The following is a 144,179-nucleotide window of genomic DNA, read 5'->3' on the forward strand; positions in this document are numbered from 1 at the left end:
GCCGCAATACATCTGGTGTAATGTCACCGCAGGCTGCCACAATACGTTGTTTCATATCCTCTGGGGTTGTAGGCACATCACGGTACACATTCTCCTTTAACGTACTCCACAGAAGGAAGTCCAGAGGTGTAAGATCAGGAGAACGGGCTGGCCAATTTATGAGTCCTCCACGTCCTATGAAACGCCCGTCGAACATCCTGTCAAGGGTCAGCCTAGTGTTAATTGCGATATGTGCAGGTGCGCCATCATGCTGATACCACAAAAGTCGACGCGTTTCCAGTGGCTCAAATACAGTGGCTCAACACAAGCCTACAGAACACAAAGTTATTAATGAAAACGAAACCATATAACTGGTCCATGCAGTTATATAGTACTCAACTACTAATATGAGATGAAGTGGTGGCAGCGTCGATCTCCTGTGCAAAAGTATCCATGGCTCTTCCTATGTGACGAGCTCCGAAAATTCTCTGCTTAGCGTCGGATTTTCATAGTACAGAGCTAACCAAAGTATGCTATGAATAATAAGCCGCTTCCACATGCGAGGCTATATTATACATTTTAGCAGCTATTCTCGCTTCTTTCATTTCACAGCCGGCCGGTGTGGCCGTGCGGTTCTAGGCGCTTCGGTCGAACCGCGTGACCGCTGCGGTCGCAGGTTCGAATCCTGCCTCGGGCATGGATGTGTGTGATGTCCTTAGGTTAGTTAGGTTAAAGTAGTTCCAAGTTCTAGGGGACTGATGACCTCAGATATTAAGTCCCATAGAGCTCAGAGGCATTTGAACCAACCAGTTCTGTCGCGGAGTGACTTCCCTCCAAGTCCCACATGATTACAGACTTACTTTAACTATACATGAGCCAGTAAAATATAACATTTTCATTCTTGTAAAGGACAATACTTTTGACATTCCATCCACATAGTAATGTCAATTACATAAATTATCATAAATATTCAATAAAGCATTTACATGGATGTCACGTCAAGGAGCATACTTATACAAAAACTACATTAACCAAAAACAGACAAAGATGTTAGGTAAGGCCATTATAGATATTATCGATAATAGTGTTACATGTTTCCATCGATGACGCTTCGTCAGCTACTAAGAACTGTTATCTTCCTAACAGGAAATCGCGAATCCAGTAGCACAACTGTGATAATAGCCCATAGGTACGCTATTTGATTAGAAGCCGCTTGTTAGGAACCGTGTCAAAGGCGCTCGAGAAATCTAGATGCATGGAGTCAACTTGAGAGCCCCTGTCGATAATATGTACCCTCAAACAGTCACTCTACGGTGGTTTGCGGAATAAAAATCAGTACGAAGAATCACACATGAAGTCGTTCGCGTATTTATTTTCGCAGCTATTGTCGGGTGTGTATTAAAAGAGAGTGTTACTCGTGTCGTATTCTTTATTCTTGACACGTCCGATAGACTCATGTCCATCGCCTCCTTACACGCAATTGTATAGGTTTGTACAGAATTACTTTTCAGTGCCACATGTTGTATAAAATACATAAATGTCACATATTTCAACAAGATACAGGTGCTTCAAGAACGGCAAAGGATACAGCTTACGAGTTCTTCATACGGTTAGCTGTTGGTGAAGCCAGATGTCTGGTCTCAAGGGCTCATGGACACGGAGTCAGCCCTCCTCGAAATTACGGAGGTTGGAGGCAGTGTACACTTTCTGTTCCCAACACATTCAAGTACATTACCGTTTAATTCACATAGAAGCTGTTTTCGAGACGCACGATATGTAGAGGGGTGGCCTTTCAAGCATGGGGGAATCTTCTTTTGGTGGAACAATTAATTTTTAAAATAATGAGGGCACTATAGTAATAATATCAATAACTGTCGTGTGAAGCTGTTTTTACTATTTGTCTGAGACATACAGAAGTATTAAAAAATTTGTAATAAACTGATCTGATCGTTGTAAATTGGTTCTCTATGCTGGTACCAACGCAATCCCGTGTACTGCTACCGCCTAATCCTGTCCGTGGGAAAACTAGCACCTTTCCATCATTTCGCGCACAATATCTGTCTTTCCGCAACGGAGCAAGCTTTGTTCGGGCTGAGTTTGGTCGATAAGTCACTGCCAAGCTCTTTCCGCCGTCCGCAGGCACGTTGGATCTTTGTAATTCCGCCGCAGATAAGCGGAACACATTGGGCTGCAAGTTTCCTTCCTGTTCGAAATGCCGGCAGTGGGTGGAAACTCAACACCAGCTATTCTGGCTGCGAGGAATGCGGCCGCCGGCAACGCCCCACTGAAATAATCCCGCCCCGCTATGGCGCGGGGCGCGGAGCCTCTCCCCTCTCCCTCGCCAGTATTTAACCAGCTCCTCATCTGCCCGGCTCACGTTTCCTGTGATCGTATTAAGAAAATCGACAATCTTTTTGTGGTCTTTGCAGGCCGTACGTGAACTTTTGATTTTACTGCTGTCATTTGGCATACAATGTTGTGCCTTCAACGTACCCTCGATGTGTTGGCGAAAATACGTATTGAATGCCGGTGGAAGGTATAAAACATCGTCATAAATTGTACTAAATGCTTTCTTCGAAAATTATTTTAAGCTGTTAGTTCAGGCCGGCCGGTGTGGCCGAGCGGTTCTGGGCGCTTCAGTCCGGAACCACGCGGCTGCTACGGTCGCAGGTTCGAATCCTGCCTCGGGCATGGATGTGTGTGATCTCCTTAGGTTAGTTAGGTTTAAGTAGTTCTAAGTCTAGGGGACTGATGACCTCAGATGTTAAGTTCCATATTGCTTAGAGCCATTTGATTTTTGTTAGTTCAGGAGCCCACTTGAAGTGTAACTGGTTGCGAAAACACACTTAACTTCTTAGCAACAAATCATCCTGGACAAATGAAGAGTATCAATACCAATACAGGGATTAGGGACCACAAGATCGTAGTAGCGAGACTAACCACCGGAACACATCCAAATTCACCAAACGTAATATATATATATATATATATATATATATATATATATATATATATATATAATTCGTTTGATGCCTTCCTAGGAGCCAGTCCCCAATAACTACGTAACTGTGGGAAAGATGTGGCTTAAATTCAAAGCCTTAGCATCTGAGACAATTGAGAGATTTATACCAAAGAAATGAATAAAATATAGTGCTGATCCCCCATGGCATATGAAAGAGATCGGAACACTGTTGCAGAAGCAACGAAAAAAGCATACCAAATTTACAAGAACACAAAATCTCTAAGATGGCGAAGTTTTACTGAAGCTCGAGACTTAGTGCTGACTTCAATGCGAGGTTCTTTTAATAGCTTCCACAATGAAACTCCGCCCAGAAATCTGACAGAAAATCCTAAAACATTCTGGTTGTATGTAAACTACACCAGTGGCAAGACACATTTAAATACCTTCACTGCGTGATACCAAAGGTAATATGACTGATAACAGCGCCATTAAATCTGAGCCATTAAATGCGATTTTCCGCACGAAGTAATGAGTGCCATCGCTAGGGGATCTCAAATTGTTTCCGTATTTGTAGATTTCCGGAAGGCTTTTGACACTGTTCCTCACGAGGCACTTCTAATCAAATTGCGTGCCTATGGAGTATGGCTTCAGTTGTGCGACTGGATCTGAGATTCCTTTTCAGAAAGGTCACAGTGCACAGTAATCGACGGAAAATCGTAGAATAGAACAGAAGTGGTATCCGGACTTCCACAATGAAGCGTTATACGCCATCTTCTGTTTCTTTTCTATGCAAATGAGTTAGAAAATAATCTTACCAGGTCTGTTTGCAGATGATGCTTTTCTCAACCATGTGAGGAGAAACAAACGGATTCAACGATAAACTGTGGGTCCCCTTTCCCCGGTTGGGTAACTGGGGAAGGTTAGGACCACAAGCCACAGAAGTCACATCCAACAGAAAGACTTGCACCAGGTCACTGAGCCGAAATTACTATTATTATCTATAAACATAGTTAAGTTTATACGAAACCCTCAGAGCGCAAGTCTTAATCGCACGTACCCTCTTTCTTTTTCTTTCTTTTTCTTTCTTTTTTTTATTTAAATATTTCAGTAACACAAACTCGAGTGCCACAATGCTGGCTTCGGGGTAGAAAGCTTCACTCTGGGTAACAACGAGCTTTAGAAAATAGATTAAAGATGTGTAAAATATAGTAGTCGGCTGCTTTTACAGGCCATTGGTCTAATATGTTGACAGAAATACAGCCTCGGGCAAAACTAGAAATATATAGCGAGTAGGCTATCAAACTTCTGATTGGATGGAAGGGTATGTGTAACAGCCGGCCGGAGTGGCCGAGCGGTTCTAGGCGCTACAGTCTGGAACCGCGCGACCGCTACGGTCGCAGGTTCGAATCCTGCCTCGGGCATGGATGTGTGTGACGTCCTTAGGTTAGTTAGGATTAAGTAGTTCTAAGTTCTAGGGGACTGATGACCTGAGAAGCTCAGTCTCATAGTGCACAGAGCCATTTGGTATGTGTAACAAACAGTTTGTAATCAGACGTCACCCTATACCCACTGTGATTGTTTCCAAAGACGATATGGATGGATTCAGGAACTACTATTACGGCCTTTAATCTCTGGGGAGGTATTTTCACTATGGTTTGACGCACTGGAAGAGGGGTTTGTTTCCATCTTTCCTAAAGCAAGAAGAAAGTAAGATTAAGTTATGAAGTTCTTGTTTGAATCCCTCTATTTCAGAATGTTAGTTCAGTGCCTTAAATGGAGGGCCACTTCGTCCGTTCGTGCTGAACAGTTTTTGCCAGGTTCCGGGTGAACTGTTCTGGCACACAAACAACATTCTAGTTCACCACAAAGATATTTGGTAAGGTTTATGTAGGGGTTTTGAAGAACATAATTATGCCAATATAGAAAATATTTGGTACTAAACTACTGAAACAGTTTCAGAAACAATACTAGATTTTCAGAAGGCTTTTGACCCCGAAGCGGCTTCTAATCAAACTGCGTGCCTATGGAATATCGCCTCAGTTGTACGATCGGATTTCCGATTTCCTGTTAGAAAGGTCAGAGTTCGTAGTAACTGACGGAAAGTCATCGAGTGAAATAGATCTGATATCCGTCGTTTCCCAAGGAAGTGTTACAGGCCCTCTGCTGTTCCTAATGTATATAAATGATTTAGGAGGTTATTTGAGCAGTCTTCTTTGACAGTTTGCAGAGATGCTGCCATTTACCGTCGGTGACGTCATCAGAAGATCAAAACCAGTTCTAAAATAATTTAGAGAAGATATCTGCATGGCGTTAATACTGCAATTGGCTCCAAAACAGTGGTTCTCAACCTGGGGTAATTACCCCCTGAGGGTAAAATGAAATTTTTTCAGGAGTAAAAACTGAACAATTCAATTTTGTTTCAGACACCAAACTAAATTATTTTCAAAAGATCATCACTATTATCACAGTTTTGTGAGACTATAATATAGATAATATAGCTTATCAATAATTACTTTTTCTCAATTAGTAGCATTAATTCAGTGGGGGTTACAGATTCCTCACATGTTCACCCACTACACACAAATGTTGTGCTTTGCCCGTACATCGCTGATGATAAAAGTGAGACATATACGTAACAAATGCTAAATTTCTCATGAAAATATCTTCTCCAAGTTGTAGATAGCACCTGCAGTAGTCCATGAATTGCTTGATTACTCTCTTTGTAACAGATAAATTAATTATTTAACATCACGACACAGTAGTAACTTCATAAGTGCTACTATAGTGCTGTACTCTGTATTATTATTATTGTATTAGTGCGCCGGCCGGTGTGGACGACGATTCTAGGCGCTTCAGTCTGGAACCGCGCGACCACTACGGTCGCAGATTCGAATCCTGCCTCGGGCATGAATGTGCGTGATGTCCTTAGGTTAATTAGGTTTAAGCATTCTAAGTTCTAGGGGACTGATGAACTCAGATGTTAAGTCCCATAGTGCTCAGAGCCGTTTGAACCATTTGAACTTCAAAAATTAAATTACACATTGTTATGGCAGACCAAGAAATCTTTATTGAATGCTGCTCTACACTTCAAAGAGACACAGATAAGACACATGACACTATTTTTCAACATAACCAATAAGTCTCTATAAACAACGGTAGGAACGTTCTACCAATCATTGTTCCTCGGCAATAGAAATCCGCTGCTTTGTCACGGAACCATTCGACAACCGCTGTAAAATCTCCCCCCCCCCCCTCCAAGATGTTTTTCAATTGCCTGGGCACTGTTATTTGTTAAACTGATAAATGGACTCGCAATAAGGACAACCTTTAGCTTCATAAGGGAATAAAGACAATGAAAATTTGTGCTGGACCAGGGCTCGAACCCGTATTTCCCGTTTAGCGCGAGCGGCCGGCTTACCATTTCGCTATATCGTATTGTATTTATTCGCCAATACCAGGCAGATGACTTTCAAATAGAATGTCTCATCTGTACCAGAATATATACAATGGATGTATGAATGGTTCAAATGGATCTGAGCACTATGGGACTTAACTTCCGAGGTCATCAGTCCCCTAGAACTTAGAACTACTTAAACCTAACTAACCTAAGGACATCACACACACCCATGCCCGAGGCAGGATTTAAACCCGCGACCGTAGCGGTCTCACGGTTCCAGATTGTAGCGCCTAGAACCGCTCGGTCACACCGGTCGGCAATGGATGTACGAGTGCAGGCTGTGGACGCGTGGCTGACGGCATACGGAAGTTTGGTTCTGGCCCTGAATCGTGCAGGTGATGGTTGTCCTTATTTGCAATTATGAATTCATTTAATGTATTTCATAACGGCTGCATTCGCTGCAGTGTCTGTTAGTTTCGATATGCATTAATGTCCAAAGGAGCTTTGCATCGTAATCAGAATAACACAGGCACTGCAATATCGTATTGTCATCTGTGGTCTATGACGATGGCCATCCACCTTAAGCAACATCATCCACGTTTCTACTGCCTTGGTTAGTTTAGTGGCAACATTACACTAGGCCTTGACGTGACATTGCATTTGTTCCATATACCGGCATAATTTCGTGGTGAATCTGCGTGCAATTTAGACGTTTTGGCTCCAAGAATCGAACTGTCCCACATACTACAATTTTGGACTTCCACTTGCAGCGTCATTTCACTCCCACACCGTGATGCACCCGTTATCTGTACTGCAGCAGGACTGCCTCCGCAGGGAATACAAAACATGTAATCTCTTCTGACAATGTGCCACCCTTGTTACGCAATAGTCTTATCGTGGGACGACATGTGTAACTTACTTTTTAAAATCCCTACTCCTCTCACATCAGAGGCAGCTACTGAATCAGGTGACGCTCATTTCGAAATAAAATTAGACATATGTCTAAACAAGATATTGGTTATGTTGACTGGTATTCTTAGACTCCTATACAATATTCTTAGATCAGTTTTATGAGTGTGTGATCAATATGAGTACTTGCAAAATAATGAAGCGCGTAGAATTAACTTGCACTATCTCTCAACCCCTTCCTTTTTCTTCGTATATTATGAATATGAACTTGTATTTAGTGTATCGGATTTGCGTAGCTGGTAATTTATGATTTTTGAAATATTCATTTGACAAAACTAGCTTTCAGAAGCTGTTTCCCATAAATCCTATTATTCACTGTGTTGCATAAGCGGTTTATAGTTTCAAAGTATTTCAGTAATGCGGGAGAAAACCTAGTAATGAAGATCAGGTGTTGAGATTCATGATGTATGTTTGCAACTGAAATCGTACAAGCACTTAGAGTGACTGATACCAAAATACTCGTAAACTTATCGGAATTCTGATAGCAGGAACGACTGGTAAGTTGCAAAAATTCGCAGTTTTACGCAGAAAACATTGTGCTCAATGAACCTGAAACTTCGAGACGTTCCAGTTGCGGTGAAGATGAGATACATCGATTGTCACCACATTATTTGGTAATAAAAGTAAACGATTTTAATGAAGTGGTTCCCCGTCAGGCTTCCAAATATACCACACGTTTTGCACAACGCGTTGTCCATACCTTCACATGAGTCATACAGATTACATATTTAGTTCTAAGGTGGTTTGTAATCGAAACACATATGAATTTTTGATAATATAAGTAAAAACAGTAAAAAAAATTGCATTTTCGTGAGGGAAACCTGGGGAATATTTTTATCTTTGCAACTGACTCTCAGTACTGAACCAATCACGAATACAGAATAGGTCCTACAAGCCACGAAACACATCTAATCTGCTAAAGAAAATGACAGAGGAACTAAAATATTGTCCAGTAAACTTTTTCAGTGTCGTTACTGTGCTATAAATTTAAGTATTTAAATTAGCCCATATTTTAAATACAAGCTGTTACAATCCTTTAACATTTAGATCTGCTCCAGTTATAACAATCATTTAGAGAAACCACAAAAAAATTAAGCTGAAGCTAATACCTTAATCAAGATAAACGTATCCCAGCAGAAGAAGCTGTTCTTCAACTGTTGCTAGAGGCTAACAGACATGTCTCAGGCCCCTGAAAATTGAGTCATGAACCCACCGGTCGGTCGGTTAATATAAAATATACTTGCTACAATCGTTGGACAAACTTTAATTTTTGTCATTTTGATCAGGGTTTCGGTACAAATACTCAACTGTGCAACGTCCAGTGTTCTTACCATCATCACGAGGCATTTATTATCCACTGCTGGATATAGATCCTTTGCAGACTTCTTCATAAATTTCGATATTAATTTTCTTCATCCACATATGTTCACTTATTAATGTCGTTAGTCCTGTTCCATTGGGTTGTCCTCTAGTTCTCTTCTTGTCGCGAGGAATCAAAAACAGAATCTCCTTAGTCCATCTCCCATAATTTAATTTGCTATATGCCCAGCCCATTTCCACTTAGGTTCGTAAAAGTCACTCTCACATCCTAAACCGATGGCTTTCCTCTTATCCATTTCCTTCTTTTTTCAGCCCTTCTTGTTATGACCAACGTGCATCTTTTCATTGTTCCTAAATTTTTATTCTGTTTGCTCACATTTAGAGTCCATTTTTCATTTCGTTAACTGAGTACTGGCACTATACACTGGTTACAGACTTTTCGTTTAAGACAACTCAGGAATTTTCTTATAAATACAGCATTCAGTATCGCAAATGAACTGCAAGCCATTTACGTCATTCTGTTTACCTTTTTAAGTGTTCATCCGCCTGTAATTTTCAGCTGTCTCAAGAATAAAACTTTTTTAAACTGTTTATGTAAGTTCATCATTAACCTTTACTATTCTTGTAACGGAACATCGTTCGTACATTATTTTTGTCTTGCTGTTGTTCATCCTCACGCTTAGTGCTGTGCCTACTCTGTTCAGCTGGAGTCCAGCGTTCCACTTGGTAACACGTGTACCATTTGTTGGACCTTGGACGAACCGAGTCCATATTTGTGCAGAGTAATGCCGCGTCCGTGGCGAGGCACGTCCCTGCTGTACAGATGCCCGAGGTTGGCAGGCGTCTTCGTCCGGATAACGATTCCTTGCAAGAAGAACAAAGCATCCAGAGTGAGGCGTGTGCAGTGTCGGTCCGACGCCCGGCTCGCATTTATTCACAAATGCGGGTATGTTTCTCGGGAGTGCTCTTGTATGCGATTAGGCTGGGCCGCGCTTACTCGCCAGCGTAGGTTTTATATGCACGGAAGCTTCATCAATCATATCGGCTGACATCAGCTATAGGCGAAGTTGGTCGTTCACCTCGGCCTCCACCGCGTCCGTGCCAAGCCTACCCAGCGAAATATTATGTTTCCTTTATAAACTGTTCCTGAAAAATACCGACTCATTTCATTTACATTTCAAATGACTCCTTCGCCATACAAGGATATTGTGTTTTTATTTTACCGATGTCCTCGTCTCACCCACTTCCATTACCGAGGCAGCAGCCTTAGGTGGCGTGTCGATATATCATAAACAATGGCCTCCGAGTTCGATTTCTTTATAATAAAACGATAAATTGCGGCAAAATAATACCGCGGTATGCCGGCCGACTCGTTCGTGAGATCTGAACGAGTTTACAGTTCCACATTTCTCAGTTAATGTCCCGAGCTAGGCCGTGTGGGGCATTCAGTATCTGTTTCACCAGAGCTTCGAATTAAATTACCAGTACGCCATCGACCTCTTAGTTAAAGTAATGTTGCATACATTACATTCCTTGATTCTAGGGCTTATCTGTGTTCATTAAGTATTAGACACTTTCCGATGCACGTACGTATATCAAGACCCAAAGAAAGTGGGTCGTTTTCTGCTAGCCAAGATGCAGTTTGTAGAAGTCGTATAGGCGGAGTCTAGTGTGTTCGTGCGTCTTTTGATGTTTTCCACACTCATTCACACAGTTATTACCCAAGATTACACACAGGAAATGAAGGATCTGTATTTAGTCATTAATCACTTCACGTTAACTCGTCAGAAATTTAGCTAAATAAAAGGAATGTTGTATGTTGCATTTTCATGCACAGTGAACTGAGTCGTGGTTTATAGTGAACACAGACGTTTTGTGCGCTCTGTTATCTTTCTCAGGCGTAAGAAAGTTGTAACATTAGTGTAAGTACCGAACGCAGAGTTTCATTACTAGAAGACGTGTCCGTGACAAACGTGAAAGATAAAACCACCATGCGCCATATTTCTCACACAGTACACCCAAAATGAGCAAAAACTTCGTGAATTTTCTTCAGCCAGTCATAGCGAAGTACAGACTTATAATAACGCTGATGATCAGTGAAACAGATGGAGCCAGGAGACTTGATGAAGTCAAATGTAAGTTCATTATGTTGACATTCAGAGAGCAGCCGGATTATCAGTGGAGAAGTATCGTCTGGAAATCAGCTGAATCCAGAATAAATATCACGAGAACAACTTCCTACATAATTGCATCCGTTACTCGAAACTAAAAAATTATGTACTTCGTTAATTGACAGGAAAACTCAGCTTCTTAGAAATGTGGCGTTCATTTCACTGGGTGTAAAGTAAGCAAATACACCACAGGAAATATGGTCCGATACGAAAACCTTTCAATACGTACTCCATATCTTTTAAAATGCCAGTTTCTTTCCATACGTAGAGTTACCTGTTAGCACAATTCACTACTGTCAGTCAGATATAGCCCATTCATTTGTTAGATTAGGGTTGAGGTCCCCATAAGGCGAAAAAAGGTTAAAATTTAACGAATTTCCATCTTCGAAATTACTACAAATAGAGCATTAGTTTTGCTTCGAATACGACGAAGAAAAGAATTGACCTTTGCTTTTCTTTTCCATTTTTTTTTCAAATAACCAACCGGTATCAGTTTGAAATGAATGAGAAAGCTCTTTCGAACAGAGTAAATTACCTTGATAATTGCGTCATCTCGCTCAATGACATATCATCTCTATTAACAAACAACTAACGTGTACTAGTTTCACTTTTAGGGGTCATAGCGAAGTGCAACAGCTGATTGTGAATCCAGTAAATGATGTTGAATAGTTTGCCGGCCGGGGTGGCCGAGCGGTTCTAGGCGCTACAGTCTGGAACCGTGCGACCGCTACGATCGCAGGTTCGAATCCTGCCTCGGGCATGGATGTGTGTGATGTTCTTAGGTTAGTTCGGTTTACGTAGTTCTAAGTTCTAGGGGACTGATGACCTCAGAAGTTAAGTCCCATAGTGCTTAGAGCCATTTGAACCATATTGAAAAGTTTGTTGAGTTTGCCGTTGTACTAAGAATACACAATGAGGTGACAAAAGTCACAGGATGATTATGGTCGCAAGACGAAAATTAAGAGATTTTAAACGCAGAATGGTTGTTGAAGCTAGACGCATGGGACACTCCCTTTCGGAGATCGTTGGGGAATTCAATAGTCCGCGATCCACAGTGTCAAGATTTTGACGGGAATACCACATTTATGGTATTACCTTTCACCACAGACAACACAGTGGTCGACGGCCTTCACTTGATGACCGAGAGAGCGGCGATTGTGCAGAGTTGTCAGTGCTAGCAGACAAGCAACACAGTGTGATATAGCCGGAGACATCAATGTAGAGTGCATGACGAACGTATCCGTTAGGAAACTGCGGGAAATTTGGCGTTAATGGGGTATGGCAGTAGACGACCACCGCCAGTGTATTTGCTAACAGCGCCACATCGTCTGAAGCTCCTCCCTCGGGCTCGTGACCGTATCGATGGGACCCAAGACTACTGGAAAACCGTGTACTAGCCAGATGAGTCCCGATTTCAGTTAGTGGCGCAGATCCCACGAATCCATGGGACCCAAATTGTCAATAACGCACTGTGCAAACTGGTGGTGGCTCGATAATGGTGTGGGCTGTGTCCATATGGATGGATGACAATGCGCCATGTCAGTGGGATACAGTAGTTAGCAGTTGGTTTGAAGATCATTCGGGAAAATTCGAGTGAATGGTTTGGCCACCCAGATAGCCCGACGTGAATCGCATCGAACATTTATGGGACAAAATCCAGACGCCAGTTCATGCACAAAATCCTGCACCGGCAACGCTTTTGATACTATGGACGGCTACAGAGGCAGCATGGCTCAATATATCTGCAAAGGACTTCTAAGGGCTTGGTGAGTCCATGCTGTACTACGCCGGGCAAAATGAGGTCCGACACGGTATTAGGAGGTATCCCATGACATTTGTCACCTCAGAGTATAGGCATAACACAATGCTTCATGGTATGAGTCGTGACATTGCTGTGTCGGCCCCTGTAAGAAGTAAAGAGAGGTATTATTATTTTGTTGTTGTTTACCGGTCTGTGCTGAGCATCGCAGTTTGTATAAAACATGTGTAACATCATACACCTTTTGATAACATCAGTCGTATCGTAATTGTTCAAAATAGCTACATCTCAGAGAAGTTTTATCAGCGAGAGCTCTGTGTAGGCTATACACTATCTGATCAAAATATCCAGGCATCTGTTGATGAACTTTAATATGTGTTGTGTCCACCCTTCGCCTTTACAGCGACTTGAAGTCTGGATACACTTTGAATAAGGCGTCTGAGTGTCTGTGGAGGAATGGCATCCCATCCTTCAACAGCCGAATCTAGAGAAGGTAGTGATGATGTTCCACGGTGCTGTATGGAGCGAAGTCATCGTTGTAACATATCCCAAAGATATTCCATTGGGTTCAGGTAGGGACTCGGGGCAAGCCAGTGCTTTACAGAAATTTACAATTCTACTTTACATACAAATGACTGGATAGTTCTGATCATATAGTGTGTTTCTTCGCTTCCATTTAGTTTGATTCACTCCCGAATTTATTTACACAACTGATTCAACGCTTTGAAATATCTACATCTACATCTATACTCCGCGAGCCACCTTACGGTGTGTGGCGGAGGGTACTTATTGTACCACTATCTGATCCCCCCTTCCCTGTTCCATTCACGAATTGTGCGTGGGAAGAACGACTGCTTGTAAGTCTCCGTATTTGCTCTGATTTCTCGGATCTTTTCGTTGTGATCATTACGCGAGATATATGTGGGCGGTAGTAATATGTTGCCCATCTCTTCCCGGAATGTGCTCTCTCGTAATTTCGATAATAAACCTCTCCGTATTGCGTAACGCCTTTCTTGAAGTGTCCGCCACTGGAGCTTGTTCAGCATCTCCGTAACGCTCTCGCGCTGACTAAATGTCCCCATGACGAATCGCGCTGCTTTTCGCTGGATCATGTCTATCTCTTCTATTAATCCAACCTGGTAAGGGTCCCATACTGATGAGCAATACTCAAGAATCGGACGAACAAGCGTTTTGTAAGCTACTTCTTTCGTCGATGAGTCACATTTTCTTAGAATTCTTCCTATGAATCTCAACCTGGCGCCTGCTTTTCCCACTATTTGTTTTATGTGATCATTCCACTTCAGATCGCTCCGGATAGTAACTCCTAAGTATTTTACGGTCGTTACCGCTTCCAATGATTTACCACCTATGGCATAATCGTACTGGAATGGATTTCTGCCCCTATGTATGCGCATTATATTACATTTATCTACGTTTAGGGAAAGCTGCCAGCTGTCGCACCATTCATTAATCCTCTGCAGGTCTTCCTGGAGTACGTACGAGTCTTCTGATGTTGCTACTTTCTTGTAGACAACCGCGTCATCTGCAAATAGCCTCACGGAGCTACCGATGTTGTCAACTAAGTCATTTATGTATATTGTAAACAATAAAGGTCCTATCACGCTTCCTTGCGGTACTCCCGAAATTACCTCTACATCTGCAGATTTTGAACCGTTAAGAATGACATGTTGTGTTCTTTCTTCTAGGAAATCCTGAATCCAATCACAAACCTGGTCCGATATTCCGTAAGCTCGTATTTTTTTCACTAAACGTAAGTGCGGAACCGTATCAAATGCCTTCCTGAAGTCCAGGAATACGGCATCAATCTGCTCGCCAGTGTCTACGGCACTGTGAATTTCTTGGGCAAATAGGGCGAGCTGAGTTTCACATGATCTCTGTTTGCGGAATCCATGTTGGTTATGATGAAGGAGATTTGTATTATCTAAGAACGTCATAATACGAGAACACAAAACATGTTCCATTATTCTACAACAGATTGACGTAAGCGAAATAGGCCTATAATTATTCGCATCTGATTTATGACCCTTCTTGAAAATGGGAACGACCTGCGCTTTCTTCCAGTCGCTAGGTACTTTACGTTCTTCCAGAGATCTACGATAAATTGCTGATAGAAAGGGGGCAAGTTCTTTAGCATAATCACTGTAGAATCTTAAGGGTATCTCGTCTGGTCCGGATGCTTTTCCGCTACTAAGTGATAGCAGTTGTTTTTCAATTCCGATATCGTTTATTTCAATATTTTCCATTTTGGCGTCCGTGCGACGGCTGAAGTCAGGGACCGTGTTACGATTTTCCGCAGTGAAACAGTTTCGGAACACTGAATTCAGTATTTCTGCCTTTCTTCGGTCGTCCTCTGTTTCGGTGCCATCGTGGTCAACGAGTGACTGAATAGGGGATTTAGATCCGCTTACCGATTTTACATATGACCAAAACTTTTTAGGGTTCTTGTTTAGATTGTTTGCCAATGTTTTATGTTCGAATTCGTTGAATGCTTCTCTCATTGCTCTCTTTACGCTCTTTTTCGCTTCGTTCAGCTTTTCCTTATCAGCTATGATTCGACTACTCTTAAACCTATGATGAAGCTTTCTTTGTTTCCGTAGTACCTTTCGTACATGATTGTTATACCACGGTGGATCTTTCCCCTCGCTTTGGACCTTAGTCGGTACGAACTTATCTAAGGCGTACTGGACGATGTTTCTGAATTTTTTCCATTTTTGTTCCACATCCTCTTCCTCAGAAATGAACGTTTGATGGTGGTCACTCAGATATTCTGCGATTTGTGCCCTATCACTCTTGTTAAGCAAATATATTTTCCTTCCTTTCTTGGCATTTCTTATTACACTTGTAGTCATTGATGCAACCACTGACTTATGATCACTGATACCCTCTTCTACATTCACGGAGTCGAAAAGTTCCGGTCTATTTGTTGCTATGAGGTCTAAAACGTTAGCTTCACGAGTTGGTTCTCTAACTATCTGCTCGAAGTAATTCTCGGACAAGGCAGTCAGGATAATGTCACAAGAGTCTCTGTCCCTGGCTCCAGTTCTGATTGTGTGACTATCCCATTCTATACCTGGTAGATTGAAGTCTCCCCCTATTACAATAGTATGATCACGAAACTTCTTCACGACGTTCTGCAGGTTCTCTCTGAGGCGCTCAACTACTACGGTTGCTGATGCAGGTGGTCTATAGAAGCATCCGACTATCATATCTGACCCACCTTTGATACTTAACTTAACCCAGATTATTTCACATTCGCATTCGCTAATAACTTCACTGGATATTATTGAATTCTTTACTGCTATAAATACTCCTCCACCATTGGCGTTTATCCTATCCTTGCGGTATATATTCCATTCTGTGTCTAGGATTTCGTTACTGTTCACTTCCGGTTTTAACCAACTTTCCGTTCCTAATACTATATGCGCACTATTTCCTTCAATAAGAGATACTAATTCAGGAACCTTGCCCTGGATACTCCTGCAGTTTACCAATATTACGTTAACTTTTCCTGTTTTTGGTCTCTGAGGACGGACGTTCTTTATCAACGATGATAATGTTCTCTCTGGTAAGCCGTCAGGTATTTTATCGTTTCGCCCAAGGGGGGGTCCCTCTAACCTAAAAAACCCCCGTGTGCACGCCACACGTACTCTGCTACCCTAGTAGCTGCTTCCGGTGTGTAGTGCACGCCTGACCTGTCTAGGGGGGCCCTACAGTTCTCCACCCAATAACGGAGGTCGATGAATTTGCAACCATTATAGTCGCAGAGTCGTCTGAGCCTCTGGTTTAGACCCTCCACACGGCTCCAAACCAGAGGACCGCGATCGACTCTGGGCACTATGCTGCAGATATTAAGCTCAGCTTGCACTCCGCGTGCGATGCTGGTTGTCTTCACCAAATCAGCCAGCCGCCGGAAGGAACCAAGGATGGCCTCAGAACCCAAGCGGCAGGCGTCATTCGTTCCGACATGTGCTACTATCTGCAGCCGGTCACACCCAGTGCGTTCAATAGCTGCCGGAAGGGCCTCCTCCACATTACGGACGAGACCCCCCGGCAAGCACACCGAGTGCACACTGGCATTCTTCCCCGACCTACCCGCTATTTTCCTGAGGGGCTCCATAACCCGCCTAACGTTGGAGCTCCCTATAACTAAAAGGCCCGCCCTCTGTGACTGTCGGGACCTTGCCGGAGAATCGGCCACTGGCCCAACAGGCGAGGCATCCTGTGGTGGCTCGGAAACGATGTCATCACCACTAGGAAGCACCCCGTACCTGTTGGAAAGGGGTAAGGCAGCTGCCACGCGGCCAGATCCCACCTTCGCCTTTCGGCCAGGCACGCGCGAGCCCACCACTGTCCGCCATTCACCCTGGAGTGATGGCTGACCGGTAAGATGCTCACTGCCGGAGGACGCAGCGACATCAGGGGTTCCATGTGATTCCAAGGCCACCGAAGTAGGCATGACGTAAAAAGACAGAAAAATAAATCAAAATTCCAGAATTCCTTATATGCATAATGACCTCGATACCCGGAAACGATTGATTACAGATTTCAGAATGAAATTTTCATTCTGCAGCGGAGTATGCGCTGATATGAAACTTCCTGGCAGATTAAAACTGTGTGCCGGACCGAGATTCGAACTCGGGACTTTTGCCTTTCGCGGGCAAGTGCTCTACCATCTTAGCTACCCAAGCATGACTCACGAGCCGACCTCACAGCTTCAATTCTGCCAGTATCTCGTCTCCTAACTTCTAAACTTTACAGAAGTTCTTCTGCGAACCTTGCAGAACTAGCACTCCTAGAAGAAAGGATATTGCAGAGACATGGCTTAGCCACAGCCTGGGGAACGTTTTCAGAATGAAATTTTCACTCTGCAGAGGAGTGTGCGCTGATATGAAACTTCCTGGCAGATTAAAACTGCAGCGCGCATCTCGTGGTCGTGCGGTAGCGTTCTCGCTTCCCACGCCCGGGTTCCCGGGTTCGATTCCCGGCGGGGTCAGGGATTTTCTCTGCCTCGTGATGGCTGGGTGTTGTGTGCTGTCCTTAGGTTAGTTAGGTTTAAGTAGTTCTAAGTTCTAGGGGACTTGTGACCACAGCAGTTGAGTCCCATAGTGCTCAGAGCCATTAAAACTGGGGGGGGGGGGGGGGGGGGGTTCGCAGAAGAGCTTCTGTGAAGTTTGGAAGGTAGGAGACTAGGTACTGGCAGAACTGAAGCTGTGAGGACGGGTTGTGAGTCGTGCTTGGGTAGCTCAGATGGTAGATATCACTTGCCCACGAAAGGCAAAGGTCCCGAGTTCGAGTCTCGGTGCGGCACACAGTTTTAATCCGCTAGGAAGTTTCAATTACAGATTTGTTTAGATAATTGAAAACTACAGGAGAACTGAAGTATCTTATATTATACAGTGTCCACATTTTCTGAAAACATATACGCATGTACGGTCGAGAACACGATCAGATGCCGGTGATTTTGTGCCGTCTCGTTGTCACTGTAGGCTCGTACCATGGTAAGCAAGAAGAGGATGTTGTTTGGTGGCCGGTATCCCCTATAGCACAAACTGTACATATATATTAACAAGGGGTCTTTATTAACCACAGCAAGAACTTACTTATCTTTAAGCTAGTCGTTGTGGTACAAGCTCTTCCGTATAGTCCACGTTAGCTTCCCTGCTGGTGAACTACAATTCCTGCTATGTACACTACTCTGGTCGATAGGCACTGACTGACTCTGAGGTAGAGGCCGAGCTAACGGCGACTGCGACTCACACTGGGCTGCGACTGATGACTCGACTCGTTGACTCACTGGATGACTGTCCGCAGCTCGTGGTCTTGCGGTAGCGTTCTCGCTTCCCGCGCACGGGGTCCCGGGTTCCATTCCCGGCGGGGTCAGGGATTTTATCTGCCTCGTGATGACTGGGTGTTGTGTGTCTTTCATCATCATTGACTCGCAAGTCGCCGAAGTGGCGTCAACTAAAGAGGACTTGCAATACGGCGGCCGAACCCGCTTAGGGACCTCCCGGCCAACAATGCCATACGATCATTTCATTTCACTGGATGACTGACTGCGTCCTCCGGCCCGCGGCGGCGACTTAAATACTGACGGTCGAGAGTGCGTTGGCGGATCGTTTTTTTGCGAGTCCGTCGTTGTTCTCTCTCCTGATAGGGCCGGCCGCGGTGGTCTAGCGGTTCTGGCGCTGCAGTCCGGAACCGCGGGACTGCTACGGTCGCAGGTTCGAATCCTGCCTCGGGCATGGGTGTGTGTGATGTCCTTAGGTTGGTTAGGTTTAAGTAGTTCTAAGTTCTAGGGGACTTAGCCGGCCGCGGTGGTCTAGCAGTTCTGGCGCTGCAGTCCGGAACCGCGGGACTGCTACGGTCGCAGGTTCGAATCCTGCCTCGGGCATGGGTGTGTGTGATGTCCTTAGGTTGGTTAGGTTTAAGTAGTTCTAAGTTCTAGGGGACTTAGCCGGCCGCGGTGGTCTAGCGGTTCTGGCGCTGCAGTCCGGAACCGCGGGACTGCTACGGTCGCAGGTTCGAATCCTGCCTCGGGCATGGGTGTGTGTGATGTCCTTAGGTTAGTTAGGTTTAAGTAGTTCTAAGTTCTAGGGGACTTATGACCTAAGATGTTGAGTCCCATAGTGCTCAGAGCCATTTGAACCATTTTTTTCTAGGGGACTTATGACCTAAGATGTTTAGTCCCATAGTGCTCAGAGCCATTTGAACCATTTTCTCTCCTGATAGGCTCGTTACTTGCGCCTACTAGCGATTTCTCGCAACCTCTTTGCCACCTTGTGTGCTGGTGACAGCTTACGCCATCACAGGTGAAGTTCTATAACACCGAAAATTTTATTACTTATTCTTACTTAAGTTAAACAATTTCAGTAATTTAATATACAACTTTTAATTACTTGTAGTTCCCGTTTTGTCTTTAGAAGAGTTTAATTATTTCGTTTTAAATGGACTGTATCTCAGGAATAAAAATGGTTGGCGAAGCACATCGATCTATGGACAGGCACAGCAGTCAGTACTTCGTAGGCATACAAAGGAAAACACATAGTCACGGTCTAAATCGTGCTTCCAAATGGTAGTCACATCAGATATTAAATTACTAGTTCAGTCAGTGTGTCAATGTGATATAAGTATTGTTACTAAAGTGTGATGAGTAAGAAGAGTGGTTGGGTTGTTTGGGGGAAGAGACCAGACAGCGAGGTCATCGGTCTCATCGGATTAGGGAAGGACGGGGAAGGAAGTCGGCCGTGCCCTTTCAAAGGAAGCATCCCGGCATTTGCCTGGAGCGATTTTAGGGAAATCACGGAAAACCTAAATCAGGATGGCCGGACGCGGGGTAACAAGAGTGAAATGTCAAAAACATGATACTGAGTATCCAACAATGTCGTTTACACGCTTTTAATTATTTGTCAGCTATCTATACACCAAACTATTTCAGCTATTTTATCCTCGCAGTATTTCGGTCCGCTTCTATCATTTCTTTAGTCCATATCTGTTCTGTCTTCTTCTTAGTCTGTGGCTGGAAACTCCGCTTCCCATCAAGTTTCTTCTCTAGAGGGTCACATTTCATGATGCCATTCTGTGAAGCTCCTATCTCTTACATATGTTTTTCTACTTCTTTGAACCAGAACCCACTGTTTTTAAGCAAAAAGTTGACAAAGACTGAACTGAGTAATTTTAATTAATCTCACACATCTCATATGAACAGAGAAAGCGAGCCTACTTTTCCGAACGTTGTTTGTCATTTCCTCCATGTGTGAAAATAGCTCATTGTTAAGTCTTCTTCTGTACTCTTCTTTTTATCTGACTGGGCCCAAGATCTTTGTCAGAATCGACCATTCTTTGGATAGTTATCCTGTCAGAACGTTTTTATTCATAATGAAGTACTATGCTGTATACGCAGCTTCGGTTGAATAAATGTAAAGTAGTAATGAACACTTTCACTCTGAAACGAAATATGCGCTGTTTTAGAACTTACCGATTGTACAGCAGGGTTATGTTTGACAATGATAGACATTGACGATTTTGTACAAATATCTTTGGTAAGGTGGAACGCCATTTCCATCTTGTTGATCCCTGACATATGGGCTCATTTCTCACAGAGGTTCGGCTATATTTGCCCCCCACCCCCAATCCCCCCCCCCCTCCCCCAGGTTTATACACTTGGCTGTCTGGTTTATTTTCCCTGATTCACCTGAAGTTCTCTAGTCACTGGCTTGCTGTTTGTTATAAATTGCGTTTTGTCAAACGAGAGATGAAAGATATGTTTATTTTTATTGTTTTATTTATTTCTTGTGGTCTTACGTCCTTGCTCACAGAATTACGAATGATTAGTTACGATGTCATTTTCACCTACAATGACTCTTTATTTCGACCAGACACTCTTTACTCTGTTTCGAGGCAGGTGAAAATCCCTGACCCCGCCGGGAATCGAACCTGGGACCTCGTACACGGACTAGCAGTGGAGGGTACATAAAGCGTGTCGGGGGGAAGACGGACAACAGTGCAGTCGTTGTCGTAACGTGGAAAGGGAGCAATTTATATGACGTCAAAAAGCACATGATCAGTGGCCTGCGGGCCAAGGATAAATATCCAAAACGGCTAAGTTTGTAAGCTGTTCGCTTGCCTCCGTCGTTAACGAATACCGTGCGTGCCAAAATGGCGCTATCCAAAACTGGCGCCGATGCAACTGTGGTGCACCAAGGGCCATAGATGACAGGGGTGAGCGACGGCTGCAGAGATGTGTACGGGCGAACAGACGTGGAGCTGTTGAGCAACTGTCCGTCGCGGTTGATGAAGGGTCTACCAACAGTTTCTCCTCAACGGCCGTTCAGCGAGCGTTGCTGCGTATGGGCTTCCGCAGCAGGGGCCTGGTTCATACATCCATGGCTCTGAGCACTATGGGACTTAACATCTGAGGTCATCAGTCCCCTAGACTTAGAACTACTTAAACCTAACTAACCCAAGGACAGCACACACATCCGTGCCCGAGGCAGGATTCGAACCTGCGACCGCAGCAGCAGCGTGATTCCGGACTGAAGCGCCCAGAACCGCTCGGCTACAACGACCGGCCATGCATCCATGCTGACTGTTGTTCATCGGCGACGAAGGCTGGAAATTGCACGGCAATACGGCAACTGGACATACGTTGAGTGCCGACAGGTGGCCTTTCTAGATGAATGACATTTGTGCTCCAGCGGACAGACGGTCGCTGGCTTGTACGACGCGTAACGTCTGAAGCAAACAAGAAGGGAGCGTTCTTGTCTGGGGAATGTTTTCGTGACATTTCCTGGGAGATCTCGTCATTCTGGAAGGCACAACGGATCAACGTAAGTATATATCTATCCTTGGGAACCATGTCCACTCATACATGCAGTTTGTTTTCCCTCGTCACGATGGCATCTACCAGCAGAACAAAGCAACGTGTCGCACAACTCGTAGTGTACGCGCCTGGTTGGACGAGAACGTGGGTGAGTTTCCCGTTCTCCCCTGGCCACTAAACTCCCCGGATTTAAGCCCAATCGAGAATCTGTGGTACCACCACGATCGGGCTGTCCGTGCTATGAATCGTAAGTCTCCACATTCCTGTCGGTTCCTTCTAGAACCTTAATGACTTTCGTCCTGCACGGCGCAGCAAAAGGTGTTTGGCAGGTGATCACATTTATGTGACTGCACAGAGTATATTAACACAATTTATCATGGTCTTCAGCATCTCTCTTACGTCTAACCAGATATTCTTGGTGAGGCGACACTTAGTATACGAGGTGCGGCTAGAAAAAAACCGGACTGATGCTGGAAAAAACATTTATTTACAATTATTTACAATTTCATGTTATCTCCTTCAATGTACTCTCCTCCTCGGTCTCTGCACCGCTCCATACGAATTTTCCACTGTTCATAGCAATGCTGCAGATCATTTTCGGTAAGTCCATACATTACTTCCGTCGCTTTTTCTTTTACTGCTTCAACAGTCTCAAATCTAGTTCCTCTCAAAGCTGACTTGACTGTAGGGAAAAGAAAAAAGTCACAGGGGGCCAAATCAGATGAGTAGGGTGGATGATCTAAGATGGGAATGTTGTGTTTTGCCAAAAACGTCTTCACTGTGAGCTGGGGCATTGTCTTGGTGAAGGATCCATGACTTTTTTCTCCACAAATCGTTCCGTTTTCTCCGTACTCGCTCACGTAGGGTAGCCAGGACGCTAATGTAGTAATGCTGATTCACTGTTTGTCCCACTGGTACCCAATCAATGTGCACAATCCCTTTGATGTCAAAAAAAACAATCATCATTGCCTTGAATTTCGATTTTGACATTCGTGCTTTTTTTTGTCGTGGAGAACCAGGAGTTTTCCAATGCATCGATTGGCGTTGTAACATTACAAACGTTTCACTTGCAGATTTTCCTAGTTTGAAACAAAATTTGATGTTAACACGCTGTTCTTTCTGTACACTCAACATTTTCCGACGTACAGACAAAACGTCCACTACTTGAAACAGACGCCACGGGCAGACTGAGTGCAGGAGGCAGATGAAACTCGAGCAGTAGGCGGAGCGAAAGTCACGTGACAGGCCACGCGACTTTCAGCCTTATTGCATTCGTTTTATTGTTTCACCAGTACTAGTCCGGTTTTTTTCTAGCCACACCTCGTATGAGCAGTACATAATAATAATTATGACAATGCAATAATTACAATAGATATAATAATGAGTATGGAGAATTTAGCAAATAATCGTCTAACTAACATTATATTATGCAATTTCGGCGTTACATTCTTGTCGAATGTGAGTGATTATATCTAGCAGCAAGGGTACAGGAAAACAGAAGGAATAAAATGTGGAAAAGTAACTGATTGCTCACAGTAAGGACGAGAAGCAATAGGGTAAGCGTAACAGACGAGATGGAAGGAAGAAAACGAATAGATACGCATAATGAAAGTATAGATGGTGTTGGCAATGTGACAGAAATTCCGGTTCGCTGGTGGACAGAAGGAGAACAGCAATCATAATAACGCAAGTCAGACGTAAGCGAAACGCCGCATTTCATACTAATAATTGGAACACTACATTCAACGGCCTTGAAAAAGGACGGCTTGAATTAATTGTTCACACGAAGGCGAAATAATGATGTCAGTACAATTAAATAGTTTGCCAGGAACTGTGAATACCATTTGTTATGGAACAACTTTGAAATACGCAATACTACAGAAACCAATTAAGTGAAACGAGAAAGACTGAATAGGACGGGTAATATAAACAGTATTTTATCTGTAGACTGAAAGCTCTCGTAGTCTTACATTATCTCCATACTTCGCCAGACGGTGATAGCTATGAAATTCGCCCAAATGTCGCGGAATTTCAGCGCTATCATCGGTTAGGTACACGAGAGCTTACCATCACCAGTGTATGCTGACAAAGTCCATACTCGAAATTCTAGTACGTAAGTTTTTTAAAATCCTTAGATATCTTGAGACCATCTGAGCTGTAGCTAACTGATTACAGAACGATGTATTACATATGCTGATAAAAAAGGAGGAACGCCACTACAGAGTAAAGAAGTCCGTTGACTTAAAATGTGCAAATCTTCTGAAATATTTAATTTTCGTTGGCAGCCTGCTGAAAATAAGAACCGCGGAATTGTGTACACCTTTCTGTTAAAAAGGTTAAGGAATATTCTAAAAGTTGAACTTGTTTTCCTTTCTGACTTAGTGAAAGCGCCATTTGCATCAGGCAGTATTCATTCTGCGATGACTTTTATAATTTCAAGATTCCTTTAACAATGGTTACTCAAAGTTCACGAAGTGACACAGCATACCGTCCCAGTATTATTTTTCTGGACTAAGATTATCTTTCGTGAATGCATACAGTATGATACGAAGAAGTACAACAGAATGAAACCAAGCATAGGAAACTACGTTTCGCATATCAGTATCAGAGGCAGTTGAAAGCACCATGGTCGTGAATAATATCAGCACGCAATTTCGCTGTAATATCCTGGATGTAAAACTCGATCTTTCTTCAATTCTAAAAGTTCCAAATGTACGGTTCAATTATTTGATCATATTGTGATAACTGATTGCCGCATTTACAAGACTTCTACCTCAGGAACTGCCTGTACTTTCTTTCGTTACAGTTTACCGACGGTTTGCTTCCCATAAGTCTTGTGCTGATTTACTGACCTATTTGCTGAATCATTTACATATTTCACATTAGATCTACTGGCAGATTATGGACATACCGATAACTGACACAAACAGGGAACCAATAGCAGACCACCTCACATTTCATACCCTCCGCCACCATTTCTTTTCACTGACCTGGTTCGGTATTCTGCACCTGCGTAACATCGCCTGGAAGCCGTAATTACAAAGGACGAGTATTTCATATAGAGGGTCATAAATAAAAAACAAAATATGGTCAGCGACAGAAACAGAAGGCCAGTATATAAAAACAAATGCACACACACACACACACACACACACACAGAGTAAGGATCGCGCGAGTGTCACAACGTAACCTGCCTCAGCCCAGTATCCCACTCCACTGCTACCCTCTACTGTTGGCACGATCTCTCTGTTTACCCCGCAAGGCATGTCCAGAACACAGTGTGTAGCACCAAGGCTATGTCCAGTGACTTGAAGTTGACCGAAAACGCATCAAAGAAATTTGAGTCCCAAAATGCTTACACCAGAGCTAGTGAACACACACGAAGCATAGGACGCATAAAAGTAAAAGCACTGTCTTGTACACGTAAATATTAAGGTAACCTAAAAGCGCTATCTAAACATTATATATCTAAAAACTAAATATTTCTACCGCTTCAGTCGGCAGAATGCTGCCATCAGGAGCATTACAGTTATATGTAGATTACATTCATCTGAATTGTGACGTGTAAAGAAGGGATTTTAATGTGTAGCACCTTTCCGAAAATATAGCTATTTTCACACAGGCGGGTGAAGGAACTAATTTGTCGACATGAAATAAAGCAAAATAAGCACAGAATTTGTAACATGTTGCAGCCCTGTCAGCAACTGTGATAACTGATATGTCGAAATCCGCCTCAGTTGCCAAATGTTACTGGTCTTTACCCAGGTTTCAGCTAGAGTAATCTAGCCTTACTCAGAAGCATAAAATAAACTAATACATGCCCGAATAAGGCACGGTCAAACATAAAAAGCTAAAGTACCGTGCTACCGTGTCAAGCTACATTACTTACCATGTCAAGCTACGTAACTTAACTTAGGAACAGCCCCGGCCCTACTTCTTGGAAAGCGGTCGATTAGCCGCGGACACTACGTTGGAACTCTACTTTAGTTCCAACGTAGCGTCCGCGGCTAGCCGGCCGGTGTGACCGAGCAGTTCTAGGTGCTTCAGTCTGGTAGCGCGCGACCGCTGCGGTAGCAGGTACGAATCCTACCTCGGGCATGGATGTGTGTGATGTCCTTAGGTTAGTTAGGTTTAAGTAGTTGTAAGTTCTAGGGGACTGACGACCTCAGTGTTAAGTCCCATAGCGCTCAGACCCATTTGAACCATTTTTTCGTCCGCGGCCAACCAACCGCTTTCCACGAAGTGGGGCCGGGGCTGTTCCTCAGCTAAGTAACGTAGCTTGACATGGTAACACGGTACTCTAGCTTTTTATGTCTGACCTTGCCTTATTCTGGCATGTATTAGTTTATTTTATGCTTCTGAAGTAGGCTAGATTACTCTAGCTGAAACCTGGGTAAAGACCATGAACATTTCGCAACTGAGGCGGATTTTTGGCATATTAAAATAAGCACAGTTTGTTGCATCATTTTGTGATATTACTACATTTTGCACCTTTTACCTTCTATTCCATGCTTAAGCACCTTTCCCCATATTTTTACCTTCGTTTTAAACAGATCAGAAAAAACGTTTTTCTCTTCTCTAACAGGATCTTGTTTAATCAGAAGTCAACAGTGGTAAACAAATATTAAAGTATGTCTTGATAAGGACTGAATCTGAAGTAATGAATTAATATTTGTACCAAGCCCATGACTTGAAGCTGGATCTTCTTCTTACTAGGCTGATGTGCTATCCACTGCACCATCCTAGCATTGTGGCAGGCACAGCTCCACGGACTATCATCGTCCAGTGCCATCCCAAACCCAAATTTCATTTCAGGCCTCAGCCCATCTTGATTTCCTATTCTTTAATCGTCGTCGACGCTCTCCAATACAGGAATAGCAACCCAGCTTTGTACGTAATGGGGAAATCACGCCTATACCTCAGGTGTAGGTGATCTCTTGATCTGATAGAATTACATTTTCCTGGATACATGCTGAGTCTCTATGTTATATTATATTAGGATAGAAGCAGGAGATCGGGGTTCAAGTTTCGGACTTTGAACAAATTTTTATATATTACTTCAGCTTCTATCGCTATCCAAGGTAAAGTTGAGAGACTCAGTAAGTCTCTATTAAAATGTAATTCCATATTAAAATATAATTTATGGAAAGCACCAGTATTTATTCATATCCCAGAAACAATGGCCAACCGAGAAACAACAGTCAACCTCAGTAATAATCGTCAACCTGCATTTATGAAATCAAATAAAATTTAAACGATGATGCTGCAACAATTAGAACCTAAATCCAATTAGTGCTGCCATGAATTTAACTATTCCTACCTCTCGATTGTGTACTGTCTTGCTGACCGTGCTAGTGTTTTACCAGAACGGATTTATTTTTTAAAAAATCTTGCCGAAGGTTATGAAGGAGATGTTGTGTGCATTTTCAGAAGAATTCAAGACTTAGTTTATCGAAACTGATGGCATCATTCCGTCTGAGAAGTAATACTGTAATCGATAACAAATATATATAAAAAAACAATAAACCATCCCTTCCAGAACAACTAACATTTAAAGAACACTGAACTTCGCAGGTCGAAACCTAAACAAACTACTCTGATACACACCTTCGCTTTTGCATCTGAAGAAAAATGCTCACTGAATGAGTTTACTGCAGATCTTGCCATGGCATTAACCTAGTCGGGAATTCCAGACCACTAGGTAAACAATCCTACCACTCTGAGAAAGAGTTACATACAGCCAATTTTTGAGAACGCTTTTTCAGAAAAAATGGAGTCGGCAAACATGAAGTGGGATTCGTTTTATATGATGCTAGTGACGAGCTGGAAAGATATATTTTGAATGTGTTGGTTTTTCCATTATCGGGTAAAATCTATTCTTTTTAAAATGTACGAACTCGAGAAGACAAATGCCTGCCCGATAATGCAGTCATTCAATGATATATGTGTGAACTTGTGGCGAGGGAGCAAACAATACGAAACCGCCAGGCTTGTGGTGGCTGATCAAACACACCACATGCTTTCGGTTTTCCAGCAATTGAAGGGCTTGCACACCAACAGCAGCCATCCAGCGCGTACAACCACTAGTCAACAATAGTACATCGAAAAACCAGCTAAATTTGCAAATTTGACTTTTTTTATCCACTCGATGACTAGTTTCGGGCCTCGACCCATTTTCAAATCATCGTAACGCAGTCAAAATTAGTATTTCCGAAAATGCAAAAACCATGTCAAAAAGATGCAAACGAACAGTTACATCTTTTCGCGCTGTAACTCTTTGTTTGCACATTTTTGACGTGGTTTTTGAATTTTCGGAAATACTATGTTTGACTATGTTACGATGATTGGACACTGGGTCTCGGTCCGAAACTTGTCATCGAGTAAATAAAAAAAAGTGAAATTTGCAACTTTGGACTTGTTTTTCGTTGTACTGATCAAGAGAGGTCGCTGACCCGCAGGTATTTCAACATGGTGGAAGTTCGTAAATTAATCAACAACAAAGGCGTAGAGTGGGAACTTTTTGCAGTGTATGGTTACAAGTATTCGCCTGAAGTGATTCAGAATTTGAAAGAAGAAGGTATGGAGAAGGAGGAACACTCGAGGAAGTTGTTAAGTTTTAGGGATATTCTTGGTGGATTTGCTAAACACAAATTCGAATTAAATTTGAAGAACAATCCACCCGTGGAAACCTTTGCAGCTTAGACTGAATGTCTTTTACAGCTGCTGACAAGATATGCTCCATTGGATTCTGTAGTTGTCGAGCGCAGTTTCTCTGTATTTAAGAAGCTATTGAGCTCTATGGGCCAGCGACTTAGTGTCAAAAACATAGAAATTATGTTCCTAATACAATATAACAGAACACTATAAATGGGACAAAGTATGTTAATGTAGCTGGTTTAAACTCAAATAAAGCGAATTCACCAGCACTATTTTTGTTCCTTTTTATTTTTATTCTGAGAACCTCCCACCCCCCCCCCCACCTTCCCCACCTTGCCACCCTTCTCTGGTCATAATTTGCACCTTAAAATCCTCTCACTAGAATGATGTTCATTTGCTGGGCGTGACAGTGAGATTATGTACCAAAATATATCTCTGTACAGAAAGATACATTTATTTTTTAGTGTGCACCATTAATGGGTTGCATGCTTTAAACCATTTCCTTTTTGCTGGAAGTTTAACTGTCTAGTACACAGAGAACAGTAACAAACACATCATAACTTACACTTTACATTCAGGTGCTTGCTTAACTCCAGATCTCTTAACTACTAAGGTAAACTACCTTCAATTGCTAAGATACTACGGACTCGTGCATACTATGAAGATGAAACTTTTTTAATATAGATGTATTTATGTAACGACACATATTAAATGATATGATTATTTCATTAAGACATTATTTTAATAAAGTAAGCTTTCAATATTAGATACATTTTTGAAGGAAACTATATTGTCACTTTCTAGCTCATTATCATTTAGGAACCTCTCTCAGAGTACTACACCATGAGTGAAAACTTTTAATTCCTCATACAAGTCGACTTGCTGTCCCTTGTCAGTTTTATGTACTATATGAAGATCATTCGTGATATTTTTAAGTCTCTCCCAGCTTGACATATCTGGAGGGCTTCGCATGTACTAAATACAACTTGTAAATGTAATGTCTGATTGTGTGTGTGTTTATCTGTCTGTGTGCTTATGATGTGTCTCAGAGTGTGTTGCAGTTTGTTGTGTGTTGTGAAAGAATTGTCACTGTTGTACGGTCTGAAAATGTTTGCTATTCCGTAAGAGAGTTTGCCTGTGATTGGTAAGCAATCAGTGGGTTTCTTTTTTATTTTCTGTGTAGCAGTTGGTTTAATATTGATGATAAAACCTTCTCGGGAGCGACGCTTTGACTCGGCTGTAAACCCTAGAAGATTCTATCATCGAGAATCACCGAAAAAGCCTGCATTCTCATATGTTATAATATTGTTTTTTCTTTTCTGTGTAAGGTTTTCCACAAGTGTGTCATCACAGACAGTTTCTGCACCTGTTTGTTTGATCGTGTTGAGTTCATCGTGCTTTTCGTGTTTACCCATTAGTGTTTTACTAGCTCTGTTAAAAAATGTTTATAGTTAACCCAAAAATTATCTTTTGTATTTCCTTGTAGGCCACTGAAGTTGCCTATTACAATCGGTGAAACATGTTTCGTTAAAGACGATAGTAAAATTTAGCATCTGCAGGATGAACAGTATTGAAGTAGCAACTGGGGAAGAGTGGCTGCTAAAACTAAGATTACGAATAAGGGATTTATGGAAAAGAGGTCTAACGACCTTCCTCCAACATTTTGCCATATTAACGGTAATACTTGAAGGCATGGCGCATCTATACAGGACGTCTCTACAACGACGAAACACTATCATGGCGCACCAGAAGAAAATAAAGGCGAGCGCACCGCTAAAATCAGAATTCTGTGAACCACGCGTTCTCTTTCTCCGTATTTATGAGATACAGCGTGGGAAGATGTAACAGGAAAAGGCGAAACAAAGAAATCATTATTCACGTATGAATACCACTCGGAGCCGTAAGAAGTGATCCACGGCTCCAAGTAAATGAATGCCACGTCTGGCCTTCTTTTAAGAGGCCCTGCTGAGCACTCCCCATCTCAGACAAAGCCCCTTTCTGTCCCGACACTGAGACAGTTTTGAAGGAAACGACGACAAGGCAGAAACTTTTACAATTTGCATACGACACAAGAACCTTAATGTGTTCCCCGTCTCCCCTGTCGACATGGAACGTAGTAGAGGTGGTGTCTGGAGAGGGGGAAGGGGGAGGGGGCGGAGGAGGGGGAGGAGCAGGAGATGAGGAAGCGGAAAATCTTTTTGTCTGCGTCAATACACGCGCACCGTGTCATTCCTTAGACAAAGAGGAGAAGATTTAAACCAAAGGGCACTCACACGTGCTCGGTACGTTTTTTTCCGAGAACTGCGACGAACTTTTAACGACTTCTCCCAGTCTTCCGCTCAGAAGAAAAGATTAACGTGGAATTGAAGACTTTCTGTGAGAAGGGAGGTGAGGAATTACGGGCCCGCTTTTTGCTTATACATTCTTCGCACCTTTCTACTTTCGGTATTGTGTCTCTCGCCATAACCGAAACCGAACCACACGTGTTTCGTATTTGTACTTGCAGTTAATAAAGCTGTCGTATCTACCCCCCCCCCCCCCCCCCTATGAATGCATGAACGACATTAGAAGCACCACTTCACCTCCGACGACACTACCTCACTTCGTAATTCACGCTAAAATACAGCCACTTTTCGAGATCTTTGGTTATGCAGGATATACGTACAGTGGCTATCTACTATTTCACTAGACGCTAGTGGATCAACAAACAAGCGCCGACGCATGTTCTAGATTACTTTGCAATAGAAGAACGCCAGCAAAAAGTGATGCGCGCTGCAGCTCTATCGTGTTACGGCAACTGTTATCATACATCCCTTGCACAAATAAAAGAAAACAAGCTGAATGATACCTATGGTGACACTTCAGAGCATGTGATGGCGATACAAGTCTTAGGACATATAATGGGCGCCAAAATATTGTGTACAGATGGCTCTAAGAAAGCAGATAGTGCCGGATGTGCATTCCTAGACCAGGCAGCACAAACCCGGAGTCATATTAATCTGGGTTAAAGGCCACAGCGGCATTCGCGGCAACGAATAGGCCGAACAACTGGCTACACAGGACGCGGCTTTACAAGCGCCATGTCATTCAAAGTTACCACACGCGGAACTAATACGATGACCACACAGGCTCCGTCATGAGTAAAGCAGGTAGTCGACTTTTGTTTAGTGGCAAAATACTAGGGAAGATCAGTCAATCTTGACAAAGGAGACTACAAATCTCTCGTGCAATCCGTCCTAGAATACTGCTCAAATGTGTGGGACCCGTACCAAAGAGGAATAACAGGTTATATTGAACGTATGCAGAGAAGGGCAGCACGAATGGTCACCGGTTTGTTTGTCCTGCGGGAGAGCGTCACAGAAACAACGAAATAACTGAACTGACGGACACTTGAAGACGGAAACTGTCCCCTCAAAGTCTAGTAACCAAGTTTCAAGAATCAGCGTTGAATGATGACTCTAGTATAAGCTACAACTCCCTACACAGCACTCCCATACGGATCGTGAGATCAAGGTTGGCACTCACAGAGCCATTTAAATAATCATTCTTCACAACCCCCATACGTGAATGGAATGGTAAAAACCCCTAATAAATACATTGGGATGTACCCTCTGCCATACATTCAGCAGTGGTTCGCAGAGAGTAGATGTAGATTTAGACTTAAAGAGACGATACGAATAAGATGGGAAGAGGAATGGAGCAGACGAACGAACGACAAAGGGAAGCATTATAAAGCGATACACCGTGTGATCCTGTCAACGCCTTGGTGTATGTAGCACATTGAGTCAAGAGCATTTTATACAATCGCTGCACGAATGAAATTCAATAATGGTCGCTTTGAAAAAGACACAGCCTGGGACTGATCGAGAAACCTCTTTGTACTTGGGGAGAAGAAGAGTGCTATACGGTACAAAGGCCTCCACTGAATTTCGGAAACAAAAGGAGTGTCCACATGATCAGCCACGTCAAAATCTAGATTCTGAGAGTACGGCAGGGAGGAGGAGGATACGGGCAACATGAGACCATAGGAGAGCAGAAACGATGAATTGTATTGTCTGGAGAATGGACCTCAATGCATCAGATGGCAAATCGTATATACAAAGTAAAGTGTGTTGGTACAGCTTCTTAGTTACGAATATTATACCTTTTGTTCCAACTTACTTTAATGTTGTACCAGCTTGTTAAAAAATTATACCTCTATTGCTATAAACGGTTTAAATTTGTACATAGATAATAGTCAAAATTGAGAGCTGACTGATATGTATAACCTATGGTTGGCTGTATGGTCATGAAACCAAAAGTCAATAACTAAATGCATAAAATAACAAAACATTAAAGCATACTCTTCAAACTCTTTAAATAAAATAATACCTTTTTTGCTCAGTTTCACAGCAATGGGCTGAAATTTGACATAAAAAGTTCTGCCTGACTTCAACAAAGAAGTCATACTTCACCATTATTCTATGTTGCTATTTCTCTCTTCAAACGCTCAGGAGGAACTTTAAAATAACTTTCTCAACAATTAACTATTGCAGGAGATTACCAAAATTGTTTAAACTTACTTTTTTCAAAATTATTCGGTTTCAAACTCTCTTATAAAGAAAAAGAGAAGGTTAGAGCAGAACAACCCACCGATGTCATGGTCATTACAGAACAGACAAAATACAAGCACGGGTTGGACGAGGATAGAAACGGAAATCGACCATAAAGGACCATTACAACAATCGCCTTTACCGAGTCTCGAAACTCATGGGAAACCTTAATCAGGATAAGTTCATACTGAAAGTTTAGCGCAGTTCTTCCCGAATATAAATGAAATAAGTAAACGGCTGCACCACTTCATTAGGTGATTTTATTTACACATCAAGTTCTGTAGGACCAAATTGAGGAGCAAATCTCCAAGGTCATGGAACGTGTCAGTACATGAAATTACAACATAAAGGTAATAACAGATAAATATAAAATGTTTATGAGCCCAAAAAAAAATCAGTCCATAAGTTTAAGTAAACGCAATCAACAATACAACAAGAAGAAGCTTAATTTATCAAGGAACTCCTCGACAGAATAAATGGAGTGACCCATGAGGAAACTCTTCTGTTTCGATTTTAAAGTGCGTGGATTACTGCTAAGGTTTTTGAATTCGAGTGGTAGCTTATTGAAAATCGATGAGGCAGTATACTGCACACCTTTCTGCACAAGAGTTAAGGATGTCCGATCCAACTGCACGTTTTATTTCTGCCGAGTATTAACTGAGTGAAAGCTTCTTATTCTTGGGAATGAGCTAATATTGTTAACAAGAAATGACAGTAAGGCATATATATAGGCCAATGTCAAAATACCTAGACTAGAGAACAGTGGTCGACAAGAGTTTCGTGAAATTACACCACATATTGCCCGAACCGCCCGTTTCTGAGCCAAAAATTTGCTTTTAGAATGGGAAGAGTTACTCCAAAATACAATACCATACGACTTAAGCGTAGACTAATTGTCGTGTCAAACGATCACTCTTTCAGATACCGTTCGAATAGTAAAAATGGCAGCATTAAGTCTTTGAACAAGAACCTGAACGTGGGCTTTCCACGACAGTTTACTATCAATCTGAACACCTAGAAATTTGAATTGTTCAATTTCACTAATCATATGCCCATTCTGTGAAATTAAAACGTCAGGTTTTGTTGAATTGTGTGTTGGAAACTGTAAAAACTGAGTCTTACTGTGATTTAGAGTTAGTTTATTTTCTACAAGCCATGAACTTACGTCATAAACTGCACTATTTGAAACCGAGACAATGTTGGACACAACATCCTTTACTACCAAGCTAATCAGCAAACAGAAATGTTTTAGAGTTACCCGTAATATTAGAGGGCATACCATTTATATAAATAAGGAACAGGAGTGGCCCCAACACTTATCCCTGGGGCACCCGCCCACTTGACCGTACGCCACTCAGGCCCAACATCACAGCTATTCTCAACATTATGAATAACCTTTTGCTGTCTGTTGCTAAAGTAAGAGGTGAACCAATTGTGAGCTACTCCCCGTATTCCGTAATGGTCCAACATCTGGAGCAATATTTTATGATCAACCCAATCAAATGCCTTAGTCAAATCAAAAAATATGCCCAACGTTCGAAACCTTTTGTTCAACCCATCCGGTACCTCGGAGAGAAATGAGAATATAGCATTTCCAGTTGGTAAACGACTTCTGAAGCCGAACTGTACATTTGATAGCAAATCGTGTTATATAAAATGATCAATTATCCTTACATACACAGCGTTTTCAATAATTCTCCCTTTTTATAAAGCGGCTTTACTACTGAGCACTTTAATCGTTCAGGAAACTGACCATTCCTAAAGGAAAAATTACAAATACGGCTAAATACAGGGCTAACATGTGCAGCACAGTACTTTAATATTCTGACAGGCACTCCATCATATCAATGAGAGTGCTTAGTCTTCAGTGATTTAATTATAACTCGATCTCCTCCTTGTCTGTATCACAGAGGTGTATTTCAGACATCAGTCTCGGCAAGGCATTTGCCAAGAAAGTTATATGATTCCTTGTAGAAACTAAATTTTTATTTAATTCACCAGCAACGCTCAGAAAATGATTATTAAATACTGTAAATATATCTGATTTATCAGTAACAGAAATATTTTTACCACAGACTGACTATATATCATCGACCTTGTGCTGCTGACCAGACACTTCCTTCAAAACTGATCATAAGGTTTTAATTTTATCCTGTGAATTAGTTTTCCTATTTGCATATCTCATACAGTTCGCCTTCCTAATAACATTTTAAGCAACTTATTATATTGTTTATTCTAAATGATATCCTTGTCCCACCAGTCAGCCACCCGCCCTGTGTTATCGGCACTATAAACATACTGCCACTCTTGTTCCTTGACAAGGTTTAAAAAACACTCTATTGCTGTTGGATTAACTTTCCTACATAGTTTGTAATCACATATGGCATTTGTTTGAGTACAAAATCCTCTTAGTGTTAAAATTTGTGCATCATGGTCTGAAAGCCCATTAACCCTTTTACTAACAGTATGCCCATCTAGTAATGAAGAATGAATAAAAATATTGTCTATGGCTGTGCTACTGTTCCGATGCACCCTAGTTGGAAAAAACACACTCTGCAACATATCATATGAATTTAGGAGATCTACCAAAATCCTTTTTCTTGCACCATCAATACAAAATTTATACCTAAGTCACCACATATAACTAATTTCTGGTACTTCCTAAAAAGTGAGTCAAGAACCCTCTCTAGCTTGAGCAGAAATGCTCTGAAGTCAGAGTTAGGGGACCTATAAACAACAACAATTAGAAGTTTACTTTCACTAAATTCAATTGCCCTTGCACAACATTCAAATATCTGTTCAGTGCAGTGCCGTGGTACGTGTATGTACTCTAATGCAATACTGTTTTTTACGTACATAGCCACTCCCCCACTCCACAAGGAACTCCTTGAAAAACAGCCAGCTAATCTGTATCCTAGTAAAGGAAGCCTATGAATTGTCCAATTATTTAAGTGGTGCTCTGATATACCCATAATTTCACAGTCAACATTTATAAGCAGTTCACTAACTTTATGTCTAATACTTCTCATATTTTGATGAAATATGCTAATTCCTTCTCTACTTGCAAACATGACGCCCTCTGGAGGTGAGCCCTTAGTTAGAGGGACTTCCTTTAAGCAGGTATACCTATCAGCTGACTTCAAACTAAAATAGGTGCAGTTCTAACACCAACTACTACAGGAATTTTTCCATGAGTGATCCCACCACCACCCACTACACTGCCACCTATAAGCTTTGCCAGCCTCCCCTTCCCATACCTATTGAGGTGCAGGCCATGCCCAGTGGAATCCGATCTACTGATAGACCCACCTGGCACCATTGAAATGTGGCCCATGCCCTCTGCCATCGGCGCCTCTCCGCCCCATGTTAACGAGCCTAACAGTCGCATTAAGATGAGGCCGACCATGACGCTGAAACAGTTGCACGATATGCACATTAGTGACACGAGTTTGAATAGCTATCTTTACCAGGCCATCACCTACATCATATTCCCCGTCCCTATCAAGACTGTTCCCTTCTCCACCCATTATCACTACCTGATCCTCCTCCGTAAAATTCCTACATAACTCCACTATGGTGTCAGTCACCCGAGCCAACCCTGCACTCGGCTACACAATGCTGGTGACCTGGTACTCACTCCCCAACACTTCCTGCACCTGCTGGCCCACACCTCTACCGGGAGAACTACCTAGCAGCAGAACCTCCTTCTTCCTTTTAGACTTTACAACTGACCTAGGCCTCCTAACTGCTGATGACTGCTGCATGTTTCCTACATCTACAGCTGCAAGACCATAATTCAAAATGTAACACAATATAAGAAATAACATCTGAGCACCAACTATCACGAACACAATAATGGAAAGCGCAAGAACCACACACGAGTACTGAGCATTTATACCAATGAATTTATGAAAATGTGCACGTAGAGAGGCAATCTGTTTTCGTATAACACAAACTTTTCTATTTCGCTGATAAGTAATGGAACGTAGTCGAAATTTTTTTGCTCGATATTGTCTAGCCGACATGAACAGCACAGCATACAGCAAGCTGTCCTCAGCTATCACCGTTGCTGGCTAAGGAACTGATTATTAATAATATATAAGAATCATTATTAGTTACCGTCTGTCGTCCTGCACAGCCTCACATCGGTTCTGTTTGTAATCACAGAGCACGACAGACTTACTGCAGGCAAAGTAGCAACGCATAAAGAAATTAAATAAAAATATAGTTTAATACAATTTTCACAGCTTTCAAGATGGTGAAAATGCAGTGTTACCGGCACAGAATTTGCGTATTGTGATTGGTCATTGAACCGTATTATTACTCCGCAGTTTTATTTAATTTATTTGTTTATTTTTAGCCCTCACAGAATTTATTGTGAGTGGTTATTGTGTTGTACTATTCCGCGGCAATGCTCCTCAGTATGCAGATGCACCCATTATCTGTCCAATTTCCTTGCGGAATTTCGCTCAGCTACACTCCTACTTTTGTCTCTATTTGCGTAAACTAGGTGTCTTACGAGCAGAAAGACACACGTTAAGCGATGACAGAATGTAACATTCTGGAGTGGAAACATCATACGCTATATTCTTAATGGTCTCCGAGAACCAGCTATTTGAAACTGTCAGTAATGATTTTGGTGTCGGTGATGGTAAGTTAATAGATCGGTTCATATTTGCCAAATCTCCATTTTTTTCTTTAACGCATTGTATCTTGTATACGTCAATGGCGTAGGTATTTCATACCCTTCTCTGTTTCATTTGCAACTACGTAACGTAAGACCGTAAAATCTCTAGGTCTCATTAGCAGATGCACTGCACATTGCTACAGACCTCCCAAAGAATCCCAGCATGCCATTTGCCCTACATGTAATCGGCTTTTCGAGCGAATTTCAGTTCATATCGTTTCGTAACGTTACCACTAGATAACAAAATTACGTGACAAATGCACGAGGTTTATTAATGCTATTACGGAGTCCTATGAGAATTATGTCTCATAGTTTTCCACCTTTAAGGCTGCCTTTCATTCACTACAACAAGTGGACGTTTCATTAAAACCCTGAATAATGATATATTATTGTAGTGAACACCATCGTTAACGAGCGACGGGAGAGTGCTTCTGGTTTCGACACTTAAATCGTTCGTGTATCAACTATTCAAAACATTTACGATCCTATAAACTACATTCTCTTTTGCGTAAACAATACCTGCAGCGCAGATTCGTTGAACAAATTACACACTGATCGACATTCCTGATATTCCTAATACAGAAGAACCTTGCGTGTCTTCCAGTAGGGAAAATACGACTAGTTCGTGATACTTAGTAGACGTGTCCCTATATGTCAAACGTGCCCATTATTCCACAGGACTTTTTTTCAGCATTTTATTGCTTCCGCTGTATGTACTCCCGTCTCTGCTGACGACTGTTGCTCCACAAAAATGCGGCGCGACGAGTAGTTATTGCTTTCGGAGCGCGCGGAGCAAAATTGCCAACTTAAAGACCGTTACGGCGGCAGTACGCCGACCGCTACACAATAGCACTTACACGGCGTAGCCGCACCTGCACGCATAAAGAGCAGGGCAGCCAACCGGGCAAAACTGACAAATGTTCGAGACGGCGACGCGCCCGAGCCGCCGCGGCAGCTGCACGCAAGCCAACGCCCGGGGCACAGATCTCAAACAATGAAAGAACCGAGGAAAGAGGTGGCAGCACGTAAGGCCACGAGAGTACTGTCAGTGTTTCAGCGTGGAAGATAAACGTTTGACGTTACAGTTACGCCGCAGAGGCATTGTACGTCTTGCGAACCACATGAATACTGATTTTAGAATAAAAAATTTCATTGTCTATCTATTACACCTACAGTGTGTTTTCAACGCACGCGAACTTTTCTCTTGACGAAGATTGCTTTTATCATTACGACAGCTATAACAGAATGCATTGCAAGACTTGTAGCCAACAGTTACTGCTTCGCACATTAACTGGTAACGCATCTTAACTGACACGTGTTTGTGCTTGGGCGAACGATATAGTAAGGAGATATTTGTGTTGAAACCAATCATAAAAATAATGAAAACCATTCTCATCCGCACTAAAGCATTACAGCATGCCGCAATTGTAAATAAAGCAATATTTCTTAAGCTAAACGTCCTGTTTAAGTACTGCTAAAAAGACCATATACCGTGCATATTACTACACGTAATTTTTTTTATTGTTCTACAACGTCAGCTATACAAGCGTGGAATGTTAGAGTTTAATTTCTCATCAACATCGTGGTCACTGGAGATATCACGACTTACATCGCTGAACAAGAACTAGAAAATGTATTTGCCTTGATTACATCAAATATACTATCTTGGTATTCATCTTTAGCGATCAGGGAAACAATCGAAAACGTGAAATCGGGTGGACTGATGGACATTTGGATCGCGCGCCTCCCGAATGTGAGCCCACTGTCTTAACAATTGTAACATCCCTCTCGCTTCGAACTTATAGTAATATGGCTCACTCACTGTTACTCATCTTCCAATGATATCGTGTCATTTTATTATTAACAACATCTAGAACAAATATACAATGATCTGATGGCGCCGGCCGCAGTGGCCGAGCGATTCTAGGCGCTTCAGTCGCGAACTGCTCGTCCGCTACGGTCGCAGGTTCGAATCCTGCCTCGGGCATGGATGCGTGTGATGTCCTTAGGTTAGTTAGGTTTAAGTAGTTCTAAGTTCTAGGGGACTGACGACCTCAGATGTTAAGTCCCATAGTGCTCAGAGCCATTTTTGATCTGATGGCGTATGGATAACAGGTCTAAAACAAAGCGAAAGGCTATAGATAGACTGAGGCTCAATGAAACGCGTTCGGCTGTCAAGAGAGCAATGCGTGCAGCCATCAGCGACTACCGTTGGCCGGCCGGTGTGGCCGTGCGGTTAAAGGCGCTTCAGTCTGGAACCGCGTGACCGCTGCGGTCGCAGGTTCGAATCCTGCCTCGGGCATGGATGTGTGTGATGTCCTTAGGTTAGTTAGGTTTAATTAGTTCTAAGTTCTAGGCGACTGATGACCTCAGAAGTTAAGTCGCATAGTGCTCAGAGCCATTTTGACTACCGTTGGAGAATATAATCGATAGATCTCTCAGAAAACTCGAAAAAATTCTGGTAGTATGTAAAGGGTGTTAGTGGTACCAAACTTATTGTCCACACACACAATGATACAGGAACTATACTTGAAGGCAGCAAAGAAAACGCGCAAGGCTTAACCCTGATTACAAATTTTTCCTTTACATTTGACAACCAAGGTTTATTGCCCCAATTTAATTCCCGTACCACAGCGAACATGAATGAAAAAGATATTCGGTCAGTGACGTTGAGAAACAACTGAAATCTTTAAAACTGAACAAAGCTCCAGGGCTCGATGGAATTCTGAACACACACTATACAGATTTTGTCGTTGAGTTAGCCCTCTTTTTAACCATACTATACTTTAGATCCCTAAAAAGGTGCGGCCAGTGATTAAAAGAAATTACAGGTCATAACTATCTGTAAGAATGGTGGCAGAAGTGATACACAAAACTACTGGCGAATACTCTCAACCACATATACAGGGTGTTACAAAAAGGTACGGCCAAACTTTCAGGAAACATTCCTCACACACAAATAAAGAAAAATGTTAAGTGGACATGTGCCCGGAAACGCATAATTTCCATGTTAGAGCTCATTTTAGTTTCGTCGTCCACCTACGCTCAATGGAGCACGTTATCATGATTTCATACGGGATACTCTACCTGTGCTGCTAGAACATGTGCCTTTACAAGTACGACACAACATGTGGTTCATGCACGATGAAGCTCCTGCACATTTCAGTCGAAGTGTTCGTACACTTCTCAACAACAGATTCGGTGACCGATGGATTGGTAGAGGCGGACCAATTCCATGGCCTCCACGCTCTCCTGACCTCAAACCTCTTGACTTTCATTTATGGGGGCATTTGAAAGCTCTTGTCTACGCAACCCCGGTACCAAATGTAGAGACTCTTCGTGCTCGTATTGTGGACGGCTGTGATACAATACGCCATTCACCAGGGCTGTATCAGCGCATCAGGGATTCCATGCGACGGAGGGTAGATGCATGTATCCTCGCTAACGGAGGACATTTTGAACATTTCCTGTAACAAAGTGTTTGAAGTCACGCTGGTACGTTCTGTTGCTGTGTGCTTCGATTCCATGATTAATGTGATTTGAAGAGAAGTAATAAAATGAGCTCTAACATGGAAAGTAAGCGTTTCCGGACACATGGCCACATAACATACACTCCTGGAAATGGAAAAAAGAACACACTGACACCGGTGTGTCAGACCCACCATACTTGCTCCGGACACTGCGAGAGGGCTGTACAAGCAATGATCACACGCACGGCACAGCGGACACACCGGGAACCGCGGTGTTGGCCGTCGAATGGCGCTAGCTGCGCAGCATTTGTGCACCGCCGCCGTCAGTGTCAGCCAGTTTGCCGTGGCATACGGAGCTCCATCGCAGTCTTTAACACTGGTAGCATGCCGCGACAGCGTGGACGTGAACCGTATGTGCAGTTGACGGACTTTGAGCGAGGGCGTATAGTGGGCATGCGGGAGGCCGGGTGGACGTACCGCCGAATTGCTCAACACTTGGGGCGTGAGGTCTCCACAGTACATCGATGTTGTCGCCAGTGGTCGGCGGAAGGTGCACGTGCCCGTCGACCTGGGACCGGACCGCAGCGACGCGCGGATGCACGCCAAGACCGTAGGATCCTACGCAGTGCCGTAGGGGACCGCACCGCCACTTCCCAGCAAATTAGGGACACTGTTGCTCCTGGGGTATCGGCGAGGACCATTCGCAACCGTCTCCATGAAGCTGGGCTACGGTCCCGCACACCGTTAGGCCGTCTTCCGCTCACGCCCCAACATCGTGCAGCCCGCCTCCAGTGGTGTCGCGACAGGCGTGAATGGAGGGACGAATGGAGACGTGTCGTCTTCAGCGATGAGAGTCGCTTCTGCCTTGGTGCCAATGATGGTCGTATGCGTGTTTGGCGCCGTGCAGGTGAGCGCCACAATCAGGACTGCATACGACCGAGGCACACAGGGCCAACACCCGGCATCATGGTGTGGGGAGCGATCTCCTACACTGGCCGTTCACCACTGGTGATCGTCGAGGGGACACTGAATAGTGCACGGTACATCCTAACCGTCGTCGAACCCATCGTTCTACCATTCCTAGACCGGCAAGGGAACTTGCTGTTCCAACAGGACAATGCACGTCCGCATGTATCCCGTGCCACCCAACGTGCTCTAGAAGGTGTAAGTCAACTACCCTGGCCAGCAAGATCTCCGGATCTGTCCCCCATTGAGCATGTTTGGGACTGGATGAAGCGTCGTCTCACGCGGTCTGCACGTCCAGCACGAACGCTGGTCCAACTGAGGCGCCAGGTGGAAATGGCATGGCAAGCCGTTCCACAGGACTACATCCAGCATCTCTACGATCGTCTCCATGGGAGAATAGCAGCCTGCATTGCTGCGAAAGGTGGATATACACTGTACTAGTGCCGACATTGTGCATGCTCTGTTGCCTGTGGGCCGGCCGAAGTGGCCGTGCGGTTAAAGGCGCTGCAGTCTGGAACCGCAAGACCGCTACGGTCGCAGGTTCGAATCCTGCCTCGGGCATGGATGTTTGTGATGTCCTTAGGTTAGTTAGGTTTAACTAGTTCTAAGTTCTAGGGGACTAATGACCTCAGCAGTTGAGTCCCATAGTGCTCAGAGCCATTTGTTGCCTGTGTCTATGTGCCTGTGGTTCTGTCAGTGTGATCATGTGATGTATCTGACCCCAGGAATGTGTCAATAAAGTTTCCCCTTCCTGGGACAATGAATTCACGGTGTTCTTATTTCAATTTCCTGGAGTGTATTTTCTTTCTTTGTGTGCGAGGAATGTTTCCTGAACGTTCGGCCGTACCTTTTTGTAACACCCTGTATAGAAGCTTACGACATATTGTGGGCTCAAATGTAATGAGGTATCTCGAACTAAATGACCTCCTCCATACCAACCAGCATGGATTCCGAAAATATCGAACATGTGAAATCCAACTCACACTTTTCTCGCATGGCATCTTGAAAGCCATGGATCAAGGCAGTCACGTAGACGCAATGTTTCTTGACTACCACAAGGCCTTTGACTCGGTACCACCCATACGCTTGTTATCGAGAGTAAGATCATATCAACGAAATTTGTGACTAGATTGAAGATTTCTTTGTAGGGAGAAGACAGCATGTTGTCTTGGATGGACAGTCAGCGACAGACTTAGAAGCAACTTCAGGTGTACCCCAGGGAAGTGCGTTGGGACCCCTGCTGTTCATGTTGTATCTGGCGACCTTGCAGACAATATTAATACTCGTAGCAACCCTAGACGTTTCGCAGATGAGGCAGTTGTCTATAATGAAGTAATGTCTGAAAAAAGCTACACACATATTCGGGCAGATCTTGATAAGATTTCAAAGCGATACAAAGATTGACAACTTGTTTTAAATGTTCATAAGTTTGAAACCGTGTGCTTCACAAAACTAAAAAACGTGTTATCCTATGACTACAATACCAGCGAGTCAAATTTGGAATCCGTCAACTCATACAAATACCTGGGTGTAGCAATTTGTAGGTTCAAATGGTTCAAATGGCTCTGAGCACTATGGGACTCAACTGCTGTGGTCATCAGTCCCCTAGAACTTAGAACTACTTAAACCTAACTAACCTAAGGACATCACACACATCCATGCCCGAGGCAGGATTCGAACCTGCGACCGTAGCGGTCGCATGGTTCCGGACTGCGCGCCTAGAACCGCGAGACCACCGCGGCCGGCGCAATTTGTAGGGACATGAAACGTAACGATGACGCAGGTTCCGTCGTAGGTAACATTGTTGGCTGGCTACAGTTCGCTGGTGGTCTGCTAGGAAAATGCAGTCAGCCTACAAAACACTGGTGAGACATCCTAGTGTACTGCTTAAGTGTGTAAGACCAGCCAAAATAGGACTAACAGGGGATATTGAATGGAAAAAGAGAATGACAGCACGAATGGTCACAGGTTTTTTTGACCCGTGTGAGATCGTCACGGAGACACTAAAAATTTAAAATGACAGACAAAGATAGACGCCAAATATCCCATTGAAGCCTACTTGAAAAAAAAAATCTAGAACCAACTTTAAGTGATAAATCTGGGAATATACTACAGCCCTCTAGGAATCGTTTCCATAAGGGTCGCGAAGACAAGCTTAGACTAATATCTGCACTGAAAGAGGCGTTTAAGCAGTGGCACACTGGGACATACATTCTACTATGCACTTCACAGTGGTTTGCAGTTTATAGATGTAGATAAGATGTTGATTTACATACTATACTTGATATGCACAATCTAAGCAGATATGTATCCGAAAAGGCAAGTTTCCTGTACGCATTTTGCTTAACACCACGGTTAATGGAATCAATATATCCCATTCGCTGAACGGGAAAAGGAGGCATCATTTATAAACAGTCTAGTTCGTGGACGGTTGGCGTGCCTCTGTAATGAAAGTGTATCGTGAATGGATTAAGGGCACCGCTGTTATCAGCCGTCAGAGTAAACGTACCATTAATGTCTGGGATGAGAGTCGACTAAATGCGCGAGGCCTAAGGGACACGCTAACGTGCACCACATCACCGTACAAATAAACTAGATATCTACAACTTTACATCTAAAACAACAGTTTACGGAATTCTGCTCGATATGGGATTTTGACGGAGCTGTTCGATAATAATGCTAGTCATGTTGCACCAAAGGGCAAAAACTTAAATCTGACCGACAGAGTTTAAATTCAACTGCTAACGATCGGCGAGTGGCAGGTATCCTCGATGAGTTAGGTATTGTTATATGGTGACACGACAGCGAACTCTTTAGTGTTCGTACTAAAATCTTACGAAAGGAGGACGTAATGCGCTACATAACTTTTCATGTAATAGTAAACGTCTCGGTGAAGTAAACGGTTGTTTTGTAGTCTGCCATCTCAGTAATGGTATCGCGCTACTGCACGAATGTGTGACGGAACGCTCTCCGCTTCTTACAAGGGAACCTCCCCATCGCACCCCCCTCAGATTTAGTTATAAGTTGGCACAGTGGATAGGCCTTGAAAAACTGAAAACAGATCAATCGAGAAAACAGGAAGAAGTTGTGTGGAACTATGAAAAAATAAGCAAAATATACAAACTGAGTAGTCCATGCGAAGATATGCAACATCAAGGATAATAGGAGCGTCGTGGTCCCGTGGTTAGCGTGAGCAACTGCGGAACTAGAGGTCCTTGGTTCAAGTCTCCCTTCCAGCGAAAAGTTTTTCTTTATTTTGGCAAAGTTATGATCTGTCCATTCGTTCATTGGCGTCTCTGTTCACTGTAATAAGTTTAGTGTCTGTGTTTTGCTACCGCACCGTAAAACCGTGCGATTAGTAGACGAAAGGACGTGCCTCTCCAATGGGAACCGAAAACATTTGATCGCAAGGTCATAGGTCAACCGATTCCTCCACAGGAAAACACGTCTGATATATTCTATACGACACTGGTCACGGCATGTGCGTTACATGACAGGAATATGTTGTCGACCAACCTAACTTGTACACTTGGCGAATGGGTAAAAACATTCTTCTACGTTGCCCGATTTAGGTTTTCTTGTGGATGTGATAATTACTCCCAAAAAAGTGATGAAAACGTAAAGAGTTTCTCACATAAACTGCAACAAATGAATCCAACAGTTTCGCAGTCGCTCACTTTCCCCTGTGCTCTGTCAAAACATATGTTTCAAATTTTTCCGTGTGTAGACCGTCAAATCCTGCCTATGTCCAAGCAAATCTGAACATGTCCTCGAATTTTGGAGAGAGAAGTTGAATATGTGTGAGTGCCTGAACTTTGATAATTGTCTGAAAATAAAATATTAAACTCTTCGCTCGAAGGGGGACTTGAACCTAGGATCTCTCGCTCTGCAGCTGCTGACGCTAACCACGGGACCACGGTACTCTTACGTTCAATTTATCCTTGATGTTACTTATCTTGCACATGGACTACTCGGTTTGTATATTTTGCTTATTTTTTTCATAGTTCCACACAACTTCTTCCTGTTTTCTCGATTGATCTGTGTTCAGCTTTTCAAGGCCTATCCACTGTGCCAACTTATAACTAAATCTGAAGGGGGTGCGATGGGGAGGTTCCCTTTTTAGCACCTTTTCTACCTTCAACTCAAAGAGCTTCCGAAGTTGTCCGCTAGATTATACTCGTATACAACGTGCGCAGTAACGGCCCTATAACAGTTCGTTGAGGTAAGCCCAAAGTCACTTTCATAACTAACGATTTGTCCCTATAGTAACGATGTGTTCAGTGCTATCTGCTACGAAGTCCACAATCTAATTACAGTGGTGCTGCGGTATTCTGAAAGCTCGCATCTTGGTTCACAAGGCGACAGTACGGAACAGTATCGAGTGCCTCCCAGAAGCCGTAATCCACGTGTGTAAAATTCTACTTGCTAAACAGATAAACGATCGCGCCGTTACAGTCTACCGTGAAACATAAATTTTAGTTAAAATGGAAACTTTTGAGACGATTCGACTAATACTCAAATAGACAACACAGTGCAAGAGGCGAATGTAAAGGCACTACTGAAGATACATGATAGTGATCCAAATAACTGAAAAAGTGTTCTCCGCAGTGCAACATTTTTGGACGTGAAACTTCCTGGCAGATTAAAACTGTGTGCCCGGCCGAGACTCGAACTCGGGACCTTTGCTTTTCGCGGGCAAGTGTTCTACCAACTGAGCTACCGAAGCACGACTCACGCCCGGTACTCACAGCTGTACTTCTGCCAGTACCTCGTCTCCTACCTTCCAAACTTTACAGAAGGTCTCCTGCGAACCTTGCAGAACTGGCACTCCTGAAAGAAAGGATATTGCGGAGATATGGCTTAGCCACAGCCTGGGGGATGTTTCCAGAATGAGATTTTCACTCTGCAGCGGAGTGTGCGCTGATATGAAATTTCCTGGCAGATTAAAACTGTGTGCCCGACCGAGACTCGAGCTCGGGACCTTTGCCTTTCGCGGGCAAGTGCTCTACCAACTGAGCTACCGAAGCACGACTCACGGCCGTTACTCACAGCTTTACTTCTGCCAGTACCTCGTCTCCTATCTTCCAAACTTTACAGAAGCTCTCCTGCGAACCTTGCAGAACTGGCACTCCTGAAAGAAAGGATATTGCGGAGACATGGCTTAGCCACAGCCTGGGGGATGTTTCCAGAATGAGATTTTCACTCTGCAGCCGAGTGTGCGCTGATATGAAATTTCCTGGCAGATTAAAACTGTGTGCCCGACCGAGACTCGAACTCGGGACCTTTGCCTTTCGCGGGCAAGTGCTCTACCAACTGAGCTACCGAAGCACGACTCACGCCCGGTACAGCACTTGCCCGCGAAAGGCAAAGGCCCCGAGTTCGAGTCTCGGTCGGGCACACAGTTTTAATCTGCCAGGAAGTTTCATATCAGCGCACACTCCGCTGCAGAGTGAAAATCTCATTCTGGATTTTTGGACGTGGTTACTCTCGTTTGGATTTTAAGGCTGTCGTTTGTTATTGCGGCTAATTCTGCAGTACATTAGGCGACGTATTACATATTTTTCCGCTCAGCTGGCCTTATCGAGGTGGTTCACAATGACTGATCACTTGGACATTCAACGAGGATGAATCCTTTCAGTGGCTGGTTCAAGCAAGTATATTCAAGACCGCCACTGTCTTAGGGCTATCAGGGCCCAGTGTGATGAGGGCATACATGACTTCTGATAGGAAGTTCCTATCAGAGCCTCTGTTCCGTCTCCGTCGACCTGGACGTCGACAAGGCATTCAGCTCTAATCCTTACTTCTTTCATTATTTTGAAAATGGGGCGAGAAGTTAACTCTATTTGACGACATTAAAATGTACAAACACCAAATAAACACGAAATTGTCCTGAATGAGGAAAGCTAATTTTTCGCAGAACAGATATAAAAATTTTAAACAATTGTTTGAGAGGATTAACGAAATTAGATTACATACAATTTTTTTAATGGATTTCAGTGCCACTGTGGTCTCGACAGCAATATCCAGATCGCAATAGCAACTTTGGTCTAACACATCAGTGATTTTGAGACATCTGTGATTTTGAGACTGAATTATTCTACACTTTTGAGGAATATACGCTGTGTTGCTTATATGTGCGATGTTTAAATTTTGTATTGGAGTGGGACTTGAACCCAAACTGCTCTCGCACTGGTACACAGTTTTGAAATCTCACTTATGACCAACACAGCGTACATTTTGCAAAACAGTAGAAGAATTTCATCTCAGTAACTACTCTGAGTTGGTGGAAAAGCCAGACTCCCCGTTGTATTCACACTGTCGAAGGTACTAATCTTGCAGCACCCTAGAAGAGCCTCTACAGAGGTTAGAAGGGAGCTTCCGGAAAGCTGAGTCTATAATCTACTTGTCCATAAAATAAACTTGTAAATGCCGATTTGGGACAAAATTTTATTAAGATATTTCATTGGAATAACTCATATAATGAGAGTGTTGCGGGGTCTGCTCGTCGCTACGTTGATGCTTTACGAGAGAATTAGAGTATTGGTCAGGGCCTACAGTTACCCTCTCTTCTCCTTTACATTCCATTTTCATCATATACAAAACAAAAATATCAGTAAATGTAACTTGGATCTGCTACAGTAGTCCCCATGGAATAATAAGTCACATCACATGTAGTCAAACACGAATAAAGGAAGGCACCGGAAAGTGACATTCCTACAGTTCCTGGATTTTCACATTTTCGTTAGTGAGCTATATGAAGAGCATGTGTAAGTAACTCACTTCAGGACCTTCCGTTTCAATTTGACTGTTATGTACAGACGTCCTACTACATTTCCTCTAGCATAATCATATCGTTGAAAGTGTTTCACATCCAGGTTTACTTTTGTTGTAGTGGAAAGCTTCACCTGCTAAACGTAAGAGGTGCACAAAATCTAAACTTACTATTGGACATAGGAGATCGGTAAGGACCGTGGTTGTACCTAAAATGATTACCGTTGTCATGAATGTGACTCCTGTGCTGTATATGGCTACTAGGAAACAGCCTGAATGAAAATATTGCTAGCGTAGTAGCTCTATAAGCATAACATCTGAGACAAACAGCCGTGCGGAGTGGCCGCGTGGTTTGAGGCGCCATGTAACGGAGTGCGCGGCCTCTCCCGTCGGAGGTTCGAGTCCTCGATCGGGCATGTGTTGTTCTTAGCATAAGTTAGTTTTAGTTAGTTTCAGTAGTGTATAAGTCTAGGGACCGATGACCTCAGCAGTTTGGTCCCGTAGGTATTCAGATACATCTGAACATTTTTTGAGAAAAACATTATGTTAGCAGTCCTCTTGTGAAGCATGTGCGAGCACCAGACAAAGTGGCGTTAGTCGTACAACGGAAGCAGAGGGTGGAGTACCGACCAATAAAAACACGTTATGTGGTTTGAGGAGTCAACTGTACACTGATGTTTCACGTCATCAAGGATGCCAAAGAAAGCGTGCAACGCTGATTACCTTTTTTCAGACATGAAACTCATTGGAGAGAACATTTTATTCCAAGTTCTCACTGAAAGAAGCAGCTTGTGAGGTGGTAGCCTGCTTAATGGCAATATTCATTCAGTACTGCAAGCATGGTTTCTTTCAATAGATTGCACTTCCCAAACGATAATTCTCCCAATCACAAGACAAATAGGATCCAAGACTAACTTGATGATCGTGAGGATAATATAACACTGCTGCATTGTGCTGCCTACGAGGTACACACCTTCATCACAGAGAGCGCAGTTGAGGTTAGTTACAAAAAGACCCGCTGCCGGCGTGTATGCAGAACAATGTCACTTTCTTCCTGGGTTCGGATTCAGTAGTTGACTGTAGTCTTGCATCTAGCAGCTAGGAAGGGTAGCAGTGTGAAAGAACCTAATTCCACAACAGAATATATTATGATACAATGATACGTTGGCAGCTGAAAGAACTAAGTCACACACACGGCACATAAAGCAGATAAGGTGCCGTTAGCTACATAACAAAGGTAATAATAAAAACTCAACAGTCAAAATTGAATATTTTAAACATTTAGAGCAAAAAACTGAACAAGAGTTTCACGCAAATAGCTCGCAGTAATGAGATAGAGTCGAAACATTACGTACTGTGGCACTAGGTCGTTGGCTGCGAGAGATTTCGGATTTGTGTTGAGATACGATTTGAAGATGACTGCTTTGCAGAATTTCGCGACTCGGATCTCCCAGTGACTTACTTCCACCTCACGAGATGAAGACGCGGCTGTAGCCACTACATTTACGTTTGATTGGCTAAGTAAGGAAGAGGTTCAGATTGTTCAAATGGCTCTGAGCACTATGGGACCTAACTTCTGAGGTCATCAGTCCCCTAGAACTTAGAACTACTTAAACCTAACTAACCTAAGGACATCACACACATCCATGCCCGAGGCAGGATTCGAACCTGCGACCGAAGCGGTCGTGCGGATCCAGACTGTAGCGCCTAGAACCGCTCAGCCACTCCGACCGGCGAACGAAGAGGTCTCCCTTAAAGTGCTTCTTCAATGCACCAGCACCAAATGGGTCTCTAAGCAAGATAGGGCTTAGGATACGCCTAGACATGTTTCCTAAACACCCACGTACTGGCCCTCTTCGAACAGCCTATATGTCTTCGAGTCAGTATACCTGGGCAGGAAGTGTACATGTGTCTGGCAAGGCACTTGGTATCCACCATATGAACTAACTATCTAACTCTCCAATCGGAAATTGACGAAGATATTCTCTCCGCTCGCTCGGAGAGGAAACACATCAAAACCAGTAATTCGACATGATATGAAATAAACCACACATTTAAAAAATTCGTATAAATATTAGTTCAAGTTGTTCCAGGTTTTGAATGGAAAATATTATCATGAGCCAGTTATAAGTGTGGTTTCACAATGTTACTTAACATCTGACACCGCCCGCTGTGGTCGAGCGGTTCTAGGCGCTTCAGTCCGGAACCGTGCTGCTGCTACGGTTGCAGGTTCGAATCCTGCTTCGGGCATGGCTGTGTGTGATGTCTTTAGGTTAGTTAGGTTTAAGTAGTTCTAAGTCTAGGGCACTGATGACCTCAGATGTTGTCCTATAGTGCTTAGAGCCATTTTTTTTTAACAACTGACGTTCGAAATAGTCCCATTTGAATATCCACGAATCTTTATGGCACTGGAAAAACAATTCTTTGCCCATTTCCCTGCTTCCGCATCTTTGAAGAAATTAGAAGTTTTATTTCGAAAAGTTTCATAAAATTCCTTTGTTCACCAGCAGTATGTAGGCTATTTTGTATTTCGCAAGTGGTCCTACACTACGTTAGGTAGATGTTGGTGTTATTATGTCTGTCACATCGTGAACTAACATGTACCTTTTGATGGAAATAATTGTCATGCACTACACCACGCTTTGCACATCCGTTCAAAGCCCACATCCGTACCCTGTACTAACTGATAAAAGATACCGCATATCCTGAAACAATTGGAATACGTTCGTCAGTCCTATGTCTCTTTTAAAACCGAAATCCCAGCAGCCCAGTATATTCCCCTTCATGGAAAAGCAAGGTCTGCTTCGGCAATTTCATCACAATTTCCCGCCTTCCATACCTGTCCACACAATCTATGCCCTTTCCCGGGGTAATTTCAAACGTCTCTGCTCCCAGTTGCTTAGTTCCATCCATCCTACCAACTGTAGCATACCCTATCTCTTCCTTTTCCAAATGAAGGCTCCAACTCATCCTTTCCCAGCTTTACTGCAGCCCGTTTCTTCACCCTTGCATTCAAATTTCGCACTGAGAAAATGTGCCCACAGCTTCGTCAACCTTGTAGTTTTCACAACAACACACATTGCAACCTTATCAAGTTCATCAAGATAATCGTTTTTATTGAGATACTTTTAACGATTCTATTCAAACGCTGAAAACTGTTATGTTGTACTGCAGCCGGCCCATCTCTATGGGGCGTGGCGAGTGGGGGATGGGGAATGTAAATAAGAAATAAAAGAATGAATAAAGCTGGAAGGGCTGTATGTGAGCATGCGAGCTCCGCTTATCAGTCCACATCCGAAGTGTCAGGACCCTGGCAATACCGTGGCGAACGTTGTGGAGTGTCCACTAGCCGAACAAGCGCACGTCGCCAGATAGCTTCAAATAAATTGCGAGTGGCCGGTGGAAGCGGCAGTGGTCTGGCGGAGGCGAGGATAATTCGTCGGGCTTATCTGGAGATGAGGAAGAATGCTGCCGGCTGAGTGACAAGGGCCGCATTCCGCTCCCAGCGATCCCTGGCGACGCTTATGACAACTTCAAGATATTCAAATTTCCCAGATACCTCGCTTCTGTCCTTCCATTGTTCTTACTCGGGCCCATCGTTAGCCAACGTCACGCATTTCTTGCTCCACAGACGTGCGCGTTCATTTATATTCATTTATTTTGTTCGACTTGCCCGAACCGGCCGGTTTACGTAAACTGGAGTACCATTGTCTTCTACTGCGCATGCTCCCACTCGGATTGCTGAGTGGGGTACGTTTTCCTTGCCTCCATTCCTTTGTCTTGGCTCTCAATGTACTTCTTACTGACATCTCTTACAGTCCTGCGTGCTGGTGAGGACTCTGAATGAGTTTATCAGTAGTGAATTAGGACTCATTTGACAATCACTGTTGTAACTAGGCGTATTGCGACACTCGATGTGAAGTGATGCGAAGTAAAGGCTGGCAACGCAACATTTTGCCACAGTTAATTCCACAGAACTGCTCAGGCGACAGTGCTTGTGAGCTCCCTCTCCCTTTCAACTACTGAAAATAATGTTAAAAATTGCGGTCACAGTAACAGATCGTCGTGTAAAATGTGCAACAGTAGAAATTCAGACTCGAACACGAGTTTAGGGGGTGTTACTTATCGATCCATTTATCAACCTTTGGCCAACTTGGCTGTAGAATCATCAGATTTTTCCAAGTTTCCTAGCAATTTTTGAGAACTGCAAAATATGACATCATTTGCAAATAAAAGGGGCTAGATAAGCAACTGAAGGCGGCAAGTACTTGTTATTGAAATTGAACAACGTTTATTTTATTAAATAAAACTGAATCGCGGATTGTGGCCTCACAGTGAAAGTAATGAAATAAAATCTTTTTTGACATGAGCAATTCGTCAGCTAGGTTCGTACATGCCTGTAGTAGATCTAGCAGTACGTCAGGGCGACTTCTCATTCCGAGCAACCATCACAAGCGGGCGTTCAGTTTCAGTATCTGAAAGAGCCCTAATCTTATGAAAATAGGAATTAAAGTAAATGAAATGATTCTGTAGTAATTGAAAAGCGATAATAAAAATTTCCAATAATATCTCTATAGTTTCTTACTAGCACTACTAGTTCGCTAGGAATTGATTTAAACAGGCTTTAGTTCACTCGAGCACCTCATAACACACTGAAAAATGTAATGTTTCAGCTTGCTTCACTGTCTAGCACCAACTGAAAATTGAAGTTTGTCTAGCACCCGTTGGTAATTGAAGTTCTTGCAGTCTACCGGCAGTTATCACCAACGAACAATGAATTAAGATAGAGTTCAACATGTAGTGTAAAACTTAAAAAGTCTTTCGCGTATAGGGCGGCCAACATGTCTTATAAAAATCCCACTCCAGCACTGGCAATTACCGAACTCACCGCCGAGACAGCAACTGTGATCGAGACACAAAAGAACCTGCGCCACTGGCGAGTCTCGCTTGTAAAGTGCTGACGTCACACTACCCTGTTCGTAACAACGAAAATTGCTTTTATGACCAACATTCAGACTTTGCAAATAAAACATCTGGGCAAACAGACGTAGTCAGGCTGGCTACCCCGAAAGGAACAGTGCCGACTTACGTTGTTAAATTTAAATGCTAATGCCGACGGGAAAACTGCAACAATTACAGAAGCAGCGAATATACAACAGAGGTATGAAGACTAGATGACATTCACTGAAAGCAAATCTTCTTGGCAAAAGATGACACAGGCTCTGAGCACTATGGGACTTAACATCTGAGGTCACGAGTCCCCTAGAACTTAGAGCTACTTAAACCTAACTAACCTAAGGACATCACACACATCCATGCCCGAGGCAGGATTCGAACCGGCGACCGTAGCAGTTACGCGGTTCCGGACTGAAGCGCCTAGAACCTCTTGGCCACCGCGGCCGGCAGTAACGAGATATCTTGGGGGTGTTTTTGGACTAACGCGATAACTTCACATATCATGTAGAGGAAGCAGGCAGAAAAGGTACAAACGTGATGAATAAAATTATAAACACTGCAAATAGGCAATTACGGCTTCCCTTTAAAACAATCAGATTGTATCACCAGTCCATATTAGCATCAGCCATAGGATATGGTGCAAGCCTTTGGGCCCGTAGGTTGCAGCTACTGAAGTCAGCCTCTTAGTGAGAGGAGTTCAACAAGGAGTGCTACTAACAAGGGAACCTCCCCATCGCACCCCCCTCAGATTTAGTTATAAATTGACACAGTGGATAGGCCTTGAAAAACTGAACACAGATCAATCGAGAAAACAGGAAGAAGTTGTGTGGAACTATGAAAAATAATACAAAATTGTTAAGGCTTTCGTGGCCACTTGTTGACAAACTGCCTATTGGCTTCTGTCTCGGGTTCTTCGGCCGACGTTCATCTAATGATTTTTCTGACGTTTCGCCAGCACGAGTGGCTGGCATTGTCAAAGCTTCACCCTCCATTGCCGGTGGTGAACTGGAGGCGAGCTCGCGGCCGCAAAATAAGCAAAATATACAAACTGAGTAGTCCATGTGCAAGATAGGCAACATAAAGGAGAGTAATAGCTGATGAGTGCCGTGGTCTCGTGGTTAGAGTGAGCAACTGCGGAACGAAAAGTCCTTGGTTCGAGTCCTCCCTCAATTGAAGATTTTACTTTCTTTATTTTCGCAAAGTTACGATCTGTCCGTTCATTCATTGACGTCTCTGTTCACTGTAATAAGTGTAGTGTCTGTGTTTTGCGACCGCACCGCAAAACCGTGCGATTAGTAGACGAAAGGACGTGCCTCTCCAATAGGAACCGAAAACATTTGATCGCAAGGTCATAGGTCAACCGATTCCTCCACAGGAAAACACGTCTGATATATTCTTTACGACACTGGTGACGGCATGTGCGTTACATGACAGGAATATGTTGTCGACCCACCTAACTTGCACACTTGGCGAATGGGTAAAAAGATTATTCTACCTTGCCCGATTTAGGTTTTCTTGTGGATGTGATAATCACTCCAAAAAAAAGTGATGAAAACATAAGAGTTTGTCACATAAACTGCATCAAATGAATGCAACAGTTTCAGAGTCGCACAGTTTTCCCTGTGCTCTGTCAAAACATATGTTTTTTACGTTTTCAAATGTTTCCGTGCGTAGACCGTCAAATTCTGTATATGTTCAAGCAAATTTGAACATGTCCTGGAATTTTGGAAAGCGAAGTTGATTATGTGTCAGTGCCTGAACTTTGATAATTATCTGAAAATAAAAAATTAAAATTTTCATCCGAGAGAAGATTTGAACAAAGGACCTGTCGTTTCACAGCTGCTCACGCTAACCACGGAACCACGACGCTCATAAGCTAAGACACTCCTTGTTGTTGCCTATGTTGCGCATGGACTACTCAGTTTGTATATTTTGCTTATTTTTTTCATAGTTCCACACAACTTCTTCCTGTTTTCTCGATTGATCCGTGTTCAGTTTTTCAAGGCCTATCCCTGTGCCAACTTATAACTAAATCTGAGGGGGGTGCGATGGGGAGGTTCCCTTGTAAGATTAACGGGCGCCTACTGCACTACCCCCAAGGATGCTTTGTTAGTAATTCTAGGAAAATGCCCAGTGGACTTGAAAATTAGGAAAGGGGAGCCTTTTACTGGCTAAAGAGACGCAACCCAATGGAAGTACGAAGGTTGCTTGGAAATGAGGCCATTTCGAAAAAGGTAATAAAATATCGCATATTACAAACGTGGCAAAATGGATGGGACACCTCAGCCACAGGCAGGAGAACATACGAATTTCTCCCTAACATCAGGGGGAGATTGAAAATGAGATTTCTTAACTCGCTGAGTAAACTGATGCAATGCCTGATTGTCCATGGCCCGTATGCTACGTATCTATCCAAAATAAAAAAAAAATAAAAACTGATGAAAGATAGCTGCACCTGCGGCAGTGTGAGCATACCAAAACACACTTTGTGGGTCTGCGTGCTCTGTGAAGATGGGGCGGGGGATGGACGTCAGGTATTAAGGATGTTGAAAGCATAACGGAGCGAGTCGATGTGGCGCTTCTTGGACGATACTCCAGCCGCAGTATCCAGGAAAGCCAAGAAAGGCTTCACGGGGTGTTCAAGCATAAGTCAGCATGCTGCCATCCAGGCAAGACAACATACTCTGCAAGTGGAAAGAAGATAACTGAGTTGACCTACAATTGAATGAAATAATTTCCCAAGAGTCAACATTGCGTTGGTGCAAGTCATCATGAATGCGTGGACTTTAAGACATAACAGAGATGGGTGGAATTGCTTGCTACAGTGGAAACGCTGCTGACGTTCTGCCCGCCGCCCAAGGAAGCCAGCAGACAACGGCTGTTGACCGGGGTAGTATGAGGGCGGATCCTGTGTCGGTAAAAACTATCTACAAGTAAAATCCACCAAAATAAATGTATAAACAGAGAAGAGATTCTGTAGGGCTTATAGTAGTGTTAGTAGTTGGGTAACTGGTTAAGGGTTTATTGTAGTTTTATAGTAGTCGAAGTAGGTGTAGTATTAAGCATTAGAAATAAATAGCTAATGTAGAAATTTATTACTACCCACAGAAATGTGATTTGTATGGCGTATTTTAGCTTTTAAGACAACAGTCTGAAATTATGAAGAATAAATAAATAAGAAATTAAAAATTGCAAATAAAACTTTAAAACTACACATGTATAAAGATTGTCCGCTTTCATGCGATCATTTGCCACCTACAAATTACATTGCAAGTCAACTGATCCATTATTATTGACAAAATACATACTGAAAAACTTTTGCAGCATTCCTTTAGACAAAGAATTCATGTTTATTACTAACATAAAATTAAGTGGCCAGTTATTCTAAATCATCTTTCGACGACCTTTCATTTAGTGCCCCAAGAATTTACAATACACGCACATAATTTACATGGCAAAAGCCTTTATTAAAGAGTGGAACAAAAATGGCTCTAAGCACTATGGGACTTAATATCTGTCATCAGTCCCCTAGACTTGAACTACTTAAACCTAACTAACCTAAGGACATCACACACATCTAGGCCGGCCGGAGTGGCCGAGCGGTTCTAGGCGCTTCAGTCTGGAACCGAGCGACCGCTACGTCGCATGTTCGATCCTGCCTAGCGCATGGATGTGTGTGATGTCCTTAGGTTAGTTAGGTTTAAGTAGTTCTAAGTTCTAGGAGACTGATGACCTCAGATGTTAAGTCCCATAGCGCTCAGAGCCATTTGAACCATTTGAACACACATCCACGCCCGAGGCAGGATTCGAACCTGCGACCGTAACAGCATGGCGGTTCCGGACTGAAGCGCCTAGAACCGATCGGCCGCTGAGGCCCGGCAAGGAGTGGTACAAATAAATTTAATAATGCTATTAAAACACAGAATATTATAAAATCACTAAGAAAGGACATAGGTAATGGATGTCCCAATACAGTGTGGGCTTCATGTTACATGTTGCTGTGGGGAATTGCGTATTCTGTCTTACTTTAAATAAAACATTGTCTGTTGCCTGTAACGTTTGTATGGTTTCTAGTTTATTTTTGGTATTCAAGGAAAGTGATGTGAGCTTTTCATTTTCATTTGATGTGGCGTTCTTCGTACTTATACGCTTAATATTTTTTAAGCAGTTGTTTCCAATAGTCGAGCCGGCCGCGGTGGTCTCGCGGTTCTAGGCGCGCAGTCCGGAACCGTGCGACTGCTACGGTCGCAGGTTCGAATCCTGCCTCGGGCATGGCTGTGTGTGATGTCCTTAGGTTAGTTAGGTTTAAGTAGTTCTAAGTTCTAGGGGACTGATGACCACAGCAGTTGAGTCCCATAGTGCTCAGAGCCATTTGAACCATTTTTGAGCCAATAGTCGACCTGTTACGCGATAGATGTACTGAGTACAAGCACTGTGGTCTTTGGTTGCTAGTACCTTTTTCGTGGCAGTGAGCATTCTAAGACCAGCTAGTGAGACAGTCGGATGTTAGCTATGCTACCGAGCAGATGAAAATAGCTCGCAGCACACAGACATAACGATGCAGAGAAGAATAAACTTTGATTTTGTAGAAGTTAATTGGACAAATTAAGATTTTTGGGGTAAAATGTTGCTGTATTGCTTGCTTGCGCGTAATCTTGATGTGTGTAAATAACGGAAGGTTTTATCGGTATCTCTCGTTATTGGTTTGAATTAGTTGGTTTCATTGTTCAGACGGGAGTTAGTAAAGTTTTCTATTCACACGGCCTGTTCACGGAAGCTATAGATTTTTACGTTCCTTTAGCATTTTTACAAATTAAACTTGCAAGAAAAGATAAAATTTTTAATGACGATTGTTATAGTTAGATGATGAGTTTGTTTTTGCAATACAGTTTTTTAAAGGTCAGTTTTCCTTAAATCATTTAACAAGCTCAAGTTCCACCGCTGTCTCCTCACAAAAGAATTTTATTTTCTGATTATGTGTGTTGCCTCATTGCTCTCTGCGGAACAGAATAGTTAAAACTGAGACATGATTTCTTTAGAATAGTTGCACGTCCTTGCATTGTACTACACAAGGTTTTTTCTTTCCTTTTAATTTGCTTGCTGTTACGCCGTATATTTTATGTTCATCACACCGAGAAGTACCTAGTTTCCGCTGGCACAGGTGAGCCACGTAAAATATGTTAGAGCCAGTTTTACATTGGAGTCATGATAGGTCATTCATAGGTAGAATTGCTTTTCAAAATCCATTGCCGAGCGAAGTTCAATTGACATTACATTTCACATGCAGAGAGATTTATTTTCACGGTTGACTGTTACATTTGCAAGCGTATTATTCAGTGTTTGGAATTTAGTTTAGTCTTATTGAGTACGTAAATTTACAGAGCATTTTTGTAGAAACCTTTTTGTTCGTTGTTCTTTCAAAATTCGATTGGTAAGTTTATATTTCATTCTGTTAGCTTTGTGTTAGAATTGCAAGTCACGTATTGTGATGACACGCAGTGTAGAACTTCATCGTACTGCACAATAGAATTTCACAGAACAATGTATTTAATATACATCTGAGCTCTCCAATCACCTTGGAAAGTGAGTTAATTTTGGCAACTTGTTTCTTATCAGTAGCGATTCCGTAATTACACCACTTGTATTGTTCAGGACAATTTCACAGGAAGGAACACAAGTATAAACAAGATCAGTTCAGTTTACTCTAGTTCCTGTACACGAAAATAAAACAAGTAGGAAAGTCACACGTTAAAACTATTTACTGTATTAGAGTATTTCATTTGCCATCTCCTTTAAGTTCACGGCACCTTAGGTTCTCATACAATTAATCTGTTAAGGAAATTAGCGTAAATGACAATTATTAATATTGCTGTAACTTGCATAGTTTTTTTGCGTATGAAAAATTCTAGACGGCGACGGACTCCTCTCTTCGACACTTTCAGTCCGGTAGGCTTGGAATAAGTATAGTATTATTGGGTCGTGTGACACTAAATATCCAAGATTTCGCGTCCACATATTTCATTTCAGCGAGCATTCTCGCCATGATATCACTTTTGCTCTGCGCGTGCGGATGTGATGTATTTTGGCAGCAGGGGAATCGACCACGTGTTTAGTGTCTTTAATGCCTTGCCATTTTAGTGGTAGCCAGGATCCGTGCTTGAGCTCCGCCACTTGGGCTGGACCGTCACCACGCCTTCTGACGGGTGCGCATGTTTAAAACCAGCTTTTTGTCACAGCTTGAAATGACTAACTTCAAACATCTGCACGGTTGCTGTACTCTACATATACACTGGTGTGTAAAATTTAAAGTCGAAAGTAACTTCCGCATGATGTGTCACTGACAGCTAACATAGCTCGATGAAACTTGCACCATACACCGAAGCACTAAAGAAACTGGTATACAGGTATTCCTATTCAAATACAGAGATATGTAAACAGGCAGAAAACGGCGCTGCGGTCGGCAACGCCTATATAAGACAACAAGTGTCTAGCGTAGTTGTTATATCGGTTACTGCTGTTAAAATGGCAGCTTATCAAGGTTTAAGTGAAAGTGGGGCTATAGTCGGCGTACAAGCGATGGGGCACAAAATCTCCGAGGTAGTGATAACGTGGGATTTTCCCGTACGATCATTTCACGAGTGTACCGTGAATATCAGGAATCCAGTGAAACATCAAATCTCCGGCATCGCTGCGGCAGGAAAAATATCCTGCAAGAATGGGACCAATGACGACTGAAGAGAATCGTTCAAGTGACAGAAGGGTAACACTTCCGCAAATTGCAGCAGATTTCAATGCTGGGCCATCAACAAGTGTCAGTAAGCGAACCATTTAACGAAACATCATCGATATGGGCTTTCGGAGCCGAAGGCCCACTCGTGTATCCTTGATGACTGCACGACGCAAAGCTTTACGCCTCGCCTGGGCCCGTCAACACCGACACTGGACTGTTGATGACTGGAAACATGTTGCCTCATCGGAATAGTCTCATTTCAAATTGCATCGAGTGGACAGACGTGTACGGGTATAGAGACAATCTCATCAATCTATGGACCCTGCATGTCAGCAGGGGACTGTTCAAGATGGTGGAGGCTCTATAGTGGTGTGGTGCGTTTGCAGTTGTGGTGATATGGGACCCCTGATACGTCTGGACACGTCTCTGACAGGTGACGCGTACGTAAGCATCCTTTCTGATCACCTGCGTCCATTCATGTTCATTGGGCATTCCGACGGACTTGGGTAATTCCAGGCGGACAATGCGACACTCCACACGTCCAGAACTACCACAAAGTGTCTCCAGGAACAATCTTCTGAGTTTAAACAGTTCCGCTGGCTACCAAACCCCCCAGCCATTAACATTACTGAACATATCTTGGTTGCCTTGAATTGTGCTGTTCAGTAGAGATCTCCACCCCCTCGTACTCTTTCGGGCAGAATTCATGGTGTCAGTTTCCTCCAACACTACTTCAGACAGTAGTCGAGTCCATGCCACGTCGTGTTTCGGCACTTCAACGTGCTCGCAGGGGTCCTGCACGATATTGGGCAGGTGTACCAGTTTCTTTGGCTCTTCAGCGCAGAAAGAAGTGCTACATACAGCATAGTATAGAAAGTAACTGAAAGAAATACGCAATTAAATGATCAGAAATGACACGTTTATACAAAGACAATCAGTATTCTGAAATGACCACGATTTATGATGGTTCCCTGGACATTACAAAAGGTGGTACGTGGTTCTTTATAGGATGTGCGATCACCACGGACGGTAGTGGATGGTATGAACAAGCTCCCATACTTGTCACAATCCTGGTAAGGAGCTCTTGTGGTAGAACGTTCCATTTCTCCAACAGCGTAGTTGATAACTGTTGGATGATCATTGGTGAATGTGGACGTGATGCAACAGGTCTCCCCAACGCATCCCACTCATGCTCGTTGGGATTACGTCAGGGGAATGGGCAGGCCAGTCCATTTTCCGAATATCCTCTTGTTTCAAGAGCTCCTCCACTTGCGCTGTTCGAAGCGTTCGCAAGTTGTTGAACATAGAAATGAAGACAGGGCTGAATGCCCCCCGAAGAGACATACATTGAGAACGTGAACAGTTCACAGCAACGTTGACCAGTGAGTCAATCGTGTTCAAAGGTTTGGAGGTCAGTACGCCCAACATTATGCCTCCTCACACTATACGTCGCATATGACGAAGGAGTCATGTTCGACCGTGCTAGCCGTATCCTCGTATGGGGAGAGGTGGAAACACGTAATGAGCTTAGGGAAACTGTCGAACATGTTCGTTATGGTGGTTCAGGCGTTATGGTGTGAGGACGCACACTGTTACACTGGCGTACTGACCCCAAAATCTTTGAACCCAGTAAATTCACTGGGCAACGTTTTGTGACTCTGTACTCCTTCGTCATGTCAGTCTTTTCACAGGCGCATTCGGCCCTGATTTCATATTTATGGATGAGGATGCGCTACCGCGTCGAACAGTGCAGGTGAAGCAGCTCTAGGAACGAGAGAATATTCGGTTCAAATGGTTCAAATGGCTCCAAGCACAATGGGGCTTAACATCTGAGGTCGTCAGTCCCCTGGACTTAGAACTACTTAAACCTAAATAAGCTAAGGACATCACACACATCCATTTCTGACGCAGGATTCGAACCTGCGACCGTAGCAGCAGCGTGTTTCCGGAATGAAGTGCCTAAAACCGCTCGGCCACAGCTCCCGGCGGGAATATTCGGCGAATGGACTGGCCTGTTCCTTTCCCCTGACTTAAATCTCAGCGAACATGTGCAGGATTCGATAGGGAGAGGTACTGCTCACTTCCTCATGTACTAACGACCATCCAGCAGTTGTAGGTCGCGATGGTGGAGAAACGGAACTCCTTTTCCAATTGTGGCCAGCATGGGAACAGTATGCACTGCCATCCGTGGTGATCACGAAAACTATTAAGAAACACGTCCCGCCTTCTGTAATGTCCAGGGGACCACCAAGAATAGCGGTAACTTCACTGTAATTATTGTCTTTGAATAAAAGTATTTGGGGCGTCTCCCGCCACGTTTTGGGCCTGGAGTCTCATTGACTGCAGTAGAATTGTCTTTAGTGATGAGTCCCACTTCCAACTGATCCCCGATGACCAGCGAAGGCGCATCTGGAGGCGCCCCAGACAGCTGTGTGGTACCAACCTGACTGTCGCCCGCCATATTGCCTGACAGCCAGGAGTGATTATCTGGGCTGTCATTTCATTTCATAACAGGACTCCACCCCTTTGGCTGTCATCCACAGCACACTTACGGCACAGCGATACGTCGACGATATTCTACGCCCCGGTTTGTTGCCCTTTATGGCAAACCCTCCTGGGCTTTTTTTTTTCAGCAAGGTAATGCACGTCTGCAGACGGTGAGTGTTTCTACTGCTTGTCTCCCTGCTTGCCAAACTCTACTTTGGCCAGCAAGGTCGCCGGATCTATCCCCAATTGAGAACGTTTGGAGCATTATGGGCAGGGCCATTCAACCATCTCCGGATTTTGACTATCTAACGCTCCAGTTGGATTGAATCTGACACGATATCCCTCAGGAGGACATCCAACAACTCGACCAATCAATGCCAAGCCGAATAATTGCTTGCATAAGGGCCAGAGATGAACCGACACATTATTGATTTGCTCAATTTGTGAAGCTCTTTCTATTGGATAAATCCTCCAGTTTTTTCTGGAATTTTACATATTAGTTCGTCAGTACATGTACATCACGTGTACTGATTTCCATCCCTTTCGCATAATTCCTTCGTATTGCGTCGTTTTCTTTTCTTTTCCTTTTTTGTGTTAGAGTGTACAACAATTTTGATTTAAAATGTTCGACGTTAAATTCGCAACACTTGAACATTCAGTAATAGTGGTCTTTAGCTGACAAAGTACTGAGCAATGACCGTCTATAAATAAAAACAACCTGACATCTGAAGTTCATTTTCATTTACAACAATAACGTACTCACCACTCTACTTAGTAATCTACACTGAGGAGACAAAAGCAATGGAATACCTCCTAATATCGTGTCTGACCCCATTTTTCCCGGAGTGGTGCAGCAGCTCGGCGTGGCATGGACTCAACAAGTCGTTGCAAGTCTGCTGCAGGAATATCGAGCGATGCTTCCACTACAGCCGTCCATAATTACGAAAGCATTGCTGGTGCAGTATTTTGTGCATGAACTGGTATCGCTATTATGTCCTACAAATGCTCGATGGGTGTCCAAGTCATTCTCTCGAAATGTCCAGAATGTTTTTCAAATCAAAAAAATGGCTCAAATGGCTCTGAGCACTATGGGACTTAACATCTGAGGTCATCAGTCCCCTAGACTTAGAACTACTTAAACCTAACTAACCTAAGGACGTCACACACATCCTTGTCCGAAGCAGGATTCGAACCTGCGACCGTAGCGGTCGCGCGGTTCCAGACTGTAGCGCCTAGAACCGCTCGGTCACCCCGGCCGGCTGTGGCCCAATGACATGGCACATTGTCATCCACAAAAACTGCTTCGATCTTTGGGAACATGACGTCCATGAATGGCTCCAAATGGGTTCGAAGTAGTCGAACATAGCCATTTACAGTAAATGATCGGTTCAGCTGCCCACCATAGAACCCAGTCGATTCCATGTGAACACAACCCACACCATTACAGAGCCACCACTAGCTTTCACAGTACCTTGTTGACAACTGGGGTACATAGCTTCGTGAGGTTTGCGCCACACTCGAACCCCACCATCAGCTCTTACCAACTGAAATCGGGACACAACTGAGCGGTCTACGATTTTCCAGTTGTTTAGGGACGAACCGATATGGTCACGAACCCAGGAAATGCGCTGCAGATGATATCGTGCTGTTTAGCAAAGGCACTCGCGTCGGTCGCCTGCTGCCATAGCCCAATAACGCCAAAGTTTGCCACGAACGTAAACGTTCGTTGTACGTTCCACGTTGATTTCTGCGGTAATTTCAAGCAGCGCTGCTTGTCTGTTAACACTTACAACTCTACGGGAAGGCCGTTGCTCTCGGTCGTTAAGTAAAGACCGTCGGCCACTGTGTTGTCTGTGGTGAGAGGTAATACGTTTGATTTCGTAGGCACACCCTTGATACTTTGGATCTCGGAATATTGAAATCTCTGACGATTTCCGAAATGGAATATACCATGCGCCTAGCTCGAACTACCATTACGCTCTGAAAGTCTCTTAATACCCATCGTGCGGCCATACTCACGTCTGAAACCCTTTCACGTGACTCACCTGAGCGCAAATGACAGCTCCGGCACTGCACTGCCCTTTTATACCCTGTGTATACGATAGTACCGCCATCTGTGTACGTGCATACACCTATCCCACGACTTTGTCACCTCCGTATAAATCTACATGAATTCGGTGCATGATTCTCAAGACCTCATAAACTGCAGCAAAGAATATTGTATTCACTTTTGCACGAATGACAGGGACAGAATATTAAGTGTATTACAACATGTGCCTCCGACATGAGCTATTTTTTCAACTATAGTACCACGAAGATAGAAGATAACAGTCTCAGCTTGTATACATACAGCCATCAAAAGACATGTATAATTTTTTTGGCAGTATGCATTGAGAAAAACAGCAAACAGCCACCATGTATAACTCGATTCTATTTAATTATCTATTGATAACTTCTCAAGACATTCTGGTTCATTCTATGGAGAGAAATATTACAATTTCTTTTCATACTGTGGCGTCGCAACTAGTGCGCGATCGCCCATTTGCCTATTAAAAGCTTTACTTCAGAATGTATGTGGGCTGAAATGTAAGCGGGTAGAGTATTATACGGTCAGTAACGGACGAGTTGTGTCCTGCAGACTGACGTCACGACCATCTCTTGCAGCTGCGTGTGTGAAAGCAGTGCAGTAGTGCTGGCAGGCCACTTACATTATACGAAACTAAAAATATTAATAACTAATAAAGGAATAACCTGAGGAACATATTTGATGTACATCCTTCTGTTGTGAAAACAAACAATATGTCAAAGTCTGAGATCAAAAATAGTTGTATTTTGGAAGTTATTAAAATTCCAAAAAAAAAGTAATTTTCCGACAGTCAAGAATTTAAATAAATACAGTGATGTAATAGTTCACCTTCAGTGACTATGTACGATGATCTGATAACACTTTCAGTGTTCATATATAAATTTGGAAAGTTTTTAGTTTCAGAAAACCTCTGTAACTTTTCTATAATAATAATTTCAAGAATTCTAAGTAAATATGTGTATTGTGTGTTAGCGTGCGTGTGAATGAGAATGCGTGCGTGAGAGTATGTGGGACGTTCGGCATTATTAAAAATCATTCATGTAATTCTCTGCAGGAACTGGCAAGTGTTCCAACTCTGTAACGTGGGAACGAATTCACTAGTGGTTCCCCTACTAGTGAATGTCGGATGTCCAAGTATGTATGCTTTTGTATAAGACAACCAGAACATTGGCGACTACGTAACAAATTTCCAGATGTAGAGTAAAGCTTATAGTTAATTTTGTTTTTTTATTTAATTAGAGAGTTTTGTGTTACTGAATTTGATGACGTCAATGAGCCTAGAGAAGTGGTTGGTGCTTGCTAGATTTTGGCGCGAGCCGCGCCCTAGAAGTGAGTTCTCATTGGTCGTAAGTGCTGACAGCCAATGAGAAGCGAGACGGTTGGCCGCCTAGCGAGGAGATATAGTTTTGAGTGTGGGAGAGGAGAGTCGCCAGCTAGCTTTGATTGGAGGCGGTTATGCTGGATGTGACTTTTCGCATTATGTGTAAGATGAAGTCTTGGGATGACTTCCGCGTTATGGTCCAGTGTTAATGGTATCTGGTAGTGACCAGAAACTGTTTACGAAAACTTTAGAGTGTTGTGATAATTCGTTTAGACGAAAATCGCGATTGAACTTTGAATTATATAGCGTGGCGGTACTGAGTATATTCTTACTGAGTATTTTATGGCGAGCAACCACTGAATATCGTGTGCAGCAGTAATCTGCCGATCATTGACTGTGTTACAAGTAATTGGTTTCGGAATTTGGGAAGGTAAAATTTCTGGCTGTTTTAGGTATAGTGATAACTGTGAGAAGAAACTTTAGTCATTATCGTAAATGTGGGCTGATGATCTTGCTTAACGGCAATAAAGATCTATTGAAGGTTTAAATTTGAACTTCATGTTTAAAGTACGAATGACATCCCCTTTCCGAATCATTTCTTTAAAGTACATAGACAATTTTCAGCAAATTTTACTTATAGCGGCCTCCGGCGTGTAGCTATGAGGTTACAGTTTTCTCAACACTCGTAAGTAGCTGCATTCAGGAGTTTACGTGCGAAGATCTACCCCGGTAAAGAGGTAGGTGAACAAAAATTATAAAAGAAATTGCATTGCAGCAGCAACGTATAATCCATCGCAATTGGTGCATCGCACGCACGCACGTAAAAAATCCGTCGCAATACGTACCACGTATAATTTTGCGTTATCACGGCGAGAAGTAATAACATATTCTCATTTGTTTCCAAGAGGTGTTCTGTGCTAACTACTTGTATGGCTACTTTGTAAAGCATATTGTCCCGTGTTGGTTGGTTGTTTGATTTGGGGGAGGGGACCAAAGGGCGAGGTCATCAGGCCCATTGGATTAGGGATGGATGGGGAAGGAAATCGGCCATGCCTTTCAAAGGAACCATCCCGGCATTTGGCTGAAGCGATTCAGGGAAATCACGGAAAACCTAAATCAGAATCACATCAAATGAATTCGCAATTGCGAATAGGGACTACCATCAGCTGTAAAATGGAATGACGACAGTGAAAATTTGTGCTGGACCAGGACTCGAACCCGGATTTCCCGCTTATCGCGAGCGGTCGTCTTACTATTTGGCTATCCGTGTACACCGGCCGCGGTGGTCTCGCGGTTCTAGGCGCGCAGTCCGGAACTGTGCGACTGCTACGGTCGCAGGTTCGAATCCTGCCTCTGGCATGGATGTGTGTGATGTCCTTAGGTTAGTTAGGTTTAAGTAGTTCTAAGTTCTAGGGGACTGATGACCACAGCAGTTGAGTCCCATAGTGCTCAGAGCCATTTGAACCAACCATATCCGTGTACGATTCACGGTCAGACACAAACTTCCATATGTCACCAACCATGTGTCTACGAGTTGTACATGCGTGGATGTCGAAACGAACTTTGCATCGTAATCAGAATAAAACAGGCGCTGTAATATGGTATCTCCTAATTCAGGATGGCCGGACGTGGGTTTGAACCGTCGTCCTCTCAAATGCGATTCCAGTGTGCTAACCACTGCGCCATCTCGCTCAGTTTTTCCCACATAAAAGGTTTTACGTTAGCTGGAAAGATAGTATGGAAGAACTGTTACGATAGTAGACGGAGACCTCGAAATAATTCACTCCAGTTGTACCTCTCACTTTTATGCGTCATCTAGAAAGACGTAAAGAGTGCTCACGAGTATTTTCGCTAAACTCTATATAATCTGCAGGAAAGCAGATCAAATAAGTCTTTGAGCGGCGCAATGTACATAACTCGGGAAATGCAACAGGTGCCGGGCGGGTGGTATCAAAGACACAAGAAGTTCCAGTGGTGCAGAGAAAGCAAAACTCTGGCATTTTCTAAAGACAGCACCGGCGAAGATAGAACATTCATGCAGTGTACTCTCAAGTGCTAGAGTCCATCAGTTATTTACAACATTTAACCTTCGAGTATCAGTTAACAAAAAATGTCGAACGGTAGCCGCGTGCAGCTACAACTGACCGCGAGTTTCATACAGAGAAATATACACTGCAGTGGAAATGAGTAGATGGCAGGGAGTGAGTAGCATGTAGCAGCACCTACCGCCCTACGACGGCGAAGCTATATTGTGGTAGAGTATCACAAGGTTTCGGAATCCCCGGAGACTGCCTCCTTATCTGACGACAGCCTATCCGCCCGTTGCAGTATAGTCCAAGGCAACACAGAACTACCCAAATATAGATATCAGCGTCAGTGGCATAGAGAAACACCTGAAATCCTTGCAACTGACCACGGCCCCAAGACCCAATAGAATCCACGTCAAAAACTGTGCAGAATTAGCAGCTGAACTAGCCAACTATCTTAACTTTACACCATCTGACCAAAAGTATCTGGACATATTTATGTAATACAGAACTGGCCATTCGATGTCACGAGAGGCGCATCTGTCACAACAAAAGACGGCGGGAGATATTGTGTTACGAAGGAGCAGAAACAGCAGAATGGTTCGCTCAAGAGAGCCCAGTTATTTCGAATGTGGATTATCACCGGGTGTCACCTGACTAACAAATCCATTAGTGCTATTTCAGCCATTCTCTAGCTGCTCAGATGGACTATTGGTGATGTCATTGTGAAAAGGAAACACGAAGGAAGAACTACTACTAAACCAAGAACATGCAGACGTTAGTTAGTTAGTTAGCTAGTTAGTTAGTTAGTTGGTTGTTACATTGATCAATCGCACGGTACGGCAGCCGTTATGATGTGGAACGTGTCACGTTCACAAGAAATGCACATATGAAACAAGATTTTTTAATATATACATATATTACAGTACAGTGTTAAAGATTAATATTTCTATTATTCACCCCATTCCCTTAAATGGCACAACAAGCATATACTATATTTATAGATTTATTTACTCCTATTCAAGAAGTCATCTATGGTATAGAAGGAGTTGTCAAGGAAATATGATTTCAATTTACTTTTGAAGCTATTGCAGCTGTCTGTCAGACATTTTAATTCATCTGGTAATTTGTCAAAAAAATTTATAGGAGCATATTTTACCCCTTTCTGTGCCAAAGATAGGTTGAGTAAAGGATAGTGTAAGTCTTTCGTTTTTCTGGTATTATGATCATGAATGTCACTGTTACTTTTAAACTGGTCCATGTTGTTGAGAACAAATTTCATTAGGGGGTAAATGTACCGTGAGGCTGTTGTAAGAATTTCCAATCTTTTAAAAAGATACCTACGAGATGTGCGACTATGAACCCTACACATTCTTCTAACCACTTTCTTTTGAGCAGTGAATTCTTTTTGTGGTGGTGGTGGTGGTTAGTGTTTAACGTCCCGTCGACAACGAGGTCATTAGAGACGGAGCGCAAGCTCAGGTTAGGGAAGGATTGGGAAGGAAATCGGCCGTGCCCTTTCACAGGAACCATCCCGGCATTTGCCTGAAACGATTTAGGGAAATCACGGAAAACCTAAATCAGGATGGCCGGAGACGGGATTGAACCGTCGTCCTCCCGAATGCGAGTCCAGAATTCTTTTTGTCTAAGTGTTGAGTTACCCCAAAATATTATTCCATATGACATCAGAGAGTGAAAGTATACAAAGTATGTTATCTTACTAATTTCTATACCTTCAAAATTGGCAATTATTCTGACTGCAAAAGTTGCTGAACCTAGTCGCTTTAGAAAATCCAAAATACGAATTTTCCAGTTAAGATTCTCATCCATATGTACACCCAAAAACTTAATATGCTCTACCCTGTATACTGACTTCTGTTGATGTGTTATATTTATTGAAGGAACTGTACTTTTTTCAGCAGAAAATTGGATGTACTGTGTTTTTTCAAAGTTTAAAGCAAGCTCATTTGCAGAAAACCAATTAATGACTTTTCCAAAGATCTAATTGGTATCATTTTCAATTAGAGTTTCTTTTACTGGATTAATAATGATGCTTGTATCATCAACAAACAGTTTCAGTTCAATTTCTTGTTTCAGATAAGAAGGGATGTCGCTCACATATATCAAGGACAGAAGGGGACCCATGAATGAACCCTGTGGAACACCTAATGTAATTTAACTCCAGTTAGATGAAGTAGCAAACTTATTTAAATCATTTGACCCATATAAGGAAACTTTTTGCAGAAAATTAGGAAGAGTTTTCCTTTTTAATATTATTGTCACGTTCCGCCAAGCACCGACGGAAAATTCAGTTAATGTTGAATGATGATGATGATGATGATGATGATGATGATGAGGTGCCATACTCCGAGGAGCGTAGGGGACGACGCGGGAGACCCGTACCGCCGACTAGGCAACGTCAGTCGGGTACGAAATGGTGACCTGTAGCACGTCAGCCAGAGACAGGCGGTCGCTCGGTTCCAGACTGCAGTGCCTAGAACCGCTCGGCCACTCCGGCCGGCAGACGATAACAGCTAATCCTCACTGAAGGAAACTACAGAGCTCGCACCACGCCAGTGGTTACTCTTACTGGCTAGAAAGGTCAATAGTTATATCATGGACTCTTTGCATCGGACCTTGGTTGTCGTCTCTCAGATACACTTACGATTGTGACAAAACGTGTGTGTGATGTGTATAAATTAAATATAAATATCTCGCTAGGCACTGAGGTACTGCAGAATTATGGCGGTAATGGTGGTGGGTGAGTGGGGGGGGGGGGGGGGGGGAATAATTGCGAGTACTTCGTACCAATACTGCCTGACAATAACAGTAACAGACTTAGACTACCAACAGGCGAAATAATTTGCTCATGGTGAGCTTACTTAAGTACAGAATTTTATACCAGCACCTGATTTCATACCTAACGGATCACCATACCACGACGCCAGGAGTAACTCCCCTGCACCTCTCCAAGACATTGGAAAGAGGGACCTCTCACGATGTCGACGTCATCCGGGATAGTGCAGAACCACCATTCATAGCTGAACAAAATGCGACGCCGTTCATCAACAGTCCAAACTTCCCGGTCACGGTACCATTCCAAACGTTCCGCCTATGTTGTGGTGTTAACGGCAGCCTACGAATGGAACGGTAATTGTCTTGTCCTGCTGCTGCTGGTCGCCGACCAATCGTGCGGGATGACAGAATGTTACGGTGAGTCTATTTCCTGTTCTCGCATACCAGGTACCGATATGATGGGGTTACGACGTGCTTGGTGCACAACACGGCGGTCCTTCCTTATGGCTGTAAGATCTGGTCGTCCGGAACCTTGACGACGAATATGTGTTCCCTCACGTTCCCATGCACTACAACACAGGGCCACTGTCGCAAGCAAATTCCCCGAAATCTCGGTATTGTTCGATTCGAGCAACCATCTAAATAAGGACCCAAAATGAGGCCTCTTCCAAACTTTGCTAGGTGCTGATAATGCTGTCTCAGACGAGTATACGGCATCTTCCTATCCTTCACAGCGATCACAACATCTCACGCTATTCCCGCACATTATACAGGGTGTTACAAAAAGGTACGGCCAAACTTTCAGGAAACATCCCTCACACACAAATAAAGAAAATATGTTATGTGGACATGTGTCCGGAAACGCTTAATTTCCATGTTAGAGCTCATTTTAGTTTCGTCGTCCACCTACGCTCAATGGAGCACGTTATCATGATTTCATACGGGATACTCTACCTGTGCTGCTAGAACATGTGCCTTTACAAGTACGACACAACATGTGGTTCATGCACGATGGAGCTCCTGCACATCTGAGTCGAAGTGTTCGTACGCTTCTCAGCAACAGTTTCGGTGACCGATGGATTGGTAGAGGCGGACCAATTCCATGGCCTCCACGCTCTCCTGACCTCAACCCTCTTGATTTTCATTTATGGGGGCATTTGAAAGCTCTTGTCTACGCAACCCCGGTACCAAATGTAGAGACTCTTCGTGCTCGTATTGTGGACGGCTGTGATACAATATGCCATTCTCCAGGGCTGTATCAGCGCATCAGGGATTCCATGCGACGGAGGGTGGATGCATGTATCCTCGCTAACGGAGGACATTTTGAACATTTCCTGTAACAAAGTGTTTGAAGTCACGCTGTTACGTTCTGTTGCTGTGTGTTTCGATTCCATGATTAATGTGATTTGAAGAGAAGTAATAAAATGAGCTCTAACATGGAAAGTAAGCGTTTCCGGACACATGGCCACATAACATATTTTCTTTCTTTGTGTGTGAGGAATGTTTCCTGAAAGTTTGGCCGTACCTTTTTGTAACACCCTGTATATGCTATCAGGCCTTGTAACAACACTAAACGCGAAAAACACTACTGTGATGGCCGTTGTGCCTATCACAGAGAACTGCAACTGTAATCATTTGCATACCTGCCGATGTTGTGTACGTGTACCAAGTTACACTGATATTCGGCCATATCATCTTGGTGCTTTACTTTCTCACGAAATGTAGGTAAAGATTACGCAGCGTATTTCGTTATCAGCAATGACAATTGAATGCTGATCGTTTGTAACAAGATCTTGCTATATCTCGTGTAGGAAGGAGAAGTACTACTCTCTCGTCCTGGAATTCCATAGCGGCGGAATCGTGGCCTATCGAGCGTGAGGTTTATTGTTCCGCGATAATACTGCTCGTGTTGTTCGGGAACCTACCACTCTCATGGAAATATTGACTCAATTGACTCAGAAAGGTCATACACAACGCTTTGAGGGATTTCAGCCGTCCTACTCGACTAGGGCCTAAGAGGACAGACACATTGTTCACTCGGGTGTGTAGGATCGTACAGGCACGTCACATACCTTGAGTTAGGAAATGGGCGTGTTTGCAACAAGGTAAGCATCGGCATGGACAGTGCGATGACTGGAGTACCACAAACTGTTTCTATCCGATCATTGTTGCTGCTTTCCTCGACAAAAGAGAAGGAGGGACGAACCGATAGTGATGCACCCAACAACAGAACTGGGCACAAGAGTGAGACTACGCTGTCTTTTTAGGCTCATGCTGCTTCTCCGTAAAGCATCACGATTGACGTATTCCTGTGTGGAGGCACCGGAAAGAACTAACGTTGCCATATTGCATTCGTGATTTCGACAGCAAGCTCTACATTTTAATGTTCTAAGCCCGGTGGCTGTGCCCTTTTTACGAGGTCTCCGTGGAATTATCTTTCAACAAGATAACGCAAGTCCACATGTTGAACGCGCTGCCTTGAACTACCTGTATGCAGGAGATGTATGACTGTCGTCGTGGCCAAAACGTTCCTTAAATCTCTCACCCACACGCCACCGCCCTCTAGCCGCTATTATGGATAAACTCTGGCATAGAGTTGAAGAAACATAGAATGACGTAGGGCTGCCCGCATCATTCATCGAAATTCAGTTCTACTAGATGCACAGCCCGTTCACAATCACTGTTGCTAAAAGTACTCGCAGCAACATGCACAACATTTCGAACCAACCCTGTATCTTCCCAACCCCACTAAAAAAAAGGCCTGCATGGTGTTGCAATCTTAACAGCCAGCAGTGTGTCCTTGATGCTTCTTGTGTTTATGACTGCATTCCTACTCACGTAGCCGGCCGCGGTGGTCTAGCGGTTCTAGGCGCGCAGTCCGGAACCGTGCGACTGCTACGGTCGCAGGTTCGAATCCTGCCTCGGGCATGGATGTGTGTGATGTCCTTAGGTTAGTTAGGTTTAAGTAGTTCTAAGTTCTAGGGGACTAATGACCACAGATGTTAAGTCCCATAGTGCTCAGAGCCATTTGAACCAACATACTCACGTACCGAGGTAAACACAAATTTCACAGCAGAGTAATATCTTTGACTAATATACCACAGATGTTACCAGTGTTTAATTATGCACTATCCAGTGAAATTAAAGTCAGCAACTCTGTCTATAGCCGGCCGAAGTGGTCGTGCGGTTAGAGGCGCTGCAGTCTGGAACCGCAAGACCGCTACGGTCGCAGGTTCGAATCCTGCCTCGGGCATGGATGTTTGTGATGTCCTTAGGTTAGTTGGGTTGAACTAGTTCTAAGTTCTAGGGGACTAATGACCTCAGCAGTTGAGTCCCATAGTGCTCAGAGCCATTTGAACCATTTGAACTCTGTCTATAGTGCGAATAACGACCTTCTGGAGAGCGGACTGCAGCGAAACGAGAAGTAAGAATGTCAGTGAGATTCTAGAAGGTACCAACAGGGATGTGGAGTCTCGGCGACTACACTGCCGTGGCGAGCTGCGCTAGGTTTCTCGGCTGTGGGACCGAGCGAGGTGCCACAGTGGTTAGCACACTGGACTCGCATTCGGGAAGACGACGGCTCAAACCCGCGTCTGGCCATCCTGACTTAGGTTTTCCGTGATTACCCTAAACCGCCTCAGGCAAATGCTGGAATGGTTCCTGTAGTGGCGCAGCCAAGACAGCCAAGCCACTCGGAGGTAGCCGAAAGGCACGCGTTAAGCTCACGCAGATTGGCGTGAGGTCTGGAACAAGGTAAAGTAATTATCCTATAAAGAAAAGAACGTAGTTCTTGGAATACTTAACTTTAATCCACAATTGGAGAACATCGCTCTTGTTTAGACATTATTACACTGAATATAAACTGGTACTGGCGCCTTGCTAGGTCGTAGCAAATGACGTAGCTGAAGGCTAAGCTAACTATCGTCTCGGCAAATGAGAACGTATTGGTCAGTGTAGCTTCGCTACCAAAGTCGGCTGTACAACTGGGGCGAGTGCTAGTAAGTCTCTCTAGACCTGCCGTGTGGCGGCGCTCGGTCTGCGATCACTGACAGTGGCGACACGCGGGTCCGACGTATACTAATGGACCGCGGCCGATTTAAAGGCTACCACCTAGCAAGTGTGGTGTCTGGCGGTGACACCACAGTTCGTTTGAATGGGAACGACCGATTGCCTTCTCCTTCCTCGAATCAATCAGAGTTTCTGCTCCGACTCTAATGACCTCGACGTCCACTGTACGTTAAACCCTAAACTTCCTTCCTTTTTCTTGGTTGAGGATTCATGGCGCTTATAGCCCGATCGCGGCGGTCCCACAAATTTTCGATTGGAGTTAAATCTGGGGAGGTTGGTGACCAGAGGAGGACGGCAAACTCATTCTGGCTCTCTTCGAACCATGCACGTACACTGTGGGCTGTGTGACACAGACTACTGTCCTGCTGGTAGATGGCATCATACCGAGGGGAAGCAAACTGCATCTAGAGTTGGACATGGTTACCAAAGACAGGTGCATATTGTGTTGATCCATTATGCCTTCAAAAAATGGTTCAAATGGCTCTAAGCATTATGGGACTTATCATCTCATTATGCCTTCCATAATGACGAGATCGTCCAGGGAATGCCATGGAAACATTCTCCAGACCATAACGCTCCCTCCTCTGGCTTGAATCCTTCCGACGACTGTTGCAGGGTATTTGCTTTCAGGCGTTTCACACCGTACACGCCAATGGCCATTTGTCCAATGGAACATAAAACATGATTCATCTGAAAAGGCCACCTGTCGCCAATCAGTGGACGTCCCGCTGCGGGTTTGGCGCTCAAATTCGAGCTTTCGCCCCATATAAACAACAGTTTGCATGGGTCTATCAGCCTGTTGCGTAGGCCCATATGCAGCAATGTTCACAGTCGTTGTTTCATGTGGGCAGTGAGGTGCTCGACAACTTCAAGTCTGTTCGCCCGCACACGTCACCACAGTCGTCGTTCACCCCTGTCATATATGTCTCGTTGTGCACCACAGTTGCGCTATTTTGCCATACATGGTATAGCTTGTCCACGGCGCGAACAGTTTGTGGACTTAGTCGTTTTGGGGACGCTTCCATCCTTGGCCTGAAAGCTAATGATCATGCCCTTTTGGACGTCAGATAAATCGCTCCGTTTCCGCGTTACAACGAGGGAACTGTCTTGCCCCTCTTCCTACCCCCCTACCCCCCTGCCCGCGGACCCCGGACACCCATTATATACCTTCCAATGCTAGTGCTGCCACCTGCCGTCTATGACTGCTTATTGCACATTGACGTCGAACATTGGCGGTGGGCCGGCCGCTGTGGCCGAAAGGTTTTAGGCGCTTCAGTACGAAACCGTGCGACTGCTACGGGCGCAGGTTCGAATCCTGCCTCTGGCATGGATGTGTGTGATGTCCTTACGTTAGTTAGGTTTAAGTAGTTTCAAGTCTAGGGGACTGATGACCTCCGATGTTAAGTCCCATAATGCTTAGAGCCATTTGAACCATTTGAACCACAGGCGGCGGTCACATTAATGTGTCTGGGTTGCGTACATATGTGTACAGATAGAAGGATTTGTTGAGAAGGAGTGATTTAAGTTTAGTCTTAAAAATTGTTTTCCTATCAGACATTTCGTGGTTCAATTGGTTCAAATGGCTCTGAGCACTATGCGACTTAACATTTGAGGTCATCAGTCCCCTAGAACTTAGAACTAATTAAACCTAACTAACCTAAAGACATCACACACATTCATTCACGAGGCACGATTCGAACCTGGGACCGTAGCAGTCGCGCGGTTCCAGACTGAAGTGCCTAGAACCGCTCGGCCACACCTGCCGGCAGACATTTCATGTTATTTGCCAATTGATTAAATTTTTTGGAGCTCTATATCGAATACATTCTAAAAAACTGACACTTTATTAACGAATAACACACTTGATTTTACTTGTAGTGCTGTAGCTGTGAATATCATTATTCTTCTCAAACTGTGATGGATCATTTCATCATCATCATTAGTTTCCTGCTATATTAGCAGGTCCTTTGCCTCTCCGTTTTCTGCGATTCATTGCTTTCTTCTTAAGGCTTCTCTATTTTGTACCGTCCATCGCGTCATTCAGTATCTATGGATCATTTATACGCTATTAACCACATGTAGAATGCGCTGCACTATGTTTTTCTAAGACGCTTCGCATGCATAACAGAAAGCTAGAATTAAGCGATCTAAACATTAGTCAAACCAGCACTACGAGAATTTTTGAAGGTGAAATTGTTTGACCACATTCACCTTCGTCAAAAATATTCAAATGTGTATGAAATCTTATGGGACTTAACTGCTATGGTCATCAGTCCCTAAGCTTACACACTACTTAACCTAAATTATCCTAGGGACAAACACACAAACCCATGCCCGAGGCAGGACTCCAACCTCCGCCGGGATCAGCCGTACAGACCATGACTGCAGCGCCTAAGACAGCTCGGCTAATCCCGCACGGCCCACCTTCGTCACATTTTGTGATTCTGGTAAATTCTGAGGTCAAAAAAATGGTTCAAATGGCTCTGAGCACTATGGGTCTTAACATCTGAGGTCATCAGTCCCCTAGAACGTAGAACTACTTGAACCTAACTAACCTAAGGGCATCACACACATCCATGCCCGAGGCAGGATTCGAACCTGCGACCGTAGCAGTCGCGTGGTTCTGGACTGAAGCGTCTAGAACCGCTCGGTCACAATGGCCGGCATTTCTGAATTCATAGAGACACGAGGGAATAAATATGTAGTGCAAGGGCGTAAAACACACAAATAAACGAAAAACAAATCGTTGTCAACTGTGGAAGAGGTTTTGCAATGCTGTTCTGACGAAGATATCCCTTGGAAGAATTTGTTTAGGTACTGAATAAATGTAGTCTCCAAGAAGAAATGAAATAAAGAGCAAATTACTCCACAATTCTGAGGCAGTTTTGGCCATCCCGAAAATGTGCCGCGTTTGCATATATACGCTTGATGATTCGTTGCTCCTGTTTATTGTAGCTAGTGACAATCGTTAATCCGTAAGTTACACAGGTATTATCTATACTCATTAGACACTTAAAGAGAAAAGGCCGAAAAAAGAAGAAATGCTTTTAATTAGGAAGTGTCTGGAACCACATCAGCAGAGAAGGTGTTGTCCATGAAACGAAGATTTCCAGTCCAGGTGTTTGTCTCCTGCATCTGTCTCCGTACTAGTGGGATTTGAGAGCGAAAACGGCAGTGGTTCGTTAGCTGTTCATCTGGGGCAAAGGAGTATTCGACGCTTTCGACTACAAAATGTTGGAAGACGTGCCATTTAGCAGTTTTATTTTAACAGCGAAGTGAATATTTTGGCGCCGCTACTCCCACTTGTGTTTAACTTGGCTGGCATACATAATAATCCCGGAAGGCCCTTCCTCCCGGCATCTGTAAATAAACCGCAGGTCTGACTTAGCCCACGGTGAACACACATCGGTTTTGTCAAGACTAGAATGGACAGCCACTGTTCGCCGCACCCAAGCTTGAGGCTACCTACATTGTGAACAACACTCTTTCACCTGATGGGTGAGATTGTGGGCGGCTTTCAGTTCGTCTCTTGCACTGTTATACTGGATGTTTACGTTCTAGCCATTTTCTGACCGTTTGAAAATATTACTGCACCCTCAAAGTCATACGATTACTCAGTACACTGGAAAACTATGAAGAGTCACTCTTTCACCTTTTCACAGAAAACGGCTCTTGTTCATTCACGATACATTTCTTTCATGAAGACGACGCTAGCTGGATAAAAAACAGCAGGCAGGGTGTAAATGCATTTCTTTCATAAAGACGACAGTAGTTGATAAACAACAATATGCTGGGTGTAAAGTACAATGTTTAGACAATAGGCTCAGTGAACTTTATTTCTGGTGTACGTCTTCGATCAGGGTAATTGTTGTTGATATGAACTGGACATCGACAATGAAATCAATTATACATCCATATCGAAGGAGACGTTACGGAGATTAATACACAATTGTGGTGCACTGATATTTAAATCTTGTCCGGAAATCCTGATTGAAGTATTCCATCGCTTACCTATTCACTGGAAGTGTCTGCTCTCATGGGTTCTTTGGAGACCAGTCTCTACCAGTTTTCTTCTTCTCCATCTTTCAGAGCAGCCTCTAATGTTCTCGATAACGACGGGACTGTAATCTGGAACTTCCATCGCCTTTTATTTTGTATCGCCTAAGTCATCATCATGATCAGTAGCATCAGTCGTATTTTTTCAGGCGTCACGGTAGCAGCTATATGCATTCGTACTGCTCCTGCATGTCTGCTAGTGTCATCAACCTACCTGATATTATGTCGTCTTACGAATTTTCTTACGTCTTTGAATACAGAAACACAACTTTCTTGGTCTGTCTACAATAATTTCGCCCGGATACATATCCCGACCACAGCAGTTTCATTTTGATTATGATCATAATGACGTCTTCCACTCCACTCTGTTCCGACCTGCTCAGCCATAGGACAATATTTATCGAACTTTTTTTCATGTTCCATTCTAGACTTCGTCACAAGAGTGAATATTGTAATTTTTTTTATCTTCACAGGGCAAAGTCTAGAAATTTTGTTTCGAATCGTCATACAGGTCTTGTTTTGGTCCAGGTTAGTTTCAGAAAACAGCGTTAGTGTTACTAGCAAAGCAATTTAATGAACAGAAATCTAATAACAATAACCGTAAAACTACAAGGACAATAGGCAATAAAGTAACTTAATAAATACACGGTCAATTCACATTAATGTGACCATCGCCTATGTTCGACGTCAACGTCCAATAACCACTTACAAACAGCGGGTGGCAGCACTAGCAGTGGAGGTTATAAAAAGTATTCGGGGGTACACAGTGCAGTAGTTGTCGGAATGCGAAAATGGAGAAATTTGTCTGATACCCAAAAGGACATGATCATTGTCATTCAGCCCAAGGGTGGAAGCATTACCGAAATGGCTAAGTTGGAAAACTGTTCGTGTGCCACTTTGGTTACAGTATACCGTGCATGGCAAATGACACTATCTGAAACCAACGCCGAGTCAGCTGAAGCGCAAAAAATGGTTCAAATGGCTCTGAGCACTATGGGTCTTAACTTCTAAGGTTAGTCCCCTAGAACTTAGAACTACTTAAACCTAAGTAACCTAAGGACATCACACACATCCATGCCCGAGGCAGGATTCGAACCTACGACCGTAGCGGTCGCGCGGTTCCAGACTGAAGCGCCTAGAACCTCTCGGCCACTCCGGCCGGCAGCTGAAGTGCACCACAGGCCATGGATGACAGGGGTGAACGACAGTTACTGAGAGGTGTACGAGCGAATAGACGTGCAACGGTTCAGCAACTGACCATCCAGATAAACCAAAGGGCTACCAACAGTGTCTCCTCAATGACTATTCAGCGAATCTTGCTGCGTGTGGGCCTCCTCAGCAGGCCCCTGATTCGTGCACACATGCTGACCGCTGTTCATAGGCGAAGAAGGCTGCAATTTGCACGCCATTACCGTAACTGAGTGGCGACAGGTGGTCTTTCGCGACGAATCACGTTTTATGGCCGGTGGCGTGTACGACATGAAAAGTCTGAAAGCAAATACCCTGCAACAATCGTCCCTCATCCGGGAGCGTTATAGTGTGGGGAATGTTTTCGTGACATTCCCTGGGTTATTTCGTCATTCTGGAAGGCATAATGGGCCAACACAAGTAGCATCTATCCTTATGGACCATGTCTGCCCCTAGACGCACTTTTGTTTTTCCTCAGCACGATAGCATCTAACAGCAGGACAATGCAACGTGTCACATTCCCGGTAGCAGGACTAGGGAATCACCGTCTCACCTGTAGGGTGCTATTAACACCACAACACAAACGACTGCGCTTGAGTCGTGCCGTGGCCAGGAAGCACGGACTGCTGATGAATGACGTCGCATTGTGTTCAGTGGTGAATGGTGATCCTGTACTCGGGCAAACATCGGATGGTATTTTTCGACAAATCGAGGTTCTGTTTTGTATAAAAATGACTGTCACATTTTGGTTCGCCAGAGACAGTGGGAGCGGCATCACAGTGACTGCATTCGCACAAGACATACAGCGCTAACTTACTTATGGTGTGAGGTGCTATTGGCTACAACCTCAAATCACAGTTGTTGCGTGTCCAGGGCACTGTGACCAGTGAGACCTACGTGAATTATATCCTGCGATACGTACCCATACCCTTTCTGCATAACAGACCAGACGCCGTTTTTCAGCAAGGTAAAGCACGACCACATGTTGCTGCACGAACACGTGCCTTCTTGGTGTCACAGGATGTCAGCCTTTCACCCTGGCCCGCCATCTCACCAGACATGTCGCCAATCGAAAATGTGCGGGAAAAGCGAAACGACGGGTGTAGCGCTGTGACGCAATGCCAACCACCATATATGAACTTTGAAACCAGGTGGATGAAGCATGGATGGCTGTACCACAGGCCGCTGCCGGCCGAAGTGGCCGTGCGGTTAAAGGCGCTGCAGTCTGGAACCGCAAGACCGCTACGGTCGCAGGTTCGAATCCTGCCTCGGGCATGGATGTTTGTGATGTCCTTAGGTTAGTTAGGTTTAACTAGTTCTAAGTTCTAGGGGACTAATGACCTCAGCAGTTGAGTCCCATAGTGCTCAGAGCCATTTGAACCATTTGAACCACAGGCCGCCATTCGTGCCTTTTAAGCGCCGATGCCATAACGTGTGGGGCAAATTATCAGGGCCTATGGCCGATCCTGTGCTACTAGGCTACAGGACGCATGCTAAACTGAGGTGACTGAATTGTTGATAGTTTTTGCAGAATATACTAATTTATATGTGTCGTGAATATGAACGTCCTATCTCTAGTCGTTCAAGGTGTCCTGTTTTTTCTGAATATGAATGTAAATTTGACTAGAATTTGTAATCATCGAAATAGCATCATGTACCATCTCAGCCCATGAAATTTTATTTCGCTTCCTCCTCCCTTCTGGGAGCTTCCATTTTTTTGCTGCTATTATACGAGGCCTGTTCAGAAAGTAAGCTCCGATTGATTGCCAAATTGAAACCACAGTGAACATCAGAAATGTTTTACTTGTAACAATTAGCTACACCTTTCAGCTACTTCTCTACGTAGTCGCCGTTCTGACTTAGACTTTTGTCATAGCGTTGTACCAACTTTTCAATAGCCTCATCATAGAAGGCAGGCGCCAGTGCTTTCCGCCAATTCTCCTCGCTGGCCTACACCTCGTTGTCTGTGTCAAAATGTTGTCTTCAAAGACAGCGGTTCATGTGACCAGAGATGAAACTCAGGGGGAGACAATTGCGGACTGTATTGTGGGTAATCTCACATTTCCATTTGAAAACGATGCAGGAGCATCTTCATTGCCCCTGCAGAATGCGGCTGAGAATTGTCTTGAAGAAGAAACAGCACGACAGTTATGTAATGTTAGCTGCATAGCTTCAGGCGAAATTTCTCACCAGGCCCTCGTACTTGGCGGCAGACACTATTTTCTAGACATCTTTACGCACTCACTGCGAGCTCAGAAATGAGAAGAGCGACGTGATGCTAACTGGGGCTATACTAGAGACACTACTCAACACATCTGTGCAAAGCTTTATCGGATTTTCATAGTCGTTTCCATTTCGCGACCTATCGGAGCTTACTTTCTGAACGCCCCTCGTAATTTCCTGCAATACACAGCCGGTGTAAGAACCACGACGCTAGAACGATAAAGATTTGGGACCCACACATGGCCTTATTCGCGAGTATTATTCGCGAATAGACTAGGATGGGGGCGGAGTGATGCTGGTACTCTGTGTGGTCTCCGCCACACACCGTATGATAACTTGCTGAATACTGACGTTGATGCAGGTAATAATGTAATCATTGGTAAAAGAATCACGAATTGCTCTCCAGAGCTTTGCAGCATATGCTGGAACGAAGTCCCTTACGCAATAACCACTTTGTAGACGTAGTTTCCTAAACGGACTTGGAGGAATCCGTGGTTCTACAGCTGAGAGCTGATGAACGCCGCGAGCTGTGCCTCAGTGACCACTGTGTGGCTTGGCGGTGGAACGTTGTGTATTACAGGAAACGGGTATCTTAGCCACATCCCCTGGATCTCAAGGACGATAAAAGCTGAGTTATGTAATTGGAGAAACACGGTTTTGTTATGGTTTTCCAGATAATGCATGCTCTGTCTAAATTCGCTTTAGTTTCCCTAGCTGCTCCTAAGACTTCCACAGACGTTGCTGACGCCCACACCAACACTGCCAGCAGTTTGGGTAGTACTAATCACACCCAATCCAACAAGAGAACAAGCGATTTAATTCCTCTTGAGTACACACTACCCAAGATTTGACCAACACAAGTAACGGCACCCAATTCAGTTGTAGTAACACATTTTTAATTGTTAAAGATACAAGGTTTGCTAAACTTTAACCTTTCCACATGTGAAATGATTTGTAAGGAATTGATGAAACAGTGAAATCAGTGAAAAGAGTACGAAATGATACTATGTATAGACCTGTAACTCTCATCAGGCAACATTGCTGCTAAATACTGTAGATATTACGCAATATCTAACTGTCATTAAATTGTACAGCGCTATAAACTACAGTAAAGTATCATGAGATAATAATATGGGCACGGATACACGCAAGCATAAGGGAATAATGTGGAAGTGAAGACGTCACTGACGTAAACATATTAGAAAGGGAGTTACGGAAAGCTATAGGCGACGACCGCAATGAGTCTCGCTTTTAACGTAGCCAAGCTTCCAGAGTTTTGTATCGATACTGGGTACTTTCACCTTCAGTACGAACTTACATAACTACAGTTATAAATTACTTCAAGTGCCAGATGTCTAGAGACCCCACGCTTGAATGTAACGGCAACAAAACGAATGGAAATTGTTGCGAAGCAGCCCATGACTGAGGACAGTATGTTTATCTTCTCCATGACGTATTAATTGTGATTGGGGTCACGCTGTATGGACTCGATGTTGCCCCGTGTACCTGGAACAACAAAAATTCGAATAAATAAAGAAGAAAAAGCGTGTAACATATAGCGAAGTGGTAAAGCGATACAACGCGTAACAGCGTCAATGTATGTGTGAAGGATCAGACAATAAAAGTAGTTGCAACGATATAGACGCACAAAACAGACACCACTTTTAATACAGACACAGCCAGGTAACTAGGTCTGGAGATAATAGTGGTAGATATACACCACGTCCTTTGGACAGCTGAAAAAGTGTCTCACTCTATGAAGATTCCATAATCACCACCTAAAGAAGAACGAAGCCAAAATTGTAGGGGCTGCGCGGGGTAGCCGTGCGGTCTGCGGCGCTTTGCCACGGTTCGGGTGGCTCCCCCCCCCCCCCCCCCCCCCCCCGTCGGAGGTTCGAGGCATGGGTGCGTGTGTCGTCCTTAGTGTAAGTTCGTATAAGCTAGATTAAGTAGTGCGTAAGTCTAGGAACCGATGACCTTAGCAGTTTGGGCCCATAGCACTTACCAAAAATTTCCAATTTTTCCAAAATTATAGGAAAAAGAGCCCAAAACTATACGATCATTCTAGGCTACTCGTGTTCAAGGCATCAGCTGGGGAAACACCGGCCAAATATAAGGAGGTTGTAAGAACCTGCTTGAGAGACCCAAAAAATTCATAACCTTTTCCGCTATTATAGTTCCCAATATAGCAAATAAAAAGGGAAAAGGGAGAGAAAACTTCGCAGATGAAATTGCTCCCATACTGCAGTGAAACCCAATTTGGACCAGGGCTCATGTGGAAACATTATAGATGTCATCACTTGCAAGAGATCAGCTTCAGAGCGACGGACATCTTTGGTCGATGGAGCTATAGCTCTACAGATAGGATGACCCGTGTGAAAAGAGGGCTAAATGTGACTTTTCCGTCATAATGAAGCTCTATGGTCTATAGTCCGATTAAAATTACTTGATAGTTGACGTCTGTCACTTGCCGCTACAGCGTTGTCACATCGGCTGCTGACTACCGCTTGGTTATAGGTGACACACAAACTCGGCGGGTCACTTCACAAATGCTGTTAATGTGTAACGCGGAGCAATGTTGGAACGTATGACGGAAATGTGAGATGCGCTGTTGACAGCTGACCAACGACTGATCTGTGGCAGACGACGCGTTTTGTAGACCTGAATTTAATAAACACATGTCCTTAGCTAGCCAAAATCTCGTGATGTGCAATGTTACTGAGAAAACGGCGACAAGCAATCTGCAGCAGAACTAAAAATCACTATAGCTTTGTTCACGATGATAAAACCTAACCTCTACGAGCAAACTCAAGACAAAAAAATTCAAATTCAGCGCTAAAGCAAACTAATTTCTTGCTATCATTGGTTATCTGAAACTATCGTCACGCTGGTTACACGAGCTGCCGCGTTACCAACGGACGAGCAGTCATTGCACTTGGTTCCAAATTAAAGGCGATACAGGCAGATTCCATACATAAAAGAAGAAAACAAGAGCAAATAAAATGGGCAATACGATGAGGAAAACGAAGCGGCAAATAATTCGAAATGCAAAATATTACTTTTAAACCATTTAAGTGAGTAAAGATAATAATAAATCTATTTTGATCAGATTTAGAAATAAAATACTATCCCTCCATTTGACGAGATTCGAACTTGCCATCTAAACGTCAGGTTTATACGCCAATCACTGCGATACCGCACAACATTCGATGCACTGGTTAAATTCATGACTGTAGTGACCTAGTCGCGACGATGAATTGCAGCTTCCAAAAATTCAGCTTCAAGAAATGTCGTGCGAAGCTCATCTGATGTAAGCCGACCTCTGTGCTTGTCATAACTGTATATGTGACGCTGAATCGCGTCTTGTGCGGAACTATTGAATAGTGTTTAGTAATTGCTGTGTATGAAATGGGTGTATTTCATTAGTATCGTTTTGTGTGTGTGTGTGTGTGAGTGCGTGTGTGCGTGTGCGTGTGTGTGTGTGTGTTGTTTTTGGTGTGGTTATCATGTGTGATGATATAAGAAATAAAGGTGCCAGATCCATGATTCTGGATCCAAACACATTAAGAAAAATTTCCGGACAAGGATTTGGAACTGTACTTTCTAATTGTTGTGGCAGTTTGGCGACGGCGTACTGTTTGGGCGTTACGCTGGGTTCACTCATTGGAGGAAACCAGCTCCAACTCGTAAAATGTCAACCATCAAGTAATTTTAATCGGACTGTAGAGTCTATTAGATAATGGAATTCTTCACAACATTATCACATACCCGCCGAGCTACTCTTCTTATCAGACGATCTACGGCTTCTAAACATAGGGCAGAGCACGCCCTACAACACTTAGAGATTCGTGTTCCGCAATACTTATGCTATCCAGTCGTGGCAAACAGTGCTCAAGGAGAAGTGGTCAATGATCTAGTCTCCAATTACCACTTCCATGTCTAGATACAAGTAGGAAAATCGAACAGCACAATGCACCGAGATGACTGCAAAAGAAGGCGAACTGGACACTGAACAACAACTGTTCGTTTTTGAAAGTACAGACAGCGTCCAGGAATGGCTAGATCACAATATCAACACTATCTGTCATGCAGCTGATGCACCCACGCCAAAATTTTCATGACCGATTAGAAGACAGCTTGCTCTCCGGTGGAAAGATAAGTGCCATGCTGATGTCAGAAGCAGTCGATTGATTCTGTTGATGTTCAAACGCAGTGATGTGCTAAGGCTCTCGCCACCTTTCGTACAGCGGGAGCAGAATGCCGTCCTGCAATTAAGGAAACAAAAGGCGTTCATCTACATCTACTTTGCAATGCACATTTAAGCTCCAGGTAGGGGGCGCACAAACCCACTTTCACGTCCTTTCTCGACCGTTCCACACTCTAATAACGCGTGGGAAAAATTAACAACTAAATTTTCACACGCGAGCTCTGATTTCTCTTCTATTACTGCGATTGTAATTTCATCTTATGTAGGTGGGAGCCAAAAAAGTATTTTAGGATTCGGAGGAGTAAGTTGATGATTGAAATTATGTGAAAAGATGTCGCCGCAGCCCAAAACGCTGATTGGCATCACAGCTTGCGTATTATACTCGTGACACTCTCTTCTGTTTCGCGGTAATACAAAACGAGCTGCCCTTCTTTGGCTTTTTGTATCTCCTCCCTTAGTATCATCTAATAAGGACCATATATCGCACAGCAATACTCTATCAGTGAATGGACAACCGTAATGTAGGCAGTCTCTTTAGTAGATTTGTCGCGTCTTCTAAGTGTACTGTCAATAAAACGTAGTCTTTGGTTCGTCCTCCCCACAACATTCTGCACGTGATGGTTCAAATTTCAGGTGTTCATAATTGCAATCCCTAGATATTTAGCTGAATCGACAACCTTTGAATTTGTGTGATTTATCGCTGAACGGAAATTTAACGGATTCTTTTTAGTACTCTGGTGGAGGACCTCACACATCATACTGCTCAGGGCGAAATGCCACTTTCCGCACCATACAGCTATCTTGTCTATATCATTTTTTATAATTGTAACTGATCTTCTAATGAGTTAAATACACGGCAAACGACAGCATCATCTGCAAACAATATAAAAGGACTGTTCATGTTGTCTCCCAAATAGTTTATATAGGATAAAAACAGCAGAGTATCTATAACACTTCCTTAGAGATTTGATCCTACAGTCGCTGCTCCAGCCATGTACAAGATTTTAAAATATGAGACTCATTTTACTAAGGTTTGAAGTCCCTCTTGATGTTTTTCGGTGTTTGCGATTCAAAAATTGGGTTGTTTCGAAAATTAGCCTTACGCAAAGACAATTAATTTATTTTTTTTATTTTTATATTTACCCAGACATCTTTCGACACCTATGTGTCATCTTCTGAGGGTCAAATTTTATTTTTTAAAATTGCATCTCTAAATGAACTACATTATTATACACTCCTGGAAATTGAAATAAGAACACCGTGAATTCATTGTCCCAGGAAGGGGAAACTTTATTGACACATTCCTGGGGTCAGATACATCACATGATCACACTGACAGAACCACAGGCACATAGACACAGGCAACAGAGCATGCACAATGTCGGCACTAGTACAGTGTATATCCACCTTTCGCAGCAATGCAGGCTGCTATTCTCCCATGGAGACGATCGTAGAGATGCTGGATGTAGTCCTGTGGAACGGCTTGCCATGCCATTTCCACCTGGCGCCTCAGTTGGACCAGCGTTCGTGCTGGACGTGCAGACCGCGTGAGACGACGCTTCATCCAGTCCCAAACATGCTCAATGGGGGACAGATCCAGAGATCTTGCTGGCCAGGGTAGTTGACTTACACCTTCTAGAGCACGTTGGGTGGCACGGGATACATGTGGACGTGCATTGTCCTGTTGGAACAGCACGTTCCCTTGCCGGTCTAGGAATGGTAGAACGATGGGTTCGATGACGGTTTGGATGTACCGTGCACTATTCAGTGTCCCCTCGACGATCACCAGTGGTGTACGGCCAGTGTAGGAGATCGCTCCCCACACCATAATGCCGGGTGTTGGTCCTGTGTGCCTCGGCCGTATGCAGTCCTGATTGTGGCGCTCACCTGCACGGCGCCAAACACGCATACGACCATCATTGGCACCAAGGCAGAAGCGACTCTCATCGCTGAAGACGACACGTCTCCATTCGTCCCTCCATTCACGCCTGTCGCGACACCACTGGAGGCGGGCTGCACGATGTTGGGGCGTGAGCGGAAGACGGCCTAACGGTGTGCGGGACCGTAGCCCAGCTTCATGGAGACGGTTGCGAATGGTCCTCGCCGATACCCCAGGAGCAACAGTGTCCCTAATTTGCTGGGAAGTGGCGGTGCGGTCCCCTACGGCACTGCGTAGGATCCTACGGTCTTGGCGTGCATCCGTGCGTCGCTGCGGTCCGGTCCCAGGTCGACGGGCACGTGCACCTTCCGCCGACCACTGGCGACAACATCGATGTACTGTGGAGACCTCACGCCCCACGTGTTGAGCAATTCGGCGGTACGTCCACCCGGCCTCCCGCATGCCCACTATACGCCCTCGCTCAAAGTCCGTCAACTGCACATACGGTTCACGTCCACGCTGTCGCGGCATGCTACCAGTGTTAAAGACTGCGATGGAGCTCCGTATGCCACGGCAAACTGGCTGACACTGACGGCGGCGGTGCACAAATGCTGCGCAGCTAGCGCCATTCGACGGCCAACACCGCGGTTCCTGGTGTGTCCGCTGTGTCGTGCGTGTGATCATTGCTTGTACAGCCCTCTCGCAGTGTCCCGAGCAAGTATGGTGGGTCTGACACACCGGTGTCAATGTGTTCTTTTTTCCATTTGCAGGAGTGTATATCGGTTTTTGTGCCATTTTTCATCGTTTTTTTTTTTTTTTTTTTCGACAGCATGTCATCTGCAAAATTTTTCGTCCTGTTGCGTGTCTCTGGTTAATGTCTCGATGAACTGCTACACAGTGCACTGTTTCCAAACAGTTTTTCACAAAAGGTTTTTCGCTCACTAGTTCACCTCGCACGTATTTTCACAAAAAGTGTCGAAACGTGATCCGAGCAGACACTTCTGACTCCATACTCCTGGAGTCAGAATGGAGTCAGAAGTATCCGCTCAGATCACGTTTCGCGACATTTTGTGAAAGTATATGTGAGGTGAACTAGTGAGTGAAAAAAAACTTGTGGAAAACTGTGTGGAAACAGTGCACTGAGTAGCAGTTGATCGAGACACCAGCCAGAGACACGCAACAGGACGAGAAATTTTGCAGATGACATGCTGTCGCAAAAAAACGACGAAAAACAATAAAAAACTGATGCATAATAATGCAGTTCCTTTAGCGATGTAATTTTAAGAAATAAATATTTGACCACAGAAGATGATACATAGGTGTTGAAACACGTCTGGGTGAATGAAAAAATAAAAAATAAATTAACTGTGTTTGCATAAGGCATCAAGGGATCACCAAATTAGTATTGGAGGGCAGCGTGGAGGGTAGAATTCGTAGAGGGAGACCAAGAGATGAATACACTAAACAGATTCAGAAGGATGTAGGTTGCAGTAGGTACTGGGAGATGAAGAAGCTGCATCAGACCAGTCTCTGAACTGAAGAGCACAACAACAACAACAAGGTTGGTTTTCAAAACAACAACAAAATGGTTCAAATGGCTCTGAGCACTATGGGACTTAACTTCTGAGGTCATCAGTCCCCTAGAACTTAGAACAACTTAAACCTAACTAACCTAAGGACATCACACACATCCATGCCCGAGGCAGGATTCGAACCTGCGACCGTAGCGGTCGCGCGCTTCCAGACTGTAGCGCCTAGAACCGCTCGGCCACCCCGGCCGGCTTTCAAAACAACACACTTTTGAAGATTTGTATTTATAGAATGCACAGTTGGGACGTAAAACTGGTGGAACAAAACCTGAAACAAAAAGATTAAGAAATGTTTTTCGACACTTCCCAAATAGATGCTGAAACGGTAACGATACTGCCATCCTAGTCTAGTCTGGGCAGAAAATACTTGTACGTAGTTTGCAATCCTGGACACTCCGTTCTTTGTGATTTCAAACAGAAGTCGTTTTCCTGTTGTACTCATGATAAAGTATGGAATATCAGTCATTCTTACAAATTAATCCGAGAAACCTTATAAATTTAATTTGAAAGGTGACAGGAGAATCAGAATACATCTTCTTTATGTTACCTTGGCGTACGTATACGAATTTGATTTCGCTTATTTGTTGTCTCTGAGAGATGTACTTCAAGTACTGTGATAGGCATGTAGGTAAACTTAACGTCGAAACAGAATGTGAAATCTTGACAGAAATAAGAGAAATGAATAGATAATGGTTCCATTGGCTCTGAGCACTATGGGACTTAACATCTATGGTCATCAGTCCCCTAGAACTTAGAACTACTTAAACCTAACTAACCTAAGGACATCACACAACACCCAGTCATCACGAGGCAGAGAAAATCCCTGACCCCGCCGGGAATCGAACCCGGGAACCCGGGCGCGGGAAGCGAGAACGCTACCGCACGACCGCGAGCTGCGGACGAATAGATAATGAGGGGTCCTGAAAAAAACGTGTAAATGCAGGCGACTATGACTTGCGTAAGCGAAAAGTGCTCTTATAAGTGTAGCGGCAGAAAAACGGAAACACGCATCGGCGATTTGCATATAGCCTCGGACCTAGCTGTATGGATTACAGATGAAAATTCAATGGTAGAATCAAGTTCCTACTACGATTAAAGAAAATAACTTTACGTTGAAGTTATTCAAGCGGGTAACGCTCATTTCACAATTTCCGCAAACGTGACGTCATTTTGACGTCACACACAATGTCGACGACCGCATGATCGGCTATCGACTTTCTTAGGATTCGATACGGGTCTCTCACGAGATTTCGTGCGCGCGTACTGGAAATTTACAGAAACACGTCAATCTCGGAATGATTTATTATAATTATTGCTATAACAGAATGCCACGTAACGCCTTCATATAAGAGTGCTCTCTTACGAGTGAGTTATTATCGTCAACAATTTACAAATTAAGAATGAAAACACACTTGTTTTATAATTTTCTGTACGCAGTTTCAGTATAACGGAGCATTGAAAATTTATCACAGACACATCGTCATTATCAGTAAATGTCAGTTAATAATGCATCAGAGGCAAAAGCTTTCAAGATAGAATATAATAACCAAGATCGAAGTTATCCCGTTAGACGCATTTTTTTCATGTTAGTGTTGGTAACACGTTCTGTTACTTTCTTGTGAATGTAATACAAATATGTTCTGTCAAATTTGATGTTATTTATATTCAGTCCGGTCTGAGATAGGAGGACGTAACAAATATTTAGCGATTTCCAAGTAGGTGGTTAAGCAGGAACATAAGAGGACAACTTAAATTGCTGCGATTGCAACGAGCAACAATAAAATTCATATTCTTCCTTCGCACAAATTTTTGGCTCTTTATTTTCTAAATATGCGCCGCCTTTCGAGTGGGTGATTAGGCAGAAACCTAAGAGGACAGTTTAACTTCGTGAGAGTGAAGCAAGGAGGATTAACATTCATATTCTTCCTTGTCACAAATATTTCGCTGTTTATTTGCGAATGTGTGGCGTCTTCCGAGGGTGTGGTTAGGCACGAACGTTATAGTACAGCTTTAATTGCTGCGACTGAGACGAGCAGCAATGAAATTCATATCCTACCTTTTCACTAATATTTGGCTCTTTATTTCCGAATATGCAGCGACTTCCTAGTGTATGATTACACAGGAACCAAATAGGACAGCTTTAATTACTACGACTGAATGGAGGAGCAACAATATTCATGTTCTTCCTTGTCACAAAGTCGATAGCCGATCATGCGGTCGTCGATATTGTGCGTGACGCCAAAATGACGTCACTTTTGCCGGATTTTTTGCGAAACGAGCATTCCTCTATTCAAGCGGGGCCTGAAGACTTATGAATAAAGGATGCAGAGATGGTGGTTTGAATCGAGTGAAAATCGCGGATTCCTTATTACGCTAGCGTAAAACTTTCGATGAAACAGGCAGCTACGTTTTACAGAATCATTGTTATCATAATATGAACACTTCTGATTGTTGGAAAAGCAGGTTCACAATGGAAATTGAGATACATAAAACATTCTTACCAAATGGATTTGCTTTCCTTCCGTTTTCACACAAGTGCCATTTTCAGCAAGTGATATGGTTCACATTTCAGTACTGATAGCCAAGTATTTCAGTAAATCTGAGTTAACGAATGCCTTGCGATGTAAAATAAAACCGAATGTTTCGACTACATGGCAGGTGAGTTTAAGCTGTCTTCTAAGGAAAGTGCTTAGACGCTGTTGTTTCTGTCAAAGAGTTGTCCGACCTTCGGGGAATTAAAGCCCCAGACCTTGGGCGCATTATAGTTGTCGCACCATCCACACGCTGCTCTCGCATTGTAAGACTACAGTTATTCAAATTATCCGTAATGAAAGTGGATGACAGCGCCACAATCCGTTCGGTATATTAATAACTTGTGGGAAGGCGACATTGTGTCGGAAATAGTCTGTGGAGCACGTTATTTCTGTACAGTTATCTTTCATCAGTAACGAAACGCGCTGCCCAGATGCCGTATTGACATCACAACGTTTGTTACAAAATCCCATCTATGGCAGCGCGTCCGCGTGTTATTATCGCCTGATATTTTAGCCTTGTTGTTTCTGGGCTGGCACATGCCACTCAACGCCCGTGGCTGACACAACACGAAACTCGATAGCTTCCTCCAGAAATACCGAACGCACACACAATATTAAGCCATTAACGCGACCAAAAAGAATCACACAACGATGAACACGCTCTGGTTATTTTCCATTAACTGACGGAAAGGTGTCTATTTTGTACGCCACCTCTAGGATTCGTTTCCGAGTATTTTGCCTTCTTCTGACAGAGAAGAGCCGAGTCCTGTTTACAGAGTTAAAAATGTTTCCATATAAAATTACGGCGCACGGAGTACACCTAATGCACAGGCAGTCTTCGATACACTTGATCACAACCAACCGATGGACAATTTTCCTTCAGTTTTTTATTGTAGTCCTGATTGGGCCAGAATCCGCTAATGATAGGAAATCGATCGTCGACGATTTGGCAATCGTTTTTACTTTGCGGGCAGGTGGCTTCCCTGCTACCACAAACGCCAGTTAACCCTAAGTCTTTCAAACTTTGTTTTACGTGTATTCGTATTCTAAATGATTGTATATCGCGAATTTTATAAAGCTGCAGCAGGCTGTTCTGTAATTCGTAATACGAAAGAAGTATTCGGTCAAGGTCTGACTTACCTCAACAAAACGTAAGCTAGAGATCTCGTCGTACAAACATACTCTAGACATAAATATCTTGTGTTGTTATTTTGAGTTTTTCAGACTTGTCTTTGCCACAGAGTGAGTGAATTTCTTCAAAATGCGCGTAAATAAATATGGAGGTTTTCCGATGAACATCACTTCGCCTCAATGACGTGTTTCAGTTCTTATTTACTTACTGTTGCGACTACTGAAATACTTATTCCAGTTCCCGAAAATGGAAATTGGCAAATGCTGAAAAGACATAAAAATGATGCAGTACGATAGACACTAAGAATGGCAGCTGTGTACTATTTGCCAACCTCTCGTGGCATATTTCAGGAGTGAACTATGTTTAATCCGAAAGAAAGGGTGAATTATTTTGTTTAATTACTCATTCAAACTTACTTGGTTTCTATACTGCTCACGTTCCCGGGCACAACCCAGTAGATAAAACTTTCCATTTGTATTTAAATGAATGATGGTATATTTTGTAGCAACGTGAAATTTTGACGCGAGCAGTGGCTGTTGCCGCTTATATTTGTCCCTGCTCGTATCTCCTTTGCTAATCATTGCAGGATCAAATATAAAACATAATTTAAGAACACAGACTGTCGTTATGCTCATTTATATGTCTTACAGATAAAAAACCCTTGCTTTTTGGGCTAAGGTGCGCCGATAAAAGGCAAGGCTTATTCGCTCACTATCAATGTATATTTTTAATGGGGAGACTCTAGCAAGTGTACATGATTCTACCATATGTTTATGTTTGCTGGATAATGATAGCGCTAAATGTGACACCCTTTTTCGTTTATAGCGGTGTGCCTGATGACTGATAAATCTCGTTGTTGCCTAATGGAGTCTCTAACACCGGGATGTTGCAGTAAGTTTCTCCTTGATATAGTAGGAAGCCCACGAACGAGAGATCGATCCCCCTCCGTGTGTCATATTTCTTAATGTGCTGAAAATTAAGTTCCTGTCGAAGTGTATTGCATCTTCGGAAACCACTTAATCTAGATATCTACTCAAGAAATTACGAGATGATCAAAATAAAACTGATCCGAAATTTGTTTACACCTTTCGTGAAAACGTAATTTAAACAACAAGCATGTCGTTGGAAAACTATTGAACTCAGTCCGAACGCCAGGAACATTGCTCACTTTCGAGTCCGACAAAGGTAACGTCGGCTAGTTGGGCAAGTGTGAATTAAACTCTCGATATGTCAGAACATTATTTACATCTTTTATTTACAAATTTTCTGTTGTACTTGAGTTAAAGGTTCTAGCCCGACCTTTGCTTGTTCAGCTATTCTTGTGATATCACAATGAAATGGCACTACACTCTCCGGATCCTGAGGTTCTCATTCCTTCAGGTGAGGTCTATCTTATCATGGCTGGGTATGCGAACTCACAGAACACGCGCACCAGAAAACCCCCATCTATACGTTGAAAATCCGCTGAGTATGACTAATACTGGCCACCATGGAGCTACGCGCGAAGACAAAAACTCTCTTCGTTTGAGAAAACAGTGTTGTCTGATGAACTGAATAACAAATTGGCATTCTTGATTACGGTAACTGTATCAGGCACAAAGCTAAAAGCCTACCAATCAGTTCGACTTCAGTGTTTTCAAAGATAGCGGCTTAAGTATACGAACAGGGGCCTCACACGCATTGCTCATTCAGTACCTTGTGATGCCTGAAACATTCACTTGCGAGAACTGGTCTCCTTATCTCAAATTACTCGGCTTAGGATATTGTACCACCTGTCTATTTTTGACCCCAAAGATTTGAGACATCCCGGCAGTTAATATACGTGCGAAATATGCTCTTAAATCATCATCTAATCATCGTATTGTTATATAGAATTTATCAACTGCACTATGTCGTTTCATTACAGAGGTAGTACTACTTTCTCCAATACTATTTACGTCAGTAAGTAGGCTGTTTAGGTTTTTATATTGGTAACGACATGTAGCGCTCTATATGAAAATCATTGGCTGTGCTGTGTGCAGTCTGTGGCTGGGTGGCATTGTTGTAATATTCGCCATTGGGCAGCTGGATGTTAACAGCGGGTAGCGTTGCGCAGTTGGAGGTGAGCCGCCAGCAGTGGTGGATGTGGGGAGAGAAATGGCGGAGTTTTGAAATTTGTAAGACTGGATGTCATGAACTGCTATATATATTATGACCTTTGAACACTATTAAGGTAAATACATTGTTTGTTCTCTATCAAAATCTTTAATTTGCTAACTATGCCTATCAGTAGTTAGTGCCTTCCGTAGTTTGAATCTTTTATTTAGCTGGCAGTAATGGCGCTCGCTGTATTGCAGTAGTTCGTGTAACGAAGATTTTGGTGAGGTAAGTGATTCATGAAAGGTATAGGTTAATGTTAGTCAGGGCCATTCTTTTGTAGGGATTTTTGAAAGTCAGATTGCGTTGCGCTAAAAATATTGTGTGTTAGTTTAAGCACAGTCAATCATAAATTTTTCAAAGGGGACGTTTCATATGTCGACCCTTAGCCGAGGATACCTCACTGGAATCTTCTGATTCCTTTTCTTGTAGTTTGTGCAATTAGTGCAGCCTTTGTTTATTGCTAGCGCGTAATTGTAGAGAGAATTTCCTTTGTAGTTGTAGTTTTTCATTCTTGTACAGTAAAACAGTTGTGGCATGCATGTAGCTTTGCACCAAGTATTTCGCAGCTGCGCTTGCAATTAACGAGATACTATTTTCAGTGCTATGTTAATGTGTTCTCTTATTTTTGCTCTTCAAATTGTGTTTTTCTGTGTTGTCGTGTGAAATATTGTGACAATAATGGCGTGTGAAAAACGTAATACTAGGCTCCAAAGTAAACTGAGAAATGACAGTGAAGACGAAAGCAGTGTGTTAGCGCCACCATGTAATGAATTAACTAATGTTCAAAGTAGTAATTTGGTAATTGTGCATAGGGAAATGGAGCGGGCTGCAAATAATGGTGTAGGCAGTGAAACAATTAGTGAACAGGGAAGCGTTATCGATCGATCGGTCGGCAACAGCTCGCCTCAGGATTTCGAAATGACAGGACACAATCTTGCAAATACTGTAGATTCAGGTTTTGCGTCCTCACAGTTTTCTCAAATAAATCAAGACACATTTTCTGCTTTTCAAAATGCGAATATAGCCGGTTCAAATGCACTGCCGAATAGCACTGAGCAACGTGTTTCAGACACCAGTGCACTGTTATTACAGTTAATGCAACAAATGGGACACAACGCTTGAACAAAATCAGAAACAAATGGGACAAAATCTTCAAAAGTTAGACACAAAGGAACAAAATCTTCAAAAGTTAGACACAATGGAACAACACCAGAGACAAACACAGCAACAGTTAGACACAATGGAACAAAATCTGAGACAAACACAGCAAAAGCTTCAAAAGTTAGACACAATGGAACAAAATCTTCGGAAGTTAGACACCACACTTGAACAAACACGTGAAGCTTTAACTACTGAGTTACATATCATTGAATCGAAATGTCAAAAAGTCTGTAATGACGTAAGCCGGCCGAAGTGGCAGTGCGGTTAAAGGCGCTGCAGTCTGGAACCGCAAGAGCGCTACGGTCGCAGGTTCGAATCCTGCCTCGGGCATGGATGTTTGTGATGTCCTTAGGTTAGTTAGGTTTAAGTAGTTCTAAGTTCTAGGGGACTAATGACCTCAGCAGTTGAGTCCCATAGTGCTCAGAGCCATTTGAACCATCTGTAATGACGTAAAAACACAAAATTTGTGAGCATTTCCAACCTATTTTTTCACGTCATGAAAATGCATCACGGAATCATGAAGCAGCCATAAAAGAACTGCAAACTATTGTTCATGAAAATCATGAGACCTTGCAAGCTAAAATTGACTCAGTTCCATCTACCGATTCGGTTACGCAATTTGAAAAAACTCAGGAAAACTTAAAAGACACAGTAGATACTCTGAAAAATGGTTCAGAAAGACACAGGGAGGAAATTAGTTCATTATCAGAGAAAGTAGTTGAACTTTCGGATCAGCTAAATAATTTATATACGAAGGTAGATGATAATCTGAATGACACAAAACCGGTAGTCTTTAATGACACAGAAGAGTGGGAACAAATTAGGAAATTCAAACAAAATCAGAATCAAATTAATACGCAACACAAAAGAGAAATCCGGGAAGTACAAGATCAGCTGACACAGGTAATACAAGAATTACGTATTTCAGAGGACACTCGCGCCCCTACACGGGAAGAGGGACATAGAAATACGGAACAGCCACAAAATAATAACACAGCGCATTTCGGAAGTTATGAAAGAAATTGGCAAGGTGCACCGAATTTTGAAATGGAACCGCCGAAACGACGTAACAATGACCGATATGCGACTCGCCGACATGATGATTTGGACTATAAGCTGTTCATTACTACGCGTAAATTTAAAACAGTTAAGAATTCTGGCAACGACATTCATCCACAAGCGTGGCTCCATCAATTCTCTCATTGTTTTCCTCCAAACTGGTCATTAGAGCACAGATTAGAATTTATGTGTGGCTACTTAGAGAATGAACCAGCTGAAAGAATGCGATCGGTCATTCACGATTGTCACAGTGAAGGAGAATTTTACCATGCCTTCCTCTCAGCATATTGGTCTCAAGCTACACAAGACCGAGTAAAACATAGCGTCATGATGATGAAACACTTTGAACAATCTGAATTTTCCAGTCTTGTCAAATATTTTGAAGACATGTTGCACAAGAATCAGTACCTGTCAAACCCATACAGCCCCTCAGAACTCATCCGCATTTGCTTAATCAAATTACCTGAACATTTACGACATATTATTTTGGCAGGACGTTGCAAAGACGACATTGAAGCTTTTCAGGGACTCTTACAAGAATTAGAAATTGACACTGACAATCGCGGAACGCGAAAACAGGAACACAATAATTACAGGTCGAAACCGTCGCAATTCCGCGATGAAAGAAATAATAACTGGATACGACAAGGCTATTCTCACAACACAAATCGTGACCAAAACAGACACCACCCGTATGACAACCGTTGGCAGAGTAGTAATAATTACAGAGAAAGATCGCATTTCCGTAGTAATGAATATAACAGATACAATCACAGAAACAGACAATATGGCAACCAGAACTATTATTATCACGGGAGACAGAATAACTTCAGACGCAATGGTCCACCGTGCAGTGATAATTCAGGGAGAAATTCTCCACCACTTAACTGACAAGAAAGAAACTACAGGAACTACCGACATGACAGACGATATAATCGTAACGACAGACTTGAATTGCATCAGAACTGGCGAGATTCAAACAGAGCAGGGCACTCTCGACAAGGTGAATTTGTAGAAGTTAGGCCTCTTAATCCCAATAACGACGCGCACCAACAAAGAGACAGACAATGACTCGCACCGCAGGCAGCCACGTGCGCCGGCTGGCTGGGAGAAAAATAACATAGCTAACCTTGAGAAAAATTCCAGTATTCTTTACCGACGTATACCGCATGATAATTACGTTCAAGTTGAAACTCTGAGTACTGTGAAGAGTAAAGGATTGCACCACATTTCACACGTAAAACCGTTTATTGAAAGATAATCTGTTTTTTAACTTAGTCTTTGCCATAAAACTTTTCACTTCACGCTACTAGTACAATTTGTCACACTGAGAAACTGTTAACATGCAACAATGTTTTGAAGTTAACTATCCAGCCTAGAACCTAGGGAACATTTTTAAACAGAAATTACGAATGCATTGTTATAGTGAACAGACGACACAATGTTGTTATTTGTACACTCTTGCTTGTTAGTTGCACGATTACGTAACGACTATCAGGCTTACATACTTAGAACATATACTGGTACTGCTAATGAGATTTTAATGCAACATTTTGGTTTACTTGAAAATACAATCTGGATTTAAAGTACTTTCAGTGAGATACCAGATGACACAGTGGTTAGTTTATGTGACAGCTACACGATTTTATCATGACGCTACTAATGAGTGACCATTTACAATGTTGCTTTTGGGTGTTTCTGTTTTATATCTGCACAGTTTTTCTGAATTCTTCTGTAAAGTAAAACATGTTTTAGTAGTAACTTTTGTGGTATAGCTACAATGAGATAGCCTTTTCCGTAGCACAACAATGCGTTACATTATAGTACTTTCTTGATCACGGTAAGGTACGTAATAACTACGATATCTATACGCAAAGCATTTCACTTTCGTTTATGATGAGGTAGGTACATTGACTTCAGCAGAACTTTGCTTACAGAGGACGATAACTACGACACTTCCACAGAATTATCTTACAGCAAGATGCACATTTAGCGCTACAGGACACGCATTTGAGTGATTAATTTTGTACTTAAACCATTTATTTTTCAAGATTTTTCAATTACAAAGAAAGTTTTCCATGATACATTTCATTCCATTGCTGTAGTCTGTAACACCTGAGGGTATAATTACATTAATCCTCAGGGGGGGTACACGCTTACTTTGTGTACCATGTGTTTGGCAAGCACAAGGAGCCCTAGCTAATATGGTATTTGCTTATACAACTTTACACATCGGTACCATATTTCTCCAACACAGAATTGCACAGCTATCTGATTATTTAACAGAGAAATAAATTTTTTTTTGGTCAGTGACACATGTTTATGCACTTACACAGTTGGATAATTTCACACTTATGAAATTGTATTTTGTCTGTACTTTGTGAACTGTTCATATTTTTTTGGAACCATTGTGATACTATGAGAGCCTTGAATGATATATTTCATATGGGATCATGATTTTTAAAGTACGTTTGAGGTAGATGACACTATTTAAATGAGCAGAGAATTTTTTTAGGTTTTGAAATTATTGCAGGAAACTACGACGTTTTTGAGATTTGACTGAGGTGTTATGATGTTATTATTACGATGACGATGTGTATTATGCTGTTGAGGAATGGTTATTATGATATGTATTTATTATGATGAAATACTGAAGAAGTGTCGACGAATATGTATATGAGTAATAAGGTAAGGAATAATGAGTAGTGGTTGGGGCTCTGACTTGTGAAAAAGGATGATGGAAATCGAGAATCGTACTTTAAAGAGTTACGAAATGTGTGTAAATGCCTGAATGTATCACAATGCTGACGAAAATTTTTTGGACACTATTATATTTAAAGGATTTTGTTTCTACACATTTGTAACACAAATTCTCGACCTGTGAAATTTTATATGAGACTGTCACTGTAGTGCAAATTTGTGTCATAAATATTTCGGTAAGAAAGTTAAGCGACCTTCACGTAATGCGTCATGGGCACCCAGCTGCGTGACAGTCGCCTGGAAAAAAGACATTAGTGTGTGCCTTTCAGTGGCACAGGTGGAAAAAAAAGAGGCCATTATCCTCGCTATTGACATTCCTTTGTAGAAAGCATCGCAAATATGTCACGCTCAAACTTGAAAACATATGATTACACTGTGGAGCTCTTAATTTATGATATTTACTAAAATGCCTAATGAAATGATGAGAAACATTTTACATCTATTGTCTTTCTAGTTAAGAGAATTTTTTTGCCTTTGGAGACGCCATTTGCCTAGTGAATGACGTTTCATATGTTGCTTTATATATATATTTGCTCATTTTGTTTAATATCAAGTTTCTAGCTGCACTGCAGCATTGGTTAAAATAAAATTTAATAGATGTACTAATATCACTATTTTCTGTCTACAGACCTAGTAAAGAATACGTTTATGGTGTACTTTCTTAGAAAAAAGAGCACAAATAATCATTTCTCTTCACAGGATTTGCATACATAATTTTCTTTTCAACTACTTGGTAATATTTCTCGTAGAATAAGTTGTGGTGCACCACTTTAATTACATAGACATTAAGATGTGAATATACATTTCCCTTGTCTGCATTGTTGTCTTTAGTGTAATATTTTTTCTGCTTGAGCTATGTCATGTTTAGATATAATTTATTGCATTTGCTGCTGCTGTTTGCCAGGCATAGTGCTACTAAATTTCACTTTACATTACTCTGTTAAGCTAGTTTTACTACTGATTTATTTTTCTTGTTTGTTGCTCATTGCCTTATATTAGTTGTAATATTGCTGCTTGCTTTGCCAATTTGCATTTTTTTGTCATTGCTGTTTGTGTTAATGGTTTTGTGCTGCTACATTGCCTTGTCCCTTAGTTTAGCATCTGAGCTCAGTAGATTTAAGTTAGCTTAAGATGGTGGTAGGCCATGTAAGAGAACAAGTTGTGATGAATTGGAAGAAATGCATTGAGAAGCTATAAGAAAATGGTTTGGCCAAAAAAGTATTTTGAAAGAGGATACCAACAAAAAAAGTAGGGTTTAGGGACAACAGGTTTAGGTAGGATTTTCTTGGAAATAAATGATGAGGTAAGATAATGGAAAATAAATAATGAAGTAAGAAATGTGTGAACATATAAATACAGAAAGCATGCTTGGATAGAATTTTTCTGATGGAAATAAATGTTGAAATAAGAGGAAAGATATATGGACTGAAGTTTTGGGGTGGACTGCAGTACCAAATGTCACACTGAAAACAAACCCTGTCCTGTATCTTTGTGTTATTACACTATGTGAATTTGTGTTTTTCCTGTCTTAATGTGTTTAGCTAATAAGAGTTATGTTGTAGAATTTTTCTGATAATATGTTATTTTCTTTGTAAAGATGTTTAGACATTATTTATTCTGTTCTGTTTTAATACTCATGTGTGAAGTTGATGTTTCAAAACTTATTCTGATCTTTTATGTATGTACTTATGTCATAATTCCTGTAACACTGATGTATATGTTATTTCGATTCTTTTGTAAAGCCTGTATTACTACAAATGTTATCTGTATTGTTATGTTCTTTAATGATGTATTTTGTACCTTTGTAATTGTATTCTTATGCTGTAAATTTATAATTGTATAGACACCATTTCTTCAAATTAAGTTTCATTTCAGTGCACACGTTCTGTTGGTCATAATATATGCACAATATGTAAAAAAAAAAAAAAAAAGAGAACTGTTAGTGCTCCCACGTGTGTTGATAAGTCAGCAAGGGACTGGTTAACAGCATTGCTGGTTCTAAGGACAATTCCAAAAACTTTGTGAGTACACAAGTGGTGGTTTATGGACTTGCTATATTCTCCGCAAGACTCTTCGATGGTGATTGTGCACCTGCACAGTCGCAACAGTTGGCTGCTGGCCGTCTCTACAAGGTCTACGGTGGGTCTGCACCTTTGATGACCCACCAATACCATTATTTCTACAAGGACTGCGGTGGGTCTGCACCTCTAGTGGCCCACCAATACCGTAATCTCTACCAGAACTGCAGTGGGTCTGCTCTGTGACGACCTACCTACCAATATTCTTCAAAACTTCGACTGACTCTGATGTGGGTTTGCTCTGCTATGGACCATTACCTGTCAGTCAGCGCTGTCTTTCCGTTGGAAGGACAACACTACCTCTTCAAGACTGCATGGAAATACACTACTCCCGTGTGCATTTTCTTTTACTGCTCAGACTTTGAGAAAAACACTGCAATCTTACTGTGATGAACGATCAGGACCGTCTTTATGGACTGTGAGCTTTTGACCAACAGTGTATCAATAAGTGTGTGCATTTGATATCTTTGTTACTGTAATTATGAAAAATTTCTTCAAATCTGTATTGGCCACTGTCCAAAACAATTTGTAAAATTTTTTGTGGGGAGCATGGGGGCTATGTAAGTAGGCTGTTTAGGTTTTTATATTGGTAACGACATGTAGCGCTCTATATGAAAATCACTGGCTGTGCTGTGTGCAGTCTGTGGCTGGGTGGCATTGTTGTAATATTCGCCATTGTAGTATTGGGCAGCTGGATGTTAACAGCGCGTAGCGTTGCGCAGTTGGAGGTGAGCCGCCAGCAGTGGTGGATGTGGGGAGAGAAATGGCGGAGTTTCGAAATTTGTAAGACTGGATGTCATGAACTGCTATATATATTGTGACCTTTGAACACTATTAAGGTAAATACATTGTTTGTTCTCTATCAAAATCTTTAATTTGCTAACTATGCCTATCAGTAGTTAGTGCCTTCCGTAGTTTCAATCTTTTATTTAGCTGGCAGTAGTGGCGCTCGCTGTATTGCAGTAGTTCGTGTAACGAAGATTTTTGTGAGGTAAGTGATCATGAAAGGTATAGGTTAATGTTAGTCAGGGCCATTCTTTTGTAGGGATTTTTGAAAGTCAGATTGCGTTGCGCTAAAAATATTGTGTGTCAGTTTAAGTATAGTCATGTATAATTTTTCTAAGGGGACGTTTCACGTCTGAACTCTTACACATGTCGTCACTCGCTCATATTCTTCCATTTGCTGATAACGGAATCTTTTTTGAAGCATAATACATCTTTGAAACCAGTCATTCAAGATGGAAACTCACGCGTGTCGATTACACATGCAGCTCCCTTGGATGGAGAAAGCAGTGTAGTTTGGCAAAATACTTTAAATATTGGATACCTGATTACGGTAAACTCATCCTGCAAATCTCAAACGTTTCTATAATAAATTCTGAGACAATGAATTTTATACATTGTGGATGCTGTCGAGCTGCGTGACTCTTCCTTTATAGGGTGTAGAAAAATATCCGCTACCAGTCACAATAAAAGGTTATTTATTTGTCACACGACCGGTTTCGGGCTTAGATGTGAAGATGTTGCTCATACAGAAACGTAGCAGATGTAGAGATGTTGCTCATAGAGAAACGCAGCAAATGTAGAGATGTTGCTCATACAGAGCAACATCTTTACATCTGCTACGTCTAAGTTCTTTGACCACAATCCACATGTTTGTATGTAAACATAGTGTATTTCACGAGTGCACATCGTAATAGTGAAATATGAAGCTATACTTGGTAAAACTGAAATATGGACGTGACAATGATAATAAGTGTGTAACTAAGTGGCAAAACTGTCACCACAGCTTAACTATAATAATGGTGTTTCATCTTTTTGTAAGTACAGATATATTTTAGTCTAATGCTGCCTTACAATTGTCCCACTTGTATCTCTGTAGTCACCAGCAATTTTTTTTGTGTATTTATACAGTGATATCTAACAGTACAAACATGTACATGAATTTATAAACACCTGAGAATGGGTGCAAGCCCGAAACCAGTCGTGTGACAAATAAATAACCTTTTATTGTGACTGGTAGCAGATATTTTTCTACAACCTAATTCTGAGACATTCTGAATCCCGTCCAAAATGAACTTAATTGCGATCTGTATTAACGGATTTGCACGGATTACATGGGCTAGATCCCCATGTAATAAAGTTGGTGATTCAGACTTGTAAATACTTTTGGTGTTTTATCACAGAGGTGGTACTGTATTATCCGTATTAAAAACGGTTTCCAAAAAATGACCAGTTTGATGCTGTTTGATGGGTTGAAGGCGGCGGTTGTGCCGGTCTTATGGGAAATTGCAGCTGGTAAGGCGGGCGGCGGGAATCATGGCCTGACAAAGGAAGCAGACAATATCGTGCATCCGTTCCGGTCGGGTAACATCGCTTCCCTGCTGAGTGCCACGTTGTCTAGCGGCAGCGGGGGTCGTCTGCATACCGACAGACCAAGAAACCAATCGCAGCCACGGAGAGTAGACGAAGGGCATGTTTCAGTATGAACAATGAGACACGAAAGACTAGATGAGTAAGATACACGATTATACAGAGTGAAACAGGTCGCAAAATGTAAGTGATTAGCGTAGGGTCAAAACTTTTAAATCTACGGATTTCGTGTCATATACATTGTGTCGCAAACATCTAAGGTCGAAATTACGAGTACGCAGAATTTAGATGATCCTTCACTGTATATCTTGAGATAAGAGATCAATGAGTGGAAACGAATATTTCAGGTAGTATGATGGCTTCAATGAAGGACGCGTCTGACGTACGTCATTGTCGATTGCTTGTGTTTTTATAACTGCCTGCCGCGTCGACGTTAATGGCGCTATCTGTGTTGTGTCCACAGTGGTATTTACCACCACCTACAGATGGAACAGTACTCCTTACTGGAACTTATGACCATCATTTAATGTATGGTGGAGGTGGGTGTACTGCACGGAGAGCAGAACGAGTATACAGAGTAAAGAACGGCAACAGCTGTCAATCTAATTGTAAGAAATTTATTTATTGCTGTGGATAGAAACTTACGAGAAACTCTGTCGTTCAAGTTACAGAGAGCTGGGTTCTCTATAAAGAATTTGAGATGGTGACAGATCGTGATGGAGAAGAAAGTGTACAGCGTATCCTGGAGGGTACTTCTGGAATTCGAAAATATTTTTTCAGAACTTATGAATAACATTGTTTTAGGCAAAACTATGCACAATGTGGGAAAAATTTGTGATTTGAAGTTAGTAACAAGTTGGTAAAGTAGATATGGATATGCTGCTCCTATTGCGAGCCCGAATTTTAAGCCCAGTGTTGCATTTAAGGAGAATTTGGTTGTTATTGAATTAAGTAAGCTTAACAATTTTTAATGAGAAACCCATAGCTGTAGGAATGGGTATTTTACATATTTCTAAAACTGAGATAAAAAATGTGCACTCTCAAAACTGAAACAACACGTAATCCATAGAGTGACAGATATGAAACGTTCATCAGCTAAGGAATTAAGCAGTCATCATTACCATAAATGTGTATTACATGAGTTTGATAAAGCGACTGTTCAGTGTACAATTCGATCTAAACTACAAACAATTTCCAGTAATAAGCAATGTAAATTGGCATAATCAGCAAAAGATGATGAAGAATTATTACTCTATGATAAAGTGAGCACTGTTGCGTGGGATCATTTGTGAGAATGCAAAATTTCGTTAGAAGCTGTGTGCCCAACAGAGGGCGATTTACAACTGATTTAACAGTACAATACTTGTTCCAAATGTAAAGTACTGAAATTGTGACCTACATGTTACTGATGTAGAAAAGATGTAAACTGTAAATGTAAATTGCAGAATGGTTCAAATGGCTCTGAGCATTATGGGACTTAACATCTGAGGTCATCAGTCCCCCAGACTTAGAGCTACTTAAACCTAACTAACCTAAGGACATCACACACATCCATGCCCGAGGCAGTATTCGAACCTGCGACCGGAGCAGCAGCGCAGTTCCGGACTGAAGCACCTAGAACCGCTTGGCCACAACGGCCGGCTGTAAATTGCACGCGATATTAATATCACGTACTGAAATTGTAACCTAAAGGTTGTAGATAGAGAAAAGATGTCATGGTAGCAGTAAGCGCAATTGTAACATACCTTGTATAGATGTACTATGATAATGGAAATGTAACACACTGGTTACAGATACATTTTTAAAAAATCTATACCTATGAAGCCAGTCTGAATCTGCGTGACAGACATACAAGCGAAGTACATGACAGTTTCATCCTGCAAAGTGGACAATTTATGCAGTGGCCATCACCGTTGGAAAAGAACGATGTCGCCTCCTGCCCATTCTTCTCATAGGAAGCTGTCTGATTGGCTGTATCATTTTTATGGCAGTAAAATAATGAGCTTTGATTGGAAGGACTAAGTATGTGTAACACAGTTGTCTTAGACGCTCTCTGAGTAACATACATTCAAGAAAGAGGTATTGCCTAGGAAGAAATGGAGCAGTACGATTGGGAAGTGAAATACAGAACTGCTATTGGGAAGGTTAAATATGTGCGTTGGCGTATATGCTGTCTGATTGGCTTATTTTCAAGAAAGGGGCATGGCTTTTATAGGGGAGGGGAAGGTATGGGATATGGCTTAGGGATTGGTTAGGGCAAAGGGGAAAGGAGAGGAGAGGGGTGATGAGATGACGGGGTTATGAAGAGAGGGGGGAGAAGAAAGGGGAGAGCAGTTAAAGGTCACATTTTATCCAAAGAGCTCTTTGCTCTCCAACTCACTAGCAATCAGTGATCGTTATCACAAATTCTAAAAAGGATTTCATAAAGACGTTGCATAAATTTTATTTACTACAAGCATTGAGTTCTGGTATGTATCAAAAGTTTGGAAATGAAGAAACTTATAAAAATTATTAATTTGCTTGGAATGGATTTCATTTTACCCCTCTAGAAATGTCAACTATGAAAGAATGAGAGCTTGCATCCCGGAGAAATCCTTACATAGTCGATGAACATTAAGGAGACTTATTTCACAGAGGTGGAAATGAAGAGAGTTTACTTCTGGTTATGTTGAAAATTTAATTGCTTCACCACTTCTAAGAATATTTCTGTGACTTTCTTTGAGTATGGTGTCCTACTTCTTCATCGACAGCTGAACTACATCGTTGCAGGAAGAGACTAACAGAAGTGGCAACAATAGATTGCTTGGTATCTGTGTTATCCTAATTTATTCACCTGACTTGTTGCTACTTTCATGCTGCTTTGAGAGGTCTGAAATATTTAAATGACAACACTGCGTATTTACTAGGTAGCGATCAGCTAATTCATTTGAGACAGGTACGCATGCACTTAATCAGGAGACAATACAGCACAGCATAATACTTTATCCATTCGGAGAACGTACGAACACTGCAAATTTTGCGTGGATGTTCTTAATGACAAAAATTAACACTGTCTTTGCCATAAAATTTAAATAACACCAGACCTTATCGACTTAGTGAAAGTCAGTTACAACTAACGCTATAAAGACTTATTTGGAGCCTGGATTAAAGTTTGCGCCATAACAGGATTATGTAATTGACATATTGACATCTTAAAAGATTTTTACATTATTTTGTTGGATGGTTATCAAAAGAATTGCTCACTCGTTAGGAGAATGAGTGACAGTGCATGCATAAAGAGGCAGAGGGAATCTCATATTCAACAGAAAGCTAAGAGCCATCTTTTGACGAATATCGGCTCTAAAATCATTCTCGCGTTAATGGTAGCGCTATCGAGAACCTGAACCAGAAAACTATTTCCTGCATGCCTCTCCTCAACTATGCGGACAGAAGTATGGGGCTCCTTATTATAATTCTGCGGCCAAACTCCCAGTATCGTTTGGGTCAACACAGTGCTCTTCACGCCACTTGGAAACCAGCTTGTTCTACACATCAGAAGTCTCTCCACTATTGCCAAGCCTCCAAACGATCTGTGCCGTTAAATAACACGGCGGCTACAGCAAAACCACGTAATGGGATCTAATAGGCTGTGTTAGATACTTGGCCTGAGGCACACTGCTCCGCTTATGTCTCGTCCGCAGAACGAACGAACGATGTCCACCGCGAAATAACCCACCTACAAAAAAGATTTATCACAGATATTACATTACTCTGAAAGTGCATAGTTTTATGCGGTTATAAACACACTACATGTAAATGACTTTTCGGAGAGTTTAGATATTTTCTCGAGAGTGCTTGGAGAGGAAATTGTAATTAATCTACTTGACCATTACCGAGATAATTAATGAAGACAGTAGAAGGACGCATACAGAATCGGCGGCTCATTTTGGGAGTCGTAGCTGATGCTAAACGATAGGGAACCTAGAGGAATACACTCAGGGATACCAATGACAAATACGGGCAATAATACCCAAATCACTTGCCCGCATCTCGTGGTCGTGCGGTAGCGTTCTCGCTTCCCACGCGCGGGTTCCCGGGTTCGATTCCCGGCGGGGTCAGGGATTTTCTCTGCCTCGTAATGGCTGGGTGTTGTGTGCTGTCCTTAGGTTAGTTAGGTTTAAGTAGTTCTAAGTTCTAGGGGACTCATGACCATAGATGTTAAGTCCCATAGTGCTCAGAGCCAATACCCAAATCCGACGCCTCTGAGGAACAATGCTGGCTAGACAACAGATCGGAGTCGAATATTCTGATATATTTTCATGTGCGTTCGTGAGACAACTGAAATACCGTGGCAGGGTAGGACTTCTTCCTTCACAGCCATATGTGAAGTGTATATCGGGGCTTATATTGTATGGATGACTGGGTACACTGAAGTACATTACTCTGACTGAAACCGTAGTCCACCATAACTCCTCCTCTTATGGGGGAAATAATAGGGATGATAAGTTTTCTGTAGTTTCCCTAAATCGCTTAAGATTAGTGGCAGGATGGTTCCTTTGATAAGGACATGGGCGATTTTCTTCTTCGTCCCTTCCGCAATTGGAGGTGCCGCTCCGTCTCTATGTCGTCGCCGACGGAGCGTTAAACACAAATCTTCCTTCCTCTTCAAGCGATAAACTAGCGAAAAGTCAGTGTCCGAAAAGACAGCGAATTTGAACTTTCTCCCCAAGTGCATCCAGCAACTCCTCTGAGCTTCATGCGTAGGAGCGTAGGAGCGTGGGATAAGTGTCATGCCCAGTTAGAAAATGGACCATTCAGCTGCTGGGGTCCATATATGCTGACAGAAGTGGAAAGTTTACACCATGAAGCAGTACTCCGATTTATAAAACTTCGTAGAGTTGTTCAACGTGGTACGAATATTAAATGATTAAACTTTGTTTTCATCGGGAACTGATACGCGTCTTCGACATCAGTGCCAGGTGTGACCTACCGGACACCCCTATAATCTTCGGAGAAAGTATATTTGTGCCACCAGCTGCATAATTTTATGTTTATTCATTACCGGTTTCGACTGTTACGGAGAGAAAAATTTTATATTAGTAGATCAACCATGCATTTCCGTAATATATGAGCCATACAAATGTAAAACATGTATAATTGTCATAATTGTCTGTCTTAACGCAGTCCATATAAACCAAATGTGCACTACAGTAATTGTTCCAAGGCACATTGTGTTTATGTGGACTGTGTGAGACAAACTATATGACAGCTATACATAGTCTACATATGTATGGCTCTTGTGTGACGGAAATATATGGTTGATACATTCATGTACAAATGCTTTTTTCCTTGAAGATGAATGTCACAATCGAAACCGGTAGAGAATAAACATAAAATTGTACAACCGATGGTACAAATATGCTTTTTCCAAGTTATTTAACAACTGCAGACAATTATCTACGAAAAAATCCTATTTTCGTTGTGATGCGGAAGCAAACAGCTACCGACTTTCATCCTGAGGAAGTTCTTGCCGTACCAGAAACACATGCCGCGTTAGTTAATGAGAATTCCTCGCTGAAGGTTGGCTTGAATGTATATATCTCCCCACCTCAAACCTAGACATGCACTATTGATGGGGGTCTGGCATTATCCCAGTGAAATATGCCATTTGGTGTTCTGCTCAAGAAGGGTATGACAGCAAGGATAACCATTTTTGCCACATACTGGCGATTAGTTAGTCTCCCTTCACCAATTACTGAATCAGTCTTGGTGTACATCCAATAGCCCCTATACCATGATTCCAGGGGTTGGAGAGAATTTCCACTTTCTGTGTCCTTTCTCTAAATTCCAGAATGGAATTTTCACTCTGCAGCGGAGTGTGCGTTGATATGAAACTTCCTGGAAGATTAAAACTGTGTGTCGGACCGAGACTCGAACTTGGGACCTTTGCCTTTCGCGGGCAAGTGCTCTGTCATCTGAGCTACCCAAGCAAGACTCACGACCCACCCCCGCAGTGTCACATCTGCCAGTACCTCGTCTCCTACCTTCCAACTTCAAAGAAGCTCTTCTGCGAACCTCGCAGAACTAGAACACTGGAAGAAAGGATATTGCGGAGACATAGCAGTTTCAATCTGCCAGGAAGTTTATTAGCAGGGCACACTCCGCTGCAAAGTGAAAATTTCATTCTGGAAATATCCCCCAAGCTGTGCCTAAGCCATGTCTCCGCAGTATCCTTTCTTCCAGAAGTGCTAGTCTTGCAAGGTTCGCAGGAAAACTTCTGTGAAGTTTGGAAGGTAGGAGACAAGGTACTGACGGAAATGAAGCTGTGAGGAGGGGTCATGAGTTGTGCTTGGGTATCTCAGATGGTAGAGCACTTGACTGCGAAAGGCAAAGGTCCCGAGTCTCGTTCCGGCACACAGTTTTAATCTGCCAGTAAGTTTCTTTTCACTGGATTATCTATGTGCACGTTGGCGTCGACCAGACACAAACAGACACCAGTGAGACTCACTGCTGAATACCACAGGACGCCAGCCAGTGTCCCTATTAACAGTGGATCTACATCCTGCAAGACTGTTGTCTGTGGTATGGTGTCAGCGGCAAATGGCAGGTGGAAACTGGAGATCTCAACCCAACTTTGACTAATCTGTGTCTCACGATTCCTGGTGGCACTCTTTCTAAATCTCTGCCCAGAGTTAGGCTGCGGCGTTCCGTCTGTTTTTAAGGGCCAATCGACCAATAATACGATTTTTTCGTGGTGTAATCTTTCTGAAACGGAATATGCCTACTCTTGTTGCCACACTGTTGCCTTGAGTGCTTCTCATCACCATTCTTCCTGCCGTCATTGAACTTAAGCAAACTGTACATCCGACCTATGAATATGATGCTCCCACGTCCCTCATGCCAATGTTTCGACCTTTCTCTAAGTCGAATTGATGGCGATAGGCTGTACGCGCCTTTCCTCTGGGTATGTTGTGTTGCAATCTCCACTTGGAAAGATCCATTAACGTATACACATTCAGTAGCCACCATGTCTTCATTAGTAGGAATGGCATAACATCGTTCCTGTGAAACACAACTAGCTCTTTATTCACATGAAGTGCTGAGTGCTATTGACAAGGGATTTCTGATCTATTCCGTATGCCTGGATTTCCGGAAGGCTTTGGACACCCTCGTAGTGAAATTGCGTGCTTATGGAATGTCGTCTCAGTTATGTGACTGGATTTGCGATTTCCTGGCAGAGAGGTCACAGTTCGTAGTAACTGACGGAAAGTCATCGAGTAAAACAGAAGTGATTTCAGGCGTTCCCCGAGGTAGTGTTATAGGCCCTTTGCTGTTCCTTATCTATATAAACGATTTGGGAGACAATCTGAGGAGCCGTCTTCGGTTGTTTGCAGATGACGCTGTCGTTTATCGACTAATAAAGTCATCAGAAGATCGAAACAAACTGCAAAACGATTTAGAAGAAATATCTGAATGGTGCGAAAAGTGGCAGTTGACCCTAAATAACGAAAAGTGTGAGGACATCCACATGAGTGCTGAAAGGAACCTGTTAAACTTCGGTTACACGATAAATTAGTCTAATCTAAAAGTGGTAAATTCAACTAAATACCTAGGTATTACAATTACGAACAACTTAAATTGGAAAGAACACAAAGAAAATGTTCTGGGGAAGGCTAACCAAAGGCTGCGTCTTATTGGCAGGGCACTTAGAAAATGTAACAGACCTACTAAGGAGACTGCCTACACTACGCTTGTCCATGCTCTTTTAGAATACTGCTGCGCGGTGTGGGATCCTTACCAGATAGGACTGACGGAGTACATCGACAAAGTTCGAAGAAAGCCAGCACGTTTTGTATAATCACGAAATATGTGAGAGGGTATCACAGAAATGATACAGGATTTGGGCTGGAAATCATTAAAAGAAAGGCGTTTTTCGTTGCGACGGAATCTTCTCACGAAATTCCAGTCACCAACTTTCTCCTCCGAATGCGAAAATATTTTGTTGACACCGACCTACATAGGGTGGAACGATCACCACGATAAAATAAGGGAAATCAGAGCTCGTACGGAAAGATATAGGTGTTCATTCTTTCCGCACGCTATACGAGATTGGAATAAGAGAGAATTGTGAAGGTGGTTCGATGAACCCTCTGCCAGACACTTAAATGTGATTTGCAGAGTATTGATGTAGATGTAAATACTAAAAATAAACTCGCTTAATGATGAAATTTTAACCGACGTATAGCACAGATATGAGAATACTGGAGTGTCAATTGGGCGACGATTGGCCACAGAGTTTATGGTGCAACACTTTCCATTTGCGTCAGTGAATTTCGTTTTCAACCACTCCCTAGTATTTGGAAAAATCGTGAACCGCTTTTACGGTGTTGTTCACTGAGCGAAGGCCGTAGCGTAACGGAGTTCTCAATAATTTGCATTTCCACTGAGTTTCTCTCAGCGCCTCGTAATCAGAGGAATTCCAGCTTCTCCGAGCACACTCCCGTGCAGACAAAAGGAGTGAAGTGCGTTGTCGGTTCGCGACGAGTTGCATCCGCGCGCTGCAAGGCACGTGTGTGTGTGTGTGTGTGTGTGTGTGTGTGTGTGTGCGTGCGGTATCGCGTGATGCCTGGTAGCTCGCGAGCGCTTGTCCTGCTTCTTTGTCTCCTCATTAAGCATGTAAAGTAGCCATTAAGAAGGCGCAGCAACAAGCCCACACGAGAGGACCGCGCAAAATAAAATAGCTCGCACCGCTCGTTACCTGCGCGCCGACTAGCTGCAGCAAAAATTCCATCGCGCCCTCGCACACTGCGCCGAGTAATTACATTCCGCTCCCTCCAAAACACATCTGGGACACTCGGTTTCACTCCCTAGCGACGCATCTCTTATTAATATCAGCTCGGAAAGTGGCTCTGCATTCTATCTCATTTCGGCTTTATTAATATTTACAGTTATTTAAAGTTGTAATTTAACTGTGGGATAATAGCTAATAAAATGTTAGAGACAGCTGCGAAGGAAACGAAGCAAAAATTTGGAAAGGCAGTTAAAGTGCAGAAGAACAATTTGGAAATTCTAGTTTTGCCAATGGCATTTTAATTCTGTCAGAAACGGCGAAGGACTCTGAAGAGCATTTGTTCGGAGTGGATACTGATTTGAAATGTTGTTATAACATGAATCTCAGCAAAAGTAAAACAAGGGCAATGGAATGCAATCGAATTAAATCAGGCAGGAAAAACACATGACACTTGTCAGCATTCGAAAAATTTATTTATTTGCTACCGGTTTCGATTGACGACCATCATGTGGCTCCTGAATCAACGTTAAAAAACATAAATGTCAACCAAATCAATGTACAAAACGTCATGAACACACGAAAATACAAAATGTAACTTATGAAAAATTGGCTAACACAAGTCACAAATCTATCATGTTGAACTACAGAATAGTTCATGAATAATTTCATACAAGAACAGTAGTTCTTCCTCATCAGCAACTTTCGACTTGCACACACAACTGGAAACTGGATGTATATAGTCTGGACACTTGATGAGTAGCCCAAGTACTCATAGCCTCAAAGATAACACCACAAAGATGTCATGTTGATATGATTCATGATACACAACGATAATTTTAAGACAAAAACAAGCATAATTACAACGATTACAGTAAAGTCAAAAGTAACACTTGCACAAAAATCGGCAATGGTACCATCACTTAACCACAAGCATCAATTCTGAAAAAAAAAAAAAAAAAATTTTTTTTACAAATTATGTTACGTGCACATCTCATCACCTATTCAGTAAGCATTAAATGATGATGACGCAAATAATGCAACCTGTGACAAAAGCATTTGATACATAATAAAAACAAAAGTACCAATAATATATATTGCATACAATTTCTGAGTACAATATGCAACTCAGTGCATCACATATCCCAACAGACATGGATTCAGGAAGAAATTCCATGTGGGAAAATTACTGTTCTTCTGTGTTGTTACTCATGAGCTTGACAGGTAGGGCGATTCTATTGTTCAACATGAATGACCTGTGACTTGTATTAACCAATTTTTCGTAAGTTACGTTTTGTCATCTCGTATCTTCATGATCTTTTGTACATTGAGGTTTTGTAGTCATTTCTATTGCTTGACGTTTGTGCATGTGCCAGATGATGGTCGTTGACCACAACCTGCAGCAAATAAATGAATTGTTGTTATGCAGGCAAGCATCATGAGTTACCTGAAACATGCATACCGAACAGAGTCAGGAAATGAATCAGTAAAAGCAGTAGATGAGTTTTGTTATTTGGGCATAAAATAAGTGACGGTCGCGGAAGTGAAGAAGATGTAAAATGCAGATTGGTAACAGCAGGAACAGAATTTCTGAGAAAGAGTACATTGTTAACAGTATAGATAAATTTAAAGTTACAAATTGCTGTCTGGAGTGTAACCTCGTCCGTAAGTCGCTGCTCGTATAACGTAACGCACAGCGCGCTAGCTTGTGAGACGGCATGGTGAAACAGACCGGGAACGTATCTGCGCGATGCACCAGCCAGCCTGAGGCTGTCTCCGGCCCTCGATTAGGCAAATGTTGGGCTCGTCCCCTCTATCCACCCAAGAAATTAATCAGTTAAAATAGATCACAAACAGAACGAGTTTAAACATTTCACAGGCAGTTCGCGTAGACGACTTAGGAAGGACATCCGGTTCAAAGTTTATATATTATTATTATTATACATTTTTGCTCTTAAGACAGTGATTGAACTTGAATAATACACTATTATTCAATTCTCCCCTTTTTATCTTTTTCTTTTTCTCTTCCCGAAACCTTTTCATGCTTTGACTGTGTTCATGTTTCCTTTGTTCTGTGCATATTTTCCCCGGTCTCTTCCTTTCTTTTATTTTACATTTCGTGTTCATAATTTTGTTTCTGAATTTCTCTCGTTCATCTATCATTTCTTTATTGACTCCTGCTTGTTTTAGGTCTTCTTCTATTTCATGAAACCAGCTGGTTTTTATGAGTGAGCTGCTGACTACATCAAAAATCCTCTTTGGGAGTCTGGTGTTGTTCGTTCTGTGTATGTGCCCAAAGAATGTTAACTAACGTTTTCTGATTATGTCTGTGAGTCTGTCTGTATGTTCGTATAGCTCTCTGGTTGGCCTCTTCATCCATACACTATCTCTATGTACTGCTCCAAAAAATTTTCGAACGATTTTACGTTCTATCTTTTCTGTCTCTGTGATGCCTGATGCCTCGATTGTGGTCGTTTTTGGTGCATAGAGGACTTCTGGTAGTACAACTGTATTGTAGTGCCTTAGTTTCGCCTGTCTTGAGATGCATCTTTTATTGTAGTGCGTCCATGTAAGTTTGCATGCTTTCTGAAGTTTTCCTGTTCGTTTTGTATTGGATGCCTTGTTTTATCCTCCTATTTGTATGTATTCTCCAAGATACTTGAATTTTTCCACTCTATTAACCAAACCGTATTTTGTGTGCATGACTTGTGTATTGTTGTTCTTTCTTTCCATATACTGTGTTTTCTCGTATGATGTCTGTAACCCCGATTTAGAAGAGACTTCATGTAAATATTCCAGGGCTTCTTGCGCTTTTTCTCTGTTGTTGCCGAGTATTGCCAAGTCATCTGCAAATGCTAGGCATTTTATGATTGTCTTGTTTGCACGTGTTCTTCCTAACTGAATACCATTTACTTTTTCTTCCCACTGCTTTATAATTTTGTCGAGGACTATGTTGAACAAAAGTGATGACAGACCATCTCCTCGTCTGACCCCTGTATGTATCTCAAATGGCTCTGAGATTCCTCCCATAAATTTTATTTAGGATATGGTATCTGTGAGTGGGTGTTCTATCAGTGCCCTAGTTTTTCTGTCTATTACATATTCTTCTAGTGTGTTAAAGAGAGTCTGCCAGTCAGTGGAGTCATAGGCCTTCTTAAAGTCCACAAATGTAGCTACAGTGTTGTTCGCCTGTCTGACCTTCAAGTGTGTTCGCAGGTTCCAAATTTGTTCAATACAGGATCTTCCCTTTCTGAACCCTGCCTGGTATTCACCTATCTTTGTATCTTCTTGTGGTTCCAGTCTGTTCAGTAACACTTTGGACAGAATTTTGTAAGTGACCAGTGATAATGAGATCTATATATAAAATAAGAAAATTAATTTGCAAAACTTGAGCTCAGCAGAACCCATAAAGGCACAGGTTCGAATCCTGCCTCGGGCATGGAGGTGTGTGATGTCCTTAGGTTAGTTAGGTTTAAGTAGTTCTAAGTTCTAGGGGACTGATGACCTCGGATGTCAAGTCCTATAGTGCTCAGAGCCATTTGATCTTTTTTTTTCTTTTTTTTTTCCCAGTGGTGGCCAACTTCTTCATGGAACAATTCGAAGCACAGGCACTGGACTTGGCGACTTGCAAACCTAAGGTGTGGTACAGATACGTCGATGATACTTTCGTTGTGTGGAGCCATGGTAAAGAACACCTCGGGGACTTCCTTAGACACTTGAACAGCCTCCATGCCAACATAAAATATACCATGGAAGTAGAGAAGGACAAAAAACTGCCATTTCTAGATGTGCTGGTCACAAGGGATGGCGAAAACCTGGGACACAGCGTGTATCGAAAACCGACACACATACCTGCACAAACTATCAAACCACCACCCGAGCCAGAAAAGAGGCATGATTAATACGCTCGTAACGCGAGCAGGACGAAGATGTGAGCCGCAGCACCTCAGACGCGAAATGCAACACCTGGAAAGTGTTCTGAGGAGCAATGGGTACTCCACAAATTATATTAGAAGTGTAACAGAGCCAAACACTCGGCGAAGTAAGGAATCAGAAAAGGCAATGTCGGGTACGGCCTTTCTGCCATACATTCCCAGAGTGACGGACAGAATCGGCCGTATATTGCGCAAACATGGCGTAAAGACGATTTTCAAACCGACAAGGAAGATCAAAGAGTGTCTTAGATCGGCAAAGGAGAAACGGGACCCACTTGCAATGTCGGGAATATACCGTATACCATGCACATGCGGAAAAGTTTATGCCCGAATGACTGGACGATCAATCAACACCAGGATCAAAGAACATAAGCGACATTGCAGGTTGGGGCAGGTGGAGAAATCGGTCGTGGCAGAGCACGCACTGAGTGACACCGACCACATAATAAAATTCGCCGGCACGGAAGCTCTGGCTGTAGAGAAGCATTATCACACGCGCTTGTTCAGAGAAGCTGTAGAAATACAAAAACACGCGAACAGCTTCAACAAGAAGAGGAAAGCCTTAAGGTAAACGGATCCTGGCTTCCCGTACTGCAGCGAATGACCGTCGCAGGTAGCAAGAGGAGAACCGCACCGGAAATGACCGCGGAGCAGCCATCGGACGTTGGCGCGCCAGGTACATATAGTCTGCGGCCGCGAGCTCGGCTCCAGTTCACCACCGGCAATGGAGGGTGAACCATTGACAATGCCAGCCACTCGTGCTGGCGAAACGTCAGTAAAATCATTAGATGAACGTCGCCGAAAAACCCGAGGCAGAAGCCAATAAGCAGTTTGATAGCAAATATCGTTTATCTTGTACTTTCTGGTCGCGAAACTCTGCGACTATGGTTAAATAGCGGATGACTTAAGCGGAAATGGCAGCCAGTCACTTCACAATGGTTTTGCGCTATTTATTGTCCCATTAATCAGTTTTCGAGCACCTGCAGTTCGTCATCAAATGCTGGGTATTTACAGCAACTTTATCATATACCACGTAAAGCCGGTTGATATTGCTGCGGTGCTGCCGAAAATAGTTGTATTTAGATAGAGTCAATCGAATTACGCATAAAAATAAAAGATATCATTGATAATTGATTATTTAGATGTCATATAATCAAGAATGATGCGAGCGTGGCACTTCAAAGGCGCACTTCTATGTACCACGTTAACGTATAGCACACAGTCATTCAACTTTGCTTATGTGTTTTTATGAATGAGCATTTCCGTCCACTTACAAACGTAAAATACAACAGAAGTGCAAGACCAACTCACCATTGTTTCCTTCACCAATGCTTTGGAGGTATCCATGATATGAAACAGAATTACTGTTCACAAGTGATCTGTTATTAACAACGTAATTATAGCACTTGAAATGACTGAATCTACACTCTAGAAGACAGCTCATTTACGTACATAACATAATAAACAATATCTCTATCTTCACATAGAAAAGATGATGTTGATGCAGCTATATGCACTATCTTTCTGTAAAATAAAACCAACATGTCAAAGATGGTGATGTGGTGAAGTATCATACCTCATATCTGGTTACTTAAGTTGAATTTTTGAACTGTGCACGTTAGACCATGTGCATGTAACAAGGGAAAGTCCCCATCGCACCACCCTCAGATTTAGTGGTAAGATCCCCAGTCGATAGTCCGTGAAAAACTCAACAAAGATCCAGAACGAAAACAGCAAGAAGGTGTACTGAACTGTAAAAAGAGAAGCAAAATAGAAACAGCGAACGGTCCTAGCTCAAGATGTGCACAATCGAACGAATTTGAATAGCCACGGTGTTATGGTTATGTGTTCACGGTGTTGGACTATGAAAGAGGGAGACCCGCCTTGAAATCTCCCTTATGTCCCTTTCTTTCACAAAATTATGAATTGGCTGTCTGCTCATTGACGTGTCTCTTCGCTGTATACAAATTTGTGTCGTGGTGTAATGTCTGTTTGCAAGAGCTAGGTGTAAGGTAAGGACCTCCAGCCCTACATACCTCCTATTAGTTCTATACAACTACCACACGCTGTACTCTTGTATTCCGTTTTGAAAGTCTTAACTCTGCATATCCTTTGTTGTAACATACAGTAATTGGTTCAAATGGCTCTGAGCACTATGCGACTTAACTTCTGAGGTCATCAGTCGCCTAGAACTTAGAACTAATTAAACCTAACTAACCTAAGGACATCACACACATCCATGCCCGAGGCAGGATTCGAACCTGCGACTGTAGCGGTCGCTCGGCTCCAGACTGTAGCGCTTAGAACCGCACGGCCACTCCGACCGGCCATACAGTAATTCATACACGTTTATTTGTTATTTCATTTCTGTGAGAGGTGTATACGGCATCTTGCCTGCTCTCACTATTCATCACATTTACTTGCGATAGTAATATTTTCTTACAACGTGGCTTTGTTATAACCAATGCATAGTATGACAATTGCCAGAACTACAGAAAGCGAATAAACACGTCAGTGACTAGAGGGACAGTTCATGAATTTGTGGAATAAAAAAAGAAAATGGAGCGGGCACGAGGGAGATCTGAAAACGGATCTCCAGGTTTGCAATCTATCACCGTGACCACATAATCACGACATCGTAGTTCTTACAGCCTTATCGATGTCGCACATCTTAAGCTTGGACCGTTCATTGTTTCTATTTTGCTTCTTTTTTTACAGTTCAGTAATCCTTCTTTCTGTTTTCATGCTTGATCTGTGTATAGTTTTTTGACGGGCAATCCATTGGGCCATTTTACCACCAGATCTGAGGGGATGGGATGGGGAGCTTCCCATGTAAGTGTTCTGTTTCCATACTGATACGTAATGGATCCATTCCAAGCTCACAGCCTCCTGGATCCTACGATTTGTAAGTATTAGTGTCTTTCAATTTTGTGTGTAATTCGTTTCATTCTACCTAAACCTGTCTATTTTCACTAACACCACAATCGCAACGACTAGATGTATGCAACATAAAGTTGCTGTAAATTCTACCATCTGATACGGGGCGAGCTGACGTAATGGTAAGACACTCGACTCGTACACAGTAGAACTACGGTTCAAATCCCTGTCCAACCATCCAGATTTAGATTTTCCGCTATTTCCCCCAAATCACTTCAGGCGATTGCTAATTTCATTCCCACTCCTTCTACGATGTGAGTTTCTGATCGGTCTGTAAAGACCTCGTCGATGTCTGGGCGTCAAACTTTAATCTTCCTCACTTCTCACCATCTGATCATCAGCATGCTGTGGCTCGAAAGACGGCTTACAGTATAAAAAAAGTTAAAGAATGTTACAAAGCGACTGGCAGAAGTTTCAACACAAATTATCTGCTAAGCGGTTATACAGTTTTATACAATATATTGTGTGGTGAACTGGGCTGATTTCTGCTACGTTAAAGTGTCCTAACGAGAACTGCCATCTCAAAGAAAGTCCTCGGAGCTACTCTCGTACACCAGATGACAGAAATAAAGCTGACGTATCACCTTTCATAATGATGAAGATGAACAGCTTTACTTACTTGACGGACCAGCAGGTCCCGAGGCACGAAGAGATTCCAAGCAACCAACTCTTCTTCGCATTGAATTGTCATGTCCTAATAACTCAAGAAGTTAATTTCCACCAAATTTGATTCAAGCGGAACAGTTGTGAACAGCGATGTATTGTTGTTGTTGTGGTCTTCAGTCCTGAGACTGGTTTGATGCAGCTCTCCGTGCTACTCTATCCTGTGCAAGCTTCTTCATCTCCCAGTACCTACTGCAACCTACATCATTCTGAATCGGCTTAGTGTATTGATCTCTTGGTCTCCCTCTACGATTTTTACCCTCCACGCTGCCCTCCAATGCTAAATTTGTGATCCCTTGATGCCTCAAAACATGTCCTACCAACCTATCCCCTCTTCTGGTCAAGTTGTGCCACAAACTTCTCTTCTCCCCAATCCTATTCAATACCTCCTCATTAGTTATGTGATCTACCCACCTTATCTTCAGCATTCTTCTGTAGCACCACATTTCGAAAGCTTCTATTCTCTTCTTGTCCAAACTATTTATCGTCCATGTTTCACTTCCATACATGGCTACACTCCATACAAATACTTTCAGAAACGACTTCCTGACACTTAAATCTATACTCGATGTTAACAAATTTCTCTTCTTCAGAAACGATTTCCTTGCCATTGCCAGTCTACATTTTATATCTTCTCTACTTCGACCATCATCAGTTATTTTACTCCCTAAATAGCAAAACTCCTATACTACTTTAAGTGTCTCATTTCCTAATCTAATCCCCTCAGCATCACCCGATTTAATTTGACTACATTCCATTATCCTCGTTTTGCTTTTGTTGATGTTCATCTTATATCCTCCTTTCAAGACACTGTCCATTCCGTTCAACTGCTCTTCCAAGTCCTTTGCTGTCTCTGACAGAATTACAATGTCATCGGCGAACCTCAAAGTTATTGCTTCTTCTCCATGAATTTTAATACCTACTCCGAATTTTTCTTTTGTTTCCTTTACTGCTTGCTCAATATACAGATTGAATAACATCGGGGAGAGGCTACAACCCTGTCTCACTCCTTTCCCAACCACTGCTTCCCTTTCATGCCCCTCGACTCTTATAACTGCCATCTGGTTTCTGTACAAATTGTAAATAGCCTTTCGCTCCTTGTATTTTACCCCTGCCACCTTCAGAATTTGAAAGAGAGTATTCCAGTTAACGTTGTCAAAAGCTTTCTCTAAGTCTACAAATGCTAGAAACGTAGGTTTGCCTTTTCTTAATCTTTCTTCTAAGATAAGTCGTAAGGTTAGTATTGCCTCACGTGTTCCAACATTTCTACGGAATCCAAACTGATCTTCCCCGAGGTCCGCTTCTACCAGTTTTTCCATTCGTCTGTAAAGAATTCGCGTTAGTATTTTGCAGCTGTGACTTATTAAACTGATAGTTCGGTAATTTTCACATCTGTCAACACCTGCTTTCTTTGGGATTGGAATTATTATATTCTTCTTGAAGTCTGTGGGTATTTCGCTTGTCTCATACATCTTGCTCACCAGATGGTAGAGTTTTGTCATGACTGGCTCTCCCAAGGCCATCAGTAGTTCTAATGGAATGTTGTCTACTCCCGGGGCCTTGTTTCGACTCAGGTCTTTCAGTGCTCTGTCAAACTCTTCACGCAGTATCTTATCTCCCATTTCATCTTCATCTACATCCTCTTCCTTTTCCATAATATTGTCCTCAAGTACATCGCCCTTGTATAAACCCTCTATATACTCCTTCCACCTTTCTGCCCTCCCTTCTTTGCTTAGAACAGGGTTGCCATCTGAGCTCTTGATATTCATACAAGTGGTTCTCTTCTCTCCAAAGGTCTCTTTAATTTTCCTGTAGGCAGTATCTATTTTACCCCTAGTGAGACAAGTCTCTACATCCTAACATTTGTCCTCTCGCCATCCCTGCTTAGCCATTTTGCACTTCCTGTCGATCTCATTTTTGAGACGTTTGTATTCCTGTTTGCCTGCTTCATTTACTGCATTTTTATATTTTCTCCTTTCATCAATTAAATTCAATATTTCTTCTGTTACCCAAGGATTTCTATTAGCCCTCGTATTTTTACGTACTTGATCCTCTGCTGCCTTCACTACTTCATCCCTCAGAGCTACCCATTCTTCTTCTACTGTATTTCTTTCCCCCATTCCTGTCTATTGTTCCCTTATGCTCTCCCTGAAACTCTCTACAACCTCTGGTTCTTTCAGTTTATCCAGGTCCCATCTCCTTAAATTCCCACCTTTTTGCAGTTTCTTCAGTTTCAATCTGCAGTTCATAACCAATAGATTGTGGTCAGAATCCACATCTGCCCCTGGAAGTGTCTTACAATTTAAAACCTGGTTCCTAAATCTCTGTCTTACCATTATATAATCTATCTGATACCTTTTAGTATCTCCAGGATTCTTCCAGGTATACAACCTTCTTTTATGATTCTTGAACCAAGTGTTAGCTATGATTAAGTTATGCTCTGTGCAAAATTCTACAAGGCGGCTTCCTCTTTCATTTCTTCCCCCCAATCCATATTCACCTACTATGTTTCCTTCTCTCCCTTTTCCTACTGACGAATTCCAGTCACCCATGACTATTAAATTTTCGTCTCCCTTCACTACCTGAATAGTTTCTTTTATCTCGTCATACATTTCATCAATTTCTTCATCATCTGCAGAGCTAGTTGGCATATAAACTTCTAATACTGTAGTAGGCATGGGCTTTGTGTCTATCTTGGCCACAATAATGCGTTCACTATGCTGTTTGTAGTAGCTAACCCGCACTCCTATTTTTTTATTCATTGCTAACTATTTATTGCGTGTATTGATGGACTGACTAGCTCAGCAGCAGGTATTTGTACTGATGGATATAGGATAAGGTTAAACTCACTGTCGGGTGATTACAGGGTTATAAATACAAGATAGGGAATTTGTAATTGTGTAAATGTATTTTATTAATAGTTGTGTTTAGAATAGTTAGTGTTTGTTTTTTGGTTTGTTCTGGGTTATCAAGTTCACGTAGCATGTGTATTAGAATATTTGGTACAATGATGCTTTAATTATTAGCCAGTGGCGTAATACTAACGTAGCGGCTCTTGTAGCATTGATCAGTAAGGTTGTCACAGGGGAGAAGAGTTTGCTTTGCACAACAAATATCGGAATTAACTGATGTATTTTGATGTCGTGCGTAATAATAATCTTGTTGGTGTTTTGACTGAAGCCACTTATTTTTTATTGTCACAGTGGTGACATTTCACATTAAAGTGTAAAGAAGGCTAGTCGAAATGCAAGTTCTTGTCGTCTATATGTGTGACAACAGAGAAATAAGTAGTAGAGTAAGATAAGAGAGCTACTGGTGGATTCAAGCACTTAATGCTAACTATTTATTGCGTGTATTGATCAAAGTTGATGGACTGACTAGCTCAGCAGCAGGTATTTGTACTGATGGATATAGGATAAGGTTAAACTCACTGTCGGGTAGTTGTGGCAATTGTTTAGGTGATGATAGTCAATGAGGTATAACATGATGTCTTAGACGAACTATATTGCGTAACCAGTATGTAACTTGTGGTATATTTTATTGTTTTTCTTCTCAGTTTTTATTTCTCTGTAGGTTTGAGGTATATATTAGAGTAATGGTATGGAGCCTGACATTCTACGTGTAACTAGTGTACGAATTTGTTTTCTTTTGTTGATTTTGTTTTGTATTTAGACTTTGCTGTGTAAGGGTTTTTACAGCGCAATTTATGAATGTCAGATTACTTGCTCTGTGTTTGGACAGTGAGCTATTTAAAATTTCATGAGTACAATTAGTATTTTTTTTATTTGTTTTAGAGTTATTGAAATTTGGATTACTCATAAAAATAACGAAGATCCCAGTAACTAAAGCAAAATTTTATCTCAATATTATTTTTCATTTCTATGATGTGATGTTTTATTTGTCATGTGGATAGTTATATATTTGTATGTGTACGTTACTCCGGATTGTGGAGAGTACAATATAATTTGGTCGTCTATTTGAGGTCACCAGGGGCTAAGGTCTCCTCCTGGTTATTTTGATGAATTGCTACGTTTGTTTTAATACAGTTTTCTTAAAAAAATGTTCGGAACTACCCTCGCATTGCAAGGATAGTACCGTGCCATTTTTTTCTGCATGGGTAGCCGGTGATGAAAGGGTACAGTACCGCCCAACATTGAGAATAGGTACGAAATTCTTGTCAGAACAACACATTTTTGTGTAAAAGTAACTCAATAATTTCAATTAATACAGCGAAGCCGGATACCAGTGTGGGAAAGAACGACAAGTTATTTATTTAATTGATCACATGTGCACTTCCTCAAAATAAATCCCTACATCCCGTTTGGTGAGATCTGTGTGGTGTAAATGAATGAATGTATGGTAGTCTGCTAACCACAGATAGTGAATCGGAATGAGCATCTTTGAGTCGATCCTTTGGTGAGACCAAAGAGATGGAAGTTACCAGAGCTTTTGAGCGTCTGAAATGCGGCCGACCAATAAGGTAGCAAGGTGCTTCTCCCACTTCGAGAGAGGTGCGAGAGAACGAAAAGACGGCCATGTTTCAGACTCGGCACTCTGGCGCTGAACCTTCTGCTGTGAAGACCTGTTTTTTGTTGTGCTCCGTAATGAAAGTGTGGAGGCATGGTATGGATGTGGAATACTTAAGAGTAGTTAGAACTAATCATTTCTCTTTCCTAGGATCTTTTGTGGGGAAAATTACAAAGTGAGGCAGGTAATTTTAAGGGGATTGTAGTAAACCAACGGTCACAATGGGACCACGTGTAGTTATAAGTTGAGATACTAGCGTGTGTACAATAAGCTGAAATATTTAAGAATTAATAGCGTGTGTACAATAAGCTGAAATATTTAAGAATTAATATCGTGTGTACCATAAGCTGAAATATTTGAGAATTAATAGCGTGTGTACAATAAGCTGATATATTTAAGAATTGCGTGTGTATCATAAGTTGAAGTATTTAAGAAATATCATTCCGTGTGACGCTGAATTTAAACTCTGAGAGAAAATCAAGGTGAGTCGGGCGTTTTTCCAGCAACGCCACTTGGCTTGCATTGCACAGGAAGACGAGCGTTTATCTCCAGAGTTCACAGTAGGAAACTGGAATTACAAATTGGGGCAGTGTCGAGTGAAACTGGGTTAAATATTGATTGAAGTGGGAAAGCGGAAAATGATGAAGTTGTAACGGTTTTTGTGTATTATTTCAGATTGTTGTATTGGGTATGTCTTGTAATTTGAATATGTGTGTTTTGCATGGGAGTAGCAAGGTAGTTTCGGAAGATTTTGTGGGTATGCCTGTTCCTTCTGCATCGCTCGATCTGGAGGAATGTTTCTGGAGAATGATTGTGAGAGGCGAAGTGTGAGGTATAATAAAAGATCCACCATCCGATCCAGGGAGTGCACAGTTGTGGTAGATAGATTACGAGACCGTAGTATGGAAATTCTCTTATGATATTGTCGTAGGTTGTAGAATTTGTGTGCTAATGAATAAATCAAATAGTGAAAAGAAAGAGATTAGTGGCCTATTTCATTAAATTGTATGTTATCATAATGTCCCGAATTTGTATAAAAGCCGTTAAATCAAAGACAAAAAGTAAGTGTGGTATTGCCAGTGCGTAGTGTGCAGACAGAGTTCTATAGTCAGATGCGTGTTTCCGTTGCGTATTATTCATGCAGGAGGATAATTTGTAACAAAATCGTAAGATACGAGAATTCATGTTGCTAATCCACTCGCTTGGCAAACCACCCATCTTGCAGGCCTGACTGCTTGATGCCACAGTATGAGAAAGGCAAGTGGGTGCCTCTCAGTATCTGTAATCACCTGACCAAAAGTCTTGTTCCTCCTGCCACCGAACTTCACTAATTCCCACTATATCTAACTTTAACCTATCCATTTCCCTTTTTAAATTTTCTAACCTACCTGCCCGATTAAGGGATCTGACATTCCACGCTCCGATCCGTAGAATGCCAGTTTTCTTTCTCCTGATAACGACGTCCTCTTGAGTAGTCCCCGCCCGGAGATCCGAATGGGGGACTATTTTACCTCCGGAATATTTTACCCAAGAGGACGCCATCATCATTTAATCATACAGTAAAGCTGCGATGTATTATGTCTCAAAAAAGGAAAAGGAATTCTGTAATCGAGTCTCAAATCCAATTTGTATTTTTATTGCTGATCTAGATTTTATCTACTGAAGGGTTATATTCAGTGCGTGTAAATCGAGTAATATAGAGTCATCAAGCTTGTGACAACACATGTTACTATACGACTTTAAGATATACATGGCCAGATTCAAACTAACTATACGACTAAGACGTATATTGCCAGATTCTAAGTAAGTTATTTATTTATTTACTGTATAGCACTACACATGAAATACAGTCAAGAATACATGAAAAATACATAAAGACGCATAAGTACAGGTAACACATTAAAAACTAATGTTATATTCAAATGAAACTTCCTAGCAGATTAAAACTGTGTGCCCGACCGAGACTCGAACTCGGGACCTTTGCCTTTCGTGGGCAAGTGCTCTACCATCTGAGCTACCGAAGCACGACTCACGCCCGGTCCTCACAGCTTTACTTCTGCCAGTATCTCGTCTCCTACCTTCCAAACTTTACAGAAGCTCTCCTGCGAACCTTGCAGAACTAGCACTCCTGAAAGAAAGGATACTGCGGAGACATGGCTTAGCCACAGCCTGGGGGATGTTTCCAGAATGAGATTTTCACTCTGCAGCGGAGTGTGCGCTGATATGAAACTTCCTGGCAGATTAAAACTGTGCGCCCGACCGAGACTCGAACTCGGGACCTTTGCCCTTCGCGGGCAGGAGACGAGATAGTGGCAGAAGTAAAGCTGTGAGGACCAGGCGTGAGTCGTGCTTCGATAGCTCAGATGGTAGAGCACTTGCCCGCGAAAGGCAAAGGTCCCGAGTTCGAGTCTCGGTCGAGCACACAGTTTTAATCTGCCAGGAAGTCTCATATCAGCGCACACTCCGCTGCAGAGTGAAAATCTCATTCTGCATATATTCAAATGTTCAGTCTCCCTCACCAGCCAAGGTTGATGCTGTGGCCACAAAAATGTTGTTTGGGTCACCCAGGTAAGTTGTGAGTTTACACTCCTCGACAAATTGCAGGATAGTCTGATTCGGCGTTCCACAGTCACAGCTAGGGGTGGGCTGCCCACCACATTTGTGCAGTTTGTATGCATACACTCCGTGTCCTGTTCGGATGTGGTTTATATTCTTCCGCTAATGCCGTGGGAGTTCGAAGTCCTTGGGTCTCTGTAGAGGATCAATAACTTATCGTACTTCAGGTGGAGCATTTGCAGTCCTGAATTCACGCCTTTTGTTGTCAATGATGAAGTTGCTATCTGCAAGCTGCTGGGCCAGTCGCAGGCGTGGGTTTCTGGAACGAAGCCAGTTTTATTCTCAAACCGGGAAAATAGTCGTGGATGGGAAGATAAGAATTAATTATTTTTTTAAAATATTCTTTGAACAGGGCTTCTTCTCTTCTTAACACAGGAGGAGCTATGTGGCTGAGTGCTTGTAGTCAGCATAAAGGAGCAGCTATTATACAACTGGAAATGATTCTTGTGGTTATATTGCGCTGAATGTCTATCTTAGGTGAGGACCGTTCACCTAGACCGGAAAGCAATACTCAATGTATAAAACATTAAATTGTGCGCCGAAATTCGAAGTGTATCTGCTGATGCTCCTCAGCTAGTACTGCAGAGTTTCTGGATAAGGCTTTTTCGTGTGCTTAGTGTCCAAAAAGTTTTTTCTAGATGCTTCCTGACAGACAGCGTCCTATCAAGAGTCATTCCAAGATAATTTTTGTGACTCTGGTAGGGAAGCACCGTGTCGCTCATACGGACCTCCAGTTTATAATCTGCCGTTTTGTTGTTTAAGTGTAAACTGCTGAATTCGGTTTAAGAGACATTGGATATGAGTCTCGGCATGGTTAATATTTATGTATTTTGGTGAGATCATCAGCTAGAGTGCTTTCAGCACGTTTGAATCCTTTGTGCTGAACCGCAAGTGCTAGATCGTCAGCATATACAAATAAGTATACAACTTTAAGACGTAAATGGCCAAATTCTAACTAAGTTGTTAGAATCTGGCCACGTACATCTTAAAATCGTATAGTAACATGTGTTGTCACAAGCTTGAAGCTTGACGTGTCTATATGTCTCGAGTTAAACGCACTAGCTGAATCGCAATAGCTGAAATCCAGACCTTCAATAAAAATACAGATTGGATTTGCGACTGATTGCAAAATTCCTTTTCTTTTTTGAAGTTCATTTCCACTTTGGAATCTTCTATGGGATATAGTAGGAATAACTGTTACAATAGTCTCTGGACGAACTGATAACAAGGAATTTATTACTCTAATCCGTAGCACAACATGATGCCCAGACAGAGATGATATTATATTCAGTGTTCGTTCCATAGATCGACAGTGAGGAGGTCATCCTGGATCTTAGCTCTATAATTTCAATAAATTTGTTCTAAGTCCCAATTCTCAACTTTCAGTCTTTTACCAGTTTGTTTCTAACGTATCCTACTTACTGTATGTCGCTTACTACTGCGATCAAAGCACAGAACACAGCCGTGTGTTTCAATGTTTGTTGGACTACTGAAGGTTTTTTTCAGGTCAGTTACGTTGGAAAGAATACTATTACCATCTATGCTGAGACGACGCTGGAGTGTGCTGAAACAAGCTTTTATTTATAGACGGCATTTTTGCCATGAATAATTATTTCCATCTCTATTTTTCCCACTGGTCTTATAGGTAACTGCGGGATTCCACCGTCATTACGCAAGAAAATATACGAATATCAGGAAGGCATACTTTCTACTGAAAACGTCACATGACACAAATACCAGAATCGTCCTAAAAACTGGCAGTCAAGCAAGCCACAAACCTTCAGAAGCATTTCTCACGAGACGTCAAGCGACTCACTATCTGCGCAATATTACCTCTCTCTTACATAAAAGATTTCCAGGATTTTCAGATACTTTTTATACTGAACGGCGCACAGGTTACTGACGTCTTAACGGCGTACGAAGACAGGAGTGTGTGACCTCGAATCAATTCTTCCGAGTGCGCAAGCGAGTGATTAAGCAGAAATGACGCGGAGGAACCAGTCCCGGCATTATGCCCTCCCCTCCACATTCTTTGAGCGCCTGCACAAAGTTAGGAACAGCTTACCATTTTACGTTCTAAATCCTAATGAGCTTAGCCAAAACCAGCGGCTAATGACGTTAACATTGCTATGTAGTAGTAGAAGATTGTATCACAAGGATGCTGCCAGCAAACATCTTTTACGAAAATCAGAGGGGACACATTTCCAGCGCAAGACTGTTATCGTCCCATCGACAGTAAGAGTATTAGAGACAGAGACGTTCAGTTACAACGGATGGGGAAGTAATCGGCTGTGTACATTCAATGATCCCGCTCAACATTATCCCAAACTGATTTAAAGAAGCTAAGAACAGCATTAGTTTAGATGGTCACCGGACATCTGAACGTTGCTCGTCCTGAATAGGAATCCATCTTACACGATGGGACTCTGGTTCTTGATAGAGAGATTTGCTTCCAGTCTTGCTAGCGCCGGATTCGTTTACAAATCATTTCACAGAAACAGGAGGTCACCCACGTGACATATTACGTGCTATGGAAAAATCCATCGAACTCCTCTTCAGACGCTACAAGAGAGCTGTTACGTATTAAGGAAAGGTTTACTGTTAAAAGTCCGAGAACGCACGATCCAAGAACAATCAAGAAACGTATTACAGCATCATAAAAACATTTCGTGAAATAATCGCGAAGGGAAAACGAGATGAATTAGAGCTGATACATATGCTTACCGATAAGCGATTTTTCCACGTACCATTTGAGAATGGGACACGAAAAGGTGGAATTGGTAGTGGTATCAGAAGCACCTTCCGCCACACACCGTGAGGTGGTTTCAGCGGCCCAGAGCGCATGTACACATTTCTACCTCTGAAAAATCGTTCACAACTCGGAGGCAGACCTCAGAAAACACCTTCACTATAACCTTACCACCAAAGCAAGTCTGCGAGTAACTAAATCACCATTTAGACGGCGTCAACAGGAGTTCAAGATACCTGACACTACTGTGACGGAAGCACATACAATATTCAGATTTATGTCTGAATCAATGTGGTGATAAAAGAAAGAAATTGTCAGATTAGTGTAACTACCACTTACTTAAAACATTAGCAAAAGCATGGCAAGTAGACTCAAGTTCAGAAAAAAAAGAGAACACCTTGAGCGACTACAGATAGGACATTCATATTCACAGGACATGTACATTAGTAAGTTCTCAAGAAAAGATTAGCATTTGAACAATGTCGGCCTGCGGGTTCAAGGTCAACATCGATATCGCGGCGCAACACTACCCACCGTTAAAACGTGCCTGCGGCTCTGGTTGTCGCTATAAACCTAATGTAATGGAGCAGTGTGACTTGAGCAGACGTACGCGCGAACCGTACCGTTAGATCAGTGAGTTTGAAAGAGGGCGCATTATTGGCATGAGAGAATGTGATGCATCTGCGGGGAAACTGTTAGTTGCGTGGGACGAGATGTTTCGGCAGTGCAACGGGTATGCGCAGAATGGTTCACGGAAGGCCGTAGAACGCGACGGGATGGGTCAGGTCGCACCACCCAGACCATCCCCCGAGAAGATCGACACCTCATTCGAATGGCATTGCAGGACAGATCTACATCCTCCTCGGCTCTCGCTCAACAGTGGAACAGTGTACCACATCGTACACTATTAGGGGCGACAATCCGTCGCCATTCATTATGACATGAGTTACATGCACGTCGTCCACTTCTCCACTTACCTTTGACAAATGTGCAGAAACATGTTAGACGATGACGGTACAGGACCGATGTCACTGGGGACAGGAATGGTATCGGATAGTGTTTTCGGACGAATCCAGGTTCTGTTTTTATAAAAATTGTGGCCACATTTTGCTTCGCCGCACACAGGGGGAGAGGCATCACATTGACTGCATTAGCACAAGACATACAGCGCCAACTCAAGGCCTTATGGTTTGGGGTGCTATTGGGTACAACCGAAAATCATAGTTGGTGCGTGTCCAGGGCACTGTGACCAATGTGAGCTATTTGAATAACATCCTGCAACCGGTAACTGTACCCTTTCTGCACAACGCCCCAGACGTCATTTTTCAGCAAGGCAAAGTACGACCACATGTTGCTGCACGAACACGTGCCTTCTTGGCGTCACAGGATGTCAAGCGTTTGTCCTGGCCCGCCATATTACCAGACTTGTCGCCAGTCGAAAATGTGTAGAACATGGCGAAACAATGGGCGCAGTCCTGTGACCCAACACTAACCACCAGAGGTGAACTTTGGAACCAGGTGAATGCAGCATTGATGGCTATACCACAGGACGTCATTCGCGCCTTATACGTATCGATGCGATCACGCATGAAACGAGTTATCAGGGTAATGTGAACGTCCTATCTCTAGTCGTTCAAGATGTTTTGTTTTCTTCTGAACATGAGTGTATATGCATTGAACACAGTTGTATAGCATATTCAATAAAATACGACAGAACTGAGAAAAGTGGACAGGTTTCTCAGTCAGTTAAAGTACCAATAATCGAAAATGGTTCAAATGGCTCTGAGCACTATGGAAGATAACATCTGAGTTCATCAGTCCCCTAGAACTTAGAACTACTTAAATAACCTAAGGACGTCACACACATCCATGCCCGAGGCAGGATTCGAACCTGCGACCGTAGCGGTCGCGCGGTTCCAGACTGTAGCGCGTAGAACCGCTGGGCCACCCCGGCCGGCCCAATAATCGAAATAATATAACGTGAGAACAAGCGTTTTTCTCAGGATGACAAGGAGGGACAGATGAGGATAAGTGTTTTACGTCCCATCAACGTTGCAGAGAGACAATTATTGCCTTACTCGAGTTAGAGAAACCGTGGTAAACCTAAATGCGTGTGACTTTACGAGGATGTCAACCCTGCTCCTCCTGAATGCGAACCCAGTGCCTTAACACTCTGCAGACACACGGAGATGAGTTAATGTTGTGTGGTGTCGTCATGAGGCATCATAAAAGAAACTGAACAAGTGTAACGTTCACGTCGGCGCGAAATGTGAAACACTTGCAGATGAACTGATCTTGCACTGTCGAAGTTGCAAAGGAAGTTTCTAGAATTCCTATTTGTTTCATTTTAACATACCGACGATAAAACTTTTCTGAGATGGAGGCACAGCACCTTTTTAAAATAAATAATTTTAACCTGCAATGATTTCGTATGCTCACGAAGCGCAAGTTATCATGTACGTGTTGAATCTTTTATGGTAGTGTTAAATATATTTATGACAACGGCCTTGCCGCAGTGGATACACCGGTTCCCGTGAGATCACCGAAGTTAAGCGCTGTCGGGCGTGGCCGGCACTTGGATGGGTGACCATCCAGCCACTATGCGCTGTTGCCATTTTTCGGGGTGCACTCAGCCTCGTGATGCCAATTGTGGAGCTACTCGACCGAACTGTAGCGGCTCCGATCACAGAAAACCATCATAACGACCGGGAGAGCGGTGTGCTGACCACACGCCCCTCCTATACGCATCCTCAACCGAGGATGACACGGCGGTCGGTTGGCCCCGATGGGCCACTTGTGGCCTGAAGACGGAGTGCTTTTAAAGATACTTATACGCCGTACTTGCATGAGGTTTGCATTTTGGTACCCGAGTTCCGTGGATCCTTCCGGAAGATGGCTAGCATATTACACCGTTGTAAGTTTGCCGCATTTTTGTAAACGTGTATAGAAATAAGTTTGGGGCTTAATGCCCCGTCGACGACAAGCCCATTAGAAACAAGAACACAAGTGCTGATTGTGGGCTGATGGCGAAGCACACTGTCCGTGTTCTTTTCAAAGGAATCGTACCGACATTTGCCTTAATCAATTTAGGGGAACCACAGAAAACGTAAATCTAGATACCCGGACGGGGATTTGAACATCCGCCCTCCTGAATGCAGTGATTATTGTTTCTTTCCTTTCTCAGACGTTATGTCTGGTTAAAAATGGAAAGTGACACGGACCTTCATCAAGCGTGACTTCCTTTTAACTGTACGGTATATATTACATTGCATTTAGGAACTTTCGCGTAATTGAACATGTATCAATAATTACAGATTTCTGTAGTCGTATATATATGTTTGGATGTAGCTGTATTGCGTTGATGTGCTGGTGGATATTGTATGGTACGACTCCTGTACTTGATAGTATAATTGGTATAATGTCAAATTTATGCTGATGCCACATGTCTTTGACTTTCTCAGCCAGTTGGATGTATTTTTCAATTCTTTCTCCTGTTTTCTTATGTATATTTGTTGTATTGGGTATGGATATTTCGATTAGTTGTGTTAATTTCTTCTTTTTATTGGTGAGTATGATGTCAGGTTTGTTATGTGGTGTTGTTTTATCTGTTATAATGGTTCTGTTTCAGTATAAATTGTATTCATCATTCTCCAGTACATTTTGTGGTGCATACTTGTATGTGGGAACGTGTTGTTTTATTAGTTTATGTTGTATGCCAAGTTGTTGATGTATTATTTTTGCTACATTGTCATGTCTTCTGGGGTATTCTGTATTTGCTAGTATTGTACATCCGCTTGTGATGTGGTCTACTGTTTCTATTTGTTGGTTCAAATGGTTCAAATGGCTCTGAGCACTATGGGACTCAACTTCTGAGGTCATTAGTCCCCTAGAACTTAGAACTAGTTAAACCTAACTAACCTAAGGACATCACAAACATCCATGCCCGAGGCAGGATTCGAACCTGCGACCGTAGCGGTCTTGCGGTTCCAGACTGCAGCGCCTTTAACCGCACGGCCACTTCGGCCGGCTTCTATTTGTTGTTTGCAAAGTCTACATTTATCTGTTGTGGTATTGGGATCTTTAATAATATGCTTGCTGTAAAATCTGGTGTTTATTGTTTGATCCTGTATTGCTATCATGAATCCTTCAGTCTCACTGTATACACTCCTGGAAATGGAAAAAAGAACACATTGACACCGGTGTGTCAGACCCACCATACTTGCTCCGGACACTGCGAGAGGGCTGTACAAGCAATGATCACACGCACGGCACAGCGGACACACCAGGAACCGCGGTGTTGGCCGTCGAATGGCGCTAGCTGCGCAGCATTTGTGCACCGCCGCCGTCAGTGTCAGCCAGTTTGCCGTGGCATACGGAGCTCCATCGCAGTCTTTAACACTGGTAGCATGCCGCGACAGCGTGGACGTGAACCGTATGTGCAGTTGACGGACTTTGAGCGAGGGCGTATAGTGGGCATGCGGGAGGCCGGGTGGACGTACCGCCGAATTGCTCAACACGTGGGGCGTGAGGTCTCCACAGTACATCGATGTTGTCGCCAGTGGTCGGCGGAAGGTGCACGTGCCCGTCGACCTGGGACCGGACCGCAGCGACGCACGGATGCACGCCATACCGTAGGATCCTACGCAGTGCCGTAGGGGACCGCACCGCCACTTCCCAGCAAATTAGGGACACTGTTGCTCCTGGGGTATCGGCGAGGACCATTCGCAACCGTCTCCATGAAGCTGGGCTACGGTCCCGCACACCGTTAGGGCGTCTTCCGCTCACGCCCCAACATCGTGCAGCCCGCCTCCAGTGGTGTCGCGACAGGCGTGAATGGAGGGACGAATGGAGACGTGTCGTCTTCAGCGATGAGAGTCGCTTCTGCCTTGGTGCCAATGATGGTCGTATGCGTGTTTGGCGCCGTGCAGGTGAGCGCCACAATCAGGACTGCATACGACCGAGGCACACAGGGCCAACATGGTGTGGGGAGCGATCTCCTACACTGGCCGTACACCACTGGTGATCGTCGAGGGGACACTGAATAGTGCACGGTACATCCAAACCGTCATCGAACCCATCGTTCTACCATTCCTAGACCGGCAAGGGAACTTGCTGTTCCAACAGGACAATGCACGTCCGCATGTATCCCGTGCCATCCAACGTGCTCTAGAAGGTGTAAGTCAACTACCCTGGCCAGCAAGATCTCCGGATCTGTCCCCCATTGAGCATGTTTGGGACTGGATGAAGCGTCGTCTCACGCGGTCTGCACGTCCAGCACGAACGCTGGTCCAACTGAGGCGCCAGGTGGAAATGGCATGGCAAGCCGTTCCACAGGACTACATCCAGCATCTCTACGATCGTCTCCATGGGAGAATAGCAGCCTGCATTGCTGCGAAAGGTGGATATACACTGTACTAGTGCCGACATTGTGCATGCTCTGTTGCCTGTGTCTATGTGCCTGTGGTTCTGTCAGTGTGATCATGTGATGTATCTGACCCCAGGAATGTGTCAATAAAGTTTCCCCTTCCTGGAACAATGAATTCACGGTGTTCTTATTTCAATTTCCAGGAGTGTATATTGCCTTTTCTTACCCATGTGTTGGATGCGTCTTGATCGATGTGTGGCTGTGTTAGATGATACGGGCGCTTGCCATGTAGTGTTTTCTTTTTCCAATTTACTTTCTTCGTATCTGTTGATACTATGTGATCTAAAGTGTTGTAGAAGTGGTTATGAAATTGCAATGTTTTTAATAGAGGTGGAGCCCCTCTAAGCCCATACCGGCATGATGGCCAACACAAAAGTTCTACTGCCATCTCTGCATAAGGGTTAGTATTCACTAAAGTGAAAGAATGCTGAAGATAAGGTGGGTAGATCACGTAACTAATGAGGAGGTATTGAATAGGATTGGGGAGAAGAGAAGTTTGTGGCACAACTTGACTAAAAGAAGGGATCGGTTGGTAGGACATGTTTTGAGGCATCAAGGGATCACAAATTTAGCATTGGAGGGCAGCGTGGAGGGTAAAAATCGTAGAGGGAGACCAAGAGATCAATACACTAAGCAGATTCAGAAGGATGTAGGTTGCAGTAGGTACTGGGAGATGAAGAAGCTTGCACAGGATAGAGTAGCATGGAGAGCTGCATCAAACCAGTCTCAGGACTGAAGACCACAACAACAACAACAAAGTGAGGTGTCGCAGGATGTGGGTACTGCGATGTTTGCGTACGTCTGGTTAAGATTAACCATTACTACACGCTCATCTGGAGTTATATTGGTCGAAATCTGACGAAGGGTAGCGGTTTGAAGGGCAGAGGAAAAAAAGTGCCAAGGCAAGAGCCAAGGGAAGAAAACCTCTGCGATAGTTAGATCGGGTGGTAAGAGCAGTAGCCGTTGTCTTGCTGCCTGCGATAGGTTGTGCAAGGATAGGCTTTGTTAGTAGTGGGTATCATGCATGTCGATACCTTGACGTTGTGCGGTTGTGCTGCTCGGCGGCTGGCGCTGGGTGCTGGTACAGAGTCCTCGTTCAGCGTCAGCAACCTGCAACAGGTAGATTTATTATCGATCTTGTGTCCGATAGGTCATATACCGGAAGCACAGTGTGAGGGAATGTTGTCAGATTGTTTGTGCGTCTGTGGGCGAGCTCGTCGGTGTCCCTGCAGTGGCCTGTTGGTCGGCTCTAATAGCAGCTGGTAGTTGCCAGTCAGTGTTGCTGATATGCAGGGGCTTGCCGACGTCTGTCGCTGTTTGCGTATGTTAGTTTACCACAGGTGGCTGTGCCGTAGCTAGCAGTGTCTTTGGCCGCTTGTGCTTCCACCTATGGTTGTGATTATGATTGTGTGTAGCCGATGTATTTATATGAGTGATTGCTTTGTGTATTTTGCTAGTTTCTGCTCGTTCTATAAAGAATTTTCTTAAATTGTCTACCTGTCCATAATGTAGGTTTTTTATGTCGATAAATCCCCTTCCTCCTTCCTTTCTGCTTAATGTGAATCTTTCTGTTGCTGAATGTATGAGATGTATTCTATATTTGTGGCATTGTGATCGTCTAAGTGTATTGAGTGCTTCTAGGTCTGTGGTACTCCATTTCACTACTCCAAATGAGTAGGTCAATATTGGTATAGCATAAGTATTTATAGCTTTTGTCTTGTTTCTTGCTGTCAGTTCTGTTTTCAGTATTTTTGTTAGTCTGTCTATATTTTTCTTTTAGTTCTTCTTTAATATTTGTATTATCTATTCCTATTTTTTGCCTGTATCCTAGATATTTATAGGCATCCGTTTTTTCCATCGCTTCTATGCAGTCGCTGTGGTTATCCAATATGTAATCTTCTTGTTTAGTGTGTTTTCCCTTGACTATGCTATTTTTCTTACATTTGTCTGTTCCAAAAGCCGTATTTATATCATTGCTGAATACTTCTGTTATGTTTAGTAATTGGTTGAGTTGTTGATTTGTTGCTGCCAATAGTTTTAGATCATCCATGTATAGCAAATGTGTGATTTTGTGTTGGTATGTTCCAGTAATATTATATCCATAATTTGTATTGTTTAGTATGTTGAATAGTGGGTTCAGAGCAAGGCAGAACCAGATAGGACTTAATGAGTCTCCTTGGTATATTCCACGCTTAATCTGTATTGGCTGTGATGTGATATTATTTGAATTTGTTTGGATATTAAGTGTGGTTTTCCAATTTTTCATTACTATGCTTAGGAACTGTATCAATTTAGGATCTACTTTGTATATTTCCAATATTTGTAGTAACCATGAGTGGGGTACACTATCAAAAGCTTTTTGGTAATCAATGTATGCGTAGTGTAGCGACCTTTGTTTAGCTTTAGCTTGATATGTCACCTCTGCATCTATTATCAGTTGCTCTTTACATCCTCGTGCTCCTTTGCAGCAGCCTTTTGGTTCTTCATTTATAATTTTGTTCTGTGTTGTATGTGTCATTAATTTCTGTGCAATGAATGAAGTTAATATTTTGTATATTGTTGGTAGGCATGTTATGGGGCGATATTTTGTTGGGTTTGCTGTGTCTGCTTGATCTTTAGGTTTCAGATAAATTATTCCATGTGCAAGTGTATCAGGGAATGTGTATGGGTCTGCAATGTAACTGTTAAATAATTTAGTTAGATGTGAATGTGTTGAGGTGAACTTCTTTAGCCAGAAATTTGCTATTTTATCTTTTCCAGGGGCTTTCCAATTGTGCGTATTATTATTATTATTATTATTATGACGATGCTGATGACGATATGTTTCTGGACATATTACAAGCAGTGGAGATCATATTAAAATACACGGCTAGTACAAATGATTCATTCGTCTTCAAAGCTCTGTATCTTCCGAAGTATTTCACGTACGAATATACAGTATGATTGATGCGGGAATAGAACCGTAAACGCACGAAGTTTGCATTTTTCACACTAAAAGTGTTCTATGAGTGCCACTCTGGCCACACGACCCATGTCCAAGCGGTAGTCAAGTTCGTTCCATACCTTACGTACCAACATCCAGTCCATCACAGTAGCATTGATGCGTTTTCTGAGCTGCTCCAGCGTTCTTCGCAACGGGGATGTGTAAACACGGTCGTGAATGAACCCAAAAAGAAAAAGTCATAGTTCGTTAGGTAAGGCGATCTTGGGGGCAGACGGAACAAAGCCAGATCATCTTCACTACCATGCTCAAGTCAGCGATACGGAAGTTAGTCGTTTAGGTAGCGACTAACGTTGATGCTCCAAGGAGGGAAAATGATAATCTCGTAATCAGCATTCAGTTATGGAAACAACCACAACTGCAACATATCAAGGCAAGAGGTACACGTCACAGTCTTCTCACAGAAGAACAACGGCCCCTACATCTTCATCTGTGACATTACACAGAAAACATTAATCTTCGGCGAATCTCGTTCATGCACAACAATTTCATGAGACTTTTCAGTGCCCCACACTCTCACATCGTGGCGATTAACCTTTCCACATAAATGGAAGGTTGCTTCGTCGCTGAAAATCAGCTTGGAGGTGAAATGTTCATCCTCAAGCGCTTTCTGCATTGTGATGCAAAACTGATGGCGCTGGCCATAATCTTCCGGTTTTAATTGTTGCACGACCTGAGGTCGGTACGGTTTTAAGTGTAACCGCCATCGCAAAATCTTCCACAGAGTTTGCTGCGATATTCCAAGCTTGTGGCTTGCACGGACCGTTGATTTTTTTAAATTTTTATTTTTGGACTGCATAGGAAAGTTTCCGTCAGCCTTGCCGCGGTTGCATCTGGGACACGTCGTCAACCGGTACTTTTCTGTTTACAGAGAAAACCAGTGTCTTTAAATCGTCGATACCAAAAAGCAAAGCTCTGCTATGCACGCTGCACTGTTGTAACAGATAAACATCTCGCATATTCCAACACATAGTAACTCTCTTCGTGCTTTGTCGCCATTTTGTCGAGGCACTGCACTCTTAACACCAAATGATGGGCATAATGCAAACTCGACGAGTTTACAGTCCCATTCAGGCCTCATTCATAGTTGATTACGTAATACTTTGAAAAATATAGCGCTTTCAAAACGAATGAATCATTTATAGTGGCCTTATATTTTTTTAGGTGAGTGAGGGTTGTTGTTGTTGTGGTCTTCAGTCCTGATACTGGTTTGATGCAGCTCTCCATCCTACTCTATCCTGTGCAATCTTCTTCATCTCCCAGTACTTACTGCAACCCACATCCTTCTGAATCTGCTTAGTGTATTCATCTCTTGGTCTCCCTCTATGATTTTTACCCTCCACGCTGCCCTACAATGCTAAATTTGTGATCCTTTGATGCCTCAGAACATGTCCTACTAACCGGTCCCTTCTTTCTGTCAAGTTGTGCCACATACTCCTCTTCTCCCCAATTCTATTCAATACTTCATCATTAGTTATGTGATCTACCCATCTAATCTTCAGTGAGGGTAAAAGTGGAAAAATAACAAAAATTCAACCATAAAAATATAAACATTTTCCAAAAATTACACACTCACTCTCACACAAACGGTAATACTAAAATAATGTTTAGTCAGTTCTAAAACTTATGATAAAAATAATAGTTCAGTGGAGTGATCTAAAATATTGTAATTGGACTAAAAACGATGAGTCAGCCACAGTGTACTACACTAGGACCTCCAGCGTAAAAACTTAAACTGGAATCCAGACAATACACAAATTTTTAGAAGTTTAGCTACACTCGTCTCGTCGTCAGTCAAAATGAAGGGCAAGTACCTAAAATGCACTCATTTAAAATGTGGCGTAGAGCTACTTGTACGCCACAAGCATCACAGTCTGGGAGGTCCCCTCACTGCAGAACACAGTCGTAAGTTAATGGACTATGTCCAGTTCAGCGTGACTTCTCCCGTCGGAGTGACTGATACGACGTAGGCCGCGGTCGGATGGTTGGCTTCCACCGACCGCAGTTTATTGTACTCTAACGGCCGGCCAGTCTTCCTCACAGAGTTGCGCGGCTCTGAACCGAGAGCGAGACGACAACCCGCAAGGGAATGTCACACGGTGTAACATTGGTCCCCTTCGTCCCTCCTGCTCGGTCTGCTTGCTCGTTCATCGGATTCTTTGTAGCCTCAGAATCCAGCAGAAGGGTGCGAGCTTCCCCTACTGCTGAAGAAGCATCAGTTTGCCCTGCGTTGTTTGAATTTTTTCTGCTGGGTACCTTTACTTGGAGTGTACTAAGGGTCCGGTATGTAAGGAGAATGTCTCAGCCACTGTGACACATTGCTCTGTAAAGGAATAAAGGAAGATAAGCGTCTCTGAGAAAGGGCAGATTGTTGTTGTCCAGCGCCTAGGGATGAGCATCTCGGGAATGTCGAAGCTGGTTTCCTGTAGGTTGAAGGACAGTGAAACAACGATGACGCAGTAACGCCGGCGCGGGCATAAGGTCGACTTTAAGATTTTTTCTGAAAGGTTCGATGTATCGCGAAACGCTCTGTTTTACTCTGAATGTTTCAACAAATATTTGGGTAAATCGAAGGTTAATGAAAGATAGCATTAAAGTGTCGCACCGTTCCATAAATGTAGGTCACAAAAACTCGTGCAAAAGCTGTCTGGCATCTTGGTAAACTTCTATACCTTCCTGATAATTATTGAATCAATACTAGTTGAGACATGAGAGTGGATCAGTTGGGACTGAAATTTATGTGCGAAGGGAATGATATATTAATGACCATTCTAAAAGGTCTTATCGTTAGAAACGATGATAAGCATGGCTAACGACGCAAAATTTTATTTTCTTAGTTATAATAATAATATGCAATAAAAAGGTACGGCTAATCTTTCAGGATAGATTCCACACACATAGAAGAAGAAACTATCATATATGCACACGTAAAAATTCATTTTCTTCAACTCTTCATAGCGCATTGATCATAGGAAACACACAGGAATAAAATGTGCCAGAATACCACGAGAAACTATTTCGTATATCATATATTCAGTATATCCTCTTAAATATGTCTGCCTAAGCTGTAATTCTTAGGTTCATGTGTGGCTTTATGTAATCCAGCCAGGTTCAACGGAAGGAATCACAGTGCTTTCTTACAATTAGAGAACGCTCAACCTGACCTGCTAGATAATGTGCCATCATCAGTGCGACGAAACATGTACTTTATGCACGACGGAGCAGCTTCTTACTTCAGCATTAACGCCCTTCGGCTTCTAAATAACAGATTCCGTATAGATGGATACCAAGAGACAGACCAGTGTCCCGATCTCCACAGTCTCCGTACTCAAAACCGATACACTTTTATTTGTGGGGGCTTTTCCATGGTCTTGTGTACAGCATGCTTAGTGTCTTTGGTTCTGTATTATGAAAGACTGCTTTCGATACGCAATACCCCAGAAATACATTAGTGCATCCAGAACTCAAAGCACGAATATCAAGAGCAGTTCTCAATGCAGCATCATTCTTTTTTACGTACATGCTGCGTGCCCGTCATTCCATCGACAATTTAACTTCCGCGACCGACGCTTAACAGTTTCCAAAGGATGGTCTCTACCTTGGTGACCGAAAGTTGATGACCACTCCTTAAGCAGCTCGTGAGTGTCTGTTCTCCCAACTGTTACTCCAG

The sequence above is a fragment of the Schistocerca nitens genome, chromosome 3 (genome assembly GCF_023898315.1).
Source record: "Schistocerca nitens isolate TAMUIC-IGC-003100 chromosome 3, iqSchNite1.1, whole genome shotgun sequence".
Lineage (NCBI taxonomy): Eukaryota > Metazoa > Arthropoda > Insecta > Orthoptera > Acrididae > Schistocerca > Schistocerca nitens.